The sequence below is a fragment of the Ctenopharyngodon idella genome, chromosome 15, assembly GCF_019924925.1.
Source record: "Ctenopharyngodon idella isolate HZGC_01 chromosome 15, HZGC01, whole genome shotgun sequence".
NCBI lineage: Eukaryota > Metazoa > Chordata > Actinopteri > Cypriniformes > Xenocyprididae > Ctenopharyngodon > Ctenopharyngodon idella.
The window spans coordinates 7,429,357-7,542,728 of NC_067234.1; the positions used below are offsets into that span (position 1 = coordinate 7,429,357).

Consider the following 113,372-nt stretch of genomic DNA (forward strand, 5'->3'; position numbering starts at 1 on the left):
GGTTCCAATAAGGAACACTGAAACCCCTAAATACATTTCAGGTAGTCGGACATGTGAAATTTGAATTTCAAGTAATTTTCTAGTGCCATGACAAATAATTGTAATAGGCATAGCCTATTTATAACAGAACACTGAAGCTAATTCAACCAGATATAGATTTTACACTCTATGCAGCCTTTATGTCAGTTTCGATTTTCCCCGTCAACAACACGTCTGAAAAACAAAACAAAACAAACAAACAAACAAACAAACAAACAAAAAAAACATATATTGCATAACTAAAGAGGAAAGGAATGAAATTCGACGCGGCTGTGATACGCATGCGCAGTGACGTGTGTATACATTCTTGAGCGGAAAATGATGGCGATTATCCACCAGACGCTTGAAGAGCCTGCGCTCGGTATGGATGGAGGTGGCCGTGAAAACTAACAACACTTGCGGGGAAAAGTTGTTTGCTTTGGAAAATCGTGATCTGTCTCGACCTCTGGACGTTTTCGGACGTTGGAAAAAGCGAGTGGATAAGGGTTGAGACTGTAAACTGGTGTAATATTCAAGTGCAAAAGAGCCACGTAGCTTATAGAGAGATCCAGATAACACACACATACACACACACTGGCCTAGTGCTTTAAAAGCCTCCACACATACACACCAACCCGAAGAAGAGGAGTGATCGAGAGAATAAGATATACAAAGCGGAACGAGCTGTTGGTGAGTCGATTCACGTTTGCAAATGATTTGGATTTACTAAATATGCATTTGCACTGCATGTTTACTAGAGTGAATGTGCGTTTATTTACTCCACGCATGTAGATTTGATTGTGTAAGTGGTCTCTCTTTTGAGCCACTTTTGTGCAATGATCGGCATATTCAGTATATGGTTTAAAAGTCTATATGAAAGAAATCGTGTAGGGCCTGAAGTGCACACGTCAACGCCATCTGATCGCAGAGCTGCAGATTAAATACTGCTGCAGTCACTATACACACTCTGGCCGTGTCTCTAAAACTACTGAGCCTTCTAGCTAGACTGCATGTTTGGGCAGCGTGGGCGCGTGCAGCAGGTTTGCTCTTCATAGTCTGGTTAAATAAAAAAAATATTTCTGCGTTTACATATCTATGATATCTAATAAAGTTAAGTTCGAACGTTCTTCGGCATGTATGATGTTCTGAAAGTGTTCGGTTGGAGGGGCGCCTGTGATGGTGAGCAAAATTGTTCAATTTAAACGTTCACTTTGCGCCTAAAATGTCCAACATGTTTAGGTACAAAGTTCGAAGACCTCTTTTAATAACAAAAAGTTGGTTTCGAACGTTCTTGCGTTTCTGTTTCCGAAATCTTTATATTTGAAAGTTCGATTTGGGGCTAAATGTTAGGTTCGAACTTTTGAATTTCCCTGTGATGGTGAACTCCCTGTGAACTCGTCTGTAGTCCCAAAAAATGTTCTTTTTGAATGTCTAAAATGTTTTATTAGAAAGTTGATGGCCAAAAATGTTTGATTCAAATGCTCGGAGGTACTCAACAACAACGTTTTCTAGATAGACAGCTCGCTAGGTTTTGAGATACAGTCACACTGACACTTTTTTGTTTTCATTGTGCTCCTCCAAGTTGGATTAATATAAGGTGTTTACATTTTTTTTAATAATCAATTTTAGTAAACTAGTAGTTTCTCATTGCATCAGTTTTAAGACCTAAAATCAGCCTTTAAGTTTAGGCACTATTGACCAAATAATTTTTTATTTATTTTTTAATTAATTGACTAATTATTGCTCTGAACTGTGTAGTATTGCGTGTAGTTTGGGCTTCTGTTATTAAAGGTTAAGTGTGCATTTCTGCAACACTAGTGTCATCAAATTCAGAGTTAAAACAATTATTATTATTATTATTATTATTATTATCCCCTTGTCCTCCATTGGTTGGACAAACAGACAGTCCCACCCCAAATGCATGCTGTTGTTTGGACTGATTGGGATGCTTAGTGCATTGTGGCGTTTTGAAAGGGCAACAGGATTCAGCTTATAAATGTCTTTCTTATAGTTTATTCTACATATTACACTAAGATAGAAAGTATCTTGTAAAAAAACACACTTTACCTCTAAAAATCTACTCAGTCCAGCTTCATTCCCTGTTATATTCCAGTTTACCACCAGATGCCAGAAATGTTCAGTAATTCCTTCCTGGCAATATTGTGCACCACCTACAATTAGTATTATTATTTTTAAAAGGGATCACGATGATATAGATTTATTTAATGTATTTTAAATAATAATAATAATAATAAAAAAATTGTGTTCTTTGAAGTTTGCTTATATTGTTAATACAGTTTGCACACACACAAAAGTTATATAATATTCACAAAAAAGATTATCTTCAACCCTCATTCTGACCCTCTGTCTGAAATGATCCATTTTTAATGGGTGGCTCCTTTAAGGCTTTTCAGTAAACGACCACTGTTATGATTGGCTAACATCTTTGCATAGGACACAGTATCAACGCCCAGTGCCCACCCACTATTGTACATGTCATATCTACAATGACATTATCCATATAAAACATTCATTTATAGCTGTTGTCTTATCCAATACAGCTGGCTGCTTTATCTTTCAATAAAATTTTCTTTGCGAACTCTCCATTACACTGTTCCTCGTTTACAAAACATTGCAGTCAAATGCTTTGAACAAACATGTTAGGTTTGTTCGACTTGAAGCGGCGCTGCGCAGATTGATCATCAAAGTAAAGCGTGAGAACGATTAGAGAGCAGACTAGTGGTCGAGCGATATTGACTTTTTGATTGCCTATATATATATATATATATACCCATACCCACACACATATATATATATATACACACATATATACATACATATATATTATATATACACATTTTATATATATATATATATATATATATATATATATATATATATATATAAAATATGTATATATAATATATATGTATGTATATATGTGTGTATATATATATATATGTGTGTGGGTATGGGTATATATATATATGTATATATATATATGTGTGTGTGTGTGTATATATATATGTGTGTGTGTGTGTGATATATATATTTTATATATATATATATATATATATATATATATATATATATATATATATATATATATATATATATATATATATATATATATATATATCCAAAAGTATTGGGACACCCCTCCAAATCATTGAATTCAGGTGTTGCAATCACTTCCATGGCCACAGGTGTATAAAATCAAGGCATGCAGACTGCTTCTACAAACATTTGTGAAAGAATGGGTCGCTCTCAGGAGCTCAGTGAATTCCAGCGTAGTACCGTGATAGGTTGCCACCTGTGCAATAAATCCGTTCGTGAAATTTCCTCACCACTAAATATTTCACGGTCAACTGTTAGTGGTATTATAACAAAGTAGAAGAAATTGGGAAGAAATTGGGAACAACAGCAACTCAGCCACCAAGTGGTAGGCCACGTAAAATCACAGAGCGGGGTCAGCGCATGCTGAGGCGCACAGTGCGCAGAAGTCGCCAACTTTCTGCAGAGTCATTAGCTACAGATCTCCAAACTTCATGGCCTTCAGATTCGTTCAAGAACAGTGCGTAGAGAGCTTCATGGAATAGGTTTCCATGGCTGAGCAGCTGCATCCAAGCCTTACATCACCAAGTGCAATGGAAAGCATCGGATGCAGTGGTGTAAAGCACGCCGCCACTGGACTCTAGAGCAGTGGAGACATGTTCTCTGGAGTGACGAATCACGCTTCTCTGTCTGGCAATTCGATGGATGAGTCTGGGTTTGGCGGTTGCCAGGAGAATGGTACTTGCCTGACTGCATTGTGCCAAGTGTAATGTTTGGTGGAGGGGGGATTATGGTGTGGGGTTGTTTTTCAGGGGTTGGGCTTGGCCCTTAGTTCCATTGAAAGGAACTCTTAATGCTTCAGCATACCAAGACATTTTGGACAATTTCATGCTCCCAACTTTGTTTGTCTTTGTTGGTTTGGGGATGGCCCCTTCCTGTTCCAACATGACTGCGCACAAAGCAAGGTCCATAAAGACATGGATGAGCGAGTTTGGTGTGGAGGAACAGAGTCCTGACCTCAACCCAATAGAACACCTTTGGGATGAATTAGAGCGGAGACTGTGAGCCAGGCCTTCTTGCCAACATCACTGCCTGACCTCACAAATGTGCTGCTAGAAGAAAGGTCAAAAATTCCCATAAACACACTCCTAAACCTTGTGGAAAGCCTTCCCAGAAGAGTTGAGGCTGTTGTAGCTGCAAGGGGTGGGCCAACTCCATATTAAACCCTACGGCTTAAGAATGGGATGTCATTAATGAATGAATGAATGAATGAATGAGGCATTTATATAGCACTTTCCTATGTACTACTGTACACCCAAAGCGCTTTACAATCATATCAGGGGTCTCTCCTCATCCACCACCAATGTGCAGCATCCACTTGGATGATGCGACGGCAACCACAGTACAACGGCGCCAGTGCGCTCACCACACACCAGCTGTAGGTGGAGAGGAGAGAGAGTGAAAGAGCCAATTCAATTGATGGGGATTATTAGGAGGCCGTGATTGGTAAGGACCTATGGAGGGAATTTGGCCAAGACACCAGGGTTATACCCCTACTCTTTACGAGAAGTGCCATGGGATTTTTAATGACCACAGAGAGTCAGGACCTCGGTTTAACGTCTCATCCGAAGGACGGGATGATTAAAGTTCATGTGCACGTAAAGGCAGGCGTCCCAAAACTTTTGGCAATATAGTATGTGTATGTAATGTAATATGTGTATATATATATATATGTATATATATGTGTGTATTGGGAGAGAGAGAGTTGTATTTGTTAACATTAGTGAACATGAACAAACAATGAACTGTGTTTTTATTAACTAACATTAACAAAGATTAATAAATACTATAACAAATATATTGCTCATTGTTAGTTCATGTTAGTTAATACATTAACTATTGTTAACAAATGAAACCTTATTGTAAAGTGTTAACTATTATTCTAACTCAATTTATAAATAAAAATGTATGAGTTTGACATAAAAAATGACACATTTAATAAGGTTAGAAAAAATGCCCTTACAAAGGTAATAATAGTAATAATTCTCCGGCAAGTCATTCTAAGGAGTCAAATATCGCCTCATAATGGGAAGGTTAATTTCTGTCATTGGTCAGAAGGTGCTCCCAAATTTGACTGTGCTCCTAAATTAAAAAAAATTCTTTCTAAAAAGAAATGCAAGCATAGAGCCCAGATGCAAATAGGCTGTTTAAACCATTTGTCCTGTTGTCAGGAGTAGCTAAAGCGTGTGGAGTACTCTAGAAACTAAATGGGCGTCTGTATACTGTATCCATTGTGGACAGCGTCAGTGATTTTAATAGTATATTTCGCTTTTGACACAACGCTGTGTAGACAGGTGTCAGCTGTTAAGTAACTGAATGCCAGTGGGCAGGTCCTATGGTGCGATAATGTAAAACTATCTGTCGATGTCTTGATCTAGAGGCAGTCTTATGCAAATGTATATACCTGTGTGACGTTACAGATCCCACAATATCCAAATGAGATGTTTTTGGTGCTTGATAAAATAAATGCTGTTTAATGAGGTGGATGTTTTAAGATAAGAAACTTGCAGGATGTTTTAATGGTACAAAGACCTCTTGTGTGTGTAAAAAAAAAAAAAAAAAAAAAAAAAAAAAAAAAAAAGAAATGGGAAAAGAAAATTTTATTTCTCATGTCATGACCCCTTTAATTAATAAAGAAAATGAAGGTTTTATGATAGACAAAATGTCTTTGACATAACTAAGAATTTTTTTTTTTACATAATTCTAAAACTTTCACTAGCTTTTAATTAGTTTTCTTTCACAAATAACTAGAACAGAGGCTATTTTACAGCTAGAGTTTTCCTTCACTGCACTGCAGGACACTTGGTTATTTATTAATAGAGCCATGGCTAATAACTATGCAAACATCATTGCTTGTTTTAGCCCTTCATGCTGTGCTACATTTGCTTATTTTGTTTTGAATGAGCCTGCACTTTTCCCTAAAATATTATAGTGTCCTCATTAACAGGTTATTTCATTTCCAAATGTCTCTTTTTATTTATTTGGAACATGCTTGCGTTTGTAATGGAATCTTATCTACATGCAACTTTAAAATCATGTTGTTCATTAAATCCCCCACAGCTTTAGGGCATGCATGCTTCCTTTTTCAGCTGTCAATCACAGCATGTATGTCATGCATCAGTGCTTAGATACCGATCTATGATCCATCACAGCAAGAGCAAACTTGTCTTTCTTTTATCGTGGACACTGTGTGCATAAAATCTGGATTCTGAGGAAATGTGGATATTTTTAGGGCCCGAGCACCGATGGTGTGATGACCCAATTGTGATTGCTTGGCCAATTATTCTTCTCTGAAATTAATCGCAGTTTTGAGGGCCTAAATATGCTCAAAAACTCATGAAACTTTGCACACGTGTAAGAAGTGGTGAAAATTTACGTCTGATATGGGTTTCAGAATTAGGTGTGGCAAAATGGCTCGATAGCGTCACCTACAAAATTTCAATTAAGCGCCCTTAACGCTATGTTTCATGTACAGGTATGAAATTCGGTAGACACATATACCCAATACCTACAAAAAAGTCCCTTGGTCCAAAATCTGAAAACCCAACATGAAGTGAGAGATTTTTAATTTTCTCAGCAAAATTTTTGCAGTTTTTGCCATTTCCAGAAGTTGTACTTTAACAAACTCCTCCTAGAGCTTTAATTAAATCAACATCATATATGATCAGTCTAATCTAAAGGCCATTGTGACGTTAAATTGCGAAAATCTAGTTTTTGTTTGAACGGCGTGTCCGTGGCGGCCTGACAAAGTCTGATGTTTTGCCATGAAACAGGAAGCTGTTGTAAGTCAGGCATACAATGTCCGATCTGCCCCAAACTTCACATGTTTTATTAGAGTCCTGACCTGAAGACATCTACATGCCAATATTCAGTTAGTCATAGCGCCACCTGGTGGCAACAGGAAATGGCATGCTTTACACTGTAATTCACTCCCTGAAAGTACCAAACATGCTAGAAACACATTAAATCATGCAACACTTGGCTAAGTGCTAATGTATGCAATTAACGCTATGAAACAAAGTTATTGTAACTCAGGCATGGCATACGTTTGCCCTGTCTAAATACCCACACTTGCAGTCTTTGCACTTGACCACTTGTCTACTTACATGACGTATTTCCTGTATTTGGCTCAAGTGTTCAAGTAGGTGTGAAGATTGCAAGTGGTGTGTAGAGCTTTTGATTACCTGATGGGACACATTTATAGTGTTGCTAAAAAATGCAAGTGTTTACAGAGGTTTTTTTTTTAATTATTATTTTCAATACTTTGCATTTTAAAATAAACTTCTAAATGTCTGTTCAGTGGTCGCTATGTAACTAACAGAAGACACAATATTAAAATTGTGGTGCTTTTAATTACGTTATAAAAAGCAGTTGCAAATGTTGTACAAAATAAACATAGCCTACTCATCTTTGCACCAATAAAATGTGCAAAACTTTGTTTTACTACCAAATTATATGTAATATCTAATTAATTTAACTTTTCATTTAATCTTTTCATTGACATCTCGCGATTTTGGGGCATGCGAGTTCCCTAACGTTCCTAAATGCATGATGGGATACGCTTAGCCTCGAATACTGATCCAAAGCGGTATTTGAGAGAGTGTGGGTTTAGTGTGCGTTAAGGGCACTGCACTTTGGCATTTTTAAGAGACAGGACAGTCTTGCGCACTTACTTCCTGTCGCGTGCACGTGCTCTCAAGTGGCCAAGATCACAAGTGTGGGTATTTGGACAAGGCAAATGTCCGATCTGCCTCAGACTTCACATGTTTGAGAAGAGTCATGCCCTGAACACATCTACATGACAGGGGTGCTACAAACATTCTAAAACATGCTAGCAACACTTAGCTGACTGCTAAAGCATGCTATTATCGTCATGGAAACAGGAAGTTGTTGTAACTCAAGCATAGAATGTCCAATCTGCCTCAGACTTCACGTTTGATAAGGGCCCTGGCCTGAAGACATCTACATGCCAAAAGTATTGAGTAGTATTGTGATATTTTGCTTGAGGATATTGTATCACTACACGGACGTGAAGTATTGATGTTTTCAGGGCTTGAATTTCAGCTTGGGATTGCGAGTATTGTTCATAATTTTAATGCAAGTTCTCCACTTATAATGTAGGAAATAATAATAATGGGAAATCTTTATTTCATACTGTAGTTTCACAGTGTGAGTAAATCAGAGCTATGCATTTCTCTCTCTCTCTCTCTCTCTCTCTCTCTCTCTCTCTCTCTCTCTCTCTCTCTCTCTCTCTCTCTCTCTCTCTCTCTCTCTCTCTCTCTCTCTCTCTCTCTCTCTCTCTCTCTCAGCTTGTGTGTTTTCGCATATTTCTGAACATGGACCGCTCAATGAAGGCTATATAACTGTTAATTCGAATCGCAAATGGCGTAACACCACGTCTGTATACTGCTAGTCAGATGTGTGCTGTGACATTCACGCTATGTGGTAATTACCATAATTACGAGATTCCGACTAGTATGTCCTTGTAGAACTCGTAATTACAGCTTGTAAGAATTTTCCTACTTGTACCACCTGACCGCTGCAGATTAATTTTGGCTTTGATAGTGTTGCCATAGAAACGCATAAATCTGGGTCTGAGGACATAAACAGCTCTGAGTAGAACGTCACAGGTTCTCATCTCATGCTTACGGTAATTACAACATGCCGTGAGTGCAGCATAAATGACACAACTCCGTTCTGCCTGCTGACGCCTGGTAGAATATAAAAAAACAATTGCACTGCACATGTGTAAGACTTGTCATCTCCTGCACATCTCCTGTAAGGCTGCACAATATATTGTTTTAGCATCGATATCGTGATGTGTGCATCCGCGATAGTCACATCTCAGGATGTGCAATGTCAAGAATGGGGATCGTAGTTATGCCAGTACGGACCAGACACCACGGTTCGAAACGTGATTCTCAGATTAATTGCAACGTTTAACCATCATAGAGTGAAAATTTATCATAATTTCATGTCTTTTAGGTCCTATCAGTTTAAACATTCAAGCGATTTAATAATAAATAATGTTAAACTATCCGAATTGACAGTGAGTGTCCTTGTAAACAGTCACATATGGATGTTTATCATTGTATTGGATCTGTGCATTAGCTCTTAAAGTGACAGTAGCCTAATATACTCGCTGCTGTCTGTGTCATTAATGTTAATCAAACAACAAAATCCAAAATAATAATAATAATAATAATAATAATAATGATTCGTTATATTTATATAGTGCTTTTCTGGGTACTCAAAGCTCTTTACATGGAAGGGGGAATCTTCTCAACCTCCACCAATGTGCAGCATCCACCTGGATGATGCGACGGCAGCCATATTGCGCCAGAGCGCCCACCACACACCAGCTTATTGGTGGAGAGGAGACAGAGTGATGAAGCCAATCAGTATATATAGGGATGATTAGGAGGCCATGAAGGACAAAGGCCAGTGGGTAAATTGGGCCAGGATGCCGGGGTAAACCCCTACTCTTTCGAAGGACATCCTGGGACTTTTTTTAATGACCACAGAGAGTCAGGACCTCAGTTTAGCGTCTCATCCGAAGGATGGTGCTTTTTGACAGTATAGCGTCCCCATCACTATACTGGGGTGCTAGGACCCACACAGACCACAGTGTGAGCACCCCCTGCTGGCCTCACTAACACCTCTTCCAGCAACCTAGTTTTCCCAGGAGGTCTCCCTTCCAGGTACTAAACAGGCTCAGTGGGCAACCAGTCTTGGGTTACAGGGTGATATGGCTGCTGATATGGCCAAAGAAAAAAGCTCCTTTTGTAGCTTTAATAAAGATTGTTTAATTTATACAGTGAAGACTATGTGGTGTTATTTTACATTTGATTATTAAGTTTAGGGTTGAGCCGATAGACGATGCCATCGTCCATAGCGATGTTTCACTGTAGACTTCGTCTGATGCCAATTTGGTAGACATCGCCCAACCCTAATTCAGTTTCTGTACCTGAATACTATTAGACTTGCCTGAAAAACATAAAGCGCTATTTATTATATTTATATTATATATATTTTTATATCCCAAAATATATCGCAGAAAAACAAATATCGCAATGTCAGTTTTTTCCAATATCATGCAGCCTTAATTTGTGGTTGAGTATACATTGATGGCTATGCAGACACTAAAGCGGAACGCGGAAAATGAAGTATACCCGGGCCTTTAGAAGGAAACTGTCTACATAATGTCATAATACATGTTTGACAAGAAAGACAGCAGCAGCAGTCAAACGTATTTAATGTTATGAGAGGGTGATAAGGGATGCTTAAAACAGCCAACAGGCAATACTCTTTTGAAATAAAATTGTATATACTGGGATTGTACATAATTTGCAGGCATCAGGGAGCCACTATCAGTATGCGGGGTATTGAAATCACTTTTGAATGTGCGGTTGCTTTTTACTTTTGTGATCACATTTTCAAATTCGCCATCAAACGTACTCTGTGTATAGGGAGCGGCTGTACGGACCACACATTTTAGAAGATATTTGCCAGTGATGCTCAGGATCTGTTGCACACCAAATCCTCTTGTCAGTCATCTCTCCTTACACTCATCACGTGATCAGTGAAATCTGACTCCTGCTGCGACTCTGCAGCTCGTGCTGTATGGTGCAGAGCAGACACTCAGTTTTTAGCTGTATCCATTGTCCAACTGAACTAAATGGTTTTTATTTCTATAAAAAATGCAAAACGACAGTGGCGCAGTGGCCAAGTAATGGAATCATTGTAGGGCCGAACACTGGTAACACCGACTACTATAGCAAGCCTAATATGATGTGAAATGAACAGACTGAGAACTTCTTATTATTAGATAAGAACATATGTAGACAAAGTTTGGAACATTTGCAGTTGAAAAAAGGTAATAAATCATAATATACTTTAATATATGTTGTTGCAATACTCAGCATAACCTTTAAAATCACTATAATAATGTGTCGTGGCTTAAGAATCGTGATATCATATCGTGGGGCCTCTGGCGATCCCCATCCCTACTGTTCACTTGAGTTAGTTTAGCATTTTCCGATCTTTTGTTGTCCTTTAATGATGCAGAATGTTGTAATTGTGGCGGTCGCACAAGCTTTATGAAGCCTCTAGGAAAACCACTGGATTTTTCAAATCCAATTTAAGGACACTCACAATGACTTTCTAAGCCATTTATATCCCATTTAGTCAGAAGATGAGAATTGCACTGGTCCCCGTTTGCATTACAAGTGGTTTGTGGTGGGACTAAAAAATTATCAGCTGCAGCTGTACAGCTGTGCAAGGCAAACTGTGACTGAAACTACCCGGTTTGGACAATTCGAAAACTCATGTTCTAACCACTGAAACTGAAATGTTGACTCACAATCACAAAGTTCATTTGCAAGAACATCTGATAGGCTGACATTTTGTCAGATTTTATTATAAATTCGTGGGAATGTCTTGCACTTGAGGCTAAATGCACCTGCCTTGTGTAGTTCTTAAAAGTTTTGTATTGTTTTGGTGTCAATTTCTAGTGCGGAATTTTTAATTTTTTTTTTTTTTTTAAACATATTGCAAAACTAGCTTCATGACCTAAAAAAAAGATGAAAAGCTTCTTTTGAAGTCATAATTAAATTGGATTTTTACCAAATTTACACTAAAACTATGCAACAAATTAATAAAACTTGACCACGAATTGTCTGTAGTAGGAACAAATTCTTATTTTTTGGCCACAATATCTTTTTTTTTTTTTTTTTTTTTTTTTCTGTAATTTCTGGTCCGATCATTTACATTTCATTCTGGCATCTGCACAAGGGACTTTCTGATTCATTCTTCAGTTAAAAGAAAAAGAATGTTTTTCTTTTAACTGAAAGGCAGATGTTGTCATGCTTGATGCTTTGTCTTTGCCTAATTTTTCCTCTTCAGTCATGATCTTGATTTCAAGGTTTCAGTAGCTGTGTGCACACTGCAGTTAAATATGGTGCACCTTCTAAGTTCTCCTGTTCTTGCTTACAGGTTCAGACATCTTGATAACTATGACGTGATGTTTGTTCAAGTTATTTTGCCCATAATAAAAAGGCTATGCTAGGCAGTATTCTATTTTTCCTCTCTCTCTTTTTCACTTCCCGGCTAAAACAGGAAACATTTTAGCACTAATGCAACAAAATAAAGCACAAATGATGTGCATTAGGCGTGTAATTCATACTTTATCTGTGTATTTTATCATTCCTGTGTAGCCTCAGAGAATGATGGGAAATGTAGTCTGTCTCCTCAAACCTGCTACATAACTACTGTTTTCTTGCAAGGTCTTCTTCGTCAATGGTAGTGCAACCTAAATTATTCAGTCAACATTCACAACTACAACTTATTATTATAATCAATACCAATTTGCTTCCCTAGTAATTCTGTAATCGACACGCCCTCAACGCCCCCAAGTCATTTCCCACCAGTAATTACGACTTTATGGTTCATGTGCACTCAAGTCGCAAATACGATCATTACGACAACACACCACAAATCCTGTTTGGTTCGCACAGAGTGACAAATGCATTCTACAACCAAACTCACCCACAAATTATTCAGGTAGTGACAGTCTGTAAAGAATGTACAAAACCAAACTAAGCAACTAGTTGTAAGTGTTTTGATTTAAAGTGCATCGTAATGTGCGTTAACATCACCCCTGCCAACTCTCTCTGGTCACTACTATTTTTTCCTTCCATCAAAAATATTCAGCATCAAATGGCTACAATTGGTGCCATCCATTAATAGAGTTTGTACCGAAATTTCTGTAGTCATTGCTGATGTGACTACAATTTAAATCTGTCTAAATATGCAGTACTGTTTAAAAGTTTGGGGTCAGTACGATTTATTTTTTAATTATTTGCAGTGCAACCGTTTTCAACATTAGTACTAATAAGTTTGTTTCTTAAGCAGCAAATCAGCATATTAGACTGATTTCTGAAGAATAATGTGACTATGAAGACTAGATTAATGTTGCTGAAAATGTAGCTTTGATCACAGGAATAAATTACATTTTAAAATGTATTCAAATAAACAACAGTTAAAATTGTCTCTGGTTCAATTACTCAAGGCTAATAAACATTCAGTAGTAAAATAAGAAACAAAGAAATGAAATGACTTATTTTGACATGCCAGTCATGGTCATTTCCTGAGTTAAAGCAGTTCTTCTTTTATGTTCCACAGAAGAAAGTAAGTCATGCAGTTTTCCAGTGACATAAGGGTGAAAAAATGATGGCAGAATTGTTTGGTGAACTGTCCCTTTAAAGTGATCCCATGACTTATTTGCGGTTTAAGCATAATCATTCTAATATCATGCATGTAAACACACTGTTCAGTTCAGTGCTGATGATAATGTATTGCATGGCAAAACCTTCACCTTTTTTTTTTTTTTTTTTTTTTTGGCTGCATTTAATAAGAAAAATTCTAATTATGACATTCTTAAGAGGTATTTTAATCCCTTACCATGAAATGTCACCTCTCGTTCAAAACAAAATCAGAAAGGCTACAGAAACTTTGGAAGTTCCTCGCTCTCCCACACACCAAATTGGATTTTCCCCTCTGAGCCTCACCGTTGTAATCACATTTTTTATTTTTTATATGTCATATTTGAATTAAAGGGGACCTATTATGCAAATTTCACTTTTACAAGGTGTTTGAATATAAATGTGTGTGAGTGTGTGAGTCATTCGCGTTTTCTACCCAATGTGACGTCACAATGGAACAGGCTTCGCCCACAACTGGTGACTGAATCTGACCTACTAGCTTGGATCCTCCCTGAGTGAGTTGCACACAGTCTGCTATGTTTATCTCCTCGCTAGAGTGGAAACACGACTGTCTCAGCTACTCAGCTACGTGATAAACAGTCTAAATGTTCTGTTGTTGGCTGTATCAATAAACATAGAAAACCAATGGAAAAGTGGCACGGTAGAAAGGAAAAAAGCATTCTATGTAAACGCGCTAGATGGATGTTTTTGACTGGTGTGCTCGTATCGAGCACAGGAAACAACGTTCTAAAAACGCAGTTTAACTTTTAAAAAAAACTCATCTTGACACCTTAGTTTTCCACTTCCCATTGTCCTGCGTTTTTAGACACACAGACGCGTGTTGAATGGTCTCGAATAGGAGAAAACATGCAATGTCCGTCTAGCATGTTTAACATTTATTAGTATTTATTATTATTTATTAATTATTAGTATTAGTTTTATTTAGTATTTAGGGACCAGGATATTATAGTGACTTCTTTTATAGCGGTCTCTTTTTACTTGGGCAAGTAAGCACCCAGAAGCCCTTAGCAACACTCGAAAAAAACAAATATAGTGACACCCATCCATTTTCTTTCTCAACTATTTAAGTTCACTTAAAGGATTAGTTCGTTTCTGAATGAAAATTTCCTGATAATTTACTCACCCCCATGTCATCCAAGATGTTCATGTCTGTCTTTCTTCAGCTGAAAAGAAATTAAGGTTTTTGAGGAAAACATTCCAGGATTCTTTTCCATATAGTGGACTTCAGTGGGGTTCACCGGGTTGAAGGTCCAAATTGCATTTTCATTGCAGCTTCAAAGTGCTCTATGCAATTCCAAACGAGCAATAAGGGTCTTATCTAGCAAAATGATCAGTCATTTTCTAAACAAAATAAAAATGTATATACTTTTTAACCACGGGGCCATACGAATCAACCACGATCTGTTACACCCCTATTAACATGTCATGATTTTTGAGTGCACAAATCTTTCATTTATGTATCACTGACTAATATGCATCACATTAAGTTTATTAGTTTGTTAAAACTGTGTAATCCAAATTGCATTTAGGCTTAAATATTTTAGCACATAGTCAGACAACTTCCTACAATGCCCTTACTTTCCATCAGTGATGATGAAAAGTTTGATGAAAAGTTTTTCTTCAGAAAGTATAAAAATCTTGTTTGTCATTGTTAATTTCCCCTAGAAATTTCCAGCTGTTTCCCCTGTAGGCATGGATGATAAACAATACTATGCATGAAAATTGGTTTTCATATGTAATGGTGACCAGAATCAAATGAAAGAGTGTTATAGTCTAATCTATGAAGTCATTCCCTCCTCCCCCACACTTCCTGCTGATGAAATGCCATCGGTTTATCATTTTCAGGTACTACCAATTCACAGAGAGCTCCTTTTTGTGCTCTCAGAAGAGGTTGGAGGTGTTCGCCACATAATCACTTGAAACAATTACAGTTCCCATGAATGTGAAGGGCCGTCATTTGACACTCCTCCCCCCAATCTTCTCGTTACACCTCCTAATAGGAAGCCATCACCTCCAGTGTCTGACCTTTTGCCCCTCCTAGAACAGATTTGCACCCTTAGGCCGTGCTCCACTGTTGGCGTCATCTGCTCTCTTGCTGAGAAGAGGAATTAGACCGCGGAAAGCACTCAAACTGTTGCGCTCAGAGAGAGTGAGTGCTGACTACCACCTTCTCGCCATCTTGCCAAACTTCTCTTTTCTTTGTTACTCAACAGTTGTGCACTGGAATTACCTGTTAAATCATTGGGGCTTCAAATATGTTCAAGGGTTGTAGCAATCGCAGAATTTCACTAGTCCCCATACCAATACCAGATGCTTGATGTCAGTTTTGATATCTAAAGAATTATTAAAAAATGAAAGATCAAAAGGAGGGGATGTTTATTTCATAACATCATTATGAAATAAATATTTTTCTCCAAAACACGTTGGCCACAATTATTGGCACCCTTTTATTCAATCATTTTCATCATTCAATCAAGTTTCATCTGGCCATAGAAGCCGGTCCAGTTTGAAGTTCCAGTCTTGTCTGACAACTGAATATGCTGGAGATTGTTTCTGGATGAGAGAGAGGATTTTTCTTGAAACCCTCCCGAACAACTTGTGGGGATGTAGGTTCTGTTTGATAATTATTATTATTATTATTTTTTTTAGGCTTTGAGACTCAAGACTCAACTAATTTCTGCAATTCTCCAGCTGTGATCCTTGGAGAGTCTTTGGTCACTCAAACTTTCCTCCTCACCGCGCATTAGGACGATTTAGATACACGTCCTCTTCCAGGCAGATTTGTAACATCTTTAGTTGATTAGAACTCCTTAATTATTGCCCTGATAGCGGAAATTATGTTATTGTTAGCTATTTTCTTACAGCCGCTTTCTATTTTGTGAAGCTCAACAATCTTTTGCTGCACATCAGAACTATATTCTTAGGTTTTACTCATTGTGATGAATGATTAAGGAAATTTGGCCTTTGTGTTTCATGTTTATACTCCTGTGGATCAGGAAGTCATGGCTGGACAATTTCATGTTCATGATCACCCTGGTGTGATGATAAAATGTAAATATGACTGGGAATATACTTAAGAGATATTTTACTCATAAGAATTTCTAGGGGTACCAATAACACTTGTTAAAAAAATAAAGAAGTTAATAATTAACAAGTATTTAAATGATTAAATTTTACAATTTTAAATACATTTTTAAAATAATTACATTTTTATAAGCAATAAAAAAAAAAATAAAAAAAAAACAGAATAAAGAAATAAATAAAGAGTGCCAGAAGTTTTTCAGGAATAAGCAGGTTTTTATATATTTATAAATATTTTTTTTTTAAAAATGCAAATATACTATTTTTACTAATAAAGTAAATATAATAATAATAATAATAATAATAATAATAAAAAATAATAATAATAATAATAAAAAATAATAATAATAATAATACTGAACTGAAATAATAAAGGTGTTAAAAAAAATATATATCTCTAGCTATACAGTTATATTTTTTTGATGAAAATTTGTACATTTACCTGTACAAAATGGTCCACCACAATACTGGAGTGTTGAGGGGGTTCGCCAGAGTTGCTATGCACTTGCTAAGGTGTTTTGAGTGGTTGTTAGCATGTTGTTACATAATTACTATATTGTCATGAGTGGTTGCTGACTGACTCAAGTCAAAAGAGCTAACCCCCAAATTTCTATGATATTCCTCACTCTAGATATGATTGGTCCCTCCTTCAATTGAAGTCGGTGGGATAGTCTGTCCTTTTTAACATCTGCCAGGCAAGTCCTGGAAGTCTGATTGATAATGGCAAACCTCTTTTGATGTTTTAAGATCAATTCATACCAAATATGGTGTGGGATGATGACTCCAATACCTTACTGAAGCATTGACTCGCAAGGGAAGTACCAAACGTGTTGCACAAAGCACAATTGAATTAAATGATTTTTTTAATGCTTAAAAAAATTTAATGCTTCATTTGCCCATCTTCCTAAAGCCTGTGTCTGCTGAAAAGCGGTTTGTTAAGTCTTCGTAGGATTCGTCTTATTGAGCATCACCCCTTTGTGTGGGTTTAAGTAGGGGACTAGCTAACGGATTAGGCTGATCGCTGCGGCCAGTTAGAACGCATGCGCTAGATACTAATGAGCTTCAAGGACACATGTCATTTCCTCCTTGTTACCTTCTGCTTGTGACTCATTGCGGGTCTGATACATAGGAGAGAGAGAGAGAGAGAGAGCGCGCATGCCTCACACCAGGCTGTACTCCATACTATGAGTTGATTAGTCCATTTGAATTCGTTTTGGAGTGCGTGCATGCGGACGTGGCAGGGAACAAATGGCGCATTTTCATTCCACTGCTGCTTTGCACCCAGACAGGTCAAAGAGTCCCTGAATACAATGAATGAAGCTAAAATAGTTCATATTTTCTCTTACGCACAATTCTAAAATAAGAAAGAAGTGGTGAGAAGCATTGTGTTTGACGTCCCACTCTACGTTCGAAACCATGACTGACCCTGAGGAGACAGTACAGTTTTCTAAACTGCCTGACTATTAAATCTAAAGTACAAGGCTACTAATTAATCAATGGAAATACTTAGTCTTTTTGTTATTGTACTTCCCCCGTAAAGTCATGAATGTTTAAACTTAACAGAGAAATTAAAAATCAAGCCTAAAGGATGTCCATACCACTGTGGGTGTAAGGTTAAAAATGACCTCATGAGCAAAGGAAGAAATTATTCTTAAATGCTAATAAGATTTGGAGAAGTAATTTAAGTGGCTCACCAACTTTATATAGCACTGTTTTTAAACTGGTGTTTACAGAGTTCTTTATAGGGAACATTACTTGCACTGCTGTTCCAAAGTTTGGGGTCAGTATTTTTTTTTTTTTTTTTTTAAGAAAAGGAAAAAATTTGTACTTTTTCAGTGAGAGTGTGTTAAATTGATCAAAAGTCACAGTAAATACATTTAACTTGTAACGAAAGAAAAAAGCTTCAAATATGTGCTTTTCTTTCAAACTTTCTATTCATCAAAGAATCCAAAAAATGTATCATGGTTTCCACAAAAAATAGTATTAATAATAATATAATGTGACACTGAAGACTAGATTGGCTGCTGAAAATTCAGCTTCTCCATCACTGGAGTAAATAATATTTTAATATAATATAATAAAACCAAGAATAGATATTTTAAATTGGAATAATATTTCACAGTATTCCTGTTTTTACTGTATTTATAATGAAATAAATGCAGCCTTAGTGAGAATGATACTTCTTTCCATTAAAAAAATTTACTTTAAAAATTGACTTTTTTTTTTCTTTTTTTTTTTTTTTTAAGGTAAATTGTATGTTTGATCTCTTAAAGTAACATCACACCTCTCCTTTATTAAGTTTAAGTTGCACAGTTTGAAGTGCCATATACTGTAGCACAAACAGTGCAAGAAAAGATTGGTCCTGAAGCTTAGGGGTAATGGATTATGGATGGTAGATAGGGTAATGGATAGTATAGCTTTCCATAAAAGATATGTTGTCCAAATCTAGCTAAAATCTCATATGTAAATTTTCATGTTTGCCTGAAATTATTTCATAATTGTAATATTTGAAATATACGCGTAACATGCATGCAGTCATTGTGGCGATTCTGAAAGAGTGTTTTTTAATGGCAAAATTTAATTATTGATTAAATCCCTTGTGGTTTCAGGAGCAAGCAGTGCCTCTTCTGTAGTGTGGATGAGGGAGTCATGGCTGAACACACCTCCCCACTGGAGTCCGGCCAGTTGCTCAGCCCAGACGTCCCAATGCTCACCTCCCCGCCGCCCCCTCCGCACCCGGCCAACATCGTCAACGGAGATGGATCACAACAGGTAAGATAAGTCAGCATCAGTTTTTCACCCTCAAGTCCTTAAGCTATGTTCTGCAGAAAAAGCAATTTTCTACCCAGCAAACTGCTGAAGTTCTGCTGAAATAATTTCTCATGACAGACTCTCTTATATGGTTCTGCTTAACCCTGGTCTGTCTGTTGATATGATAATATGAGAATGAGTGGACAATATAAATAATGTTAATGTATATTTATGTAATTAGTGCCCGAACACAGATGGTGTGAGGACCCTATTGTAATTGCTCGGCCAATTCTTGTTCAAAATGAATCGCATTTTTGAGGGCCTAAACATGCTCAAACTCATGAAACTTTGAACACGTGTCAGAAGTAGTGAAAATTTACGTCTGATATGGGTTTCAGAATTAGGTGTGGCAAAATGGCTCGATAGCATCACCTACAAAATTTCAATTAAGCGCCCTTCGTGCTACATTTCACGTACAAGTATGAAATTCGGTAGATAGATGTAACAGCCCAATACCTAAAAAAAAAATCCCATGGGTCCCAAATCTGAAAACCCAACAGGAAGTGAGATATTTTGAATTTTCTCTGCAAAATTTTGTCAGTTTTTGCCATTTCCAGACGTTCTACTTTAACGAACTTCTCCTAGAGCTTTAATCAGATCAATATCATATTTGGTCAGTCTAATCTAAAGGCCTTTGCGACATTAAATTGCAAAGATCTTGAGTTTTCACTGAAGGGCGTGTCCGTGGCGGCCTGACAAAGTCTGATGTTTCGCCATGAACGATGAAGCTGTTGTAACTCAGGCAAACAGTGTCCGATCTGCCCCAAACTTCACATGTGTGATAAGAGTCCTGGTCTAAAGACATCTATATGCCAATATTCAGTTAGTCATAGCGCCACCTGCTGGCAACAGGAAATGGCATGCTTTACACTGTAATTCACTCCCAGAAACACATTTCAATATGCCACGAAGTGCCAAACATAGTAGAAACACGTTAAATCATGCAACACTCTGCTAAGTGCTAATGTATGCGATTAACGCCACAAAACAGGAAGTTGTTGTAACTTGGGCATACAATGTCTGATCTGCCCCAAATTTCACGTTTGATAATAGTCCTGGCCTGAAGACATCTACATGCCAATATTCAGTTACAGTCAAAGCGCCACCTGTTGGCAGCAGGAAGTGTGGCACTTTGAAATGACTTTGCCATATTTCCCTTGTAACCAAACAGCAGTTATTGGATTTAAAATACAGTAAATATTTTCCTACTGTATTTATTAGCAATACTAACAACACTTAGTGGCATGCTGATACTTTGTGCCCTGAGCATTATGGAGTCGTGACAAACAAACCAGTTTTGCAACAATGTTGCCATATTTGAAGGCAAAAAAAAATACACAAGCCTCTTTTAAGACTTCAGACTTACTTTTGCAATAGTTTTAGAAATGTCAAGAAACAAAGAAATTATCCAAATAAATATAATCCAAAATAAATACTAGGGATGCACTGATACCTATACCAGTATCGGTATCGGCCCGATACCAAGCTCATGTACTTGTACTCGTACTCGTAAAAATACCCGATATCAAAGACCGATACCTCACGTGACGTAACTGACAGAGTTTTCCATGCACAGAGACACCGATGGCAGCAGCAGAAACAATGTCAGCCTCAGGGGTGTGGAAATACTTCAAATTAATGATGACAACACACACATTGCGAACTGCATGCTTTCAATCACAATTTGTTAGGATTAGTAAAGGTGGGATAGGCGGAATCGCGCTGAATGACACAGACCTCTCTCTCTCTCTCTCTCTCTCTCTCTCTCTCTCTCTCTCTCTCTCTCTCTCTCTCTCTCTCTCTCTCTCTCTCTCTCTCTCTCTCTCTCGTGCACGATCTCAGTTCTCCTTGCGCCTGAATGGTCAAATGCACACATAGTTGTCAAAATGTCCATCATGTAGAGTATCTCACGTAAATAAAGTCGGTTATGGCTTAAGTGGACGTAAACATTTGGGTGAAAACAGGATATGTGTCAGTATGCATGGATTCGGTCTTAAAGGGACCGTAGCCTATATTTGTTATTAATGTTAATAAAACAACAAAATATGTTAAATAAATGTATACATGGTAAATAAACCTACTGTATCTGAAAAACAAGTTTATTTAATTTGTATCTCTGTAGTATTTGTTGTATTGTTATTTGTTTGTAAATTTCTTTTTATATAACAACAATTATATATATATATTGGTAATTATGCCCTTTGAAGGTTATTGGACACTTTGAAATTTTTGTTCTTTAAGTTTGTGACAAGCACATAAAAAATAATAATTTTTTCATTAGAGTAATAATAAAGAAGCTGTCCTACATTCATTAGTCTCACTGTGTTGTGCTTGGAGAACTGCAACATCGCCAAAAAAAAAAAAGAGAGAAATTAATAAATGTATAGGCATCGGTATTGGCGAGTACTAGGGGGAAAAAAAAGTATCGGTACTCGTACTCGGTCCTTAAAAAATGGTATCAGTGCATCCCTAATAAATACAGCATTAGGGCAGTATCTGTCATCATAATTTTGAAATAAAAGGCATTTTTCCTACCCTTATTTTAGCCCTAGATTTGAACGCTCTGTTGTAAGGGGTGTGTCTGCTGTGAGACTTCACTTTAAATGCCCACAACTGTGATTGGCTAACATCTTTCCATTTGAAATAGCTAAGTATTACACTCTTGAAAATTTGTAGCACGTTTTTACTATCACAGCTCTCAAGGTTAACTAATCATGAAAAGTGTTGCATTACATTTATATCTATGGCATTAGAGCATTATAGCCGATCACAGATTAATGCTGTATGAACACAGCTGTATTAGGCACAAAAAATGGGACTGACAACCGTATTCAAGTGCTGTGTAAAACTTCACTATTAAAGTCCAAATACTTACAATGCCGTCTCGTCGATTTGAGGTAGGAGAGCCCCGGGATGTTTTCTTTTCAGATGCTCTTGCATAGTTGTGCTGCTGTGGTATGCCATTGCAGTTTTACAGAGTGTGCAGAGCACCATTTTATTTGGTCTCTGTTTTAAAAATTCCCACATTTTAGATCGGGCTCGATATTTTTGTAGTATGCCCAAGGAATCTCCATTATTGGGGATGACCATAAACAGTGCAGTGACGCATTTCAAGAAAAACGACTAACTTACGCAATCTGCGTAATCGATTATGCTGAAGCACCGTTCCAGCTCTATAAATAATGCATTTAAGATCATGATATTAATGATGCTGCTTAAAAAAAAATCATTACAATATGCCATAAATATTAATCTTTTGGTGAGTTTTATTGCTGCACAGCAATTGTTTTTGTGATTTTGTTAACATGCTTACAGTGTCACTATTCCATCATCATAGACGAGGAGTGGTGTAACTCCCAAAGTGTTGGCATCGTTGTGGCTCTGGGCATTATTTGCGTCACTGACCCTGACCTGGCACGGAGACGTGTGATAGTGGGAGTAAAGGCCACGGAGAGGAGCTGTCCATCCGTCGCTGGCCCCTGGGGCTGTCATGGCGAGAGTCAGTGGCCTTGACAAGGCTTGGTGCTACCGCTGTCACTCTCATGAACGTCAGGCTGATTTCTCTTAAGTGACCATGACTGCTGTTCCAAAGGAGGAGAAGCTACGATTCATTTTCACCTTGTTTGAATGTGTCATATTTTGGTGTGGTGTTTTTTTTTTTTTTTTTTTTTTTTTTTTTTTTTTTAGGAAGTGGATTTTCACTCCATCTCATTGGAAGTTATCATAAATTGCAATCACTCTTATGTACACCTGTGGCTTGGCAAATTATAGTGCACTTAAGTGTTAACCATTGTTTCAGGTTCTTTAAGATATAAATCCTCAAGTCTGAAGAATGTTGGAAGACGTTTTACTCACACACTATTTGTAATGGAAGTCTATCTAGGCTCAGCAAGGCCGTGTTTTTAATAGTGTGCTGTTGACTTTCAACTCCCTGCAGCGATCACCTGACAAGCCCTTCCCAATTATCCCTTTGGTCCACTGAGCACTTAAAGAGGCAGAAAATGCATACACACCGTCCCCTGCTCCAATCTTCCATTCCTTTGACCCCTTTCATCCCTGTTCATTTTTATCACCTTCTGCTCTCCTCATTCATAAAACCAGAGGTTGCAGAATTGCATTGCCAAGCAAAGTCATTCATAGAAATGGCTTCCGTGGAGCATGATACCATTTATTATTATTATTATTTATTTTTTTTTTTTTATATAAATGCCTTACTCTACTTTTTCTTGGTGTCTAGACGCAATGGAAAGTAAGATTAGGATGCAGACGCTTTCTTCCGTTAGGAAACAGGTAGATGCCACCTTTCAAGATCCACATATGCAAGAGATAGCATGATGGGTTTCATGTCACGCCTCCACAGCAGTGCAAGAATACAAATGAGTCTTTACCAGTGTGAAATGCCAGGGCTAGCTCAGTGTTAATTACCACGCGCGTGTGCGTGCGCGTGTGTCTCTGTTTGTTTGTGCCTTTGGCATTTCTCTTCATATGTGGCCTTTTATGCCTACAACTAATCACAACCGTGGCGCCTCTCCAGGTGTGTGTTTGATGTTTGCAACAGGGAGAGCTCAAGGTAAAGCAAGTGACTCCTGGTGTTAGCTGGTTTGTGTGTCGGATGAGGTGTGTTTGTGTAAGAGAGACTGGGTAAGGAGTTTTCAGCAGACCTGAAGGAACCCTGAGTCCCCGTGACCCTGGACCGAGTGACACATCCTGGCGAAAACAGTAGTGACAACGTGCCATGATGACTTAAGCCTCTGACCTGACCTTTCCCACTGGACTCTAACTCAGCAACCGGGTTCCCTCCTCTCTCTTCCTGTGTGCCGCACAGCACTTGTGCATTTGACATCGCAGTTGCAACGAGGGAAGCTAAATATCAGTGTGGTAACACCGCAGCTGCTCTTTCATGAAAGCAAAGTGGAATACATGCTCATGATTCACAGTTTCTATTAATTTCCCCCTCCTAACTGTCTCTCCTCTGTGCCTGTTTGTCTGTGCTAGAACCAGAACAAGATGAATCAGGCCATTGTTTATCAATACTTACTAATAGGTGCCCAGGTGCCCAGCTGTTCTCTTCATTGTAAAAAATTTGGTGGAACCCCACTTCCTCCCTTTTTCCCAGCAAGAGGCCTTTTACGCTTTCATTTATTTGCCTTTTGCACCCTCTGCCTTGGATCGTTTCAGGTTTTTATGTGGTCTTCAAACACTTTGGTTTTATGTGCATGAGGCTTTTTGAAGCAGCAGTCAGGCTTACCTTAAGAGCAAAGACTCTAAGCAGAGTAGAATGGGCCACTCTGCAGGAAGTCTGTGCTGGATAAGAACAGAGTGATCTTAGTTGTGCCGAAAAGCCTCTCATATAAATGGCTCTAAATCGACCAGAAAGCACTGATAGGTTTTTGATTCACTTTCTTTTTGGTCTCGTACGCTCTTTCATGTTAACAAGAAGTGGAAGCGAAAGCCAGTCATTTTTCTCGCATAAAGCTGGCAAAATTTTTACTTTTTTAGGTCTGTAAATGCAGGGCTGTTCCAATATAATGAATATTGATATATGTCATTTATTCTTAAAATTGTATTTATTTGTGCATTCTTGTTTCATTTTACAGTTCACTTAGGAAAGTAACAGGTTGTCTAAATAAGGAGAACTCTGAAACTAAAGTCCCCGCTATTCTTCAAGTGAAATCGAAGAACGAACTGATGTGACGTCATTTTGAACAAATTCAGGCCAAAACCAAGTTCATTTTGGGAGTTTGAAACAGCTTGCCAAAGTGAACTTTTCGGAAAAGTTCACTTCGACTGTTAAACACCTTTGTACAACCATTGGTCCGTGGTAATTATGTAATAGGTAGATGTGCGCGAAGGTTTCACCTTCTTTCATGTGGAAATCTTTTCCGATTCATTTCTCTTGGAGGTCAGATGTCCTTGAGTGAAAACATGAACACATTGGAGAGGTGCTTGGTAGTAGAAAATGAAGTTGTACTTATGATGAAATGAGACACTGACACTGTTTTTCATGTTTAATATGGTAAAGCTGCTTGATTTTAAGCAATCTATTGTATAAAGTGCTATATAAATAAACGTGACATGACTTTACTAGAGTGCCCAAATTGCAGAGCTTGTGCAAACAAACATATCCACGTTGCTATGATCAGATGCTTTTTTATGCTTTATTAAAATGTTTGCTGTTTTCTCAGATTTGTTGTTTTTGTTATCGAGAGTTAAGCATGCAGCACATATTTACATATTCATCTAAACGGTGCTCTCAGCAGTGTTGACGGTGTCAGATGTTCGATAACAGTTTACTGCTGCTCACGTATTTCGAACTTTGTTTGACCCCTACATGAAGAACGAAAAAGGTATAAATAAAAAACGAAGCAAAGAGGGATGCCGAAACTGATTCTGAAGGTTCAGTCTATCTCACCAATACTCTGGGCCTCTATTCGCAGTTTTATTCTCCATGTTTCACAATATGCATCATATCGTGAGGTAGTTTGCTTTACTCAACCCTAAACTCCATTTTGTTTAGGAACGCATTAATCTACCTAATTACACGGCTTTTAAGCACACAAAGAAATGACCCCCACCATGATGTGGATAATGAGGCTCTTTTTATCAAGTGAGTCAGTTGGGTGATACCAAAGTGTATCCCTGCTCTGCTTAATGCCATCCTGACGTGAGGAGGTGGACAGAGGACGCACATCTGGGCCTAAGGCCAGAGTTGGGGGTGGATTCATGTGTCGTGGCCGTGATACCACGCAGTGCCTGAGTTACGGACATTCATCGAGCCGTGCCCTCTGAAACCATAAAATGGCTGAACCAAACATTAATCTTTCCCTTTGTCCCCACTACCCCCCCCGCCCAACCCCCCCCCCACACACACACACGCACGTTACTCCTCCCTGTGCTCGTTGGTGAACTAAGCAATGTTTCCATAGCAATGAGTTTCTGTCTTTGTCTCTCTCCCTCTCTCTTGTGGGTGTCTCACTTATCACCTAATAGGAGAGAAAATGGACAATTCTTTGTAGAGCTGACAGTCATCTCGAGTAACCGTTTCCCATTCACTGTCATGGAGCAAAATTCTCACTCTTGTCAGCACCATCATGTAAAAGGAGTTTGATCAATAGGGTGAGGTTGCTTTCATATAATGGCTCCTTACAATGCTGCTTCTCTCCCATTCACCTATAGTTCAGGTTCACCTATAATGTTTTTCATGAAACACAAATTGCAGATATTACTCCTCCTTTGATGTTAGCAGGCTTTGGATTGGGGGCACATATTGCAATCCGTTGAAGGTTAAGGTCGCACCTTGCACAAATGGTATGTGCTTCATGTTGACTGTCAAAGATCACTATCTTGTCACATTTTTATTTTACTGATAAAAAGTGCTTTATTGTTCATTACATTTACATTTATTCATTTAGCAGAGATTTTAATCCAAACCTTTATTTTCTGTTTTGTTATAAAGTGGTCTCTTCAAATAGCTTTTCCTATAGAACTACCGGTAATTACAATTCATATGCACTGAACAATGACAATGATAGCTGATTGCCATTACATTCCCCACTAACACCTTTAGCCAAGCTAAAAATATTTAATATACCTCTGTGTGGCACATCAGCCTTGAGAGCAAGTCAAGGGAGGAGGAGGAAATGACCACTATTGTAAAAGGCCTTATTGGACCAGCAGCATCACCCACTCTTACTGAAGGCACAATGCTTTGAGGCTCTTTGCTATGTAAATCAATACTTCCCACAGTCTCACTGTAAGGCTCTTCTGCCAGAGCTCGCTGAGTTCTCTTGCTTTGCAACAGTAACGCAAAGTGCCAGAGGCCTATGTATGTCTGTGTTTGACACAACTCAGTTAGTGTGGCATTAGCTGCAGTTGCATTAATGCTAAGAACAGAGGAAACAAAACAGTTTCAGACTATTGAGATATATTCTGTGCCATCTAAACCAGAGAAAAGTTGGAATCCACTGGAAAAAGAGGATTGAGATTATGCCTCAGCCATGAAGTCATTTACCTGAGTCTAGGTGAGCCTGTCTTCATGGTTCTTGCTTATTTCTGCAAGGCACCGTCATCCAGAGGCTCCTCTTTGATGTCACATATTTCTGTTTTGTGTCAGCCCAGCTGCAGTGCCACGTTGTCACATGGTAAACAATTAAAGAGGAACAAATAGTGAGGAACCTGAGCCCTGACTCATCGGAGAAGCACAGACGTCAGTTGCTAACAGCCGTGAACGCAACAGCACCACTGGCCCATCTCCAGGGTAATAAAGCCAGCGCTAACCACTGTAGCTGTGTTTGCTAATCACTCTCGCTTCCCCCCTCCTGATGGCCTTGTGCCTAAACCCGGCAAGTTCAGCCTGGCCGTGACGCATTAGAGCAACAATGTTCCCATCTCTAATCTTTGCTTGTGCAAATCATTGTCACTCAACCACCTGGATACTAAATCTCTTATCTCTGACATTTTACTGCCTCAATTTATAGTCTGAACATATTAAAGAAATTGGCTGCCAGTTTGCTTGAATGTGTACAGAGACAAAATAAGTAGATGGGTAGAAGTGGTATTGTATTAGGATAAGTCAGGATGATAATTTAATATTTTAATGGTTATTCATATAGGTGTAGAGAGGGTTTTACTGAGCTGACTGTGGAGGCAACGGTGCATCATGATATGACAACTTTACAATGCAAATGTAGCAGCATCATCGTGACGTTCCATAGCATAGTAAATTCGCTGTTGTCAACAATCAGTTTAAAGACAATTACTGTCGAACATCAAATCGCCTTTACTGAGTTTTGTTCTTATCGTTGTGTAGTCTGTAGATTTTATTGTGAGGACTGTGATGGGTTTTAAGCTTATAATTATTAGCAGGGCTCTGAACCGGTTCAAAGAACGAAAACAAAAACTGGAAACAAACTAAATCAAGTTTAATCGTTCTAAACAGAAATGCTTATTTGAAATTGCCATTAACTGGTTAATAACAACATTATTTTGTCATTCTGTTTAATGTTTTAATTTGGCAGTCAACCAATCATGAATTCAAATAGAACAGCCTGGGCAAATGTAACTACGATACATCCAACGTGGGGGACATGTCCGCGCGCTCTCAGGTGTCAAGTCAAAATAGTTAAGTTGCAATGGCAATGTGCTGGCATTAGAGTTTTTCTGAGGATATGTCACCAACCTTTAAAGCATTACATTTAAGTGAAAATGAATGGCAGGTAATATGCAGCATGGTGTGTGTTTTGAAACCAGTGAAATTTGCAGGATAGTGTAGAACCAAGGGTTGTTCATTTCATTTTTTTTTTTTTTTCCTGACCAATAATCAATGCCGTTAACCGATCTTTAATCATTAATCGACAAGATTGTTAAATTAGAATTGAACTAAATTAGAATGAATAAGTGTCTGTAACCCATTTAAAAATATCGATTTGTTTTCAAAGGATTTAGTTTTACATGCGCAAATAGCAGCATAAACAACAGAACATGAGGATTCATGTCACATCATGTACCTGCGGCGCTTCTGTGAATGGGGGAAAAACAGAATAAAATAATATAATATATAAAAGGAATAAATTTGCCTATATGTGAAATATATTTCACTTAAATAATTAACAGATTAACAAAATGAAAGAAACTGTGCGACTAGTAGTATATGCTGAGTTTCAGTTCATTTTTGTGACGTGCTCCAAAGTTTATGGAAAGAATACAGAGATGGCAGAAAGCACAAAACATGTGTTTTCTTTATTTTTTACAAAAGCACAATGTTTTGTTTTTATTGTGAGTGTATACAAATAAAAGTAAACCCTTTACAGCTTCGAATGATGTCTTACACCAGGTTCACACATACTCCATTTGCAGTGCGTATGCGGTGCAGATGCAGCACGGGCTCATTGTGTCTTCACATATGTCCACAACTGATCCGGAGCTGCAATCCAGAAACAATGTTATTTATTTAAATTTATTCATTTTTTTTTTCCAGAAGTTGTTACTGGAAATGTTGTTTTTTTTTTTTTTTTTTTTTTTTTTTCTCAGTATTGTGATTCTCTTATACAATATTTCATAGACCTATTCAGATTTAAATGCACTAAATTTAAACATATTCAGTTCATAACTTCTATATAGAATATATTAAGTTGCTCAAGCAAGTGGCAAAACATTTAAATATTTGTTAAAATCACAAACATTTTAAATTAATACTTACAATTGACAAAAACAGCCGACTCTCATGCCTTTTCTTTTGCATTTAACTCTTTATACAAGAAATCCTGCGGGTCATAAAAAACTTTGTTTTTCCACCTCAACGAAGAGAAAAGTGCCATCTATTATGTTGTCTTGTTTATCTAAATGTAAGGTATGGTGTTATTTTCCTTGTACAAGCCATGAGTTGAAACACAGTGGAGTTTAAATTATGAGTTTATGGTGAAATTACTGCATTTTCTTGTCAATCCATGTTTATTTTTATGTGAACAATGCGCTGTCACTTTAATTCAGTGCATGCAGCCCAGCAAAATAGACTCGTGCGGAAATGATTGCTTCACTGCTGCAGACGCACCGCTCTTGGAACGCAAGAGCTCTTGGGTTTTACCATATCCGTATGCAGTGTGAATGCTCTAACCTGTTAACATGGCCGTTCACCACATACTGTACGCACTACATACAAAATATGTGTGTACCTGGAGTTACTCTTATCTGTATAACCATAAATGACAGACTATTTTAAGTTGTTTCCACTGTTATAAGGAAAAAAAGTAAACTGATCACGCAGTCAGTTTAATTTTTTTCCTTATAACAGAGAAAACAACTTAAAAAAGTCTGTCATTTATGGTTATACATAACATATTTTAGCATTGATAACTTGACATTACAGCCTGTTCATTATCAAAATAAAACCGTTAACCAAACATAAAAAGTTGCACTGCTTAATTGAAATGGTCTGTAGTACAATCTTTGGTGTTCAGCATGACCACAGCTCTACTGTGGTGTTATGCCAAGCACATTTTTACGCATGTGAAGGATGATGTTTTACATAGATATTGGAAAGTGAGTGAAGTACAAAGCCTGTAGTTTGCATAATAAATAGTTTAGCATCCAAATACATTGCAAAAAAAATTTTTACCGATATGCTATTTTACATTATTTCGAAATGTAATTATAAAATACAACTTAATACGTGACTTATCTTTTTTTTTTTCTCTCAAAAACACAATTTTATATGCGTAGCATGTGTTTTTTTTTTTTTTTTTTTTTTTTTTTTTAAACCATACAGCAAACGTTTTAAAATATCTTGAAAAATTACTTGAAACCGTTTAACTGGCAGTTTTTCCTGTTGTTTAATGCCTTTGGCCAAAATCTTGTGTGTGACTAGATGGCAAATACCAGACTAAAGCCCCGGGTATACTTCGGCCGTTCGCATTCGTGCACCATCCGCATGACAATTTTCGTCATGCGGAGGGCTCGCGGCTGGCCGCACACCTCGTCCGCGTGCAGGCCAAATTTCAAGACCGCGCGGACGGTGCGTGTGCAACAGCGCATGTGCAAGCAGGACAGAAGAGTCCACTAGGTCGCAATATGCACAGTACTGAGCACAATGTGCAGTCGTTGAAGAAGAGTGTGTAAAGAGCGATTTCAAAAACAAGACGAGTATACTCAGAAGCATGCCTTCTCCATCGTTTTTGATTCCTGTTCTCTTGATGTATCTTCTGAACTATGTTGCAATGGTGGATGCACTATTTTTCTTCTCCGATCCTGCCCAGCGAATGTCCCGTTGATGACACAATGTCTAGTAAAGAGTATAGGAAAAATTGTACTGCGCATGTGTCGAACTCGGTCGTCTGCACGCATCCGTGGTTTAGTATACTTTAAAAGATGCGCAGACGTGACTGCGTGCGAGGCGCGTCCGGGCGCGGAAAGTGAAGTATACCCAGGGCTTAAGACTCTCTTTGGGTTTTTTGAGTAAAGAAAATGCTGTACATAATAATAATAATAATAATAATAATAAAAAATGTTAAAAAATAACATTATTTTTTTTTCTTATCAAACTGTTTTCAGAACCTTAACGTTACAGAAGGAACGCATCAACAGAATCATTATTATAATACTGATTCTGCTTCGAGTGAACCAATTGGATTCTAGTTATTAGGCATATTCATTTGTTGAATATTTGTCAGTTACCCAATTGAAGGGCTAATGTTGCTAAGGGACGTGTCTGACCGGGGTCTGCCAAACTTGACACTAAACTGGTTTAATTTTGAAGGGTTTCATTAACCAACTAGTCGTTCAGACAACCAACCAATGTACTCTTTCTTATGTCTTTAAGGAAAGCAAATCTCTTGTTGGATTAGTCTGGATTTGACTGTACCACACATTTGAGAATATTCTGCCTTCGGGCATTCCCATCTTAAGAGGAAGTTTTCTAGCCTGGGAAAAATGGTTTTCTGTAGTCTGAGAAATGTCAAAGAAACTTGAGTCATTTTTTCCTTCCGTCTGTGTCAAGTATTACAGGCTTAAATGAAAAAACAAAAAAAAACAGGTATGTTCATATTATCCAGGGGTGTCATTTATTCTATTCATGTATCTACCTTTCACACCTCTCTTCCATGTTGATTATTGCAGCGAGAGGACCAAAACACATTGCTGTAATAGAGGTGAGGGCTGAGGTGCTCCTCCACATAAAAGAAGCTGATACACTACCTCAACTTCATATCCTTGTACATCGATCATTGTATTAATAGAAGCAGCGTTGCTCAGTGAATGAAGAATAGAACGAAGACAGATAGAAGGGGGAGGGAGGACATGCATGAGTGTCTGTCTGTGAATGAGTGTGTCGCTCTGTGCCCCCTCACTATTGTCACCAAAGAAAAATGCAGAACATAGAAGTCGAGGATAACTTGAGTATCCCCATCCTTGTTTTTAATTGCTGGATCCATGCCAGTCCGGTATTTGGCACTACCTGAAGGTGGGTTGTAAAGTCTGGACGACATCCATATTCACTCGCTTTCACACACATACACTCCACAGAACAGTCACGAGTCAATGCCGGTATGGCACAGAGGGAATGGTGAGAATTACAAACCCTCTGTGGAAAGAGCAATTGTATCCACTCGTCCGTGGCCTTCCTCCCTCGCTCCTTTTCGTTCTCCTCCTCCCCTCGTGAGCAGAACACAGCCGATTAGCTGTCCTCCTCATTGGTGGCGCGCTGCGGACATCGCCAGGGCTTATTTGTTGAAGGGGTTGCCGTGGAGACTGGCGGTGGTGGCAAGGCAGAGTTGGAGCCAGAAAGAGAGAGAAGAGGGAGAGTCATCCATCTACTGCAGAGAGAGGAGGAGAGATTAAAAAAAAAGAGAAAGGGAGAGCGCAAACATGGGCTTCGCTCCTGTTATCTTGTGAACGGCTTCCAGCTAGCGCACTTAGGCGAGACCTATATCCCTTCCTCTCGCTTTGCTTAAGAGGGTGAAGAGTTCACACAGGCCCCCATGTGTCGAACACACCGTGCAGCCCTTCCAATCTCATGAGCACCGGGTGAAGCCGGAGAAGGGTGGCTCGGACCCCCGGGAGGGTACCAGATACCAGATACCTTAAAATATCAGCCAGCCTGTTGAAGCAGCTGTGGCTGGATGAGAGGGAGATGCGGGCTACAGTAAGTGAAGATTCAGTCTTTTCTCACATATGTATGTGTAAACACACGTTGCTTTGTCTAAAACTGCATGTTGGCAAAGGAAAGAGACTTGGAGAACGTGTCAATAATGCAGTAAATGAGACTTGTAACAGAGAGAGCGGGGGAAAAGGATAAACAGCTGTGTTGCAGAACAAAGGAGTGAGCAAGGCAGAGCGGAACGAGTAATTGTGAGCTCGGGCACACGCACACATACACACGTGAACGCAACAGCATGTAGCTGCTTGAACCTAATTCAATAAGACCTCCCTCAGCCACCCCCATCGGTGCGTGTGCTGTTGCTCATGCATTGCTCTTCGCTGCTGCGCATGTGGCAGATCGAGAACACACGCGTATGAGTGTGTGTGTGTGTGTGTGTGTGTGCAGTCGAGGGATAGCTGGTGTGTCTCGGTGGCACTTATGAATGGGAACAGAGAGTGAGACGGAAGTACAGAGGATGGCTGTGTTAGGGGAGACCCGCAGTTGGAGCCCTAAGCCGTGGGAGTTCAGGCGCTATAATTGTGACTTCCACCAAAAGTCTGAGGTAAATAAATTGCCTGTGCTGACAAATTTATTTTCTTTGAAATGCACACTGTTAGAGGTTAGGCTTAAGAGACTTAAATTCATTTGTGTTTGTATCTATCAAGTAGATAAATATTCTCTTCTTATAGACTTTTTTTTTTATCATTCTTGAGACTGATGCTGTTGGCTTTTAGATGAGGTAAACAAAAGCTTGTCCTTTCGTTCAGTTGTTTTTTACCTCCGGAAGGACTGACAGTTTTTAACCCTCAGCTGAGGCGAGAGCCACATGTTCCTGTTATTCTTGGCATGACACGTTATTTGCACTGTTTTTGCTCCAGAGTTCAACTCTTTTGAGAACATATGTACACATGCTTGAAACTGATGCTGGAGAAAACAAAATGCTCAAACTCATTAATAATCTGTATGCCAGATTTTCTTTCTGCTTTCAGCAATGTGGTTTTGACTGTTTTTGAATGTCACTCATATTTTTAGAACTCTTAAGTATCCTTGTGTTTATTCTACCTGTTGACTGATGGCAATATGCATTTCTCAGTCTCGGCATGACATTTATCACAGCTCATCCACACCTTTTGATGTGACTCAACCCCGTTCCATATCCTCTCATGAGGAAGGCACAAACATTGAGCCTTTTAGTGAAGGACTGGAGAGAGCTGAGTGAGGTGGCATATGTTTTAAAATCAGCCAGTCAAATGACTTCCTGCTGGAGGCTTTCAGATCAGGACCCCTGCTCTACTGAAATAGATCAGTGCTCCCGCTCGTCTCCGAGACAGATGTGTCATCAATAGTGCCTTAACAAAAGCTCAATGGAAGACTGACTCAGAGCGATTTCATGGAACAAGTGGTACTCTGATGAGCACTGAACCAACCTCTCCATCTCATTTCAGACCCATACGAGTGACGTGGGTTTGGACGTCACAGCCAGTGATGTTGTCCTCTCCACTTCATCATCATTCATCCTTGAGTGATCTAATGTGTCGATTTGCACCAGGTCTGTTGAACGGTGGAGTCCTGCCTTGCCCTTCTTTATGTGCTATTGTAGAGGGCTGTCCATTTACAGAATGATTTTGTTGTGTTTTTTCTGAGACTGAGTTATAAATTTGTACAAAATTTTCCTGAACTTACTTGGTTTTGTTTACTTTTAACAAAACTTGGTTTTATTGAAATTTAATTACTTGGCAGACATATTACCAAGGAGCATTTTAGAGCACAGATTTGGAGCTCATTGACTGAATTACTACTTTTCTGAAGAAAATGTGAGTGGTGCTTGCCCATGCAGAACTCACTTCCATGTTTTTGGAGTGTTTGCCAGAAGGTTGTCTTAGTTGCTAAAGCCCTGTCCACATATGCAGCGACTTCCAGCGACAATGCTATCATTGATTTTCAGTGAGAGCTGGTGACTTCCGGTGACGCGTATGACGGCAACCTCAGCTGACCACAGCAACCTCAGCTGTGGGCGTCGAGCTAATTTGAGTTTTATCTTTAGGCAAATGACAAGCCTTTTTCAGTAGTGACAACTAATAAGAGTGAAGACCATGTCAGTGTAACTTACTAGTACGGATGTGACGGTGAGGAAATTTTTCCACCCGTTATTTGACGTGTGACAATACCTGTATCACCGGATGGGGTGTTTTTCAGGCGTTGGAGTTTTTCCCTCTTTTGCACCCTACTTTTAAATCGCCAATTTGAAAGCGAAAGTAAAATGCGCATGACCGCATGGGCATTCATAACAGTGTGTGTCCACTGCTGCGGAGCAGAGAGAGTGTTTTTAGTTCATTCCTATCGAAGTTGAGCTTCGCGCCCATGCACTCCGTACCAGTGAACACGCACCGTTATGAAAGCCCGTGCAGCTGTGCGCACTTTACTTTCACTTTCGAATTGGCACAAATTCGAGGGTGGCAATTGCTTACAGGGTTAGGTGACCCAAAAATGAAAATTCTGTCATTAATTACTCACCATCAAGCTGATCGCATGTGATGCTGACGCAGGAACCGGCCAATAATGAGTTGACTTTCTGACATAGAACCTGTAAGCGCTGGACATAACGTAGCAGAGTGAGACAGGACAGAAGATATTGTTGAATCATTTTTTTTATTTTATTTTTTTTTTTATTGTAAGTATTCTCATCGCTTCATAAAATTAAGGGTGAACCACTGCAGTCACGTCAACCATTTTAACAATGTCTTTAGTACCTTTCTGGACCTTGAAAGTGGTTGTTAAATTACTGTCTATTGAGGAGTCATACAGCTATCGGATTTCATCAAAAATATTTTAATTTGTGTTCCGAAGATGAACGAAGGTCTTACGGGCATGGAACGACATGAGGGTGAGTAATTAATGACAGAATTTCCATATTGGGTGAACTAATCCTTTAAATGGTGGGTTCATTATTATTCTTAATGAAAAACACTAGAAAAATACAAGTCTTAGCAGGTTCCCTATTAGCATTGGGTTTAAATACAAAATATTGCCAAAAGGCACTTTTCCATTTAGTACAAGTAAAATATCTAGCTTCCGCCAGACCACATTCCGTATTCAATTTAGGAAGAAAGTGTAATGCCTCTCACAGCTTTTTTTTGTAAGTTGAATATGGAAGGCAGTCTGCTAGATATTTATAGCTAGATATTTTACTTGTTATATATGGATATTTTTCTTACACAAGCGCATCTTCAGAAGGACTTTATTAACATTTTTATTGTTTTATTGTCAATAATTGTCTAGAATGTTATGGAAGAGTTGAAGAGATAATGGATTTGTATTTGTATTTTTTTTTTTTTTCTTCACTTTTGACAAATTGTGCTGTTCATGAGTGGGTTTGAGTGGGTAAAACTTTCGCTGTTTCACGATTCAGATGTGTCATTCACATGTGATTCCCCTGAGTCGCAGTCATTGATCGGAAAACTAGAGGAGTTTAAGACTGCTGCAAAGACAATAAAAAATCTATTTGATGTTTCTATTGATGATCAGATTTCATAGGAAACAAACATTTTTTTAAAAGTAAAACACTGAATTCGCAGCACATTGCCACCACCTCATGGTTTTTATGATTAACATAACCATATATATATATATATATATATATATATATATATATATATATATATATATATATATATATATATATATATATATTTATTCCTGTTTTTCCTCTCCATTTTCTGGGAATCAGAGCCTTTTCATTATGTCAGGAAATACCGTTTCCACTTTCTGCTGCAGAGGTGGATGTGCATTTTCATCTATTTGTGTGTCAGTTATGTATAGCCACAAGGAAATGATGGTAGTAAAAGCTTGTTTTTGCCTTGCTGAATGACGGTCACTTTTACGCTAGATATATTAGCCTAGAATAAAACTGAGCCATGTGTAGCGCTGTGCTGGCGTTAGATGAGGTCAAGATAAGGGCAGCAGGAAGTTCAGTATTTTAGATTTTATTCATGGAGCCCTCACATGTAGGGCCATTCAAATCAATACTGTTATCTATCATCCAAGGAATTGTGTAATTTTATGGAATAAGGGAATGTGTTTAGTTGAGTACTGAGTTTTGAAGTGTTCTGAATAGGCTGATTTCCTCTAACAGCATCTTTCTTGCCACCTTCAGGTAATCTTGGTGCAGGTAAACCCAGGAGAGGCCTTCACGATCCAGCGAGATGATGGTCAGTTTCAGTGTATCACAGGTAAGATTCAAAAAGTTCCTCTTGTGTGGAGTAGGAATTCTGTGTAATTTAAGCCATAATTACATTAGTCTACGAACAGGTGGCATTTCATTTTTACAAATCACAAGTTCAGATGATTGTAATTACCACTCTGGGACTTAACTTGTAATTGACGGCAGTTAAAGCGCTGATTAATACCTTTAATTTCTCCTAATTGATTTGAGAGATTTGAACTCTCCTTGTTCCCAGATAAAAATATAAAGTGGTACCGTCAATTATTCTTAAACAGTCATTAAAAAAAAAAAAAAACCTCAGTGTCCCAAAATGCCCCCTCTAAAGTGTAAACTATGCTGTAGTTTACCTTTTTAATCTAGTCTTTAGATTAAAATTTTCAACCTCGGTAGAGTGAAACCAGGTATGCTCTTATAAAAAGACTTTATTAGGTCTCTGTTTACGATTTGGAGCATCAAAGCATTAATTTTAAGTGAGAGTTGCTGATTTGAGGCAACATGAGTAACAGAGACCAATGCAATAAGGATGAGTTGAATTTTATTTACAAGAGCAATGACACAGAGTGCAACTAGTCTATCTAACATGATACACTGCCCTATACCACTGGATTGCAGTTAAGCTTACGTGTACACTCCACGGTGCACAATAATAAAGCATCAAGCTGATGCATGATTAATTGAAATAAAATGGAAATTGCGATATGGCTTAGTGTGATTTATTAAAGCGCAAAGGCTGTGATTTAAATTAATTAAATGTATGTGCTGCTTGTTTCAGAGTGAAGCTGTGTTCCATTACACAAAAAGCAGCTTGTGATTCATTTTCAGTTTCTCAGAGTGGCTCGGAAAAAAGGAAAGTCTTTTAATAATTTAAATATGAGTCAAACATGGAATAGTTTAGCCTTTTTTAGCTTTTTAAAACATTTTAGCTTTATTAAAACATACTATAATACTTAAAAAAATTTTAGTAACAAATAGGGATGTCACGATACCAAAAATCTAGTAGTCGGTACCGATACCACCAAAAGTGCACAATACTTGATACCAAAGTCGATACCACGGTAAAAATATATAAAGATACAAATAAAACAATGCTATATATATATTTTTTTTTCAGTTAGGTCTAATAGTAGTAAGTAAAAATACCACAGAAATTGAATAATCAAATATAAAATAACTCTGCATAGTCATAACTGTATAAATGAAATATAGATTAATCCTTATTAAAGCTTTTCTTTTGTTGTTTGATTATCATTTAGACAGCCAATAGTAGACAGTAGCATGTTTTAAAGGCTGCTCTCACTAAGACTTAATGGACAGATACAATATGCTGTAACGTATGCAGTTCACATTCACATAAACAACACGAATATACGCCAAGACGGGCATATTGACATAACTGTGTGTGTATTTGAACGTTTATGTGTAATAACCCACAAAATCTGACACTTGCGAGAGGCAGCTATGTGTGTGCGCTGTGGTTGAAAGTGCACTGAATGAAGACCGTCTCTCAGAGAGAGCACACAGTTTTTCTTGCCAGGACATATATAGCTTACATTTTACCGTAATATTCTTGCCTACCTGTGTCAAAAAAGTGAAGTAATTGGAATATTTCCATTCTGCAAAACAGCCACTCACTTCTGCTGACATCTTCAGACAGCGACTACACAGCCAACTGGTTTGAAGTTGCGAACTCACGCAACTACACTACAGCTAACGATTTTAAAGAGGCAGCATTCACTTTTACCTTTAGACGACAAATTTAGATTTTAAATTCAATAGCCTATTCATTTAAACAGAACTGTTGAACTAATTTACAGTACGTAACGCAAGTACATAAGTAACTGTAATTAAATTACCTAAAAATGAACAGTAATCCCTTACTTTACTTTTTCAGTGGATAGGTAATTTAATTACAGTAACGCGTTACACCCAACACTGTTTAGTTGTATATTCAGAATCGTGGGAGAATCGTGATCTCTATTTGAAACCAAAAAATCGTGATTCTCATTTTATCCAGAATCATGCAGCTCTACTGCACATGCTCTAATTTTATTTATAACGTGCATTTGGAAAACCAACATGCACCAACAATTTTCCCAAAACCATAATTAATTTATTAAATAAATGAATCGCAATTTTTAACTGAAATTTTTTTTTTTTTTTTCACCAAATCTTGCAGCCTTACAAAAAGCATTAAGTATTTTGAGTTAAAGTTTTTGCTGTAATTAGTCACGACAGTAACGTCAAACATTGAGATGTTTTGATTCTTTTGGTTTTTGTTTTTGTTGGCGTGATATAAAAACAATCAAGCATTAAATCAATTTTTCATGTTTTGTTTTTTTTGTTTTGTTTTTGTTTTTTTGTGCATTGTGCTGGTTGGCTCTTTGCCAACATTCCGCTCTCAGTTTGGACGGACAGAGAACTTGATGCAGGAAACTTTATGCTGTGTTCCTGGTTTGGATGAGGTGCTGAAATACTGTCTGTTATTCTCGAATATTTTATATTTTACTGACCTACAGTGGAATTTCCACACTGAACTCACTTTCCACATGACTGCATCATGACTCCTAGTCATCCTCCAGCGCATCCTCATTCACTAAGAGAGGCATCCAGTGTTGGGTCTAATTGCCATATGTGTTGGAAGCTCAGTCACAACAGTCAGCTAGTGTTTGGTGGGTCTCGACGGGGTTGCAATGAGATGTCTTACACCCCCTCTCAGCTTGCGAAGAGCTCTTTTTGTCTACAGCCATTGTGTGGGACGGTGCGAATACACTACGAACTGCCAGCCACCCTGATTGGCAGTTGCTGCAATAGGAAGAAGTGGAGTGTGACTGTAATTGAAAGATTACTGTGCCTTGGGAAGCTATTGATTAGAAAAACAATAGCATCCAGCTCATTGTATGCGGTAAGCCTGATTGTTCCGTCCCTAGCTGGCCTGATTAGCTTGGCAAGGATTTGAACTTGTGAAGCAGTCAGCTGCATTGAAATGAGATTGATGTTATCATCCGGCATTAGCGTTTGACTGAAAACCCAAATGGAAGTGGTAATCAATTTATTCTGAAAACCTAAGGGCATCATTTTTTTCTTTTTCTTTTACAGTAATGGCTAGCACTTTGTTAGCTTGTCTCTTATCAAGAAGTGACCCTAAATGACACACTAGGTGATCACTCAATCCATATGAAGATTACAGCAGAAGTGCCACACCACTATGTTTGACATAAGTGGAAAGATAACTTAAGCTAAATTTGTTCCTTGTGGGCGATACTACCCAGCATGATGTGACTGAAATAGAAACCCCTTAAAGTTGCTATGAAACTTTAGCAACAGATCTTTTCTTCCATATTGTGACGTACATCCGATTGCAGTGGATTTTCAAAAAGACAGATGTAATGCAAGGCCTTGGTTCTAGCCAACAGTTGTTGATGGGTGTTTGAGATGTGGGAGTTGTGAGCTTGCAGTCGATTTTGGAGCTGCGGTGTTTAAACGGATTAGATTGGAGAAATCTGGCATATGCCACCAAACAGAAGATGTTTCTCACCAGATGATAAAGTTATGACATTTTGATTAAAGCTACAATATGTAGATTTTCGCTGCTAGAGGTCGCCTATTCAAAACAAATGCGTAGCTTGTTGACGCCGAGTTTGAGCGCGGAATCTTGGCAGTTGTCGCCTTCACCTCACAGCCGGTGGAAAGGAAAATCATGTTCATGGATGAGATCATTAACGTTACTGTACTATGAAGCAGAGCAGGGCTAAGTGATGTTGGAACTGAGCGAGGCCGCTGGAGCTATTGCTAATGAAAGACGAGCGTGACACGCCTCGAGAGCAGCGGAAGTTTTATCATGCCGCAGTCGCCGCTTCCGCATTTTCCGGTCATGCGTATGAGTTGTAACAGCTCTTTATCATATTAGATACATTTGACTGTGTTGAAAACGATGTTATAACTCTGTGCGTTCGCTCTGCGGCTGCTGTGAGACACTTGTTGCAAACTGCAGTAAGATAGATTGATTTTTAGAATGTCATATTAACAAATGCTGGGTGGCTTGTGTTGATAAATGGCATGCAATTAATTTTAAAACGTATTGTATGATGGAGAAAATGCTGTATTACTTAGCTACTTGACAAAATAGTGTTTTTATCTGAGGCATGGTAAAAGCATGGTGTACTCGGAAAATCAAGAACTAGATTTAAACAAGACTAAACGTGTTGAGCTATAACAATAATTTGTTTTCTGTCTATAAATATAACCAAACAGTTGTAATATATTAAAGCATCTTTGGTGTTTCCATGGTTTCTGAAAAATGAAACTGGAAACCGAGGGTAACACGATATGATGGACACGTCCCTTATCCTTGGTTAAAATTACGATTTTTCTCACAATTTACAAATTGTTGGAAACATTTGGGATATTGTAAGTACTCAGCTGAACAAAATATATAACACTGGCCTAGTGGTTTTTGGATATTTTACTGAAAAATCTTACATATTGTACCTTTAAATGTTATGAGGTCAAAAACGGAAAGAAAAATATGCACTGAAGAGTCATTCACATTGCATTCTATAACATAAATTAGCAAAATAGAGTAAATTTTCATTTCATGGTGACTTCACAAGGATAGTTCACCCATAAATAAATTGTCATCATTTGCTTCCAAACTGGTCTCTCTTTTCCGAGCAGTAAATTGAAACAAAATGTTTTTGAGGTTTAAACGCACCAATCTACATTAATTATAATTGCACGGAAAGGTGGGTGCACAGGGTCTTTTTGCTTTATTGAACTAAAACATTGCTTTTGCAAAGTAGCAAACTTTGGCGAATGGGCTGCTCTGCACTGGTCTGTCACTGGGAGCTGTTGTCTGTCAGTGACGTGAATGGAGTGATGACTCACCGTTGCGGGAGCTGAGGGAAAAGCGTTTGTGTGTGTGTGTGTGTGTGTGTGTGTGTGTGTGTGTGTGTGTGTGTGTGTGTGTGTGTGTGTGTGTTTAACCCCTAACCTTAGAGCGAGCCGGAGGTAATGCTAAAATCCTCAGGATAAACCAGAGGGAACTGGTTTGTCCCTCTCTTCCTGATTTCTTTTTCGGTACAGATGGGCGTTTGTTCTATTTCTGAATTCATTCATGTGTTTTCAGTAGCTGGAAGTACATGAATACCATACGCACACTATGGAGCTTCATAACTGTCTGTTTAATATGAAGAAGCAGCCTTGAGAGGGGAAGAGAGAACTTAATTTAAGGCATCCCAGACTGCCGGGGGTTGGCTGTGTTTGAGGAGAATGACATCAGAGGGGGGAAACATAACATGGCCTTTTAACATCCTGGAATTAACGTTTCTTTGACGTTTGCCACTCTAGATTGGTGGTCAGCCTGTAAATACACTCACGTTGATTTTGCGTGCTTTTGTTTCTTCATCTCTTGATTACTCATGCTTTGACTACAGACAACAATCTTGTAATAGTTGTTTCCTTCACCACTTCTCTCCTTTTTAATGGTATTTGCTAAGCAGCCACATGTGGGCAACTTGAAGCAAGTCTCAGACTGGCTTTCACAATTTGCTTGAAGTACCATGTTTGATTGTATCTTGAAGAACAGATGTGCATCTGTGTAGCTGTTTGTTCAGATGTTCAGTAGGCTCATGCATACAGCTGTAGTGCGTTTCAGTGCACACAGGACGTGTTCTCACACTTTGTTTCAGGGAACTCACAGTGGTTTGCCTTTTATAAGTATAAATCTTCAAAAATTTAGCTTATGAGGTCATTCTGAGTGTGGCTTCCTTATATTGTGCATTGGAAGTGCATTAACTTAAGAGGTTTTGTGCAACCGGCTGCAGATTATCATAGAGACGTTGGGTTGGACTCATTTGGCTTTTGCCAGTAAGCAATTTTCTAGCAACCCTTAGTAACCACAGAGCAAGACCCTCCAACAACACTCAAACAACATTGTAGGGGTGAGTTTACTTTGTTCCCTCTACGACTTCATTGTTCCTTCATCATCTTCAGCTGTTGTCACGAGTACTTGCTCTTGCATTGACATTGTTTGTGATGGGCCACATCTGGCACTTGGTTTATTTCCACTCTGACATTCAGACATCATGGCCTGATCACATACTCCAGGTGACATCACACACTTTGCTGTTGACTCACTGTATACTTGTGCGTTTTTTGTTTTTTTTTTGTGATGTTTTGGCTGATCAGAGTAGCCATTGTAGAACCTGCTGTGTTGACGTCAGATACAGGACAGAGGAGCTCAGAAGACGGAGCAAGATTCAGGCAACTTATATGTTCAAGATGTTGATGCTTCTCTATCAATCAGCTGGTTTCTTTGAAAACATTTGCTCTCAACTCGCTCAACAACTATGAACCTACCTTTTTATGACTTTTATTGGTGTGTTAATACCATGGTTTTTGCCATGGTAATGTCATGTTTTTTTTGTTTTTGTTTTTTTAAAAGAAGAATTCTTAGCTGTAGGATAAATAAACTAAATATAGCTGCAAGCAGCAATACGGGGCCAAGCCCCAGAGGGGGTAGTAGCGCAATACGGAGCAGGAAGAGCAAACACTGCAGAAATTGAACATGCATGCAAAACAGCTGGTTCAGAAGCACAGGTGGGAATGAACTCAAAATTAATAGAAGTTCAGATGAGAATGAACACAGAATGAACTAAAAACACTTGTATCTAATCCAAGAGGAATAAAGGTTAGTGCAGTGCTTATTTGGATAATAAAGGATTCAAAATGACTCATTACACACAATTGTATAAAGTCGCCCCACACGGGATTTGAACCTACAATCTCTGGGTCTGGTGTCCATTTCTCATCTCATTGCACAACTGGGCAGGTGAACAGCCACACAATTGCCGAAGTTTAGTCGTTCATGTGAAAATGAACTCAAAATGAAGAATTATTACAAAAATGCACTTTACGTTAGATCATTCTGCAGCTCATCATGCTGTAGCGCAGTACGGAGCAGGAAGAGCAAAAACGGCAGAAACTGAACGAACGTGAAAAACAGCTGGTTCAGAATTATGGATGAGAATGAACTCAAAATGTTCAGAAGCTTAGGTGAAAATGAACACAGCATGAATAAAAAACATTTATTTCTAGTCCAAGAGGCAATAAAGGAATTAAAACACATAATTTCATAAAACCACTTCAACCTGGATTCGAACCCACAACCTTAGGGTAAGGTACTCCACAGGCATTTGGCTTTTACATTGAGCTACTTGAGGATGTAGGTTCACCAAGCTGCTGAAGAGAACTTTTTGTGTGTGATTTACTTAGCATGTTAACCAGATTAGCATGCTAAGCTAACTTCATGCTAATGAAGTTTATGGTTAACTTGATAGCTGAAGAGCCACATTAGAAAGAAAGGCAACTGGTTAGCATGCTAAGCAATTAGCATGCTAAGCTAACTAGCATAAGACAACAAACACAAGCAAGGTCACATTCGGAGATGAATATCTCTGGAATGGTAGCGAATATCAAAAATCCGTTCAGTCATTTCTGTGCAGCTTGGTCCAAAGATCATCTGAGCCGATTTTGAACAAAATTGGACAAAATTTGTAGGAGGAGTAGCGAAAAAACTGTTTTTTATTTACTTCAATATGGCGGACAGATACATTTTAAGGAAAATGACAAATGACATACCGTTGGAATCGACATAAGCCAGGGAATAAAATGACATAAAGCATACAAATTTTGGACAATGTTTTCAAAAGTTATAAGCGTTTTTGCAAATATTGTTATATCTGTGGAACACTAGGTGGCGCTGTGTTCAAACTTCTCAGGTACCTTCAGGACCTTCTGATGAAGATACGTACCAATTTTTGTGAAGATATGTCAAATAGTTTAAAAGATATTGCAATTTATGACAAAATTCAAAATGGCAGACACGTGGTTCATCCGATATTGACAAAATCGATATCCTCGGATTCGGCATGACCCAAGGAATACATAGACCAATCCAATCCATCCACCAACATCTTGATTTTCTGACAAATTGTTCAAAAGTTATTGGCCAAAATAGCCATTTTTCAGATCTCATGACCTGTAGGTGGTGCTGTTCCCAAATTTGGTTCAAAAGTTATAACCTTTAGAAGAGTGAATTTTTCAACTGGTGGTGGCGCTATAGATTTGGTTCTAGAGACTCCAAATTTGGTCCAATCACTATTCATGAGCATCTCTACAATTGTGCCAAATTTCATCATTTTCTCAAGTTCCATTGATAGGGCTGCCATAGACTCCCATTGGGGAGGAAGAATAATAATAATAAGAAGAAAACGGATACAATAAGCCTCTTCGGGTCTTGGCCCCTAATTAAAACAAAAAAGTTTAATACTTAAGTATGAGCATTAATAATAGCAATGATTAATTGTCTTATCAAACACCATGGGTTACAATGATATCACAGATATCATCAGTCCAGCCAGCCCAATCATGCTTTGATAAATCATAATAATAACAAAAAGTTGCACTTTTGACATACAAAGTCATATATATGAGATAATAAAATTCATAATTATGACAAAGACACTGTATCTAAACATGGTGAGTTATTACACAGTGTATCCAAATGTGATAATTTCAACTTTTTATCTTATAATTATGACGTCATAATTAAAAGCCGAAATTATAAGTCATATGAAATAAAATATAAAATTGGCATAATTATAGCTTTTTATTTCATAATTTATCTGACTTTTTATCAATTTTGAAATGTCGTAACAATTTTATTGCATAATTGTGACTTAGTATCTCATTATTTTAAGTATGCCATTACTTTGTCAATTAAGACTTCATTCATGTCTTTTTATTTCATAATTGTTACTCAGTATATCATTTTGACTTAGTATCTCATACTGTAATTTGAACTTGGTCAACTTTATTATTTGTTTTCTTATGTAGCAGAAATAGGCTTACATTATGTACCATGGTACAGCCTCAGTATTTTGGTAAAGGTTGTAAAGCCAATTTTTTTTTTTTTTTTTTTTTTAAACCAGACTGTGTGGTAGAGCAGTTGTGTTTATGGTTCTGTCTGCTGTCTTATGTGTGCACTGGCACAGACATCCACTGGGTTATGTTTTTTTTTTTTTTTTAAAGAGACATTATAGTGCATTTGTGTGTGTGGGTGGGAACATTCTCTGCGAGTGAACATTTCTGTGGGTGTATTTATAAGGAGTTACTCACCGGAGCATCTCTGATTGCGACTGAAGCCAGCGGTGAGCTCTTAGTACTGTGACCCAATCCATTCACCCATCCAGAGAAGCCTTTACTAATGTCACCACGTTTAGATACAAAGTGCAGCTTTAGTCCATCAGCACTGAACTGTGTGTAGAACTCTTCTCTTTCCCACGAAACATAAAAAGGCAAAATCACTCATTTGAGACTAAACAGAATAATTGTTTGCCTATAGGTTAACATCAAAGAACATGTTAATCTTTGTTTCACTCTTATTTGAGACTAAACAAAATTATAGTTTACCTTCAGGTCGACATCAAAGAGCATGTTGGTCTGAACATGCTTTTCACACAGAAGGTAAAGCACTAGTGATGCATCCATATATAAATGACCTGAATTTGAATTGATTTGAGTTTAAATTATTTTATTATTTGAAATTAAAGGGATCACAGAGTGATGCCACAACTGAATCTATCACAGCAGAAAATTAGTAGCCTGGAACAGCGGCCAATTAGAGTTAAATTGCCATTGTAGAAAAATATTTGACCACACAGGATACCGCAATTGACCGATCAGAATCAAGTATCCCAGAGAGCTGTGTAATAAATGTTTTTCAAAAAACAACAGACAAACACTGTTTGTTCACAATTAAATTAATGATATGCTTATAATGAGGAGGACATGTCAAGCTATGAAACTTGAAGGATGTTTTAATGGTACAAAGATTTCATATATGTCAAAAAATCAAGGCAAATTTGATTTCTCATGACCCCTTTAATAATTAAAAGGTTAAAAAAAAAAAAAAAAAAAGGAAAAAAAAATGTATACATGAATGTAGGGGTGTCGCAATATACCGGTATTGATGATAATCATGATATTCAAAGCATGAAATATCGACATCATGTTAATTTAGGGTGTGACAATATACCGGTATTGGCGATAACTACAATATTTAAAATGAATAGGATCTTATGATATCATGACACGTAAAGCCGTTTTTCGGCTTCAAAGAAAACAGCTCCTTAGACAGCCCAATCTGCAGAATTTGCCTGGCTACATTCAGTGCAAAGGGTGGCAACACCACCAACCTTTTTACCCACCTCCGTGTCCATCACCCTGCAGATTACGCCATTTTACAGAGTAAATTGCGGTTATTTTACTAGTCATGGAATGGGAAATGTTATATTAACCTGTTAACAGCGATTTTGTGTGTTCATTTATTTAAATAAAGGGTGATTCTTTTAATAAGTACCGCATTTTCTTTACTTGTCTTACTCAGTGTGATGTAGCTATGCGTGCAGTTATATGCCCTCAAAATTCGAGATACATGGGCATTTTTGCCCCGACGAGTTTTTGTCATTATATCATATGATATCATGTAATTGTAAGAGTGTCGTTTTCCCCAAATCAGCACAAATGCAATGTTCATTTAACTTATAAATGAATAAAATGTGAGTTACATTTTAGACAGTATTAATATTTTTTTTCTTTATTTCGCTAACGAAAATTTCAAAATTATGAACAGCAGAACAGAGCCCCTGTGCAACAGACAGAAATGTTTTTGTTATACTCAATGAATCCACGTTTTGAACAAATCAGTTTAATTAATGATTAAATGACTCATTCAATAAAGATGGTCACTTACTTCATTCTTGAATGAATCAGTCATTTGAACAAATCGGTTGAATGAATGACTCAATCACTCATTAAGACTGTGCCTTGCTGCCACCTACTGGCAGTTTAGTTTCGTATTTAAAGTACATTTGAATTAAAAAGTTAAAATTAGAAATAATTCCATATTTAAATAATTAAGTTTATGTAGACAAATTGTAAATGCTGTGTAAATATATTAATGCCACTGTGTCATCTCTGTATTGCAAAGATGGATTTTGTTGATAATGATTTCATTTGATTGGTAACAGCCCTAATATATAGGCTACTAGGCTAGTATTAATTTTTATTTCTTCAGGTTTTAAAAATGTCTTAAAAAGCCTTAAATTTGACTTAAAAAATGTGCAGCAACCCTGAAAAACAAAAACTAAAGTAGTAAAGTAAAAATTAATTTGACTGATACATTTCCCCCCCCAAGGATTCTATAGATATCGCGATGTATCGTGTATATCATGAATTCTTTTGGGCACAATAACCGTGGTGTGAAAAAAAAATATCGTGACAGCCCTACATGAATGACTTGTTCACAATAAGATCAATAACATGCATTTAGAAAATAGATGGGATCAGTTTTCATTGCATGCATGCTTTTAAATTTGGCTTAAACTCCTCCCCTCCACAATTGACTATAAGCTCACATTCATTTTTCTCAAAATCCCATTAACAAATGATATATAAAACTAAGTCCCAGCCCGTTTTCTTTCTTTTTTCAATAAATAGAACAAATTTTTGTATACATTGCTTTTAAATCATTCATGCAGTAGATTGAATGAGACAATTTACATAACAATGATTTTATGAACATTTTGAAATGTTCTGCTTTGGATTCATGAATGAACCTGATGCATTTCTATATGTGGGGTCTCTGCAGAAAGATATGTCACAATATATATTCATTTATGAATTCGCTCTCTTTCAGTTTCTCCCGTACCCGCTTCATTCACTGCATCTGCAGTCCATAGGTTTTGGAATGAATGAGTCGATGACTCATCCCACTATGCTGAAGCCTTTAGGGATGGATGGAGAGAGGGAGGATGAGAGATGGTTTGGAGAAAGATCCAACTGCTTTTTGGTTTATTTGATGATAATCCTTCAACAATTAGATGGGTGCAGGGTTCAACAAGCTTAATCAATATGCTTATTTTAGATCACACATGCATGTACATCTCTGCATGCCATGTTGTCTTAGCATAACTCTTGGGGCAGTAAACACAGATTCCATGCACTGATAAATCTGTGTGGGCTTTCGAATTTAGACAAGGGATTTATCATACCCCATTGAATACTGTCCAAGGAATGAAGACGAAAACGTATTATCCCAGCAAGCTTGACTTCCCTTAGCCTTTCTTTCTCTATCGCGTTATTTTTTGAAGCATCACGAGAGGAGACAGTGGGAGGTTCGCCAAAAATTTAGTTTTTTTCTGTTCCATAAACATTGCTGTGGTCTCTTCCTCCCTCTGCATGTACACGGATGTCACTCAGTCCGTTGGGGCGTGACAGAGTGCTTGTTACACGGCTGTGAAGGATGCAAATAAAATATTTAGCATAAAAAAAGACTCCTTGTTAAATTTCTCCATACTGCACAGGAGGGGGTTGGTCATTAAGTTAGTATAACCTGTACTTTTGGTAATCCTTCTATCTGTTCATCCGACCTGCACGTCACCTTCCCTGAATGCTGTCGGCCAACACTAGTGATTCTCTAATCCGCTAATGGAACGCTGTTGGACTCTCTCAACCGGTGACAAAGTGTTAAGAGGATAGAGCCTTCATTACACCTAAAGAAAGAAAGAAAATTAGTTACAACTAATCAGACAACAGATAATCAGCAATGCCAGTTTAGAGCTGGGTTAACGTTTTGTAATTAGCAATTAGCCTAGACGAGGGGTTGGTGGAACTATGTTTGATTCGATTATTTCCGGGGCCAGTGTAATTAATTAGACCCAGAGAGTGTGACAAGATCCCAGTTTTTTTTGGTTGGATTAGCTGCAACTAAGAGCAAAGACATTCAGGATCCAGGAGCACAAAGTTAAATATCCATTTGCACTGACAAAGCAACTTGTAGTCATTCATTTTTTTTTTTTAACTAGACATAAAGGTTTGAGATGAGGTGAGGGTTCATTTATGAAGTTAAGTTTTGAGTAGAACTCGAGTAGAACGATGACCATGAAGCTCACATGATCAGCTTCTTGATACGGTTAAATTTGAGAAGGTACACCTACTTGGAATGGACAGTACAGCAACTGGGCAACCTCCAGTATTGATTTCATAAGTTCCTCAAGCTTCTATCATCAATACTCCGCTTTATCTAGGTATTCTATGTTTGCATGTGCTGCTCTTTCATTATTACCATGACAAAATGAAGACCACTGCATTGTCTCCAATTCACAATTGAAAGGCAGACTAACTGTTGATGTGTCTTAAGTTCAGAAACTAGAACTGAAATGGAGAGCTACATTGGGACTGTCTGTCAGGATATCAGCTGAGGCTGAGATTGAGATGTTGAGCATCTCAACTGACACATTTGTCAGGTTGTAGCCTAGTGATCCTGTTCATCTTATTGGATTTTAGTAGAGCATTTACTGAACATCCTGAATATCCAGAGTGAGCCGCAAAAGGTTTGTGTTTGCCATCAAACCTAGTGAGCAGATCTCGATGTTGTTGGCTTTCGTTGCCAGTCCACAAAATGTGTGTTTCAGAGCTGCTGAGTGATAGTTTCTGTTTAAACTTGTCGGTTATGATTGTGTTTGTGTCTGAGAGAGAAAAGATTTAATGGCTGTTTATTCTCAGAACAGAACTGCCTGTTTGGAGTTATTCTTGGCTCGGTGCGTGTGTGTTTTTCTCGTCCTCTACGTGTTTGTTGATGTTTCCTCTGGAAGGCTGGCACTGGGGGTCCACGTCAGCAGAACAGGAGACCGCCCATGCTCTTCAGGATCTGAAATAAGAGAGAAAGAAATAGAAAGAGGGAGGGGGATGTGGCCTTTTGTGTCTGATCTCTGTCTGTGCTTGTGCGTCAGTCTGATGTAAAAGTGTGGGTGTCTTTTTTTTTTTTTTTTTTTTTTGCCTACCTAGCCCATCCCTGTTTTTTCCACACCCAGCCTGTACTCCTTTTGCCATTACAGCCCATTCATCCTCTTACCTTCCTTGCCATCCCTCTTTTTTTTTTTTTTTTTTTGTACTTCATTCATTCGTTCGTTCATTCATATGTTCATGCATGTTGTCGTCTTTTGCTGCAGACGGCTGAGACATTAGCATCTTTCCACGCCCCCGCCAAACCATATCGTAAATCAGAAATCGATCATCTTAGTCAGGAGGGTCTCTGAGGCAGAATTAGATCAGGTTCCTCCCACGCTCAGGGCATTTTGCATCTGAGGTGACCTGATGCAGGGCTGTTAGTCTGAGTCATTAGTCATCAATTAGTCTGCTTGAGTCTCTCCTAAAACGGGCTTCAAAGCCAGCACAGCACTCCACATCAAAGTGAAGAGCTAATAGTCCTCTATGCTCTTTGTAGTACTACAAGGCTTATAAGACAGGCTAATGATTTTAATAGGATGCTTTATTGAGTGATGTTGTGTATAAGTTAGTGTTGTTTTTTAAATATTAGCATTGGTTGACCAATGGTGTTTTAATAGTTAATGCTGGTATCTAGAGAGCAGGGTGTTTGTGCAGCTGAACCAGCCCAATGCAACCAGAGACACGAGTTTAAGGCGGGGCTGTCTGTTTGACCGACCTATGGGAAACGGTGTAATGCTGCCTTCGAAATGGGAGGGTGTTAATGTGCAATTTTTTTAACCTAGGAAACACGTATTTATGATAATTCCAAGAGCATGTGAAGGCGGCATTCAGAAAGTTCAGGAAGCCCATCAGAAAGAATTTATTTTTGCAGTTCCTTTTTTGGCCACTAGTGGCACACTGTGCTTCTTTTGTTCCATTAGCTACAGATTCATTCTATTGCCGATGCAAACAGAACACTGTGCTTCATTACTGTGACGAATGAATGACTCAAGTTGATTTTTGAATCAAAATTGTACAGCACAACCAGTGTTGTCTTGACGATTTGTGAATAAATTACTCAAGACTTTTTTTTTTTTTTTTTTTAAGTAAATCAAGTAGGGCTGGGACAAAACAATTCATCTCGATTCGTGGATCGATTCTGAGATTTTCCAAATGCATCGCAATTCTCTCTCGAATCAATTCTGAGCTTAGTTTTTAACAGCAGATGGCTAGACTACTTTTTAACTGCACGCTCAAATGCTCACGAAGACGACTGCTCGTGCGTTCGACTGAGTCTGACCCTGCATCCCAATGTGCATACTATTCACCCTAAATAGTATGGAATATTACTAATGTCACATACTATTTAGGATGGATAGTATGCACATTGAGAAGCAGGCTGAGAATGTACTTGGACCTCAGAATGCTTTTATGATGCAAGATTAATGTAAACAGCCCACTGCAAACACCATTGTAATTCGTTTCAACCTTTTCGAACTTTGTGAATGATTATTTTATAGAAGGTTCAAGTGGTGTGTGTAATTGGAAGCAAGCAGAGTATGGCCATCTGCTGTTAAAAACGCAGTGCCATCTGCTGTTAAAAACGAAGTTCAGAATCGATTTGAGAGAGAATCGCAATGCATTCGGAATCGATCCAGAATCATTTCTCGATTTATTGTCCCAGTCACAAGCAAAATGTCAAAAGGGTCCTGTTTTTCATGATGTGGCTGCTTTGCATTTTTCCAATTGGTCAACTTTTCCAGTATTCCAATTCCATTCAAAAGATCAGACATTTCTGTTTTGAACGTCACCAACCATGTACACACTCATTTATACGCGGAGACCCACTTTGACGCTGATTATAGAGCAGCGACGGCTTGTGCGTGCCGTAATTACTTCCAGCAAGCACTCGCTGATTATGTGAGTTAGTCTGTTCATGGAGTGAAAACAGCTGCGATCCGGGGAAGGGAGGATGTGAGCTAATACAAGAGTGACACATGATGTAGAAACAAGAACCATTAAACCGCCCCATGTTTGTGTGTTTGTGCGTCTGATATTCTTGCGGGAAGTCAGAGATATTATATTTAAAAACAATTTGACTGTAATCCAGTGTTTGGTAGATCAGTTTTCTGATCCTCAGGTGGAACGCGAGGGTCCTTGGCTATTGGAAATGTTATGACGGGCCACTCCTCGTTCTGGCTAGATTAATAAGGCCTGTGTTTGGTCAGGTTGAGCAGAGCAGGTCAACGTGTTCCTCCATTATGCTACATCCAGATGCTTAGGCTCAATTTTATCTCTTCATTGTGTTTCTCTGGTGTGGCTTTTACAAATAATAGTGCTGCTGAAATTTGTGGAAAATGTGTGACTTGAATAATGATCTGAATGTTTATACTGAATGGCCATTTGTAGTCTTGCTGCTGTCGGACTACTTAAAAACACAGAGGAGAAAAATATTGTGTTATAAAGTTAACAGAATTGTACGGTTCTTCAAAAATGTCATACAATGACAAATAAAAATCTATGGCTTGGGGTATCAGGTAATATTTAAAACAAAGTGGAGAACATCATAACAATGTTAATATTATTTTTTTTTTTGTATTTTAAAATGGCACTGATATTAGATATTTCCTTTCCTATAGCATTAAGGGATAGTTCACCCAAAAATGAAATTTCTGTCATTAAAGGGTTAGTTCACCCCAAAATTAAAAAAAATTATGTCATTAATTACTCACCCTCATGTGGTTCCAAACCCGTAAGACCTCCTTTCATCTTCGGAACACAAAGTATTTTTTTATGAAATCCGAGAGGAATATGACTCGTCCATAGACAGCAATATAATCACCACTTTCAAGGTCCAGAAATGTAGTAAAGACATCATTAAAATAGTCCATGTGACTGCAGTGGCTTTCTACATCAGAACGCAAGCTCATTATTGGCTGATGCTGTACACGTGAGCACCACGCCGCATGCGTTTGCTGCTGACGCAGGAGCTGGCCAATACTGAGCCGGCATTCTGACTTAGAACCCGGAAGCGCTGCACGGTTTACAACGTGAGAAGCATAGGAGAATGACTGGGAAGAAAAGAAATTGTTGAATAAAGTTACTTTTTGTGTGCAACAACAAAAAAATATCTTGTCACTTCATAACATTAAGGTTGAACTACTGTAGTCACATGGACTATTTTAACAATGTCTTTACTACCTTTCTGGGCCTTGAAATTGGTTACGACATTGTTGTGTACACGGAGGTCAGAAGCTCTTGTATTTTTATCAAAAATATCTTAATTTGTCTTCCGAAGATGAACAAAGGTCTTACGGGTTTGGAGCGACATGAGGGTGAGTAATTAATGACAGAAAATTCTTTTTTGAGTGAACTAACCCTTTAAACAGCACAGCATGGCATTAACAGCACCAAGGTCATGGGTTTCCTAGGAAAAGCAAGAACCGATAAAATGTAAATGTGTACCTTGAATGCAAGGTGAATGCAAGTCCATTAGGACATTAGGATAAAAGCATGTAAATATTTACGTTTTTGATTGTTTTAATATTTAGATAATCTAACAATAACTTGAAAGGGATAGTGATAAATTTTACCCTTTAAAAGCACTTTCTCTGCGTGATTTTTCTTTTTTCTTTTTCTTTTTCTCCCCAAACCAGTTCAGTGGAAATCCCGCCCTGCAACCAGTTTCATTGGCTGGGGTTAGAGTGACGGGTAGGTTTAGGAATCAGTGTTTGGTGTAAGCAATCATTACTGTGATTGACATGGTCAATGAAATCTTTAGAAACTGCTCCAGGGCGGGATTTCTGCTGAACTGGTTTGTGGGGGAAAAAACACACACTTTCTCTTTAAGAGTGCATGTTGGAGTCAGTTGCTACGTTCTATGTTCTAATATAATTCATTTCTAAAAGTAATTGTATATTTGTATTAAAATAATAAATGTAATTAATACTTAGAATGCTTAGATCGCTTTGCTTGTTTTGTTCTGTTTTTTTTTTTTTTTTTTTTTTCCATGAATTAAATGGAAAAATATATATATTTTTTTAATTTTTAGTTTTGTTTATATTTTGTTTTATTTCATCCATTAAAAAATTTGTTTTTGCCTGCAGAATGGTGTAGTTAGGGTGTCTACTAGCAGGAGTTAACTTGACCATACCAGCCAAAACATTGACCCCTTAGTCTGTAGTTGTAGTGCCGAGGACTTTTACCTTTTACCTGTGACTGGTGACTCTAGCCTGGAGAGGTGGAGCTAGAAACCTTTGCACTAAAGAGAGGGAAGAGGACGAAAAGCAAATATAAGCCCTCACGCACATTCCTGTTCTTCGTGGAGGACTGTTATTTTCTTTGTTGCTTTGCCCTTTTACCATGAGCGAAGGAACTACACCTGCACAGCAGGACGGAGGTCTGTGTTTACTTGTCATTTTGCATTTGTATGCGTGTTTGCTGTCCTTTGCATCATCCAGCTCTAACAAGCTCTCCGAGTCTTTTCTGAAAGTGAAAGTGTCAGATTGCAAAGGAAGGCATGAAAGAGCCGATCTGTAACAGGCTTTGCTGAGTCACAGTTTTTTCCGAAACAAACACTCCAGTGCTAATACTTCCACGGACTCCGGCGTTTATCAGTGTGTTTCTTTACCCAGCTAAGTAAATGTCAGGAATTATTTGCATTGACGTAGTAAATATGCTTATCAATGTTGGGCCGAAAACTGAACTCTTTTGATGTGAAAGTGAACTGCACACAGCTGTGAGTATGACAGATTTTCCGACCTGCATTGTATCTGAATTTCATTTGAAAATTTAAATTGAATTAAAAATGTCATTTACTCACCCAATGACCTTAAGATTTGTGTTCATGTAGGTTCAGTATGGTTTTGAAAACACATTTTTTCTAACATTTTCCTTATACCTTGAATACATGTGTACAAATCTTAATCATTATTTTTTTTTAAAAATATTATGAAAAAAAAATTTTCAAACGGAAAATAATTTTTTCATTTATGGTGGCACCACATGACCTGATTTCACCAATAAAAGTTTTTAAACATAAGGACTACTAACTACTACTAATATTAATAAAACTACTTCTCTGCTCATTTTAATAGTAATAATAATTATAATAGTAGTAGTTAGAGCTGCACAATTAATCATTAAAAGATTGTGATTCCACGCGATCTTATTACTAAATGTCAACGATTCGGCTTTGTCTAAACCTTTGACAAGTACAATCACAGTGAACATTCAGATCTGCATTGGCGCTGATCCAGAGAGAGCAGTTGTCATATATAGGCATGAAACAGCTTAACAAATAGTCTTTTTTTTTTTTTTTTTTTTTTTTTTTAACCACACAGTATCATTGTTTCTGTTTTACAATAAATCCAGATTATAACAGAAGTACTGGGATAAAAGTTTATAGTTCGGATATAATCACTGATGCCCACAGTAGTGATCAAAATAGAACAAAATCACCTTTTCAAAGTATTTTGACATTTCAAATAAAGTTCATATGTTACATCATTACACCAATAGGTGGCGATGAGTGACTGTTAAAAAAATGTAATTGAATCATTCATTTGAGATTTGTTCAAAAACGGTGATTCATCCAGTAATGAAAAAAGTGAAATTGTTATGAGTGAGTCATTGAATTATCCATTCACACTGTTTTTTTTTTTTTTTTTTATATAAATAATTCAAATTAATTAATTTATTTTTTTTATTTTTTATTTTTTAATAGACTGCAGCAATTAACATTTTGCCAGAACCTGAAAATTACATGTTATTTTGTTCAGTTTTCTATTCAGAATCTTGGGAGAAAAGTGATCTCCATTTTAAACAACAACAACAAAAAAAATTTATCCAGAATTATGCAGTTTTAGTAGTAGTAGTAGTAGTAGTAGTAGTAGTAGTAAGAAATACATTAAAAGTAAAAAAAAAAAAAAAAAAAAAATAAGAATAGCAACAATAAAAATATGTCTGTATAATAGTAGTAGTAGTAATAATAATAATAATAATAATAATAATAATGTCAATAATAATGATTTTTTTTATGTTTTTGAAAGAAGTCTCTTATGATCACCATGGCTGCATTTATTTGATCAAACATCAATAAAAACAATAATGCAGTTAAATAATTTTAAAATAAATTTTCCATTTATTTTAAAATGTGATTTATTCCTGTGTTGGCAAAGCTGAATTGCTTGAACATTGCTCATAAAATTTCCTCCACAGGTCCTGCTCAGGTTCCCATGATGTCCCCAAACGGTTCAGTGCCTCAAATCTATGTGCCTCCTGGATACGTTCAGCAGGTGAGTCATTACAGTACTACTATTTTATGGTGTTTATAGGTTGAGTTGTTATTTTGGTTTGGTGAAAAGGATGCAATTTTCAGTCTAATTTAAATCTCTATGGTGCTTTTCTAAACCTGTTGAGCTTCCTACCTAACAGTGTTTTCAGGCATCATAGGCTCTGTCGACTTGAAGGCTGTTCCAAACATTATTCAGCAAAATGATGCTGCCTTAGGAGGCTTTCACACTATAAGCGCAGTACAATAGATTAAACAAAATAATCTGAAATGGTGTATGTTTCAACAAAATCTTTAGCTCAAATCAGGTTAAAATACACTGTTCAGCTTGGTCCATATTGAGCACAGGGATATTTATCCATTAGTTTTATAGGACAGAGCATATGTAAAGGCCCTGATATGCTGATTAAGTTCTTTTTTGTTTTTCAATTGGGTAAAAAAAAAAAAAAAAAAATGTTGTAAATACCTTTGCAGTGGTATGCTGTTAGCGAACATCCCAACGTCGCCCATGCAGCTGAATATGCAAATATGTGCTGCATGCTTTACTCTCATAACAAAATAAACACAACAAAAATGATAGCGGTGAAAAAACGGCAGTTAAGAACGCATCTGATCAAAGCGATGTGGATATGTTTGCTTCAGCTCTGCAATTAAACACTCCTGTCGAGTCACGTCACGTTTATTTAGTTCTTTATACAAAAGATTGCTTTAAAGGTGCAGTAAGCGATTTCTGAGAAATGCTTGAAAGTGGATCAGACCGAGCGCCTCAACCAGGGCTTAAAAACGGAAAAAAAATTCAATCGTTTCACTCCGAGCAGAATCGGTATTTTAAAGTTTCTGTTCCAGAGTTCCTTCTGTATTAGTAACATTCCGAAACTGGTTTGTTTAGAAAAAAATAACGGTTAATAACGTTATTTTTTTTTTAAACTTTTTTTTTTTTTTGCATGAAGCCTACTTAATAATAAAAAGAATAATAATAATAATAATATGTACAGCATTTTATTTATTAAAAAACAAAGAGAATTTGCCGTCTTAGCCAATAGGACTACAATTATCTTTTATAACAAGATTCTGTCCAAATGTAAACTATTAAACGAAAGGAAAAACTATCAACAGTTTATAAAGTATTTTTCAAGATATTCTAAAATGTTTGCTGCATGGTTAAAAATACCGAAGCTATTCCTGAGAGGAAAAAAGATATGTCGCGTATACGTCGCATTTTATTATTACATTCAGAAATAATGTAATTTATTGGTGAATAAAATAAAATGTTTACAAATAGCCTAGCCTATATATAATATATAATATAATTATAATGTTTGTAAACATAAACTATGAACAAAACTGCCCTATTTTATTTTACCACAAAACCTCTAAAGTTAATTCAGGCTATACGTCAAGCCAAAACGAATTTAAAAAAAAAAAAATCCTCTTTTCTTTTTTAACGCCATTCCAGCTTCTATTGCTATATTCAAGGTGAGAAACAGGTTTGTTTATTAGAAATAAAACTAAATAAGATGCTAAACGAATTAATCTGAAGCCTACCTTTCTCATTCGGCACTGTTTCCGTTTTTGGAGACGAATGCTAAACTATTATTTACTGTAAGCTTTGTACTTGCATTCGCATTATCGACATCATCCTTCACATAACAGAACAGTCAGGCGGTGGTCACGGGTGGTAGGCTAAACGGCAGTCAATGTTTGGTTGATTGTATTTTATTTCAATTATTTAACAGGCCGCAACATCAAGTAAGCAATGCAAGAATTTGTGCGCGCGCGTGAGGCGCCGGCGCGACCACTGGCATTTTTTTTTTTTTCTTAGACAGTAAACTGTACTCCATAATTTGTGGTCATACAGGTAAAAGCAAGACATAATTCATACATTTACAAAAGACACTTAAATAACGAAAACAAGCAGAATGTCTGTTTCCTTTCCTAGATCTTTGGAGTGCGCCACAATGAACCACTTTCGTTTTGTTCATCTGTAGACCTAATTATATAGTGAAATATCGCGTAGCCTACAGGCCTAATTCCCTTTTATTTTTATATATGTTATGTAGCCTATAGTTTTATTCTGTTTTCTCCATTCATAGAAGCGCTGTATGTGATGTGACGTTGTGTGAACTCATGTTCTACATATCCTGCAATTTTCGCTGGTTTCAAAACGCACAACAACCTGCATATTAGCCTACTTGACATTCATTTTCACTTGAATGTAGGCCTAATGCTTGATGGTTGGTGACATATTTCATCGGAAAAACTAATGCCAGGGCATTGCCATTGTGACTTACCTAACCTATGATGACTTGACAGCTGAGCCTAAGCGCGTCAGCGTGGGTATCTCACTCACTTTAGAGCCTGAGCGCGGGCATTTCACACACTTTGGGTGCGTAAGTGTCACATTTGCATAGGCTGTACTATTTGAATTTGTGATTGGTTGACTGCCAATTCAAAATATTAAATAGAACAAAAAAATAACGTTATTAACTGGTTAATGGCCATTTCAAATTAGCGTTTCTGTTCAGAACGATTAAATTTGATTTCGTTTCCGTTTCTGGTTACGTTCCGGTCAATTTTGTTCGTTTCCAGTTTTCGTTTTCGTTCCTTGAACCGGTTCAGAGCCCTGGCCTCAACACACTTGTAGCCAATCAGCAATAGGGGGCATGTCCTCTCATGATGGGGGAGGAGAGAGTGAGCAGGAGAGAGATTTGAAAAAGTACTGTAGAAAGAGATGGCTGAGAGACATTACAAAAAAAAAAAAAAAGGTCAGAGGAATACCACTGGAAAAAGAAGGGTTATGATCAGACAAGAGTTTGACTCGCGTTAATATTAGAAAAGCTTTCCAGCGCTGTAGAGACCTAAGCGGGAAGGCCTGAAAACAGATGATGTTGTTGTTTCTGCTCCATACATGAGTAACATTGGTTTTGCTGTTTTACAGATCAAGATATGCTGTTGTTTTAATGTTAGCTATAGTAACAGGACAGTTTTAAGTCTCATTGTTTGTCTGGAGCTGGTGTGCTGCTGCCGACTAACAACAAACTCATGCCTATAATATACTTTTGTGTACTGTACATTTTTTTTGTTCTTCCTTTTCATTAGTTTGAAAGCAAGCGAAGCAAAATGATGCTTAATGAAGATAACGGAGACATCCGCTTGTTCATTGTGTATCTGCATTTTGGGGGCAAATCAATGAAGAGAGGGGTTTGTTTGTTTGTTTTGGTTGATTTCTAATATTAGCAGTGTTTCTCAGAAATCACTTACAGCACCTTTAAATTGGCAAACTGTTTCGAACTCCTACAATAAACTCCAAATGTATTTTATTTTGATCTGATTTTGTTCTAAATGGTGTCACACCAGTACATTCTTCGATTTCACTTGAAGTGTATCAGAGCCTTAACTTCTCTCAATTTCCATATAGATCATTGAGGAGAATGGAGTCAGGCGGGTGTTGGTCTTACCTCAGACGGAGTTTCATCCGGGGGGCCATTCCCCGCTTCACCACGCGCCCCCTCCACCACCCCACGCCCACCTGCAGGCCTTCATCCCGCACCCGCACATCATGCACGCTCCCCCTCACCTGTACTCAGGCATGCCTGGAGGAACTGGAGATATGAACCCCCAGTACATCTCCCAGTACCACCCAGCACACACCACCATCTACTCAGAGCAGGGTCAGTACACACATACCAACACTTTTGCTTCAGCAAAAAATGAGGACAACATGCTGCGCCACTGCTGACTCTACAGCGCTTTGACAAAAATATAGGACTAAATTTTAGCAGAGTTATGAACTCTGAGAGAAAGACTGGAAGCTGGGAGATAATTTGTTGCCAGTAAATAGTCAAAACAACAAAAAACAAAATCCTGTTGGAAACACTGGGACTTACCAGAGACTTGAGGTGTCACTTTACTAAAATTTCAGTATATGTAATATGCTATTAAACACAAGCCTTTTTAATGTTTAAATATATTTATTTATATATTTTATATTATTAAATATATTTAAATTGAATTATTAAAGATAATATCACTAATTTAACATGTCTATTTATTATGCTATTCATTATTAATATTAATACATAATAAAAATGTATTTTCATTTAAATATTGCGTACATTTTTCTAGTAAACAATCAGTTATAAAGAGAGAAAAGAAAAACAGTATTGTAGTTTTATTAATATTATTGGAATAATCTGTTGTTGTTGTTTTAACTTAAACTAAATCTATTATAGCTAAAATAAAATATAAATATTAGATGAATACTTAAACAAAAATTAGAAATGTTGCCTTGTAACTATCTTAAATGTATAAGTTTTAACTGAAATAAAATAAATTAAAGCTAAATACAAATATTAAATAATAATATAATTATTAAACACAATTAAACATAAAATATAATAGTATAATATAAAATAAGTTTAAGTTACTAAAACAAACTAAAATTTAAATGGAAACTAAAAATATAAAAATTAAAAATATTAATTAATAGTATATAAAATATAATAAAATAACAAATTACTATTGTTTTTACATAATTATATTAACTACAGACCCTAATTCCTTAAAGAAACTTTTGCATTTCTAGGATAAAAGAAAACAATCCATTCCAAAAGGGAGATGCCATAGTAGAATTATCATCTCTGCAGTGGTTTTCAATAATTCAGCGTTCCATTGCACATTATTCCTTACATGTCTCTCTATTTTCCAATATCCTCAGATACTCACCCCCCACACGGACGTGCGGCATTTTCTCACAGAGATGAAAGGGCTAGCAAAACCTATGAGCGCCTGCAAAAGAAACTGAAGGAGAGGCAAGGGGTGGGCGGAGGGGGTGGTGGAGGCTTGGCCCCCTCCAAAGACAGTCCCCCTCCATCCCCGCAGAAGAGCCGCGGGACACCGCCCTCAGGAGGAGATCTGCAGAACGGGCTGGGGGGTAAGGGCGCAGAGGAGCAGGCACAGCCCAGCACTGCTGTCGCCGGCCTGGGCAGAAGCCCAGGAAGAGGGAAGGAGGCAGAGTCTGGAGGTAGGGAGGGAGGTAGAATATACATTAGGGTTCCTAGAACCATTAGAATAAAGCAGTAAGGCACGGGATGCAGTTAAAGGGTGTCGTTTGGCACAATGTGAAGCAGAGTTAACTGTGTTAACTTTATGAAGATGTTACTTGCTGCCTCTCGTAGCTTTTTACTGCTTTCATAGAACAGTAGAATCAGCAAAATGAGACATTAATAGCTATGTTTCCATCCACGTATTTTTATGTGCACTTTGGGATATTGCATAAAAATACGCTTGATGGAAACACCAAGATGCGCATAAATTCTAAAAAATAAAATAAAATTCTGGAAATAAAAAACTTATGCGCTTAATTGAGCTGGATCTTTTTTTTTTAATCCAAAAAGAAAACAATTTTATTGAATAAATTCCTCAATGTGCATCAAAAAAGTAATGTGATTTTGTGCGATGGGACGGCATAACTACACTAACCAGGGGATCAATCTTGTTGCAAAGGATCTGAAATGTTGTTTTGATCATATTGAAATTCCTGAGCAAAGTCTGTCGTCAAAGTGGTTCGGTATAATTATGTCCCAGATCTGTCTTACATGACCAAACAGCATGCATCTGCCTCCGAAAGCAAGATAACTTTATTGCATTTCGTCTGCGCGCTCTGAGGCACAAGTAAGTTATTATATACGAAAATTATTAGGCTATATACAGTGGCTTCTCATACTTTTTCTTTGTGAAATTTAGCAGCAGTTTATCAGGAAGTGATGATTTTGTTCTCTTCGACTCGCTGGATGGAAACGCTGCTTTATTCGCAATTGCTTTATGCAATATTCCAATTTTGTTAGTTAAATTCACAACTTTGGACGGAAACTTAGCTAATGGTAAAGAAATAATTACATTTATTTGTAGTAATCTAATGGGGTCCAAAAGGCCACTAGTTTTTTTGTTATTTGTTGTTTTGTTTGTTGTTTTGTTTTAATTTCTTTGTTTGTTTGTTTGTTTGTTTTTTTGGTTGTTTTGTTTAGGTTTTTTGCTTTTGAAAGTTAAACGATAATCAGTTCACGTTAGCACTGTAACCAATTAATTAACATTTTATTAGTGAATAATGCTAATTAAATAGACTACTGCTTTCTTTTACTTTACAGTAGTTTAAATTCAAAACTGAATGTTTAAATGAAGAAAATCAGTTATTCAGTTTGTCTCAGACTTTTGAACCCCACTGCAGTTTATTAGCCTGATATTGAGAGATGTATAGATATACAGTCTTGGTGCATTAATAGGTTTGCATATATCAGCTATTTTGTATCAGCTTCGTCTTATCCAATCAGATTCCAGCACCAAAATCATTTTATTAATTAGACTTTAATTAAAATCTCCTCCTACATCTAAGATAAACTTACTTAAAATGACCAGGGAATTACATGTTTACTGCTTGTCTCTCCCTCAGTTAATAACCAAATAGAGTTACTCATGCATGGGGTCACTTTATTAAGAAGTAGTTATTAGCTTTAACAGACATCAATGTCCCATTAAGTCTTCTCTTTCCTAGGATGATCATATCTCAGGTTCCAGGTAGAAGTCCATCCATGAGCCCATCGGGAGATGTAACAGGGCTCACGGGATGGGTCCTCTCTCCAGCCCCGCTGTAAACAGGCCCGAGCAGAGCTCATCTCTGGTCTCATTAGCTCCCTCAGCTTTAGGCTGCTGCAGATAACATTAGCTGTAATTACTCTGCACTGACTCAGTCATTTATCAGTGCTAACTAACTCCAGCCTGGAGGAACTCGGCTGCAGCTACTGTACGCCGGCTAAACTTAGCTGGTGTATCTATTAATCCATTCATGGAAAATAAATGTCTTTTATGTGTTAAAGAGACACACTTGAGTGTGAAGCCTTGTCCTCTTTTTCAATCAGTTTATAATGGAGTTGTCTTATCTAGATGTGCTTTTATTTTTATTATGCAGAACTGGATGAAGAAGCAAAGGCTCTTCAGGAACGCTTAAACTCCATCTGCAAACCAGTGGTAAGGAGATGATTTTATTTGAGTGTTTATTTTTTAAAATGCATATTCTGTATTTTAATTTCTTTAATGTTACACACATATATGAAGTTTGAGGGTTGTTTTTTTTTTATTTATTTTTTTTTTTATAAAGGATATGAATACATTTATTCAGCAAGGAAGCACTGAGTTGATTAAAAGTGACAGTAAAGACATTGCATTTCAAATAAATGTTCTTTTGAACTTCCTATTCATCAAGGGATCCTAAAAAAAAAGTATCAGTTTCCACTAAAATATGAAGCAGCACAACTGTTTTCAACATTTATAATAATCAGAAATGTTTCTTGAGCATCACATCATCATATTAGAATGATTTCTGAAGGATCATGTGACTGAAGACTGGAGCAAAGTCTGGAGAATGATGCTGACAATACAGCTTTGAATAATTCTGAATAAATTACAATTAGCAATACTTAATTTACTCTACAATTAAATAATAAAACTAGGGCTGGATATCGATATACAGTAGATTCGGTTATGATTCACAACATCTCAATTCAAATGATTCTCGATTTTCAATTCGATTCAATGAATTCAGTTATTCAAATTTAACTGGCCACATCACAAAAAAAAGTAATACATTAATAAAATAGTTCTTGTTGTTTTGTTTTGTTGTATTGTAATAAATAAGGTTATGACACAATTTTAGATACCAGTGAAATTTAACAATTCTTAATTCCAATTTTGATACCACAGCTAAAACTACTAGCTTAACTAATATAAATTTCAAAGATTATTAAAGACAAGTAAACAGTCATTAATAAAAAAGAACAAATGATCAAACTACAAGCAACAGCACAAATAAATAGATAAAATAGAACAAAGATACAAATGAAATATTCAGTGCTTTTCAGGTTTTTCAGGTAGGTCAAACAGTAGTTTTCAGGTACAGAAATTGAATAAAGTAATCAAATGTAGAACAACACTGCATATAATTTTCACTGTACAAATTAAATAAAGTTTAATCCTTATTAAAGTTACAAAAAAGTTATTCAGTGAAGAGCAGTGAATGATTTCTTTGTCTTTTGTAGTTTGATTAACATTAAAAACAGACAGCAGCAAGAAAATTAGGCTGCTGTCACTTTAATACTAATGCACGGGTCCAATATAATGATAATCATATGATGAGTCTGTCAGTTAAGTCCGAAGCAAGACGCAACCCACAGAAATGCATTATGACAACGGGATCTCAGATAGTCTGACAGCGAATAAAGATAAACAGTAATTAAATGACTTGAGTCATTTGTTACAAAAGTGTGTGTCAAATATGCTAAACACGGAAGCTCGAATGTGTACGTGTGATGCGCTAGAACAGACTTCATGGGTTTTTGCTCACATTTGAGCTGCTTTCCTTTTAATGCCGGTTGGCTAAGTGACAGCTGCCGTAAAATGATGGATCGGGCTTAGGATAGCCGATACTGATTAGTTAAAAAATGCTTAATTGGCTCGAGAGATCCATAATTATAAATATATAAATTAGTATAGTGTTTTAGGAATATAGCAAACTGTGCCATTATTCTTATACTAAAGAAAAGTGATTTTGATTCACTGAACTTTTTGATTCTCTACAGCTGACTGAAACCAACTTTAGAGGATGTAGATCACCAAGAGAATAAAGCATTGTTGAGCAGTTGAACCACAGAGGATTGGCAGATTCAAACAGGCCAAATGTTTCATTTAAAGCTTGATGAAAGTTTAAATAAATTTTTTAGCTTGTTTAGAATCTAGCCATGTCTTTTAAATAATTTAGAAATTACATGCTTGGCTTACGAAATCTTATTTCAAACCATATTTATTCAAAATCCTCCCAATTTTTTTTGAAAATGGACACATTTACAAGACTTGAAATTTTAAAATTGAAGGTGAACAATCCTCAAACTGGCCAAGTATCGGTCTATTAAAGGTTTAGTTTACCCAAAAATGAGAATTGTCATCAATTGTTCCAAACCCAGAAGACTTTTGTTTATCTTCAAAACACAAATGAAGATATATTTAATTAAATCTGAGAGATTTCTGTCATCACCCCAAAATGAAAATGCTGTCATCATTTACTCACTCCCATGTCGTTCCAAACCCATAAGACTTTTGTTCATCTTTGAAGCACAAATTAAGATATTTTTAATGAAATCTAAGATTTCTGTCCCTCCATTGAAAGTCTATTCACCCAAAACTCTTCAAAATGTTCATAAAGAAATTTTAAAATAAATCCATATGAATTGAGCGGTTTAATCCAAGTCTTCTGAAAAGAGACAATCACTTTATATGATGAACAGACGATCAGTAAACATAAACTTGTTTGATGTGTGAGAACAAACCTAGTCTTGGTTCTTGTGGAAGCTGACGTAACACATCAAGCAAACGTGCTTGAGCTTCCATTTACCAAATTTTGAATGCTCTGTGTGTTTGTTGATCAAAGACTAGATGTGAATAAAAGCCTAAATTAAATCTGTTCATTATATAAAGCGATCAATACTTGGATTAAACTGCTTAATTCATATGGAATTATTTTACAATCTCTTTATGAACATTTTTAAGAGTTTTGGGTGAATAGACTTTCAATGGAGGGACAGAAATCTTAGATTTCATTAAAAATACCTTAATTTGTGCTTCAAAGATGAACAAAAGTCTTATGGGTTTGGAACGACATGGGAGTGAGTAAATGATGACAGCATTTTCATTTTGGGGTGAACTAACCCATTAATTAGCCTGCCTGGCCAATACATCAGTTTATCACTGGAATAAATGTACAGATATGGGATACTGTTCTTTTAAGTGAGCAATTGAAAAGGCCTTTATGCTACATTTGACACTCTTCTCACTGAGTAACCACCTTCTGAAGGACTGTACGACTGCTTGCTGCGTCAACAGATTTCTTAATGACAGTCATTTCCACAGTCTCAAAAACTCTACATCCCTGCATGATTACAGTCCCCAGAAGAAGACAGTAATGGCTCTCCATAATGGGTCATTAATGCTGTATTTGATTTGATTCATCGAGGAAGCTAAATGCCTGTCTTGTCTCTTGTGGTGTGGTGGGCTCTGGTTTATTGGTGTTTTCATGAAACAGTGAGTTCAGTTTTGGCGGAACTACTGTAATCACTATAATAATGATCCTGATCCTTTTTCATTAGACATTCAAAAATTTTTGAACATTATGTCCTGAGCAGCATTTGTTTTTTAATTGCTCTAGTCCTTGAGATATGAATAAATAATAGGGGTACTACAAATAAAAAGGCCATTTAAGCATGCTGTTTAAGCTATTTTTTGCAGTATGTACAGTATGTCCCAGAGTATGTACAGTATGTCCCCATGCAAGTGATATAGAGCAAGAGAGATTGCTTTTATTTCATAGTTTATCTTAAAAATTTTAAGGCTGCAGCATCCTAAACCTTCACCATTGTCCAGATCTGCTTTCTGAATTTGTAATTGAAATAAAACATTAAAAAAGAAAAACTCTGAAATAAATATTTTATTTTGGTAGCCATATTTTTTTTTATTTTTATTTTTTATTTAGATTAAAAGAAAATTTCGATAACACATTTTGGGCAAAAAGATTTCGATCACCCTCAATACATCAAAATGTTACAAAATTCAGACAATATGGCCGAATGACCAGTTTTGATCTCAAAGCTTTGTCAGGATACAGTCTGACTTCCATCTTTTGTTCAACTATGTTGACTTCCTTTGGGCATAAAGTTGGCGAAAACCAAACATTCAGCCATTAACTTTTGCAAGGCTTGGTCTGAAGATTGAGACAAATTTGGTGAGGATGGAATGTAATTTGTTGGTGAAAACTGGACCAAAGTTTTCTTAACTCCATAATGAATAAATAAATGAAGGCCACTACAAACCAATTTAAAAAGAGTTAGTTTTTGCATAATTACCAATTTTACCTGAATTTATGGTGAAAATATTAAAGAAATGCAGGTTATGTTAATTTTTTACAAAGTATGCTGACCTCACAGCTCATAAAACAGTACCCATGTTATTTATTGACTTATTTTGCCTGCACAGAATAAGTCAAACATATCAGTCAGATTTTATAATTCACTCACATTATTAACGGACTGATTATTTCTACAGCTCAAGCAGTGAGAAAAGTTGTAGCGACAAGTGTAGAGGAGAGAATCGTGCCCTGTGAGGCACAGATAAATAGGTTCTTTTTAAGTTAGTTTTGGCTTAGTAATGCACGCTAACTTGAGCTATTCTTGTCTGAAAACCCGAAAGGTACATAGTCATGCATTCATAACCAATGGAGACACTTGTTTCTCAACTGAAATAAAGTTAAAAATATTTCTTCTTGCATAACAGGAGTTCTCTTTTGTTCCGGAGGGGATGCGCCACGTGTCATTAAAATAAACTAAAGTGACTCTTTCCAGGCGAAACAAGCAGACGCATGTATTTCCCACATAAACAAGTGCGTGTAGTTAAATATAGTCAGTTAGCCCCTGGGAACAATTAACCTGAAATCAGTTGAACACAACAAAATGGGTTCCGCTAAGTCAGACAGATTTGGTTTGTTGGCTTGATCAACTTCGATTACGCATCGTTACATCGGTTTTCACTCATTTAATTTTTTTCTTTGTCATCTGCGTATACAATCCCTTGGCTGTCCTCGTGCATAACATTCACTCAGTTTACAAACACAGATTTTCGTTCATCTGTGTAGAGGATGTGACCTGAAATTAACCTAATTATGCAGTAGGTGTTGCATGGCTACTGATTTCTCCTAGTCGGTTACTTGTCAAAACAATACCAGAGTTACTTGAGTACTCGTGGTTTGTTACAGTTTAAAAAAAAAAGACATGTAAAATAATATTTTGTCAACAAGTGTTTATTAATTGACAGCCCAATGCTTGCAACAGTTACGTCTCTTACATGTATTGTAAAAACATGTATTTAAAATAGGCAAAATAACACGATGTAAAATGAGTCTATGTAAGCCCTATTATGCAGGACTTACTTGAGACCAACTAGATGGTCAAGCAACAAATTAGTTATGACAATATGTAGTTTAGCTCATCCTTATTGCTAAATTTACTTAAGACAAGATTAACCAAGAAACTCTATAACTTCTATACAAGTTTGCAGACACAAATGCAGAAAATGCTACTGATATTTCCTTCGCTTTGTCAACTGACTTTCATCTTTTATTCAACTCTGTTGATTTAGTTTTGGCATAACGGTGGCGAAAACCAAAAATCCAGCTAATAAATTTTGTGAGGCTTGGAACAAGATTCATTAGAAGAAAAGTAAGAAAAGAGATATTGAGAATAAGGACTATCAATTTTACAGGTTTACAAGAGTTAGTTCAACATAATTACTGAGACTTGGACCAGAAACCCTCAATGCAAGTTTACAGACAATACAACCAATATCATCTTTGCGTTAAAAATGTAATTGTTACTTTTCAGAATGCTGCAACATGTGAAATTAATTTAGAGGCATTTGCGTTCACAAACTTGTGTAGAGTAGGTTGCAAAGAAGTTTTGTCTAGCAAGGAATTATTGTTACTATATTGGCTTTTGGGTGATATTACAGATTTTTTTTTTATCACACATCTTCTGAAATAGCACAAAATCTCTCAAAAACAATCAAGGAAGAAGCAGAAACAAGTGATGAAAGCATTGCTTACACACATGTAAGCTAACGCGATCATCAAATATTCAACAGCATATAAATAAAACTGCCTAAAGTTACAAAATGAAATGTTGACCCAGGAAGAGGTACAGGACTGTGAAGCTTTGGGGGTGTTGATGGAAGTGATCTATTCCATCTATGTTTTGATCATCGTTCTGAATTGATGCGAACAAAGCCTTTAACAAAAACGCGAATTTATCAGCTTTTTGCTCAAAATGTTGCTTTGTTTTTTTTATAAAACTTACCCACATTCAAGTGTTGATTAAAAGAATGCATGAAGCATTTTTGTTTCAAAGCAGAAGCTCTGTTTTTTTTTTTTCTTTTGATATATTGACTGTTCAGATATTTATACAACAAAATATTCTGGGGGCCATGAAACATTTGTGAAAATGATCAAAATGCTGGTGCTGACTGGCAACTAAAAACATTAGCAATTTAATAATTTAAACATATTCTCAAATAATAAATCCCAATAATTTTGTTACTGAGCTCAATACAAAATAATACAGATTTTTAACATCGGCCATTTATTGATTAACAGCCATGCTTATAATTATCAGTATATCGTAATCAGCAAGAATTGTGGTTTCGGTGCATCACTAATTTTGTGTAAATATATTAAACCATTTTTGTTTGTTTGTTTCTTAATGTAATATTCAACAATTTACATTTTTACTTCTAATCAACTGATAATTCAATATCTTTGCCACATCTAATAGTTTAATTCAAAATTAGCTCAGTTAAATCTTTTTTTTTTTCTTTCTAATTACAAACGAGCTATCAGTTGCTGCATGTAAAAATGGTGTTCATCTTGTGTCATCAGGTGACAGACATCCAGGCCAAAGGGGCTAGTTTGAGTTGGGTGGCCCCATCACGGACAGAAGGTGACGACGAGCCCAAAGAGGGAGAAGTCCCTGCGGAGCCCAGCCTCACGTATGAGGTCTCAGTATCGTACAACGGCAAGGACGGGAAGTACAAGACCGCCTACAGGTGAGAGCATGCTCCGTGTCGCTGCGGAGGAGGTCTGGGCAGGATGTGGAGAAGCTGCGGGTGCAGTTGAGGAACTCACTGTTGTTTTCTGTGGTTTGCTGTGGGTTTTCTAAAGTCAGTGGTAGGTAAAGGTCATCAGCAGTTCACCTGACATCTGCAGCTCTAGAAAACCCTGAAGAGTAAGTTGTTTTGAATGTGTACAGTCTGCAACATTAGTACTAATATTTTCTTTTCTTTGTCTTGCTTGTGTCAGTGGTGTGGAACTAAGTGCAACCTTACAAGACTTAAGACCAGCAACAGACTACCACGTCAGGTCTGTCGGTTTTTACTTTTAAATGCACAAATCACATTATCGGAGTTTGTTTTACACATTCTTGTTTTTACAGTGATGTTTAGTCAAATCAACAGTTGTTATTGTTCACTCATCCTCATCTTGTTTAAAACCCATATGACACAAAGATATTTTACACATTGTCCAAGCTGCTCTGTTCCATACAATGAATGGAGATTAGCTATAATATGAGTAATTCTTTATAAATAATATTTATATTTTATAAATAATGTATAGTTGTATTGTAATGTAGATATTAATAATAATAGAATATTTATAATATATTAATTATAAGAAAGCAACTCTTGATTTGTTCATATTTGTTAAAATTAATATGTAGTTATATTAATAATAATAATGATAATAATAGTGTAGTTATGTTAGTTGTATAAGAATATAAAACACATATGTAGTTAAATATAACTAAACTTAAAATATATAGTTACATATTAATATATAGTTTTATTAATAAAATGTAGTTATATTAGCTAAATTATAAATAATTCTTTATAAATCAAATTTTCTTTGTGAATAATGTAGTTATATTAAAATAACTATATATTTTTAAAATAATGTATAGTTATATTATTATTATTATTATTATTATTATTATTATTAAAGATTTATCAATATAAGAATATTACTTTTCATAAATAAAATTCTTTATTAATAATATAGTTATATTTGTTAAATGAATATGTAATAATAGTAATAATACAGTTACATAATAATAATTATAATATTAATAAAAATGTAGTTTATAAGAATGTAAACTCTTTATAAAAACATTCTTTATATATGTAGTTAAATTTAAGTAAAAACATATATATAGTTACATAAAGTTAATACATAGTTTTATTAATAATATACTTATTAGCTATATCATATAAATATTTTTATAAATCAGATTTTCATTATAAATGTTGTTATATTGAAAAAAAAAAAAAAAAAAAAAATATATATATATATATATATATATATATATATAGCTTATTTTATATATAGTTATAAATACTATAATATATAGTAAATTATTTATTAATATATTGATAATAATAATAATTCAGTTTGTGTGTGTGTGTGTATATATATATATATATATATATATATATATATATATATATATATATATATATATATACACACACACACACACACACACACACACACACACACACACACACACACACACACACACACACACATACACACACAGAAAATTATATTTATTTATATTTATTTTATTATAAATATGTTAATTCTTTATGAATAAAATTCTTTATAATTTCTAAAACTATACCTTTGTTAAATGTTATTTGTATAGTGTTCTCTGTACACTAATGTAAGTGTGTGTTTGTGTATTTAGGGTCCAGGCCATGTGTTACTGTTTACAAGGTGTCCCCTCAGAGGCTGTGAGCTTCACCACTCTGAGCTGTGAGCCAGATACACCCAGCCCTCCACGCAAAGCCAGTGGCACCAAGAGCAGCCTCGTCCTACAGTGGAAGGTGTGTGGCATGCACATTAACACATTGACAAATGCCAACAACATATTATTACTGACATTAAGTGTGTAACATTAAAAACAAATACTTCTTCCTAGGCTCCGTGTGACAATGGTTCCAAGATCCAAAACTATATTCTTCAGTGGGATGAGGTATGTTATTTTTCATTATTGCTGTTTTGGTTCATATTTCCTTTTTTTTTTTTTTTTTTTTTTTTTTTAAATTAAGATTAAGCCCATTTTTAGGAACTTTAAGTTTTTTTGCTTTATTTTCATAATAATTAAGTACATTTTTTAAGCAGTTCTCGTTACTGTAATGTGAAAAATTATATATTATTAAAATGGTAAAGTATTCATATTAATGTTGTACTATATGTAAACACTGATTTTAATAAGAGCAAAAACATTGTGTCCAGACAGGATTACTTTCATCGCTGTATTACAGTGAGGGGAATATTGGAAGTCCCAAACTGGAAAGTAAAACATCTAGACACATTACGGTATTGAGAACTGGGGGAAATGTGCTAAATTATCATAAGTAATGTCATGGTGCCAAAAAAATCAGAATGTTCCAAAAAATAGACTTGTTCCTGTATCAGCATATTTTGTTGATCCTGGAACAACTTCACTGTCTGAAAATGTAATCATAACCCTATAAACCTACCCATAAATTATCCCCAAAATCAGAGGGAAATGATAGGTGAATAACACTGATGTAGAAGCACCTAACCCTGGTTGTAAGCCTAAACTTGACATAAACTGTAAACTTGTCCTTCAAATCTGATTGCTTGATTGGAATGTTGATCCAGGAATATGTTGTACCTAATGAAATCACATTCATTCTGTAAGGTGAGGTTTACTCATTCATGTTGTATAAAGTGCTAATCCTGGGCTGTGCTCTGTGAACAGGGGAAGGGGACGGGTGTGTTTGAACAGTGCTACTACGGCCCTCAGAAGCAGTACAGACTCACCAAACTCTCCACAGCTTCCAGATATTCCTTTCGGCTGGCAGCCAAAAATGACATGGGGGTCAGGTGTGTATCAATCGGGATTCTCCTCAATCCAGCTCCTAAAGAAAGAGACAGTAAATATTGTGGGCCTATTTTAACGATTTAAACGCATGGTCTGAAGCGCATGGCATAGGTGCACTTAGGGCGTGTCCGAATCCACTTTTGCTAGTTTAACGACGGAAAAAATGGTCTGCACACCAGCCACATGGTCCAAAAGGGTTGTACCTAGTCTCTTAATGAGTAATGGGTGTGTTTTGGGCATAATGTGCAATAAACCAATCAGAGTGTTATCTCCCATTCCCTTTAAAAACCAGGTGCGCTTGCACCATGGCTGATTGCTATTTACATGATGGAATATAGACACCCTCAACCTGACGAGTCAGTTTAAATACATGTGTGTTTTGCCACGATTGGTGAAATAATTAGCCAATTTCATTCGTCATTACTGCAAATAGGTAATTCTGATACATGCAATGACTATCCATTATGACATGTAGGCATTTTTATATTTATGTACACAATAATAATCTTACATTGTAAGCCTTTTATTTTTAATATTTGGCATGTTTGTGCTGCTGTGCATCCCTGTGTGTGTAATAAGCAGTGTACGCACGTTGTGCACATGCCTATAGGTGAATATTAATATTATTTTTGAATAAAAAATAAATAAATACTGCGCCATTGACTTTAGACCAGGTTTTTTTTGGTCAGTGGCACAGTAGTCTTCAGTCGCCTCAAAATAGCAACGCACCAACAATGCACTTGAACACACCTTGTTTTCAGACCAGCACACCCATGGGCGAACAGATGGGCGTGAGTGCATTTGCTATTTAAACAATGTGGGCGCTGGACGTGAAAATGATAACTGCGTCAGGCCGAAACTAGCAAAAAACACTTGCGTCACATTGTGCCGGGTGTATGATAGGGCCCTGTGTCATACAGTGATGAGGGTAATAAAAGTTCGAAATTAACCATGCTAATGGAAGATAAATTGGATGAAATAATTGCTGGCCATAAATAAAAATGAATCATATTTTTCTTTTTATTAAAAAATATTTTTGTTACACGTTATTTTAAGGTGTCCTTGTTACAGTGTAACTATACAATTAAGTACTGAGTAATGTTAATTAACTACATGTACTTACTCTATAGGGTTAGGATTAGGAATAGCGTTTGGTTTAAGGTTAGTTGCATGTAATTATGCATCATTTACAGTTCTTACTATAGTAAGTAGATGTAACATGTAACAAGGACACTAAAATAAAGTGTTACCATTATTTTGGTCTTCATGACAATGCGATCATTTACCTGTATTTTGCTCTTTCGGTAGTGAGTTCAGTGAAGTCGTCCACATCATGACGTCATGCAGTGTTCCTGCTCCCCCCTTGAGCCCTGAGTTGATTCAGCCTGGGGTCACATGGCTCTGTGTGCGGTGGCAAAGGCCGGCTGGCTCACCCAAAGAGGAAGACATCGGCTACGTGCTGGAGATGGAAGAGGAGGGCTCAGTGAGTGAGAGATTCACACACACTTTCACAGAAATGACACACACGCCCATACCAATGTACATAACATGTCAGCATGAAATGGAAGTTGCAATCATCTTTTTATATATATACTGTGATGTATATCCGAGTGAAATGTAAACGAACAAGAACAAATGTGGGGTGGGAGTTGATTTTGTCCATGGGGAATTGATTGAATGATTGTGGTTTGCTATTGGTGATCTCATGAGGCACGTGAATTTTTAGGAAAAAAATTGTGCACGGATAAATCATTTATAATAAATGCTGCAATAGTCCATATAAAAACAAGAATTGTCCATTTTGATATCATGGTGACTTTAAAGACTTCAAAGGCCTTAAACCAAATGGATAAATGACATAGAAGTCCTGCTTACAGATGGTATGAACCTCCATTTCAGATTTTAGAGGTGGTCAGAGATGCATGTTGGCCATATCAGCAGTGTAAACGTTAATTTGTCCTGATGCATCCTGGACTGAGTGACCGCCTACTTGTGTAGCACATATATATTGCCCCAAAATAATTTTTTGTTTTGTTTTTACCAGCTAGGTACAGATTTCACTTGTGTAATTGAATAAGCTCATATATATACATGCAGTAGACATTGACTTTTTTTTTTTTTTTTTAACAACAGATATTATTTTTGTCTGTGTCTGATAAAATATAAGCATATTAAGTGTTTAATTATTATTCTTGTTTACTACAAAAACTATAATCAATATTTTAGTATCTTAATTATTTAAAAGAAAACTATTAAATGTATAGTATATTATTAATAATTAAAATTATATTATTAAAGTATAATTATTTTAGTTAAAAAAACAATGATGATAACATTACAGGTTGTTTTGAGACAAAATGGAAACTCATGTAATTTTTGTGTTTGTTTTGGGCCATTAGACTGTTAAGCCTGAGAATGCTTACATGTTATGTGAACAGTTGGCTAATAAATGGTGATCTGTCTCAGCTGGCTTCTTGTGAAAGGTCTAAGGCAAAAGTTAAATTGTGACGTAAACGGGTCCATAAAGATCCATAGATGTAGGCCAGGTTTGTTTCATGCGTCAGTGTTTGATATGTTCTCATGAATGTGTTGCACAGGGTTATGGGTTCCAGGCCAGTTATGATGGAGACGAGCTGTCACACACTGTCAGAAACCTCCACAGGAGCACCACGTACAGGTTCAGGGTGAGAACACACAAACACACATGATCGTTGGGTTCTTGCCTTTGTTTATACAGTATGTGTGGTGGTGTTTTTTTTAAAAGCTTGTTTGTTTGTTTCTTTTATTTGTCTTTCTTTTTTTGTTCTTTTTTTCTTTCTGTTTGTTAGTGAGTCTGTTTTTCATCTTGTATGTTACTTTTGTTAGTTTTTATTTTAAACTGTTTTTTTCTTTTGCTTATACATTATTTGTCCTTCATTCTTTTATTGCTGTCTTTCATTTATTTTTGTTCTCTTTCAGTCTTTCTTGTTCTTTTATTTTTGATTAGCTTTTTTCTTTTCTTGTTCTTTTATTTTTTGATAAGATTTTTGTTCTTTTTTCGTTCATTAAAGGGATAGTTCACCCAAAAATGAAAATTATCCCATGATTTACTCCCCCTCAAGCCATCCTAGGTATATATGACTATCTTCTTTCAGATTAACACAACCGGAGATAAATTTAAAAATACCCTTAGTCCTCCAAGGTTTATAATGTTTGTGAATGGATCCATACAACTCCAGGGGGTTAATAAAGGCCTTCTGAAGCGAACGGCGCGACAGCCATACGCATCCAACGTACGTCCAAAAAGCGTTAACTTCCGTGACGTACTACACAATGACATGATGTACTACGCGTTGTAGCTTAGGACATAGCATAGTACATCATGGCATAGTGTAGAACGTCATGGCATTGTGTACTAAGTCACGGAAGTTAACAGTTTTTGGATGTACATCAAATGTGTATGACTTGCACGCCGGAAGCTCATTATTTTACTTTATGAAGTTTTAAATAAGGATATTTGTCTTACCCAAACACATCGATTCGCTTTAGAAGGCCTTTATTAATCACCTGGAGTCATATGGATTCATTTTTTTTTATGGATGGATGCTTTTTTTTTTTTTTTTTTGTCTTCAAAATCTGGGCCCCTGTTCACAATTATTATAAACCTTGGAGGACTAAGGATATTTTTAAATCTAAAAATTATGTTCATCTGAAAGAAGATAGTCATATACACCTAGGATGGCTTGAGGGTGAGTAAATCATAGGATAATTTTCATTTTTGGGTGAATTATCCCTTTAAGTATTTTTTTTTTTTTTTTTTTTTTTTCCATTTGTTCATTCTTTGCTCTGTCTTTTGTTCTTTCTTTCATTATCATTTTATTTTATTCTATTCATTGTTTTCTTGCTAGCTTTTTCTTCCTTTCATTTGTTAGCTCATTTTGTTTTTTGTTCTTTTATTTATTCTTGTTCTCTTTCTTTTTCTTTTAAATCTTGTTGTTTTTCTTTTGTTCATTCCATCATTAGCTTGTTTGTTCTTTCCTTTGTTGTTTATTAGTTCATTCTTGTTTTGTCTTCTCTCTTCAACTCTTTATCTCCTCACTGACTCACCTGTTTCCAGCGGCTATGAGATGAAGCAGGTGGTGTACTGATGCGATCGGTCACTGTTTTTTGGTGTCGTTAGGGATGTGCTGATCATAATCTTTTATTTCCAAAAACAAAAGTGTATTAATGCGATCAAAACGACTGCATGTGTCCTGATGAGAGGAGCTGATTACCTGCTGAGAGCTCACATCCCCAATTACTGCCAATTACTATGACAGATGACATCACAGCACCACTGTTTATTTCTGAACCGTGAAACACTTCCTCATCCTGCACTTTTATTTCTGAGTGAGATATATTTAGTGGTGAATATGAAGGCTTTTGAAAGGCCCTAGAGATTTCCATTTCCTCTGCACCCAGTGTTTAGGTGAGTCATAATGAAGACTATTTTTAGGACCATTCATTTTTTTTTTTTTTTTTTTTTTTTTTTTTTTGCATTGTGACATTTTGAATAATTAATGACACCCCCCCCCCCCCCCCCCCAAAAAAAAAAAAAAAAACACACACACACATATTCTGCCTAATTTTTCATTTTTATTTTTAATCATTTCAGGTTATCGCCTATAATGCAGAAGGGAAGAGTAACCCCAGCCCTGTGACTGAGTTCACCACGGCCCCTGACAGACCGGGCTGCCCCTGCAGACTCACAGTGAAGGGAAAACCTCACCCGACCAGTTTCCGCCTGACCTGGGGTCAGTTCAGCATGTTATGAACACACAAAGATTGATCCTTGACAGAAAAAAAAAACAATCTAAAAATCACCTATGATTTAGTCTTATGATTTAACCACTTTTAACCACAAAAAAAAAAAAAAAAAAAAAGTTTGTGCTTCTTGGCATTTCCATCTAGCATTTTTTTTTTTAATGCGGTAACTCAAACTTCGCTTAAAAATATGTGGATGGAAACATTGCTATTGATGCACTAAAATTTCAGGAACCAAAATTATTCATCCAAAAATGATTTTGTACAGCCGCCGGTGTGTGTACATTGTGTTCGCATTTTAAAGAAGTGGCGTGGTGCTGTGCTTCTCATCCATTGTGTGACCCCCTTTAGGCCCCTATATATTTCAAGTGAAATTGAAGAACGAACTGGTGTGATGCCGTTTCGAACAAAATCAGGCCAACACGAAGTTCGTTTTGTGTTTGTTTTGGGTGTTCGAAAACGCTTGCCAAAGCGAACTTTACAGAAACGTTCCCTCTGGCCGGTAAACACCTCTGAAATAATCTGTGGCGATGATGTAATAGGTAAGTGTGTCTCTGAGGATCCACCATCTTTGATGTGTAAATCTTTTCCAGATCATTTCTTATATTCAGTCCCTCGAGGTCGGATGCCCGCGAGTGAAAACATGAAGACACTGGAGAGCTGCTTTATAGTAGAAAATGTAGTTGTAATTCTAATTGAAAGAGACACTGACACTTTTTTTTTTTTTTTTTTTTTTACATTTAATACTGTAAAGCTACTTGCCGAATGGCAGAGCTGGTCAAATATATCCACATCACTATGAACAGATGTTTTCTTATCTGCTGTTTTCTCACTGCTGTCATTTCTGTTGTGTGTATTTTGTTTAGAGGAAAGAGGACGGCACATATTTACATATTCATCTAAACATTGCCCTCAGCAGTGTGGGCGGCGTCTGATTGTTCGCTAACAGTATACCACTGCTGACATATTTCAAACCTCTTTTTACCCCACAGCGAAGAATGAAAAAAGAACTTTGCCATGAGTATATCGGACCTTTAAAAACCTGTTTTTTTTCCCTCTGACATGATCTTGTGCGACCGTAGTAGCTACACTGTTGTCGTCGTCTTTTATTTCATTTTTTTATATATCACTGTTATCATCAATACTGGTATATTGCGATACTCCTAACATAAAACTTTCTTTTTTATCTGCGTGTTGATTATTAGGTTAAGTTTACTTTTGGTTTTCCTTTAAATGAAAACTTTCATTTTGGTGTTGGTAAAAAGTTCATTTCAGTGCTTTTCTGCTGCCTGTCTAGGCAACATTTTTAGGCATGTATTCTTTGTGGATACAACAAGAAATTTTCATCCAAGATGGAGTTGCGCAAATTGTTGGTTTATATTATATTGAAATGTTCAAACAGAAATGCAGAATGTATTTCAATATCAAGAATGGCTGAAGTTGCTAATAGTAAGGATGTTTTTTGTTGTTTCCCCTCAGACCCTCCCAAAGACAATGGCGGCTCAGATGTGACGAAGTATGTGGTGGAGCTGTCTGAAGGGTTAAGTGGTACGTTCTACTGAGGTTTTCTGGTGTGTCTACACATGCTTAATTTGATCCTGGCATTATTATGGTTATTTCATTGATTGTGTGTACTGTATGTGTTTTCAGGTTCTTCTTGGAATCAGGTTTACAGCGGTTCGGCTATGGAGTGTGTTTGTGATGGTCTGAGCCCAGGATGTTCATACCAGGCTAGAGTCCACTGCATCAGTGTGGGAGGAGAGAGCCCGGTATGTCACACAAAACATGGCTTCCTTTGTTCTCTAGGGCCAAGTTAAACCTTAATTTTAAATAGTGATGATTTATCTTGCTCATTTCGCTTATACAGAGTATTGGCCAATGAAATGCCCTCTAGAACGAGAATATTGCACCCCTCTAATACCTCCTTTATAGTACAATGCAAGTGACTAGCAGTGATAAGTAGCAAATCATGGTTCATTACTGTGATGTAAGGTGAAGACACTTGGCTAAAAATAAACAAATTCCTGTTTCAAATCAAATATGTCAGTACACAAAAGAAAATTGTGCTTATTTTAGGGTGTCTTCATGCCTGTGAGTCGATTGTTTTCATTAGGATCATTTTAAAAAGCACCTCTTGTGGAAATAATATGCTTTAAAAGAATAGCCTTAGATATGAACTGAATGTAATGTTTTTGGAAACTTGTTAATTGCAGTGAAATGACAATATATTATAGTTTAAATTTATATTAAATGCAACTAGCTGAAATAGTAGGACTTAAATATCCTATTAAAACATTATTTAAATGTTATTTAAAGTAAAACTTCTTACACCTAAGTACATTTAATTACACTTAGTACACTTATGTGGCCTTTTATTTCATTAATATTATATTATCTGCAAGTACAGTTTTAAAGTTTTAGAAAAGTTTTTAAATATACAGTGGGTACGGAAAGTATTCAGACCCCCTTAAATTTTTCACTCTTTGTTATATTGCAGCCATTTGCTAAAATCATTTAAGTTCATTTTTTTTTTTCTCATTAATGTACACACAGCACCCCATATTGACAGAAAAACACAGAATTGTTGACATTTTTGCCGATTTATTAAAAAAGAAAAACTGAAATATCACATGGTCCTAAGTATTCAGACCCTTTGCTCAGTATTTAGTAGAAGCACCCTTTTGATCTAATACAGCCATGAGTCTTTTTGGGAAAGATGCAACAAGTTTTTCACACCTGGATTTGGGGATCCTCTGCCATTCCTCCTTGCAGATCCTCTCCAGTTCTGTCAGGTTGGATGGTAAACGTTGGTGGACAGCCATTTTTAGGTCTCTCCAGAGATGCTCAATTGGGTTTAAGTCAAGGCTCTGGCTGGGCCATTCAAGAACAGTCATGGAGTTGTTGTGAAGCCACTCCTTCGTTATTTTAGCTGTGTGCTTAGGGTCATTGTCTTGTTGGAAGGTAAACCTTCGGCCCAGTCTGAGGTCCTGAGCACTCTGGAGAAGGTTTTCGTCCAGTATATCCCTGTACTTGGCTGCATTCATCTTTCCCTCGATTGCAACCAGTTGTCCTGTCCCTGCAGCTGAAAAACACCCCCACAGCATGATGCTGCCACCACCATGCTTCACTGTTGGGACTGTATTGGACAGGTGATGAGCAGTGCCTGGTTTTCTCCACACATACCGCTTAGAATTAAGGCCAAAAAGTTCTATCTTGGTCTCATCAGACCAGAGAATCTTATTTCTCACCATCTTGGAGTCCTCCATGCGGGCTTTCATGTGTCTTGCACTGAGGAGAGGCTTCCGTCGGGCCACTCTGCCATAAAGCCCCGACTGGTGGAGGGCTGCAGTGATGGTTGACTTTCTACAACTTTCTCCCATCTCCCGACTGCATCTCTTGAGCTCAGCCACAGTGATCTTTGGGTTCTTCTTTACCTCTCTCACCAAGGCTCTTCTCCCCCGATAGCTCAGTTTCGCCGGACGGACAGCTCTAGGAAGGGTTCTGGTCGTCCCAAACGTCTTCCATTTAAGGATTATGGAGGCCACTGTGCTCATAGGAACCTTAAGTGCAGCAGAAATTTTTTTTGTAACCTTGGCCAGATCTGTGCCTTGCCACAATTCTGTCTCTGAGCTCTTCAGGCAGTTCCTTTGACCTCATGATTCTCATTTGCTCTGACATGCACTGTGAGCTGTAAGGTCTTATATAGACAGGTGTGTGGCTTTCCTAATCAAGTCCAATCAGTATAATCAAACACAGCTGGACTCAAATGAAGGTGTAGAACCATCTCAAGGATGATCAGAAGAAATGGACAGCACCTGAGTTAAATATATGAGTGTCACAGCAAAGGGTCTGAATACTTAGGACCATATGATATTTCAGTTTTTCTTTAATAAATCTGCAAAAATGTCAACAATTCTGTGTTTTTCTGTCAATATGGGGTGCTGTTTGTACATTAATGAGAAAAAAAAATTAACTTAAATGATTTTAGCAAATGGCTGCAATATAACAAAGAGTGAAAAATTTAAGGGGGTCTGAATACTTTCTGTACCCACTGTATATACTCTTGAGATTTGAAGTAGTCTCAGTTGTAGCCAAGTAACAATGCATCAGGAATTCATGTTTGAATATCGTTCATATTTGCTACTAACAATCTCAAGTCAGTATTCACAAAAATGTCCAACTCCTTTGTCTTTCTGAGGCTAATTTTATTGCTAACATTTAATGTGTTCTAAATGCACGAAATTCAAATTTTAGCACACGCATTTTTTTTAGCATATGACAATTCTCTGGTGTAAACGTTGTCCATCTCTGTTGGGCTGTCACTCTTTTTACCAGGCTGTGCCCCAAGGCAAAGTTCTTTCATTCCACAAAGCAGATCAGGGTCAGGTTCTTTCAACTTTTTACCTATTCATCTGAAAATACAGACAAAACTTACAAAAATGCTGACAAGTTGAGTGATGGATGTCTTGATATTGTTCATAGACACATGTACATATGCACTCAACACGTAATGAAGATGTTCCAGTAAAAACACATTTTAAAACACAGAAGAGTGCTGGGCTGACGCTCCGGTAATGAAGTCATCATCCCGATGCGTCATCACAAAGCGCTTTTGGCAAGCGGCTGATGATGATTTTCTTTCTTCCATCTTTTTATCCCAGCTGTAATGGCTTTGTCGGCACAATACAGATGCATATCTGCATGCGGGACTTGCCAGCACACAGCTATGACTCATGTCGGCAGTGGCTGGTTTTCGCAGCCGTGAATGTGAGAGGATGCTCACATGGCTATGGTCTGCTGTCAGCGTTTCAGACTGTGCCCACACACTGTTGTCATCGAGGAAGTGGAAGGAAGTCAAGATTATCTAGTCTTTCTGATTTCTCGTTCTTGTTGTTTTCAGTTGACGGAGGCTTTGCAGGTCCAAACGCCACCTGTTCCTCCTGGTCCATGTCAGCCGCCCAGGGTCGTGGGCAAACCCAAAGCGAGAGAGGTGCAGATACGCTGGGGTAAGCTTTGCCTTTGTGTGCTTATTAATTGCGTATAAACAATTAAGTATTAGTTCAAATCATGTTAAGTTTAGTATGTATTTGGGGCTAATTGGAGGGGGTCGAATGGTGTATTTATAGTATTTGGGGAAAGTTACTTTTAAAAGTAGTGCATTACAAAAATTGCTGTACTTACTAAAAAGTAACTTTTTATGGAAAGTAATGTTGTTCTGTTACTTTGCATTACTTTTTCTCACCTGTACGGAGCTAGCTTGCTTGTTTTTTAATAACAAAAAAAAAAAGTTCTATTTGTGGCAAATATAAAGGCCCTTTCACACCAAAATTGAAATGAATAAGCCTCAGGAAGGAAAAAATGAAGGAAATTCATGCCTGTACAGTAGAGGGCGCAGCTCAAACAAACCTGCCATTCTGTATTGCAGAAGAATAGGGTGCAGGAGAATGTATTATTTAACACATTTAATTATTGCAGGTTTGCACAAAATTCTAAGTTTGCATTTCACTGTTTTTATTCATTTTGAGGAATACTGAATCTGTTTTTGTCCGAGTGAGATGAGTAAATGCTCACATTCAGTCCAGAACTACAATAACCATCATGTTCACTCAGCACACACAACGCCTCTGCACTTACGATTTCTCTCAACAAGCGGACAGAGAGCTGTCAGTCAATAGATGAGAAAACAAAGTAACTTTTTTTTAAACAAGTAACTCTGATATTTTGTTGTTAATTTAAATGTAATGTGTTACTTTATTAGTTACTTGAAAAAAGTAATCTGATTACTTGTAATGTGTTCCCCCAACACTATACACTACTGTTAAAAAGTTTGGAATAATCAGATTTTTTCTTAATGTTTTTGAAAGAAGTCCCTAATGCTCACCAGTGCTGCATTTACTGTATTTGATCAAAAATCTAGGAAAAAATATGCAAGCTTGTTTCTGTAATTGCGACCTTTTTATCTCACAATTCTGAAAAAAATTACAGGATATAAACTTGGATATAATTGTGAGGGGGGAAAATGATTTGTAAATTTATATCTCGCCGTTCTGACTTTATTTCTCAGAATTGCAACTTTGTATCTCACAATTTGGACTTTTTAACTCACGAGTATATCTCGCAATTCTGAGGAAAAAAAAAAGTCCGAATGGCAAGATTTAATCTCGCAATTGTAAGGTAAAATCAGAATTATGAGAAGTCGCAGTTCGTTTTTTAATTTTTATGCAGTGGCGGAAACAAGTTTCCATTTAAAAAAAACAAAAAAAAAAAAACAATAATAATGTGAAGTTTAAAATAATTTTTTGCTATTTTAATATAATTTTAAATGTAATTTATTCCTGTGATGCAAAGCTGAATTTTCAGCATCATTACTCCAGTCTTCAGTGTCACATGATTCTTGATAAATCAAGCTATTTTTTATTTTATCAATGTAGTGCAGCTTAATATTTTTGTGGAAACTGTGATAAATTATTTTTCGAGATATTTATTTTTCAAAGTTCACAAGAACAGCATTTAATTTGCCTTGTAAAAATGTGAAAGTCTTTGCTGTCACTTTTTCAATTCAATGTGTCTTTGCTGAATATGTGGTATTTCAGATAGGTGTGTGTTTGAGAGAGAGAATGATTGATGTATCTAAACGCTTTCTCTCGTTGCATCTGTTAGCGCCCCCTCAGGTGGATGGAGGAAGTGTAGTGTCTTCGTACAGCGTGGAAATGTTCGCTTCCCAGGTGGAGGAGGGCAGGGAAGTGTACCAGGGCTCTGAACTGGACTGCACAGTGGGCAGTTTACTGCCCGGCAGGACCTACGGCTTCCGGATCAGAGCTGCCAACAAAGCTGGGGTGAGTGCACGCCTAGCCATACAAATGTCACAGACTTTTTCATAGTTGCTAATAATCCGTTCTTTTTATAAAATGTGCCACATATAGTTTTACGTTGGCTAGCAAGTTGCTTCATATTTTGTTTGTGCTCAACAGTACGGCCCTTTCTCAGAGCGCTCTGAGGTCACGACAGGTCCGGGGGCCCCTGACACGTGTCGGCCCCCTCATGTCAACTGTAAATCACCCACGTGTGCTGTGGTCAGCTGGGAGGTGAGAATATCCCATGATGTAAAGTATTCTTACTCTATCAAGCAATTCTTTAGTAGCTTTCAGAGGTCAGGTTCATCTTGGCTAATTATTTCACTTTTACTGGATCGCGGTTATTATCATTAACTAAAACTAAAACAATAAAAAAAACATTTAAAAATTTAAAAAATCATTACTTGAAACATTTTTTGGAGAAAAAAAAAAAAATTATATATATATAATTTTTTTTTAATTTTTTTTTTTTATTAATATTATTTGATTTCAGCTTAGTTGCCAAAGCAGCATTTCTCATTTTCGTTTAGTTTAAGTTGAAGTACTAAAACTAAATGAACAAAAACTAAAACTTAATTAAAAATATATAGACATATTTAAAAATAAATAAATAAATAAATAAATAATAAAAATGTGAAAAATATGTAGCAAAATTACTAAAATAATTACATTAAAATTAAAATGAAAACAGTATTAAAATGAAAACAATTAGATTTTATAAAAATAATTTTAAATATTAACAAACTACAATTTTAATATCAATAATATTAAAATAACATGACTGAATCAGTTTCATTTGAATGATCTGAGTGATAAATTTAATTTGCAGCATATTTTTTTCTGCAATGTAAAACATTTTTCAAATTTTTCAGTTTTTGTTTTTGACTAAAAAATAAAAAATTACTATTGCCCCCCTCAAGTAGTTTTGTAGTGATTTTATTGCTTTTTTTTGTTTCTTCTTTTGTTTTGTTTTTCTTATGTTTCATTTTGTTTGGTGTTTTTTATTTGTTTTTATTCTTTACTTTTTTGTTTTCTTTTTGTTTTGTTCTGTTTTGCTTATTTGTATTGCTTTTTGTGTAGTGTTTGTTTTCTCACACGTGCTGTTTTGCACACACGCAGGCTCCTCCCTGTAACGGAGCGGCGGTCTCAGAGTATCGTCTGGAGTGGGGTGCGGCAGAGGGCAGTATGCAGGTGTGTTACACCGGTGCTGCACTGTCCCATGAGTTGAGGGGGCTGCTACCTGCCACCAACTACTTCTGCAGAGTCCAGGTGAGAAACGCCATCTGGTTATTTCTGCCAAAAAAAGGATATGTGATGTACCATTTGAAACAAACCAGGAAATAGCAGTCTGGTAGCTGATTACGATTTTTCTTTCTGTAAGTGAAAACAATCACCTTAATGATTCATAAACTTTAGATGACTGGACGAGTGCCAACTTTACATTCTCAGCGCCACCCAGTGGTTGAGAGACAATTACAGATTTTTTTATTTTTTTTTCTCTCTGTGGGCTTTAAAATAGCTCTTTATTACTGTATTGAGGGCTGTTATCTACTAATTGTTGGCTGAAATTTTGTTCATTGGTACAGTTTGTTATTATTATTAAAAATATGCTCAGTCCCTGACCCTGACTGTTACTGCAGATTTACTAGAGCGATACAGTTCTAATTCACAGTACACATTTCTACACTGTTGCATGTTAGTCTAGCATGGTTAGTCTTGATGAGTTTTCTGCTGGCTCTGCTAGAATCCACTAACTGAAGGTTAAAGACTAAATGAAAATCTAAAGATTATTTTTGTTTGTTTGTTTTTGCTTTTTGTTTTGCTTTTTCTTTTGTTTTCTTATATTTGCTTTTTGTTTTGTTTTCTAACACTTTTGCTGTTCTTGCATTAAATGAAGGTTAAAGATTAAAGGTTTATTTGTTCTTGTCAGGCCTGTTCAAACTGTAGTCGCTCAATGACTGTGTGATCTATACCTGTTATTTAGTTTTTTTTGTAATTTCTTTTTGTTTGGTTTTTGTGTATTTGCTTTTTTTTTGTTGTTGTTGTTGTTGTTGTTGTTGTTGTTGTTGTTGTTGTTGTTGTTGTTTGTTTGTTTTTGTTTTTTTTTTTTTTTTTTTGCTTTTTGTTTTGCTTTTGTTTACTTGTATTTGCTTTTTGTTTTTCTTGTATTAGCTTTTTGTTTTATAACACTTTTGCTGTGTTTTTGGATTTAATGAAGGTTAAAGATTAAAGGTTTATTTGATGTTCTTGTCAGGCCTGTTCAAACTGTAGTCACTCACTGACTGACTGTGATTTGTGCCTCAGGCGGTGAATGTAGCCGGTGCGGGGCCCTTCAGCGACGCTGTGCTCTGCCAGACACCCTGCTCTGTGCCAGCAACAGTCAGCAGCGTCCACGCTCTCCACGAGTCAGAGATGAGAGTGGAGATTAGGACCACAGAGAGGGGTGAGGAGGAGGAGGAGGAGGAGGAGGAAGATGAGGATGAGGAGGCAACTCCTCTCCTCTACTCTCCATCCACCTGCCTGGGGCTACACTGGGAGGCGCCGTGTGATCACGGATCAGAGATCACGTCATACCTGATCGACCTGGGAGAGAAACAACCAATCCTTACAGGGCCCGTAACCAAATACATCATTCAGAACCTTCAGCCTGACACCACCTACAGGTACAATGAAATGTTACAAAACAGTAGCAACAGCAAACATACAGTGTGAACAGTATAGTCGGTTTTGCAAATTAATGACTCATATGAACGATTCTTTTGATGAATGAAACACTCACAAATCTCAAATTGATTTATATAATAACATTTTAAGTCTTTTATGATCAACAAGGCTGCATTTATTTGATGGAAAATGCTGTAAAAACAGTAATAATGTGAAATTATTAGAGAAACATTTCTTAATAATATCAATGTTGAAAACAGTTGTGCTGCTTCATATTTTTGTGAAAACTGTGATATACTATACATTCAAAAGTTTGGGATATGACTTAATATTTTTTAAAAAATAATAATTTCATTTACCAAGGATGCATTAAATTGATCAAAAGTGACAAAAAGGCATTTATAATCTTAAAAAAATTCTCCTTCAAATAAATGCTGTTATTTTGAACTTTCTATTCATCAATTAATGCATCATAGTTTTTATAAAAATATTAAGCAGCAAAAACTGTTTTCCACATTAATAATAATAAGAAATGTTTTTTGAGTGTTCTCTATCAAATCAACATATTAGAATGATTTCTGAAGAATCATGTGACACTGAAGACTGAATTATGCTGAAAATTCAGCTTTGATCACAGGAATAAATTACATTTTAAAATATATTCACATAGAAAACAGTTATCTTAAATTGTAATATTTCACAGTATTGCTGTTTACTAAATTTTGATCAAATAAATACAGCCTTGGTGAGCGTATCTTCTTTCAAAAACCTAAACAAAAATCTGAATTTTTCCAAGCTATAATAAACCCAGCTGTGACTGAATGAATCTTGTGTTTGTGTGTTTGAAGGATAAGGATCCAGGCATTGAATAGTCTGGGAGCAGGACCCTTTAGTCACACCTTTAAACTGAAGACCAAGCCACTGCCACCCCTCCCTCCACGTCTGGAGTGCACCGCCTCCAGCCACCAGACCCTCAGGCTCAAGTGGGGCGACGGCCCAGCCAAGGCCCAGCCCACCGATTCCCTACAGTACCATCTCCAAATGGAGGATAAAAATGGGAGGTGAGTAGCTGCATTGTTTGTGCCTTTGTTAAAACCAGCCATTTATACACTACCATTCAAAAGTATGGATAAGATTTGATATAAGATGTCAGTCCACTTTCAGAATTTCTAATAGAGATGGCTACTTATGTCTTGAGATGTAACTCTTTTAGTTTTGACAAAGATTTTAATCTCCAAGTTAGCAGTACGGCAATGGGGTCGATTTTTGCCACAAATTATGCCAGCTTGTATTTGTTTTTGTTTTTTTGTTTGTTTTTTTTTTTTTTTTTTTTTTTTTTTTTTTTTTTTTTTTAGCCTTATTTATTTATTAGTAATGGAATTACTAATTTGAAAGTGGATTCGTCATGAGTACATTTTCTGGGGGTGTAGAAAACATGAAGGTAGTCTTTTCCCGACTTTATTTACCAAAGAAACCGATTAGAGCTGTCAAAATGGCTGAAAAACTAAATTTGAATTTTATACTTAAATATTACTAATATGCGAATTATATTCAAATTTGAAAGGCATAATTTCAGTAAGGAGAAAAAAGCTTTTGTCTCACAAGAGGGTGCAATGAGCAAAATATTAATGCACCACATTAAATTGTTTATTCAAAGCATTGAAATAACATGAGTGTCTGAAAAAAGTGCATAACTATGAACAAACACAGCGTCATGTATTTATGCCTAGTTTAAAACAGAGCCGAAGCGCCAATCACATGGAGTACTTTTTGCATTTAAAAACATGAGGTGCAGTGGAATGTAAAAGGAAACCTGCAGAGAGACACGTTTTTTTAAAAGTTGAACTTCTTTTAACTTTATACGGCTTTCTAAACATGCGGCTCTCTGTTGAGATGTGAGTGCATTGGTCAAAGATGTCCGTCTAGCGCATGTTTACAAAGAAAACAATAGAAAAGCAGTGCAGAAAATGCATTCTGTGTGAACGGATTGGTTGCGGTTTTGCCGTAACCAAGATCTTCTCCACATTGAGCTTCTCTATTTCTGCAATGTTTTGAATGAACAGCGCAGCGGCGCCACATCTATTGGTTTCAACTGGATAGGCTACCAAAAACATTAAAACACAACAATTCTTAAAACACAAAACATCTTCAAATAGAAAACAGTTACTTTAAAGTTGCAGTCCGTAACATTTTTGGTTAAAAATGATCCAAAATCAATTTTTGAGTAAGTACATAACCAGTCAGTGTTCAAAACTATCTTCTTACCTTAGCCTGATTCACAATTCTAATTCAGGTGGCATAGGTTTCCGCAGGAAATTCGAGCATGCAGCCATTCGTCTTTGCTTCATTACGTCACGTCTGTTTACATAAAGAACGAGTCCCAGCTAGTAGGCTACATCGCATGTGAAGATGCTGCAGGTGGCAGATCATTTATAGACTTTTCTCACAACAGCTGCAATAATTAAACTTATCATTTTGATGGAAAATTGTATATGACAAATAAACGTTAGAGATTACACTGTACAGAAATTGAAATCTACAGGTAATGCTAATACACACAAAAGACACATAGTCACGCAATGCTAATGTTGTTAACATTAACAATTTGAGAACAAAGTATAATAATAATTTGCAGAGTTTTAAGTGATATGAGTAAAGTGATCATTAGATTTAATCACCATTGGTAGCGCGGCTTATTGAAATGCTTTTTTTTTTTTCTCATTTGGTCCGAACAAAAGTGGAAGACATGTTACTTTTTTGTTCAGATGACATTTTCCGGTGAAAATTCTTATTTTGGTCATACTTCCAAGATTACAGTTTGTGATTCCGAAGTATAGTATCCACCAGTGCGGTGACTGACATCCACACATTCTCCTCAAAACATTAGATTAATCCGTGCCGAGGAGCCGTGCCAATGCACAACCCACGTAAAAATGATAATTCTGCAAATAACTGCAATTGCAGGTTCCAAACAGAGATGGCGACAAAGAGGCAAAACTTGCGGACTACAGCTTTAAAGGGATAGTTCACCCAAAAATGAAAATTCTGTCATCATTTACTCACCCTCAGGTTGTTCCAAACTTGTATACATTTTTTTGTTATGTTGAACACAAAGGAAGATGTTTTAAAGAATGTGGGAAACTGAACAGTTCTGGGGCACCATTGATTTCCATAGTATTTTTTTTTCCTACTATGGAAGTCAATGGTGCCCCAAAGCGGCCTGGTTACAAACTTTCTTCAAAATATCTTCCTTTGTGTTCAACAGAACAAAGAAATTTTTACAGGTTTGGAACAACTTGAGGGTGAGTAAATGATGACAGAATTTTCATTTTTGGGTGAACTATCCCTTTAATTTGTAATAATATTTCACAGTTTTTCTGTTTTCACTGCATTTCTGCATTTCAAATAAATGCATCCTTGGTGAGCAGAAGAGACTTCTTTCAAAAACAAAAAAATCTTACAGATAACATTTTTTTTTATTTATTTGAAATTTGAAATTGATTTGTAGGTCTGCCTTCAAAGTCTGTTTTGAAAATCCCTCTTTTGTTATAGGTTTGTAATGTTGTGTGTTTTGTGGTTTTATAGAGTTTAGCTCTATAACATTTTCTCTGTCTCTCTGTTGTCTCTTTCTGAAGGTTTATATCCTTGTATAAAGGACCCTGTCACACTCACAAAGTGCAGAGGCTAAATGAGTCTACCTCGTACGTGTTCCGCATCCAGGCCTTTAACGAGGCGGGCGAGGGGCCCTTCTCCACTGTTTACACCTTCACCACCCCACTCTCCCCACCTGCACCCCTAAAAGGTACCGCATCCCAACCATACGCTTGCCACATAAACTTCCATTGTAATTGCATTTCTGTAGACGTTTTTTTTTTTTTTTTTTTTTTTGGAGACAGCAACATCCAAAAGAGACACATTTAATTTACTCGATTTGACCTCAAATCTTTTTACATGGGTTTGTTCTGATCACCTCTATATCTGTGTGTCTCTCTCTTCAGCTCCTCGCGTGGAGCGTGTGGACGAGTCATGTGAGGTGAGCTGGGAGACACTGCCACCTATGAAGGGAGATCCAGTCATCTACTGTTTGCAAAGCATGCAGGGAAATTCTGAGTTCAAACAGGTACCTAGACCACTCTGTCATCTCCATGTACAATTTTCAGTAGCTCACCAAACACCAAAAAACATAAATTTCAACCTCAATACAGCATCTCAATTATATTTCTATTCACTGTGAGGCCAAAGCGTCTCATGTCAAATGTAGGTCCCTACTTGTAAGCACATTACACAGAGATCACGGCACACAGCAGGTGCGCTCAGCAGACAGCAGGTGTTGGAGGAATATTATACCAGCATAATGGCGATCAAGTGGTCATTACTGAATGGCTTAGTGACAGTTATTACACTTAATGTTAGAGCCTAATCAAATCTAGCCACTGAAATTTGTGCTTTGATTGTACATGATCTATATTTGACATCATGTTGTGACAATGGCCTTCATAACCTCTGTTTAGGAAAGACACCATAAAGGTTAAGAAGCACCAAAGTACAGAATAGAATTAGTAGGGTTGGTGCTTAAACAGTTACTGAAACCAAAAATAAAAATTCTGTCATTATATATTCATTATATATTCATATCCTTACACTGTTCCAAACCCATATGACTTTATTTCTTTATTTATGGGGCACAAAGGAGTTGTTTTGAAGAATGTCCCAGCTGGTGCATTTCAAGCCTTAAGTCATATAATAGCTTTGAGTAAGGAACAGACCACAGGTTTTTGTTATTTATTGAAATAACTTTAGCTATAGCTAGGGATGTGACGAGATCTCGTGATATTAAAACGTGATGATATTTCTTATCGAGGTGAAAGCCGCCTCGCCAAATCAATGGACCGTATTATTAGACCGTTTAATAATGCTGCGGCTTCTATTAACCATTTCATAGTGTTATTGTGAAATCACAAAGGTTGCGATTCTATTAAATATATGTGCTGCGGGTTTCGGTCTGATTTGTTGTTCACCACGATTTCAAAATAAAAGTTTAAATCCCCGCTCTGAGTTGGCATGTTTTGATGTCCACGTGTTCAAGAAATTATAGTAGCTGTAGCATTGCTATCGCAAAGAATTGGACAAATATTAAAGTGGACTAAGTGGACATTTGAATTAAATGTTGTTTGGCTAATATTAAACAAGGATTTGATCTTGCTGTTAAGTGTAACAACAACAATCACCAGGCATTTGTTATAATACATAATGTACAGAAGTTGATTATTGTTTATAGTATGTTACATTGTGTATTTTAACAGTGTTATTCAATAAAACCATATAATTACTTTCTTTTGATATTTAATTTGAACAAATTATTATTGTCTCATTGTTATTATATACGTATGTGTTTTAAGTCATTTTAAAAGCTGTTGTTCTTTTAGGTCTGTTTTTATTACCACAAAAAAAAAAAACATTATCTGATTACTCAATCAAAATAATCAACCGATTACTCGATTAGTGTGTGCATTTGGCGCTACACCACTTTCTTCATCATTATTTAAAAATAGTGTTAAAATATTGTTTCGTCTCATTCTCGTGAACCCAATATTGTGTATCGTCTCATCTCACGAGCTACACGTATCATCACACCCCTAGCTGTTGCTCTGAAATTTCAGTTGTGCTTTTCAAAACATTTAAACGTGTTACAATTGATCACAAAATGTGTAAGAACCTTTTGCGTGAGAACATTGGTGTCAAGCATGGCACAATATCATCTTGTGGTGCCATGTTTAGATGCTAGTGTTGTCACGATACTGGAATTTATAACTTCGATACGATACCTTGAAAAGCACCGATATTCAATACCAATTTTCGATACCACGGGGAAAAAACGATGCATACTGTCATATAGATATTTTTAATTTTTTTTTTTTTTTTTTTGTGTCTATCTATAAGTCTAGGAAATCAAAAAAAAAATAAAAATTCTTAAGAGATCACTTTATATGATAAACCTTTAAAGCTTTTTTCATATATAAATATTGATCAATTACCAATGCAGTTATCTTACAAATATTTGCTAACTCAATGTATTTGTTTTTACAGTGGGGTAATTTTGTTGCTATATCTTACACACAGCACAAGGAAGCTTGATTTCAAATGGTAAATTGAATTTAAACAAGACAAGTAAACAGTAATAAGAACAAATAAATACAATAGAATAAAGATACAAATGAAATAGACTGCCTTATTTTTCTGGTAGGTCTAACAGTAGTAGCCTAGCCTATTGAGGTAAGAAACTGAATTAAGAAACAAAGTAATCAAATTTAAAGTAATTTAAAGATAAAAAGATTAAATACAGACTAATAAATTAAATTTACACAAGTTAATCAGTCAAGAGCAGTAAGTGATTTTCTTTGTCTTTTTTGTTTGATTAACATCAACAACATGGAGAGCGGCACGTTTATTAGCCTGCTGCCCCTTTAAGACCTGACGCACACACGCACCCAAAACTGTTACACATTCTTCCTGAACTGTTTACGACTGTGTTTTTCGTTCACGAAGATGGGTATTGTGACTTACATTTTTGAGTGTGTTTGACCATTAATAAGCTGTGAAAAAGAGCTCATTTTCGCACTTGTATGTCAAAGGCGGTTTTATTATGTATTAGGCCTATGTTATGCGCGCTCTTTGGATGGGAGCGCGAAATCTGCGGGAATGAGTAGAACGCGCAATCCTGTGCCGAAATTCAGAACCGGTCACGCCAACATTATTTAACTGGAGTGAATGAGACAACTTAATGAGAGGAGGCGGGTGCGTGTCAACTCGCTGTCAGAGAGGAGAGTAAGAACACGCAGCTGGTATCGGTGTATCGATACTGCAGAAAGGAGTATTGGTATCGTTTCAGATATTTCAGTATCGATACATATCGAAATATCGATATTTTTGACAACACTATTAGATGCATGATGTATAAAAACAGATGAGATTTGATGACTTGAAATTCAGTCTGTTTGTCCCACAAAGCATATTGCTTCAATAAATGTATAATACTACTTGTATGGTACATTTATAAAAAAGCTACTTGAACATTCTGCAAAATATCTCTTTTTCTCAATCATATGGTTTTGGAAAGACATGGTGAATAATTTCAGGGTAAACTATCCCTTTAAATTTGGGTCCTAAGGGGCCCACTGGAGAGCCAGGTAAAAACATCACCTAGTTGTCTCTATTTGCAGTGTTGAATTCCTATTACTAATTGTCACTGAAAATATTATCGCTGCACTATATGTCAGACGGGACCCAACAGATCTGTTTGATTTAACTTGAAACCACTCTAGCTTGAGCACCTGCGCGGGCTGCCTTTGAGTGACTGTAGAAATGAGTGTAATGGAAGGGTAAAGCAGTCTCACTGGCTCTGACTCATCACCTCCTGCTGAGAGACACTGTAGGAGACTGTATGTTTGTGTTGATGCAGCCCACACACACATGCAGGACTTCATATTCATGATCTTCAGGCGTATTATTTCTCTCCTTACACATCTACGTCCTTAAAATAGACTTCATCAGTTATTTTCTCTGTAGTATAATCTTTTTGAAATGAATGCATTGCTGAATATTGTTCTATATACTGATTACTGAACTATTCAAAACGTGCACATTTTTGGTCTTAGCAAATCATGAAAATCATTCTAATATGCTGATTTATTATCAATATCTATCTATCTATCTATATCTATCTATCTATCTATCTATCTATCTATCTATCTCTACCTACCTACTACCCTACCTACCCACGAAAATTACTACTTTTGTTCAGGAAAAACTCTAAATTTGAATTAAATGCTTTTCATTTTAACTTTATATTCATGAAAGAATCCTGAAAAAATGTCTGAAGAAATCTGTTTCCACAAAAATGTTAAGCAGCACAGTACAGCTGTTTTCAAAATTGATAATAATAAATGTTTCTTGAGCAGCAAATCATCATATTAGAATGATTTCTGAAGGATCATGTGACACTGAAGACTGGAGTAATGCTGAAAATTCAGCTTTGATCACAGGATATATTACATTTTAAATTATCTTAAAATAAAATAAAAAACAGATTTAAAATTGCAATAATACTTCACAGTATTACTGTTTTTGATCAAATAAATGCAGCCTTGGTAAGAATAAGAAACTTCTTTCAAAACAAAAATTCTTATTGAGTCAACTTTTGAATGGTAGTGCATATTTATATAATATTCTATATAATACTTTAGAATATTGGTTGCACTTTTCTTTTACAGTATGTGCACTTACGTGTACGTACAGTGTAACTACATGGGTTATGTTTAGGGGTAGGTTCAGGTTTAGTACTTAGTTATTATCCAGTTATTGCAATTACTATAATTAGTACATAGTATGTTCATAGGGAACAGGACTGTAAAATAAAGTGCTACCAGAATATTTTTGCAACATACTTGTGTTTAGGTTTTAATTTTTGTCTCCAATCCTCAGATCTACAAGGGCTCAGCCACTTCCTTCCAGCTCCCTAACTTGAGCTTGTCCACGGACTACCGATTTCGTGTCTGCGCCATCCGGCAGTGCCAGGACGCCCCTGAAATCATCGGGCCCTACAGCTCCACCGTCATCCTGCTCCCACCTCGCATCGACACCCCCGGGGCCTCTGGCGCCACGGGGTCCAAAGCAACCGAGGCCCAGAAGCCAAAACGCAGCCTGACGGACGAAGAGTTTTCTTTCCTCATCATCGCCCTCTTGGCCGTGACCTCCATCCTCATCGCGGTCGCCATCCAGTACTTCGTGATCGAATGAGCCTCGGCGCTGTGTTACATCGTCAAAACAAGTTTTTGGTTTGTTGATGTTTGTTTTTGTTTCTTTATTTTGGTTCCGGCACAAGCGTCGTGGAGCCGCTTGAAGGGAAGGATTGAGAAAAGGAAGTTGTAGAATCACTTCACCCAATCTATCGTTCTATCTTTCTCGCTCGCCTTCTGTGCATGCTGTCGAAAGAACGTCGTTCCCTCCCGACAGACTCGGAGAGGGCGATTTATTGAAGGATCAGCAGCGAAGCTTAACGCTCGTCGCATACTCATCGTACCACTTCATTTATTTGTGTAGCTGTAGTCTTTATGTTATTTATATGTATAATTTCAGTTGTATACTGTCGAGTGTAAGTTTCGTTCAGTGTTCCAAAGCTAGCTCGGTGGTCGCGTCACTCACCGGTTTGCTATCTTGGGCCTGGGACTTGAGGGCCAGTGACTACACCATCAGCGAGGGGGTCCCGAGCGATCCCCGGGGAGATAAAGTCTACGACGTAAGGAAGGGGAGGCGAGACCGATACCGCTCAAATTAGCGAACGTTGATTTAGCACTTTCCTCAGAACTTTTTTTGATGTTCAGAATGTGTAAAGGATGCAAAAATAACTAGAGAAATGTTAGTATATTTTTGTACAGTATGATACGAGGACCTGAGATTCTGGCTTAGTACGGGGAGTAAGACTATGAATACCAAACTAACTCAGCTTAATAGTTATTTTTACTATCATGTACGTATACTGTAGCTTGTTTTTACAATCAAGCAGCTGCTTTGCTCCAAAATATTGTCGTTCAGCACAAACAATGTACGCTTTCTCGGAAACCTTTCCTTCAGTCGTTACCTTTGCACCTTAGTGAGAAGAGAAAAAATACTTACTGAATGCGTCTTGATCTTGTGATGCGTTTTATGGAACATTGTTCTCCAGTTGTGCAAGCCCTCAATGTGTTTTGGCTGTTTTTAAAAATGTAATACCACAAAAATTGTTCTTGAAATGGTTCTGACAATAATCATGATTTTAGTATTTTCTTTATTTCTCTATTGTTCATTTTTTTTTTTTTTTTTTTATGGGGGGTGTTTAGTTTTAGAAACCAAATTATAGCATTGTGTTTACCTTTACTTTTAGCAATATTATTTTTTTGATGTAATCTCAAGAGTATTGAATATATGACTAAATGATCATTTTCATATCTTCAGATTTTTTTTTTTTTTTTTTTTTTCCTCCTTGTTTAAATCACACATTTGAACTTTATTTTTTTATGTGGTAAATAAAACCTTTAAGTTAATTCTGTCCAACAGAGAAATTAAGAAAAGCGCAAGAAACATAACGCAAATCGCAGTAATGAATTGTGTTAATCCTACATGTACTTCCTGTGAATCGAAATTTTTGCCTTTTTCTCTGTGTGTTAAAGTCTCGTGACTGATTGTCAACGCTGCGTGATGACAGCATGACGGTCCGGTCGTAGGGTTTCGTGTTTTGTGCTTTTTGGTTATGGGCATATGAATGCTGTCAACAGCCGTTAACAACTACAGGTACCTTGCAAGAAGTCCTGGATGAAAATGAATTACATGATTTGGTCTAATAGATATACTGCAAATGTCTTCTGTTTGTCATTGAAGGAAAAAATAAATCTCAAATTCCTATTTTTGATAGTGATAAAATGTAATTGCAAAGTGTGCCATTTTAACACCTCCGAACCATGGTAGGCATTTGGTTCTTGGGAGAAAGAAAAACTACAAAAAAATCAATAAAATATGCACAAAAAATGAGACCATTTTTATGTAATTTTAATGTTTGCAGTTACCTCATACACCGTACATTCCAAAACAAAAATTTGTTATAGTATACATACTACCAGACATATCACTTTAAAATGTTATCAGATAGGAAATGTATAATCATATATATGTATCTAAAGTGTGTCTGTATAGTCATGATATCTACAGACAGATCCATGCACAATAAAAGATTTATAATTCTTAATCGTCGTCTTTTACTGCATGTTGCCAAATGTATGCAAATTCATATCACTATAATATTTTGTATGTAAAATTAATTCTCAGCATAAACCAAAAGCTCATTCCTCTCACTCATGGTTTCATCCACAAAGAAAGAGCCGCCAGGATCATTGGGTTAGAGATCTCGCTCCAGACGGATTGTCTATTAAATTAGATTATTCTTCAGTATCAAGTGTTAAAGCATATTAGACATCAAGATTATCTACATTTATTTTCTCTGATATGCCTCAAAATAGATTTGAAGTGAATGCACCTGGCGCACTAGGAACGCCTTCAGGGGTCAACATATGAATAAAGATTGTGTTAGATGTTGCTAAAATTAATACTAATTGCTTATCAGTTGTTCATAAGAAAAATAACACAATAAGGTCATGCCTGTTATTCAGTATACCAGTATACCAAGCATATATATAATATATATGTGCTTGGGTCACATTTCTCATGTTTACTCAAGAGTTTACCTAATGATTTCAGTTTGAAAATTGCAAGCTCAATGTTTTATCCAAATTATTACTGATATGCCAATAATTCAATTAATATTAGTAGACAGCTCATTCATATTTACACATGAACCAAGAGCTGTTTAGCATTTAAATGCACACATTGAAAGCCAAAGCCCCGCCTCTCACCTCATCCCCCTGTCTCCACCTCCTGTGATCTCAATATCTAATTAAGAACCAGACTAAGTGATGATCTGCACGCACACAGTAGAACAAAGGTGATGCTCTCATCTCCTGCAACAGAGCACCAGATACAACCTCCACAAGTCTCGTCTTTTTCATCTCTTGTTCAAACGCTCCACCTTCCTTGATAATGTTTTTGGCCTCTTATTACAAATGGACTTTCAGTGAAGGAGTTGTGTCAGATGAGTTCATCCTCACCCTCTTGTAAAGGTCTTTTGTACACTTAGACCTTATCGAGCGACACCTGCAGACTTGCGTCAATATGGAGGAGTTTATGGAGGACCACCATTGCGGAGACTCTCTCTTCCCAACCTCCACCCTTATTCCTGTCACCACCATTTGCATCCTGCTCTTCATCGTCGGCGTAACCGGCAACACCATGACCATCCTCATTATCCAACGCTTCAAGGACATGAAGACCACCACCAACCTGTATCTCTCCAGCATGGCCATATCAGACCTGGTCATCTTCCTCAGCCTCCCCTTCGACCTCTACCGCCTCTGGAAGTATGTACCTTGGGTCTTCGGGGAGCTGGTGTGCAGTCTTTCACACTACATCAATGAAGCGTGCACCAACGCCACCATCCTCCACATCACAGTGCTCAGCATGGAGCGTTACCTGGCCATCTGCTTCCCTTTCAAAGCCAAGGCTGCCATCACCAAGCGGAGGGTCAAGTATGTCATCTTGGCTCTGTGGGGCTTTGCCCTACTGTCTGCTGCGCCGATGTTCTTCCTGATGGGTGTGGAGTATGAGAACGAGACAATACCTGATCCAGGCACCCGGCAGTGCAAGCACACGCGCTATGCCATTGACTCTGGGCTGCTGCACACCACCATCTGGGTGTCGACCACCTACTTCTTCTGCCCCATGTTTTGCCTGCTCTTCCTGTATGGATCCATCGGCCGAAAGTTGTGGAAGAGTCGTCATGAGCTTCATGGGCCCAATGCGGCAGCCAGACAGAAGGTTAATCGGCAGACTGTCAAGATTCTGGGTGAGTTGGTCTTTGGAAGTGTTAAGGCTGGAATGCACTACATGACTTAAAGGGTTACAGAGAAAAATGGGCCATTATACATTAAATGACTAAAGGTCACACACTAACTTTCTAGTCAGTCTGGTCTGGTCACACAACAAACTTGTGCAGAAAGGTTTCTAAAATTCTAAAATTGCCTCAAAATATCAAGCATGTTTGATATCCTTCGACAAAAATCTGAGTCTGTGCTCATTATACACCACACAATATTCTGAGAAATCTGTCAACTCCGATTGTCCAAAATCTGCAGACTGGCACTGACTATTGGCAACTGGCGCCAACTTGTCCAGACTGCAAATCAGGCCAATAAAATCAATAAAATCTAGAATACAGTGCATGACTTAAAACCAAAAAGTCATGCACTGTATTCTAGATTTTAGGTAACAGCCATGGATAATTGTGCTTGCTAAGGTTCATTCTCACGGTTTAAGGATCTGAACCAGCCCCTAACCCTAATATCAAACCTGTAAATCATCCCACAAGGTTTGTGGTGTAGACATGAACGACATCTTAAATCTTGTTAGGGAAAGGTGTGTGATTACTTAAGGTCATGCTAACAATTTTTGTTTGGTGGACCAAAAAGCCAGTAAACAAAACCCCATAAGACTTGCACTGAAGGAGAGATCTGAGCCATATTTAGAGATCAGAATGTCAGAGAGACTCTGGTAGGCTCTTTTGATTTGGGTCAGTAAGTGGCTATTTGCAACACTGCGTAGCAATGTGTTAAAAGCACACAGAACACCTTAGCAATTTTGTTGTTGAGAACAGTTTATTCAAGTCAGAGTCAGTCAAGACCCAAGACCTGAAGATGGTCTGAGTAATTCAGTGTAAATATGTTTTCCTTTAGCATGAATGAAGCCTGGTTCCATGTCAGTGTTGTAGCACTCAAGACCGAACTCTGCCTCATGTCTGATTCAAGAACGAGTCCAAGACAAAACCATGAAAATATGGTCTTTGAACTTGAGTCTAACACTGCACCCAAGCATCATGATCATTGTAACACTTTTGCTTTAAATGTTTGCAACTCTGTGGATTTCTGTGCTGTTTATCTCATTTAAATAATTTTTCAACATCTATTTGCCACAAATTAAAGTTTTGAAATCTATAACTTATGCTTAACTTGAGCAAATTAATGTCAAGTACAAAGTAGAGTTGTCAAAAGTACAGACTTCGGTACCCAGTCGGTACTAAAATTAAAAAATGTGACGCTTTGAGCGCTGTTGAGCAGATTCGTAAACACCTCTGATTGGCCATTGTGTTCACGCGCTCATCAGAAATGTCTGTGATTAGCTTCAATGATCAACGCACGGGAGCATTTGAATGTTTTTTGAATTCATTTTTAAAATTTCAATACCGACTTGATACCGAAGTCGGTACTTTTGACAACTCTAGTACAAAGTGTTACAATCTACCCCACTACCAAGGTGAGTTTAAATAACACTTATTCTAGTTCTATTTTAAATTAGAAAAGCTGTTGAATAAAATACATGATTTTTACCTCCTCAGAAGATTTTCTTGTCCTTTTAACTTCTTTATATTTGTACACCAAGCTCCTCCTTTTACTTGAGGATGATGCTCATGTATGGTCAGACGACAGCAAATGTAATTTTTGTATGTCCATTTGCTCCAATAGCAAAAGACAAAATCAGTGATAGCATTTCCACGACTTTTCAAACAAGGGAAAAATATAGAGAAACTGATAATGGCAGTCAGAAGAGAGAATAATGTCAAATTTGCCATCACTCCCTCAGCCATTGTATCAGAAACAAACTCTCTGAAGCGTTAATTAGTTTATTTGTCATTTAGTGTCAAAGTAATATAAACAAAGCAGTGTTATAAATGTGTATTAAATTATAGTAAAAATGAAAATATGAAAAAATTGACTAGATTTGCGATGTTGATAACTGGAAACATCTCATCACAGTCTGAAAAAGGGTCCATTCGTAACTTTGTAGAAACATATTTGCAATGTAAATGAATGGTGTCAACTTGTGAGAGATGAAGCCTGACAGACCTTGCTAATGTGTAACATCTTGTCTATTCATTAATCATGTTCATTTACGTTGGGTTAGTGAATGTGGCTGTTTTATTTACTAGAAGTTTTAATAAATCAGTGTCAATAAGCAACCACCCATAACATGGACTTATCTCATTCTTCTAATTAACCCCATATCCCATCCCCCTCTTCTTCTAGCTGTTGTTGTATTGGTCTTTGCCATATGCTGGCTGCCTTACCACATCGGTCGGTTCCTCTTCACACACGTTGATGACTACCACTCCGCCCGCCTCAGTCAGAACTTCAACGTGGCCTCCATGGTGCTCTTCTATCTGAGCGCTTCAGTTAACCCTGTCCTCTACAACCTCATGTCCAACAAGTACCGCTCTGCCATCAAACGCCTCTTCCTGTTGGCCCGCAGGCACCACCACAGGCCCAACCGGAGGCATATTTCGACGTGTGATGACATCACCGCCTGCACAGAGACATTCAGTGGGGTGAAAGAGACTATAATGACTAGGGTTGGGTCTCAAGAACCAGTTCCATTTTAGAACTATTTCCAAATTTCCAAGAACTGTGGATTCGATTAGATCATTTCGATTCCACTTACTGATTCCTGTATGCACATTTAAACCAAGTGCAAGAAGACGCGAAAGAGAACTCAGTTCAGCACTCAGACACTGTTTTCTCTGCTGCATACACATCCAAGTGTGCACGCAAAAAGTCGCCTTTCATGTAGTGCGCCAATACTGAACTGAGTTCTCTTTTATGTCTTTTTGCGCTTGAAGTAAACGTGTAGCAGTATATTGGATCCATGCAGCTCTTAAATTGACAGCAGCCTAATAAACCTGCTGCTGTCTGTGTCATTATTAATCAAACAACAAAAGAAAAAGAAAACTAAAATTGACTGAATAACTTTTGTAACGTTAACCCTTTTGCACATTACACTGTGTTCCAAATTATTATGTAAGTGACATATCAGTAGGATTTCAGTACAATAAACATTCAGATTTTAGTTTTTCTAAGAAAGTGTTTGTTTATTTATCTGTCTTTTTAGATAACTGGTATCAATCTCAGACAAAATAGTTTGTCAGGTACAGCTTCAAATAGGTATTTGAAGCTGCTGGTGTCTCTGGAGTCTTGAGAACCTCTCCATGCAGGCTGGCAGTTTGCATAAAGATGCATTTCAGCCACCAATAACCAAACCTCACAAAGAGAAACATTTACAGTGGGTTTAGAAATACATGAAGAAGACTCATTTTTAAATAGTTTTATTCACTGACGAATGCCGTACTACAATGGATGGTCTAAATGGATGGATTTCTGGATGGTTGGTGAATGGCCACCACGTTCCAACAAGACTGCGACGTCAGCAGGGAGCTGGCGGATAATGATTTGGGCTGGAATATTGGGAAGTGAGATGGAAGGTCCCTTTAGGGTCTCTGAGGGTGTCAAAATGACTTCTGCAAGATATGTGGAGTTCATAACTGGTCATTTTCTGCTATGGTATAAAAAGAAGGATAGTGCCTTCTGAAATACAATGCACTATGCATTATCCCATGCTGCAAAAAACACCACAGCAATAAAACTGTTTGAAAATGTTTCTCTTTGTGAGGTTTGGTTAGTGGTGGCTAAAATGCAATTTTACACATAACTGCCAGCCTGCATGAAGAGGTTCTCAAGACTCCAGAGACACCAGTAGCTTCAAATACCTGTTTGCTGCTCAACACTGGCTTTTTATAGCTGTCCTTTTAATACAACAACATCTTTAAGTAGGGTTTCCATTTACCTAAGTACCTGGCAAACTATTTTGTCTCAGATTGATACCAGTTATCTAAAAAGACATGGATAAATAAACAAACTAACACTTTCTTAGAAAAACTAAAATATGAATGTTTATTGTACTGAAATTCTACTGATATGTCACTTGCATAATAATTTGAAACACAGTGTAGTTTAAAATATTCTGAGTCTCCAACATGAGCTTTGTAAGGCATCCTTTATTTTAGAATATATCACCTTATTATTTCCATAGCGATGCATGATGCTTGTCATGCGATACGCAGCCACAATAGTGCTGTATGACAGATATCACTTTTATTTCCTTTTTTATTCAAAATGTTCACAAACTTGTTAACTGTATCATGAACTATCTGATATTCTGATTCTCAAATATGTGTAAGTGAATGTGTTTTGTCGATTAAACACCTGTATTATGATCATGTTAGCTGATCTGTAATGCGCAATGGGCGCCGCCATGTTAGCTGTCATGTAGGAAGCCATGTTTGTTTATATACTGCCTGGCCAAAAAAAAGTCGGATTTTGTATTTAAATAGGCAAATACTTAAGAGTCTATGACTGGATTATTATTGCTGTGATTATTAGGTTTCTAGCATGTTATATGTTTGGCAACAGTTCTTTTAACCCTAATTGATGGAGTGCGTAGCTTTTCATTTCTTAAACAACCATGTACTGTAGGAAGACGTATCATGGCTCATCAAGGCTCTTGATGGAAATAACATCTCAACATTTATTTCCATCAAGAGGTGCATCAGTTTTTGGTCAAGATCTTGTATTGACAATGCAAGAGTCAAGCACTCTGTAAAGTCTACTCTAGCACATCCCAAAGATGTTCAATAAATTTAAGGTCTGGCCTTTGAGGTGCCAATTCATGTGTGAAAATGATTCTTCATGCTCCCTCCCAACCATTCTTTCACAATTTGAGCCTTATGAATTTTGGCTTTGCTGCTTATCCAGCTCACCTCTCTCTGTGTTGGCGTGAAAGCTGATTTCAATATGTGATGTCACTGTACAATCTAAAATCCCATATGTGGGACCGTACTCCCAAGGGTACAGAAATAACGATCCCACATGTGGGAGACACAAAAATTTGGATTTATTTGCTGCTGATTTTTGTTCTTGGTATTCAGATGCAACCGAGTGTTTTGCAAGAAGTCACAGAATTGTTGGATATCCAAATGTTTGACTTTTGTTTTTACCTAATTGGAATCGAAACTGGGAATCAATTAGCAGAATCAGAATCACTAAAATTCGATACCCAACCCTAATGATGGAGGAGGGCTTACAGTAACATAGTGTTGTCTAAAGTACCGACCGCGATACCAGCCAATCACAGACATATCTGATGAGCGCGTGAACACAAAGGCCAATCAGAGGTGTTTACGAATCCACCCAACAGCGCTCCAAGCGTCACATTTTTTAAATTTCAGTGCCGACTTGGTATCGCAGTCGGTACTTTTGACAGCACTACAGTAACATCATTCCGGCTGAAGAGGAGTGCAAGAACCTGGGAGAAATGAAGAAAGTGTGGGCTTATTGGATGAGAGCTGTGATAATTGGTGTGACCGAAGGGAAAAATTAGTTTGGAACTGAAAACATCTTGTGACAGATAGTCACTGTGCGGGGGGAAATGACTCATACATGTAGGGTTTCACACACATGCATAATATCACAGTTATTACACAGTTATTACACACTAATAATTTATCAATTTAGTATTAGTAATCATGTGGTCTAGATCAATAATGTGATAATACGTTTCGTATAAAACAACTCGATTAATGGAAATTTTATGACTAGAATGACTAGATTTGGACTTTTTCATAGACTCTGAGTGGTTAACAAGCCAGTAATGATGAAAGCAATTGTAAACCATTGCAAACACACATAAATGCAGTATGGAAATCAGTTTGATGATTCGCTCTTTAAATGCGTGCTGCACCTGCGCTCATACATGAGTTTTGGCAGCCTTCAGGCAGCACTTGTGTGCTACATTTCTAATTTAACATCACAACTGCATTACACAGCATCTTAAGCCATTTTATGTTTTTGTCTTACAGAAAACATCATCCAAACCTTTCAAATGAAAATTAAAACTTGTTTACTATTCAGTGCATGACAAAATGTTTTTTTTTTATATATACACGTGACCACAGAGTTTTGTTACATACAGAAATGTCATTGCTGTAATTTTTCATTTGTATTTTGGTGTACTTGTGTCCACAAATGATTCTATTCTGCCCTGCTGGATGTCATTTCCTTTGTACATATTCTTATCCATTATAGTATTAATGTATTGTATAGTAATCATTAAATAATATAATATTATTATTTTATGAATGTAAAGAAGTTTCTTTTTTGTGGCTTTCTCCAATGTTCTTTTCTTGTTTGTTTGTTTGTTTGTTTGTTTGTTATTTTATTTTATTGTATTTATTTATTTTTGCATTTTGATGTGCAACTGTAGTGGTTTGGCAGCATTGACAATAATAAAGATATTGAGAAGAGAACCATTATTTTTGAACCAGCATTTTGTGCTCAAAGATATTGAGCACCACTGTTATTTTTTCCAGCAGTGATCTAAATACAAAAAGTGACCATTTAAAAAAAAAAAAAAAAAACTAATCTGACACTAATTTAAGTACTAATAAATAAATAAATAAAAGTGCAAACCTTGTTTCCTTTCTTCTTGTGCACTTTGAATATTTTAATCTTTTTAAAATCTATTTAAAAAAAAAAAAAAAAAAAAAAAAAAGAGACACTTTTTTGAGTAATTTAATAGACAAAACTTGTAAATGATAAGAAAGAAAGTAGCTGTACAGTAGCAGTGCTTTTTCAGTAGGGGGAGCCATATCTCATTTACTTTTGGGAGGTGAGAGCAGTATTTTGTATTTATGAAATAACATAAATGTTTAATTGAATAAATAAGATTAAATAAAATGTTTAATAAAAACTATATTTAATAAAAAAAATTCATTTATATATTTTTATTGACAGTTTATTGATTCAAACAAAAAAGAAAAGTAAATGAATACCAGACGTATTCTACACTGGATCCAAAGATCTGCACTAAATTATCTTTGTATTATTTGTTTTGTTTTTATATATATATAGTTCTCATACACATCCTGTTTCTTCCAGTAACTCTAAAATTTCTTTAACTTTTCATATTTCAAGGGGTTATGGCTAAATGGTCTTGTAACATGCTGAAAGTAGGCCTAATATCTTAATATATCTATCATTCTCCAAGAACAGTATTTTTAATCATCCAGCTGTTTTGCTGCCTGCATGCATTTTCATTGCTAATGTGTGTCTTTACTGGTGTAAGATAATTACTACAGGTCTGATCCCACATGACTGAACTACATGTTTAAGTGTCAGGAAAGAAGGGTCACAGAAAGCATTGAGACATTATTTCCTCCGTCAGACAACCATGTGTTTGGAATGTCCTTGGCTTCCTCGTGGCTTTGTTCCAAACACCTTCCCAAGGACTATTATCAGGACTCAGCCTTGTTTTGTTCCCCTTTGGCCAGCCTCTTGATGGAGAGCGTGTTTGCTCTGAGCTAATCTCAAGCTCCACAGGACATGAGCTCACTCAGCTGTGGCCATGTTTATAAATATGGGTATGAAAAGGAGAAGGAAGGGTCTTTATCACTACGTCTTTATCACGATGGAAAGGAACTCTTGATCTAGGTCACCTTGTAATTGAATTGACCAAGTTATTCTTGATAAATGGACTCTAGAAAGGGGTTACTGTTCTGCAGGCCTATAGTTATCACATAAGCTATGTTAACATGCATTGTTGTCCAGTCCGATTTCAGATTCTGAAAGTTCTGTTTATATGAACCCTAAACGTTGCAATCCGAATAATATGCATTACATGTAACTTCAGCGCATAATATCCAGTCGCTGCATTCAGAACCAGAGAAAGCCACCGGAGCCAGCCATCGCAAGTATTTTGCCTTGATGACAAATTGAAAAAAAAACAGCTCTAGTATGTAGGGTTAAATTAAGGGTGATTGGGACAGTTTTTTTTTTTTTTTTTTAATTCTGCCTTGTGTAAGTTTTTGCTATAAATTAAAAAAAATCAGCCCAACACATGATACGTTTCTGTCATACTGAAGATGTTACCTATCTATTTGATGAGAAAAAAAAAAGTTATATTATAATGAAAGAATGTGTGGCATACGTTTTATGTAAACTGAACCAAAAAAGAAAAAAAGTGGGACAGCACATCTTTTCATTGGTTTAGGCTATAGTCTAAGCATATTTATTGCACACGTTGCAATAAATTACTGTGTACGAATTGCACAGTTTGTACTCTGAGAAATAAAGTTGAACAGAAATAAATATGGACTCTTAATAATGATGAGCAGAAAAAGGAAATTTTGCATATGAAATTGCTTATAAATCCATCCACAATTCATTCATATAGTACAACATATGTAATTGAGGTAAAAGAAGGCTTAAAGTCCAAACGTCATTGACAACGTTTTAAAAAATCAAGTAAAGAAATTAAAAAAAAAAAAAAGTGCTTCAGGTATAAAATTCATTAAAAAAATATACCTAAACTTGGTAACCTTGGTAACATTTGGATGAAATGTTGATTGGCCCCATCCCAATACTTGACATAAACACATTTAACCTGCACAAACCTTTGATGGAAACATGAGTATGGTGTATTACTTCAACAAAATAAGTAAAAAGAAATTATAATAAAAAAGTTTAACTATCTGTTTTCAGAAGCAAAAAAGCAACAACAACAAAAAATCCAGCAAAATCCAGCTAGTTCATGAACATTTTTGTGTTTGATTAGGGGTTGCACAAATGAAAAGGTTGGGAAACACCCATTTAGAGCATACAGAGTATATGCAATGGTTCTGTCACGATTGAGTCACCTGCACCAGATCTCCCGAACCGCCAGAGGGAGCCGTCACCCGAATATTAGCTCTCATTGGACTACATTTCCCATGCACCCACATACCTGGGACTGATCACCCGCGCACCTGCAGCCAATCATCTCTCTCACTCTCACTATTTAAGCTGCTCTCACACTCACTTGTCACTCACGAAGTCTTGATTAGCCACGGTTGTCATTTCTGAGCGGTAGTCCCTGTTAGATTTATTGATACTGACTTGGACTGTTACCTGTTTTGTGATTCTTGCTGCCTGCCTGGAACTTTGCCTGTGTACTGTTCATTCCTGTTTGCCGTCTGCCTCGACCTCCTGCCTGTTTCTGTTCATGCTGTCTGCCGCCTGCCACGACCCTTCGCCTGTTACCTGGTTTATATCTTTGTCTGAGCACTTCAATAAACTGCAAATGGATCAACACCCTTCTGACTCGTCACAGGTTCTTTATTGCGAGGTTACTCATTTTCTTAATTAGAGCCTTTAATCACCCAAAATCATGCAAATAAGTTAATTCAGAAAATAGAAGCATGATATTAACACATTTTTTTTATTTTGTTGCAGTAGTGCATCACATTTATGTTTCCATCAAAGGTTTGTGCAAAATAGTAGCTATAACAATTTTTTGACCTAATTATGAAAACAAGCTAAGCTTATGTCATTTTCCTCACTTCATGCATTTCAGGGTCAACGTCCTGTTTGATTCTTGCCCCGCCCACCTACGTGATGTTAACACCAATGAGGGCATGCATATTTTCTCTCATTAGGCAAGAAAATAAACTGTATACAGTAGTTATACTGTCCCATCTGACCTTATGTACCAATCACCCATAATTCACCCTATATGTCAGGAGAGCTTTTTTCCAAGTTCTTTTAGCAAATATTTAGTAAATATTCAGTCTCATCCACTGAGAAAATAGATTCAAGCATTTACATGCTTAATTTTTTCCTGTTATCAGATTAGCCTTTTTCAGGTCTACACCACTCCTTTCAATACGATCGAAATTTAATTCAGATCAGGCTCAACCGGAGCGACTGAGGTGTTTACATCATGAAGGCTTTTCAGTCCGATTAAGCCATCAATCCGATTATAAATGGATAATGTTGTTGCATGCAAACGTATCTATAGTAAAATACAAGAGTCTCCTGGACTAAACTTTCCAGAGGGCTAAAGTTGCGCTGATTAATAATAACTATATTTATTTAATTCATTCACAAGATGGTCAGCTGATTGGGGCAGCACCACTGTCATTACAATTCAAATGGATTATTTATATGCAACATTTCTCTTCATGCTTTACTTTGTTGATTTCTCTTTCTCTCTCTCTCTCTCTCTCTCTCTCTCTCTCTCTCTCTCTCTCTCTCTCTCACACACACACACACACACACACAGACAGCTTCTTCATATTCCTCTGTCACATGCTTGGCATATGAACTGTACTTCTGTGTAAAATGCTTCCTCCCTCTGATGAAGTACTGTAGTTTTTAGGAAATAAACATGATATTAGCTATCATCTTAAATGCCAACTTCCTTTCTTCACTGACATCTTTACAGTTCTATACATTTTAAACCATACATGGGAATAATTCAGATAGGGCTGACATCATGGAACCCACGGACAAACCCATATAGGGTCCATTCCTCAAGCCCATATCATGCATACATTGGCCCCACCATATATGAATTTGGGTATTTGGGCTGGGTATGAATTTGTATCTGACTTGTCTGAAAATGTATAAAAATGTACAAATGACATTTGAAATCATACAACTTTGTAACCAACTGACCTAATCATAAAATTCCTTGTCATGAAACTGTAGCTAAATTGTTTTAGAGGGTTCCTGGGAAAGAGCTCACTAACAGCAACACTGCATCATTAACATGTTTAATCATTTTTTTTGCCCAAAATGAACAAATGATAAGAGCCATGTGCTCTGAATCGAACACTGGTCGCAACTCGCGACAATGCATGCCGCCTGCAAGACAATTCAATAAACATACAGGTTTTATTGCCATTATTTCACTCTACACATTCTCATCTTTTTCAAATTAGACTGACACACACATTATATGCCTTTGTGATTTATTTTGTCATTTCATTTTAGATTGAAACTGTGGAATAAATATTGTGGTGTTTTAGTTACTAGTTTTGGTTATATCCCACTCTGGTCAAAATAGCACATGTCTTTTTTTTTATTTATTCGGTGAAAAGCTGTCACCTCATCGCAATCTCAAGGTTCCACTACATAATCAAAGAAGCTGAATGCACAATGAATCTCTTATTTAGCCTACATACTACTACTTAAAAAAAATGTATATAAGTTATAGAGGATTAGCGAGCGTGCAGAACTCAGCACTGGACAAAAACTCGTTTTGAGCGGTGAGTGGATTCTAACTTAAAAGTTTAGTTCACACAAAAGTGAAATTTCTGTCATTAATTACTCACCCTCATGTCGTTCCACATCCGTAAGACCTTTGTTCATCTTCAGAACACAAATTAAGATATTTTTTGATGAAATCCAAGAGGTATCTGACTCCTCCATAGACAGCAATTTAACCACCACTTTTAAGGTCCAGAAAGGTAGGGGAGCGCGGGGCACAAACTAACGCGGGGTTAGTTGTAACACGCATGGTTTAAACACTTCCACACACGCTAGCATGAAGAAACTTAGCATACTTACTAGTTGCCATATCGACAATATATAGAGGAAATATTGCGCCAAAATTCAGAAATCTTTGGAAGATATCACTGAACATTTATTTAACAATAGCAAAAGTAAATTTCTTACTTAAGCTAATTTTTCATCTATATTTTTTGTGTTTATTTAAAATTAGACAAATCTAATATTATTTTAAACTCCAATCTGCAGTTTGGGTAGTTCTTTAATGCTTCACTAACTATCAGAAGATCCTAACCAGGTTTAAAATTCAGTTGCGCAGAGAGGGTTCGTTGTAACACTGCGTTACAATGTGCCCTGCTAGGCCTATTAGAACTATAATGTTCCATACAGTTACGATACAACTGGCATTATTAACTTTTATGAATGTCTGTTGAGAAACTATGGAAAAAAAAAAGGTGAATAAAGACTGAGAGGAAGAACCTGAACATTCAGAAATATTATTTCAAGAAATTTACAGCATTTGTACTTTACTATTTATCTCGTGTTCTGTGAGAGTGTTCACTGTCAAACCTCAAAATTATTTAAATTTGAATTTCTAAAAAAAAAATGCCATTATTTTATATGAAAAAAATAATAATTGTCTTTTATTGACAAAATATTTTACTTTGTCATGTATATTTTTGTAATTAAATCAGATAACATTTTTAGCTGTCATATGGTCATGTTACAACGTGCCCCACCTATGGGGCATGTTGTCACATTTCACTTCACTTTTTTGGGGGTAAATAAAGAAAAAAGTATACACTGTATTAATGAAACTAATATTTATATTTAACACATTTATATATATATATATATATATATATATATATATATATACATACATATATATATATATATATATATATATATATATATGTGTGTGTGTGTGTGTGTGTGTGTGTGTGAAATTAATGTGGAACAAAAGAAATTCTCTGAACCCTAAGTACATTTCCACAAACTGAGAAAATCAAAAAGCGTTAGGTTGTGCCCCGCTCTCCCCTACTAAAGACATCTTTAAAATAGTCCACATGACTACAGTGGTTCAACCTTAATTTTATAAATACTTTTTGTGCGCAAAAACAAAACAAAAATAACGACTTTATTCTACAATATCTTCTCCTACAGCTCTTCCAGGTTCTACGTCAGAATGCCAACTTATTATTGGCCGGCTCCTGCATCATGCATCACACGCATGCCTCGTGCGGCTCATGTTAACAGCGTCGGGCAATACTGAGTCGCATTTCTGATATAGAACCTGGAAGCGCTAAATGTAAACAGCATAGGAGAATGACAGAAAAGAAGATACTGTTGAATAAAGTCATTCTTTTTGTTTTTGCTCACAAAAAG

At 36.8% G+C, this 113,372-nt stretch overlaps 2 protein-coding genes across 9 annotated transcripts; both read left to right on the top strand.

Moving 5' to 3' along the window:
• Positions 1 to 336: 336 nt before the first annotated feature.
• Positions 337 to 98,911, top strand: fndc3a (fibronectin type III domain containing 3A). Of its 8 annotated transcripts, none has more exons than XM_051863886.1 (26): positions 337 to 708; positions 19,106 to 19,268; positions 37,091 to 37,166; positions 57,209 to 57,285; positions 60,700 to 60,952; positions 61,999 to 62,304; positions 64,246 to 64,304; positions 70,804 to 70,970; positions 71,224 to 71,283; positions 72,668 to 72,806; positions 72,902 to 72,955; positions 73,712 to 73,836; positions 75,143 to 75,317; positions 76,432 to 76,518; positions 78,468 to 78,606; positions 80,096 to 80,164; positions 80,267 to 80,385; positions 83,517 to 83,622; positions 85,277 to 85,452; positions 85,588 to 85,701; positions 86,590 to 86,739; positions 87,775 to 88,133; positions 88,983 to 89,195; positions 91,770 to 91,936; positions 92,133 to 92,254; positions 96,616 to 98,911. In XM_051863886.1, the coding sequence occupies exons 2-26, from the start codon at positions 19,146 to 19,148 to the stop codon at positions 96,928 to 96,930; spliced, it is 3,750 nt and encodes a 1,249-aa protein (XP_051719846.1). In that variant the 5' UTR covers positions 337 to 708; positions 19,106 to 19,145; the 3' UTR covers positions 96,931 to 98,911. The 8 variants fall into 8 exon arrangements, with proteins under 8 accessions (XP_051719846.1, XP_051719848.1, XP_051719849.1 ...); XM_051863888.1 differs by having other exon boundaries at positions 61,999 to 62,214; XM_051863891.1 differs by lacking the exons at positions 337 to 708; positions 19,106 to 19,268 and adding exons at positions 33,279 to 33,499; positions 34,383 to 34,486.
• An 804-nt stretch (positions 98,912 to 99,715) lies between these two features.
• Positions 99,716 to 103,591, top strand: mlnr (motilin receptor). Its single transcript, XM_051863920.1, has 2 exons — positions 99,716 to 100,621; positions 102,855 to 103,591. Exons 1-2 carry the CDS (start codon positions 99,892 to 99,894, stop codon positions 103,205 to 103,207), a joined length of 1,083 nt encoding a protein of 360 aa, XP_051719880.1. The 5' UTR covers positions 99,716 to 99,891; the 3' UTR covers positions 103,208 to 103,591.
• Positions 103,592 to 113,372: the final 9,781 nt, after the last annotated feature.

Excerpts from the sequence above, each read along its gene's own strand:
- mlnr (XM_051863920.1), top strand. The coding sequence starts at position 99,892 with ATGGAGGAGTTTATGGAGGACCACCATTGCGGAGACTCTCTCTTCCCA. Across the intron at positions 100,622-102,854 it reads GCAGACTGTCAAGATTCTGG|CTGTTGTTGTATTGGTCTTT; the intron begins GTGAGTTGGTCT and ends CTCTTCTTCTAG.
- fndc3a (XM_051863886.1), top strand. The coding sequence starts at position 19,146 with ATGGCTGAACACACCTCCCCACTGGAGTCCGGCCAGTTGCTCAGCCCA. Across the intron at positions 19,269-37,090 it reads ACGGAGATGGATCACAACAG|GTAATCTTGGTGCAGGTAAA; the intron begins GTAAGATAAGTC and ends TGCCACCTTCAG. Across the intron at positions 88,134-88,982 it reads CAGCCTGACACCACCTACAG|GATAAGGATCCAGGCATTGA; the intron begins GTACAATGAAAT and ends GTGTGTTTGAAG.